This window comes from Chanos chanos, chromosome 13 (assembly GCF_902362185.1).
Source record: "Chanos chanos chromosome 13, fChaCha1.1, whole genome shotgun sequence".
Lineage (NCBI taxonomy): Eukaryota > Metazoa > Chordata > Actinopteri > Gonorynchiformes > Chanidae > Chanos > Chanos chanos.
The window spans coordinates 13478109-13605643 of NC_044507.1; the positions used below are offsets into that span (position 1 = coordinate 13478109).

The following is a 127535-nucleotide window of genomic DNA, read 5'->3' on the forward strand; positions in this document are numbered from 1 at the left end:
TAATATCAAAATGCCAAGGTCATGAATATGTAAGGCAGGAAACCGAGAAGCTCTGTTTTTGCAGTGTGTTGGATTGTGTGTGTGTGCGTGTGCGTGTGTGTGTGCGTGTGTGTGTGTGCATGTGCGTGTGCGCGTGCGTGCGCGTGTGCGTGTGTGTGTGTGTTGACTCTCCTCAGGGGCTTCCATATTCCCCACATACTCTCTCTGCATGCATAATTAAGGAGGATGACTGGGATGTAAACACGAGGTGGAGAGCTAGTGCCCAATCTTCCAGCAGCCAGCATTAGCTGAGCGGCGAAAGAGAGCTATGCGAAATCCTGTCTGCGGTGGCTAGCAGAGATGATGCGATCAGGGGAGGACTGCTATGCTGGCTGTATGCTAGATTACAGAATGTAAGCACTTAGGACCAAGAGGAATACAGCAGAACAATCAGAGACTCTCCGTCCCCCCAGCACATGCAGCCGATGTATTATTCAGTAACAGGCTCTTGTGCTGGACAGTAAAAGGTCTTGCTGGGCATGTCTGTTATAGAAACAGAGATTGTCGTAAGGTCTAATATGCATGAGTCACCTATCCTTTGTCGGTTCTTATCATTGCAGAAGAGCACACAGATGGTTTGAGAGTGCACAGGCTGTAAAACCGTGCAATGAGATCAGTCATCCCTTGGTAAAAAATATTATTCTTTGTTTTTGCTGATTTTGTTGTTGTTTTGGAGCTGCTGTTTATTGACCTGCTTATCTGCTTAGGTCATGAGGTGCAGCCTTGCTCTGTATAATTTGTTCCCATGGTTGAAAACATTGGTATATAACACACCCCACATATTTCTTTTGAGCCAGTGTTTTAAAATCAGTCTGTAAATCACAGTCTTCCCAGACTCAATCTAATCTCCTGTCATGGACTTGGGCCAGCTGGGACAGTGGGGTAGTCATGGAAAGTCTGACTCCATCTGCAGAGATTTCATTGCCATAACTGAATGAAAACCAAGTTTCAAATTTAATTGGGCTTTTTAAAAGACAAGAAAGCTCACACAGTAGCATCACTGCCAGATTATAAGCGAACTGATGGTCAAGTCACCGAAGTTCTCTATCAACTACATTACAATAGTGCTTTCATATTAGAGCATATTATTAAAGCATATTATTCAAACAATATGTTGTTGTTTTGAACTGAAATAATTTTCACAAGAGAGTTCATGTTGATTGATGTGCACTATATAATATATTCAACAAAATGTACTCTGAAATTAAGTCCTATTGTGAGAGATAGACTGCCACATAACTACTATATTTATTCATATCATTTTCTCAGATGTTTAACAAGTAAAAAAGAGATCAGACACACTTTATGTCATTTTATCCAAAATGGACCACTTGCACATCTCTCCACATGTACATCTTTTAAGGTGTTTAAGCCCATATCCCATGTGGTCTTATTTGGGTCATTGTGTAAACAAGCACAGCACCACACGTGCACCATTATTAGATGGTGCGGTGCCTCCTGGGAGACTGCTGTGCAGCTCTTTGAGAGAAACATAGAGAGAGTGAGCTCTGGGGCCTGGCTGACTTCAGACAGAGCTTCAGTTAGATGAATAATGCCTGCGCCTGATGGGACCATGCTACCGTCCCCCGACGGGCCCATAGCATCGGAGTGCAAAGATGGAACAGCCCTCGTTGTACCATCTCCAGGTGACACCATTTCCTTTATAGAGCCTCTCTCCCATTAAACGGACACTCATCACTGAGAAACTGGAGCTTGTCTCTCAGCCCTGAGGATAAGAGGTTGATTTTATGCTCTGTTAGAGGAGACCAATGTCGCCATGCAATTGTCGTATCAGGACACTCCATTTTTGGTGGCTTGGTATGACAACTTAAATTCTTGACTGGAGTGATACAATAAAGGTGCAATATAAAATGTTTTTTATATGGTATTTAATATTTTATAATGATGAAATGTTAATACCACTGTTGTTTAAAAACGTATGTATCAATGGGATCTGTCATCACCTTTAAAGAAAGCACTGCAATAACTGAGCAAATCAGCTTTAAGAAAATTCAATTTTATATGTCTCAGATGGAGAAAAGGATTGATCATATGCACTACTGTGAATCTGAATGTGGTACAGTTGCTTACATTGCAAAAAGCAGTTTAATCCAGATATATCCTGTTGAATAATAGAATGATTTCTAAAATGAAAAGCTAAAGCCAAGCAGTAAGCATACCCCTTTTTTTCTTCTTTTTTTCTAAAGAGCCCCCTAGCTGGAGTCATGCAGTCCTTCAGAGAGCGGAGTGGTTTCCATGGCAACCAGCACTGCTACCAGCAGGAACCCCATGAATTATCACGCCTTGAGAGTTACAGGCATCATCACGGCCAGACCAGACAGGGCTACGAGGCACACTCCCTTGCTGCTGCAGGGATGCCGACAGCAGGAGCAGGATCTAAAGACTGTTATGGGCAGCAGACCTATCCAGGCTACAGCAACAGCTCAGCTCAGGCTAAGAAATCATACCGGGGAAGCAAAGTATCAGGACAGCATTTGCAAGGAGGTTACAGTAATCACATGGGCTCTGGTTACTCAGCTCAGTACATGAGTGAGGGCCACTTGCAACAGAAATGGGATGAGTCTGCTCAGTTATCCCAGTATGAGCAGGATATGGTTGGCCGTCTGGAGCAAGGAGCTGGGGGACCTTCCCAGTATCTCGAACAGAACATGTTGGCAATCTCCCAGAGTCAGTGCCATCATCCCTCCCAGCCCTCTGCTTCTATTTATACCAGTCAACATCAGCAAGGCCTCCCACCAAGTGCATCTCCCTCTTCTGTGATGTACACACAGGGACACCTGCACTTCCCTCAGCACTCCCAGTCCCCTTCATCCTCATCATCAACATCATCGTACATGGAAAAATGCAACCCAATGCCCCATGGTTACAAAGGTTATGCTATGCCAACAAACACCCAGTACACAAGGCAATTAGCAAACCATAGTGGCTTAAAACAGAGTGCTTACAGACCTCAAAACACCTATGGGTACCAACAGCCAACTTCAAGAGCTGGATTTGAACAGCAGACTTCCCTGCAAGGGATGCAAGGGTCACAGGAAAACCTTCAGAAATTCCAGCATTACAGTCAGCCCCAGCAGAGCTACTGTATTACAGATATCTCTGTAAGATCTCCTGAGCAGTACTACCAGAACTGCAGCCCCAGTTCTAGTCATTCACCTGCAAGGTCTGTGGGCAGGTCCCCCTCATATAGTTCCACCCCATCTCCACTAATGCCAAACCCTGAGACATACCAGTATGCTCCGCCTCCCATCAACCCTGGAGCTTCATCCTCAACTGGTCTCCAAGATCAGGGCATGCTGATGCCTCCGCATAGCCACTCATCTCCCAGTGTAAACCATCAATCTCAGACCTACTCAAGTTCCATGAAAGATCGTTTCTCTGAGAAGCTGCTGTCCAACCCAAGCCTCTGGAGCCTCAATGCCCTGACATCTCAGGTAGAGAGCATCTCTAACAATGTCCAACAGCTGCTCCTCTCAGAGGCTCTCATGGCTAACAAAAAAAGTAGCAAGCGTAACCATCCAAAAAAAGGAGAGGATTACAGGGGCCAGTTGAGGGGTATTGAGGACTCTTCATGTCCTGACAGCCAACATGGTCACATTCCTGAAGCCTATAGTGCTCCTAGACCTATGACAGCTGAGCTTCAAGAGGGAGGATACTCTAGCAGCACTGAAGATCAAATGGAGAGAAGCTATTACTACTTTGGCCAGGGTAAGGGGCCAACACAAGTCCCAACTCACTCACAGTTGAGCCTAGATACAGTATCTACTTGCTCCATGAACTCAGCCGATGACATGTCTATCAAGTCAGGAGACTCAGTTCGAAGTCTGCAGAGTGCAGCCTCTGAAGATCTTGGATGTGACCCCAGGGTGCAGAGAGCGCAAGTCGGGGAAGACCACACCAGTTCTATAAGGAACATCAGAGATGAGAGGTCTCCTATAAGCATCACAGCCTCAAGCCCCTTAAAGCAGGAGAGCAACTCACCACCAGATATAAAGCGGGTTGAGGGATCTGTGAAGGAGAATTTTGAGGAGTCAGCCTGGACTGAGAGGATGACTGATGAAGATGACACTGGAAAAAGAGATCTATCTGTTGGACAAGAGTGCAAAGGAGAGGTTGCAGAGGACCTAGAGAAACAGCAGAAGTGGCCAGAGGACAAGAAGTACCCCTCCCTTTTTCATAAGATAAATAAAGCTGTGTCAGGTGGAGGCTATTCTTATGAAACTGAAGAAAACATATATCAGGGGCTGCAAAATAAATATGATCCAGATGAAGGGGACACTGCTGAGAGAAGCTGCAGCCTTTTAGATGTTAGCCGCAAGGGACATGAGCGCTCTGAAATGAAATCTGAAATTTTCAAGTCTGAGCCAGAGCCTAATGCTGAGACCACTGTGAAAACATCGCTTACTATTTCAAGAAGCAACCTTGGGCAAGATCAATATTTACCTGGAAAAGTGGACAATTCAGAGATGGCGCATTTCACCCCTCAAAGTGAGACTTCAGAAGAGAGACTTTCAGCCACAGAGCGACAGAGGGGCACCTTTGAGGAGCACCAGTCTGTCCTCTCTCATCAGGTCACTGAAGTTAGAGAGAGGAAGGAGAGTCTGACACCTTCTGAAGAGGTCATTAATAATAGAACTATACCACAGGAGCCCTCTGCTGAAGTCTGCAGTAGGACAGTGGAGAGGGAAGGCGAGTCATTGGTCAACACAGAAAGTACAGAGACTGCTGCCCAGGATACGACCCTCAAGAACAGCAAAAGGAGGCCAGCCTTATGTGACATTGCACCTCAGTCTCACTCTGTAAAGACAGGCCTCTCAGCTCTCAATGAAAAAACAACACCTCAGGCCCAGGCAAGGGATCACATCGATCGGAGTGATGCAAAGGTGCTGGAGCCAGACTCTCCTCAGCTGCCAGGCAAGTCAATATTGCATTCAGCACCATCCTGGGCTAATACTCCACCCTCCCCACAGAAAGGCGATGAGGACATAGAGCCAGGGATAAGCTGCCCCAGTGCAGTGACGCCATTAGCTAAGCCTGAGCCTGAGGTCCCTTCTGCATATCCACGACCTTTTGGCCGAAAGCATACACGGGGCAGGAGACGGCTAATGCATGCAAGTGTAGGAATCAGGAGACATTCAAATGTAGAAGCCGATGGGGCGCCACCCTCTCCCCAAAAGCCCAACTTGCTTATCAGCAAAAGTGCCCTTTTTAACAGTCAGATGGGGACTACACACCAAGATATAAGCAGTCAAACACCGAAACTTTTGGCTGATATCCTACCTTCTCGGATGTGTACACGATCTATTAGCTCACAAGGTGGCCCAAAGGTTTGCCCCCCTGAGAAAAGGAAACCAGGTCCAAAACCAGGTTCAAAGCCTGGTCCAAAGCCAGGTTCAAAACCAGGTCCAAAACCTGGTACTAAACCTGGTCCAAAGCCTGGTCTAAAGCCTAGTCCCAAACCAGGCCCAAAGCCTGGGCCAAAACCTGGTCTAAAACCTGGTCCAAAGCCTGGAGTGAAACCTGGGCCAAAATCTGGATCAAAGCCTGGAGTAAAGCCAGTTCTAAAACCAGGTCCAAAGCCTGGTAGTAAACCTGGTCCAAAGCCTGGTCCGAAGCCTGGTCCAAAGCCTATTGAGGTAGCGACCCCAAAGGGCCCTGGCCGTCCAAGAGGCCTCACTTCTAAGGTCAAGGTGATGAAACAAGAAGGCCAAATACAGACTGTTACAAACCGTGTTAATGCAAGTAAGACCATGAGTGAAAGTAAGAAACAAGATGAAAACAGAGACACCACCATTGTTGAAACAAATTTAGGTAGTACTTCAGATACTACCATTTTGAGCAACACTTTGGTGATCCCTGCAGATAACACTCTGGGAACTACCATGGAGACCACTACAGTGGATGTAAAATCTCAGATGAAAGACCAAAAGCCCATGGTCCTGAGATCTCGCAAACATGCTCTTGAAAACATAACAAAATACAAAGAAAAAGAGAGTGAAACATCAACAGATCTTCCCCAAAGTAAACCCAATGATACAGAGATGCAGAGAGTCGATTTAGAGAAGACGTATGAGAATCCCACACCAATCATAAACACCACTAGCCAAGAGGGAGCCTATTTGGATTCCCTAACAGGACCTGATGAGAATACTGTAATTTCTGTGAAAAGAAAATCGAGTTTGCAGTCTCAAGAACCTGTCAAGAAAAAGAGAGGTGTCAAAGCAAAACAAACAGAAAATCAGCAGCCATCAACAAAAACAGTTGTGGGAGTCCGAGGTCCCAGGGGGAGACGAAAGCGAGGACAACAGGCAAAGCCAGCTGTAAACAACGACTTGACCAAAGATGATCCTCCTGCCAACGACATCAGTGATATGCCTTGTGCACCTCCTCAGTGTCCCACTAAAACAAAGTACCTGCCTCCCCGAAAAGGCAGAGGTTTGAAATATGAGGCAATGGTTCAGAAAATCACATCCCCAGGGTCCAAAAAACAAGCTCCAACCCCTCAACTCGATACAGTGCTAGAAGACTCAACATCAAAGTTTGTGCCACAGGTTTCAGAGCAGAGGGAGACAGTAAACACCCTGGAGGTAATACCGGAGGAAGGTCAAGGCACAATGATTACAGAGGGGAGTCAAGACACAATGTGCGTCAAGACCCCCAGGAAGAAGAGAAGGAAGTGGGCCACTGTAGAGAGTGCAGACACACCAGATGTTACCCTGGAGGCTGGGAGCCTGATTATCAATTCACCAAGGCTGGCCAAACAGCGAGCCATCAAAAACAACCATGAGATGCATCTAAAGCAAAGGAGAAAGAGAAGGAAAGGCGTCATGGTGACAGAAAGTATACCCACTGGGGAGCCACAGGAAACAGTCCAAACAAAGACCACATTCCCACCTTTACTTCCATCCTCCTCTGTGTTACCCAATACAGAAGAGCAGAGAGAGGGTGAGCAGGCTCCCACAGAGATGTGTATTCTGCTCAACAAACCCAAAAGAGGAAGGCGTCCATCACTCAAAAAGAAAGAGGAAGACAGTTTCGCTGTATACGCCACTAAAGATGACTTAAAGGTCAAAAAGCCTGGACTCAAAAAGAGGATCAGGCAGAATCCTAATGTTATCACAATAAAGGGACCCAGACTTAAGACAAAGTGCAGAAAGGAAAGTTCTCCAACAGTAGAGGAGAAACAGACAGAGGACAGTTTGAAACAAGACTTAAATCAGCAGCACAAATATGAAAGCAAATGGTTTTTTACCCCGTATGTACGCATTGACAGTTCCAGAGAATTCGCCTCCCTTTGTACTATCGTAAACAGGCCTGAGGAAGAACAGCTGCTTATCCAGGCTAGAAAAAAGAGCTTCACCAAAATTAAAAATCCAGTCACGGTTGCCAAGGCAATACCAAACTGCTCGGTGATGCTCCAGGGGCCCTTAGTTAACAAAAGCTTAATTGACAGGTGTCTATTATGCTGCCTGTGTGGAAAGCCAGCAAATTACAGGGAGCTGGGAGACTTGTGTGGACCTTATTACCCTGAAGACTGTGTACCACGGAAAACATTGTCCACAATACATGGAGAATCTTTCAGGGAAGACAAAGAGGGGACAATGAGCTGCAGAACAGAGCTGACCACCACTTTGAGAGGTGAAGGGGAAAAGGACTCATATCAGGAAAAGACAAGTAGAGATCTTCAAGGGCATCTGAGAAAAGGGAGAAGGGCATTTAGGGAGCAGATCAGGATTCGTCCCAGCTTCCGAGTAAGGCTTAAAAGGCTGCAGTTGTTGCAAGGAAGAGCTGGAGGGGCAGCTACCCCTGGTGGTATGGAGGGATGTGGTGAAGCTCTGCAGAGACTAAGGCTGAAGGCAGAAACGAAGGAGCACTGGGCACATGAGGCTTGTGTTATCTGGACGAATGGTGTAATCCTGGTTGCTGGCAAACTTTATGGGCTCATGGAAGCTGCACAAGCTGCTAATGAAATGGTAAGTATATCACCAACTTTAGATACAACGATGTTTAAGTTTTCCATATGTAAATAATGTCAACAGCTGTATAAAATGTCTGTCAGGTTATCTATATTACCATCGTTGTGACAAAATTTTAATGTGATGGTTTGTACATAACATGTGCTGACATAGTAGCAGGTATCAATTATCAGTAATGGACCCCTGATTGATGTATGCTGTTTGTGAAATCTACCAATTTATAAGAACTGTTTCAGGGCTCTCTGTCTCCCCACAGAAATGCTCTAAGTGCCAGAGTGTGGGTGCGTCAATCAGCTGCTGCTGGAAAAGCTGCACTCAGAAATATCACTTTGTCTGCGCCAAAGAAATAGGTAAGAGTCCCTACACTTAAAGTGTGAGTGGGAGGAGTGTTGTGTGGGTGTATACACAATATTAACCATAATCCCTGTGGCTCAATTCATGTGTTAAGCTGTATTTGGGACATCAGCTTGGTGTGTAAGCATATATGATATATATCCACCTAACATAATGTAATGTTGTCAACAGCACAATGATCATAATCTATATGGGTCTGCCAAGTCTGGTCATAGTCTCTCTTGCTCTTTCTGCCTCCCTCACTCACTCCTTCTCTCAATCGGCTTCTCTCTGTTTTATCTTATAACAGGTTGCATGTTTGAGGAGGACAGCTTTTCAGTAAAATGTCCAAAACACAAGGTGAGTGAGTGAATTTACCACCCCCCCCCCCCCCCCCCCCCCCCCCACACACACACACACACACACACACACACACACAGGCATGCGCACACACGCACGCACGCACGCACGCACGCACACACACACACACACACACACACACACACACACACACACACACACACAAAAGAAGGCTCCGATGCATCCCTGTTACGTAATGGTCTTCATCTGTCCTTGCTGGAACATTTTGCTTATCCTTATTAAATGAAGGTGTGCTTTTAAAAATACAAGACGGCACAACCTTTTATAAGTGATATGGCAACGGTTCAGCTAATACCTCCTCTCCTATTTATCTTAGCAATTGATTACTAGTTCTCCTGTCATGTTAGCACAGAGTCACTAATCTTTAATGCCAGAGTGTAGGTGAATTTGATTGGATTTGCTATCTCCAACTGCTGCTGTGCAAGGGGACATGGAGAATTCTACAGAAATAGAAAACAAGAAGACATAGAGACTCTACAAAACAACCTAAAAAGAACCCAGAAAACACTATGCTGCCTTAGTGTACTAAATATCACTCCATAATATGAAAATTATACCTCATATTTTTCTCTATACCAAAATATCCTTGTGAAAAATATCACTCCTTCCCATGACCATGTCACAATAGTAACAAAGCTGGAAAGTGCCACTTTAGCATGCAAAACATACTGCATATGTTGCACAACCTTTTAATTTGACCCAGCAATTATGACTGTTGCAAGCTTTACAAGCAGTATTTCTAGCTTACGCCATCTACTGGTCACCAGTGAGCACTGCAGTGAGGGTGGAAGTTTAGAGTTTAAGTGTGCTGCTGACATTGAGTAGAGTGCAGCAGAGTATTGGATCAGCAGCAGCAGGCTTCCTTCCTCCACTCACTAGCAGAGGGAGAGAAACCTGGCCGCAGATCAAAACACCCCACCCAGCTCCCCCTGCCGTTCCCTCCTTTCACTTCTCTTCTCTCCTCCCACGTCAAGCGAAAGAGAGAGAGAGAGAGAGAGAGAGAGAAAAAGAGAGAACAAGGGTTCACGTCAAGCCAAGCACACATCGACTCATGGATCTAAGGGCTTTGGGTCTCGGCTATGCCAATTTGCTATCTTAATGAAAGAGAACAGTAGGGATACCACCCCCATGCAGGTCTCCCAGGAAATATGTTCCTCACCCTCCTCCTCTACACTGTGTTGAGGTTTTTGTTCAGCTCACGTGGCGAGAGAGCATGAGAGCAGTGCTGTTTCTTACAGCCACTGCTTTAGGTTGTGCCAAGGGGGCAGCAGGCAGAACAAGAGGATGTTTATCCATCCTCCATGCTTGTGTAGGAACAAAGGGAGCCGTTACATCATGGAGAGATTCAGAAGGAAGGAGGTGCTGAAAGTTAGCTGGGGCAACTGAGTAGATGAGAGCTCAGTACAATAGGGAGAACCAAAACCAGAGACTGTAAAGAATTTAGAAAGAAAGACAGAAAGACAGAAAGAAAGAAAGAAAGAAAGAAAGAAAGAAAGAAAGAAAGAAAGAAAGAAAGAAAGAAGGACAAAATCAGAAAAAGCTCCACACCAGACCAATTAGGAAGCAGCCCTGCTGTGTCTGTCAGCAGAGCCACTCTGCTGGCCAGATGCAGCACCTTGCACACTGCAGCTTTCATCCCAACACAGTGGCCAGTTCCTTCCAGTACAGGCAATTAAAGAACCCATGCCACATTGCTGCTGATGCAGAGCCTTCCTCTCTCTCTCTCTCTCTCTCTCTCTCTCCCTACTTCTATCTATCTGTCCCTATTTCCATCTATCTCTCTCTTTCTCTCTGTTACACAAACACACACACTGCAGTTCTGTACCTGCATAAGTAGGCTAATGCAGCACTCGTAAAAACAACTGTTGTGGGGATGACTTCTATCTGTGCGATTAGTGTTTTCACTTTGTGTTAGCTAGTGATCATGGCTTGGGTTACAGTGTAGTAATAAACACCCGTGTCTCTGGATACCTTATCTTTCAGGCTTTGTAATATAAAAAGGAAAGGAATCGCTCAGCCCGGTCAGTGTCACCTACGGCGTGGAACAAGGACATCCATCGGCCTGTTTTTGCACCGCAGGTCACCAAGGACCACGGTAAAAACCCCAACACGTACTGGGGTTTCTCTGAAGCACAAAGGTACTGTAGCAATACTGACCCAGGATCTCAGAGAAACAGCTGCCATCGCGTTCAGCATCCCAGTGAAGACACAGCCATCTCCTCAACTGACTCTGCGAGTATTTCATCACTTGCACAAAACAAAAGGGAGACTGGCACTTGTGAATAAGAAAAATGACATTCTCGTTCTTTGGAATGGTTGTTATCAGTTTTGGACACCTGGAGACAGCAATCTGGCCTGTTGCCTTTTTGCTGGCTAACCCATTGCTCACAGACTGGTATAGACGTCACATCAGTGTGTTGTTGAAGCGCATTCAGATTTGAGATGTCATGCATCAAGCACCCACTGGATGTATTTCAATGTAAGCTTAGGTGTTAAAAATGTAAATGGTGTGCTTTACAGGTCTGAATATTCTAATATTAAAATATATATATATTATTTTAATATAATGCTCTTCCAAGATGTACTTTGATGTGCATTTACAAACACACCAACAAAACTCCATCGGTGTCCAGCTCTTCTGTTCACAAAGCTCCTTGAATCAGTCCAGATATGTGTGTACAGATCCCCAGTCACAATTCATTTGTTTCCATTTGACACAGTCACGACTTTACGGTTCTCCATTCATCTCTTTGACTAAGGCTGTTCTTGTATCACAGAGATCACTGAATCAAAAAAAAAAAGAAAAAAAAAAGTACATAACATATATCATTTTCATTTCTGTATGTGACCAACGCCATGCTAATATAGGCTGCTCACTGCATTCAACTTGCTACATCTTATCATATAATTCATAAAAGAGTCAACACGGAGCAGTAAGCCAGTGGAGCTATCACACACCACTGTTCTTTTAATTCTTAATTCTAAGTAATTGTGTACATAAGTATTTGATGCTGTTTAAATGTAAGATGTGATGTACTATTATAATTGTGTATAGTATTTCTTAGAGATGTTTATTTTCTATAAAATGAATATGTTATTGCCTATAAAATGTTATTAAAAATAATGAATTAAAATGACTTTTTTTTAATTGTATTTGTTTTACATTGCTCAAATGATAATTGCAGTGTTTCATTGTTTTAGAGCTGTTTGGGAATGTTTTTGTAATGCTAATATGAAATATACTGGATATGTTACCATCACCAGCTGTCCTTGCCATTGAGACATACAAACACAATGTTTATTTTCCTTATGACTCCTTATCGCAAAATAAAAAAGCTGGTAATACTACAGCTATTAAGCTGATATTATGCAATTATTACCTGTTAGAACAACAAAGGTCTCAAATGATGCCAGGACCTAATGTAAACAAATAACTGTGTAGTTACTATAGTCATTTATTATGTTTAAATAGGGTGTTTAGTCCTATGCGATTTAAACAGCAATATAAAATGTGACCAACTGAGGTACAATATGACACTGCTATGTCAGCATATAATCTGCTAGAAGTTGTACATTGCTAGAATGCTTTGAATGCTGAGGCTCTAATACTGTATCTACTAAAAGATTTAAAAAATAAGTTTAAAAAATACACGCACCACAAACAACTATAGCAACAAATGCTATGCCATTAAACCACTGGCCTGTGTGATTCAAACCTATGTATCACTAATGTATTTTTAAAAACATTTTAGAATGTCATCTCATCACTTTCATAAATGAAAAATACAAAAGTTGTGCAGAATCTGCGAATCAGAATCAAGCCGTTCTAAGTTTTTCGTTACAAAAAGGCTTTTATTTACATTCTCAAGAATAATCACAGAGCAAAACAGAAGACAAAAAGACAAACTTTCAGTTTAAAGACATTTTCTCTGGTAGACTTCAATTATGCGCGCTAAAAACTGGTTAATCATGTATAGAAATGGTTTTGTGTCTCTTATATAACAAATGCAATGTCTGTGAAAACAAAACTACCTGATGATTGGGCGTCCTTAAACACAATACGGTGGTTGAAAAATGTATCCTCACTTTCGGAGAACTACTGGGCCACACTCCTATCTTGTTTTGAAAACACTTAGGCCTCTTTGGATAGAACAATTAAGATATGTGAGGGTGGCTGCTGCTAAGGTCCGATTTTGTTACCATAGGCCCTAAACTAAGCTTTACAAAATAAAAGACCCCCATTTGTGTTTTTGGGGCTCCCTGAAATGGAAGGTTCAATAGCAAGAGGAAGAGGCTACATTCTCTCAAGATAAATAGGTAGCCCGCATCTCACTCAGTAGTGCAATTGGATATAGTGCCTTTTAGGTGATTCTTTCTCTGATGACTGCCATAATCTCTATATTGAAGGTTTTTTTATGCAGGGTTTTCCTCTCAAAAGAAAAAAAAAAAGAAAAGAAAAAGAAACCTCTGCTAATACAAAACATTGATGCCCAAATCTTAATAGACAAATTATAAATACATGTAATATATATATATACAAGGAAAATACTTTATGAAAGTGAACCCACTAAAGCCTCATATATATATGTTATTATATGTAAAATTCATCCCTGCTTCAGGTCGTGCAGGTAAGACCCCAACTGTACAACGTGATATAATAGAGGAGGACCTAGCTAATCTCAAAATGAGACCAGTTCCTCCAATGAATACTTCACTTCGCCCATTCAAATATAACCAAATCACAAAATGTAAAAAAAAAGGGGGGGGGGGGTCTTAAAATGCGTGCCCAGTTCAACCACCCAGCAAGTCAGCCACCACACATTTCCAGTTCAGGTTATAACAGCCTGTCAAAACTCCACCCAGTGGCCACAGCTGGCCCTGTCTGTGCATCTCACAAAGACGGTAAGAAATCAGTTTGTTTGTTTTTTTAAAGGGGACTATAAATAAGTTAAATAATATATTTTATATCAAAAAAAGGAATTAAAAACACTTTTGTTTGCAGAGGAGAGTCAGAGGGACATCTGGGTTTTGTGTGTATTGGCAAGTTGAATGCAGTGGGGAGACACTTTTAGACCTCTGTTTCACAGGAACGAGGGACAGAGCTGAAATGAGAGAATCGATCCACTAACAGTCTACAGGCTAATCTCTCTGATGACATTGGCCAAAGCCTTTTCTGCCAGCTGAAGGAAACGGGGAGTTGTGAATTTTCCTTTGGAGCCTGGGGGGAGGAGTGGGTGTATTATGAGGAGGTGAAAATGTGTATGAGCTGTGAGGTGTGTGTGGGTGTGTGCGTGTGTTTGTGTGCAGGGGCTGGTGCTGACACTAGGTGGAGGTGACAGTTGTGCCGCTGCCAAGTTTGATGATCATCTGCTGGCAGTCGTGGAGAGTGCGTTTGTCTCCCAGTTTCTCCAGTGTGCGGGCTGCATCAGCCAGCATACCCACTCGCTGGCCCGGGGCCGACAGGAAGGATGGGGGAAGGTAACGACAAGCCAACATCACAGCTTCCGCCTGCTCACGCTGTCCCGGCCTCGTCTCACACTCTTCTGCGCAAGCACACACAGACACACACACACACACACACACACACACACGCACACGCGCGCACACGCACACACACAAAAACAACATGTGAATTTCACAGACTGGTGATGAACACACTCAAAAGCTGTAGAGAAGCTTCTGGTGCACTTGCGCACGCACACACACACACACACACACACACACACACACACACACACACACACACACGTCCCCACCCCATGTGTTAGATTCACAGACAAGGAGATGAACACAAACAAATGGAGCTGCTCGTCAGAGACATGCGCACACTAACACATACATGAAGCGTGAAGATCACACACCAGGCACTGAACAGACAGTAATTACGACTCATCGCGGCTTCTGATAACTCTTCCGAACACACACGCAGACACACACACACACACATACACACACACGCGAGGCTCTCACCTGTTTTGCCTCCGGGTGTGGCGCGGCGTCTCAGGCTGCGGTCCAGTAGCTGGTGTGTACGTGTGGGACTAGCTCCTGCCATCAACCTGGCTGTGGCTTCATGCAGAAACAGCTGCAGAGAGAGAGAAAGAGAGACAGGGCGGGGGGTGGGGGGGGAGATTAAGGGGCTAGCAAACACGCTGTTTCCACTCTGACTAATCCTGCCTTCGCCGCCCCTGACACGTCTCTCTCACTCTCTCTCCATTTTCCTCTCCCTCAATCCCACACACTGCATTTAGCACCGACGGCTCCGCACAGGAGCCGTGTTCTCAAAGCCCCGGTTTAAACGTAACAACACGCTTCTGCGTTTAAAAACAGGCCTTTGTCTCAAACATCACGGACAGAATGATGTCTCAAAATTATTTACTGTTAATAGAAAGACAGAGAAAGAAAGGAGTAGATTTGTATGAGAGAGAAAAGTATGGAGAAAAAGTTCAACCGATGATTCAACTACAGCTTAGGCAAAAATTCAGGACATGGAAAATCAAGTCAGAAAATTAAATAGAACTCTAGTACAAAGAGTTACAGGCAATTTATTTCAATTGTACCACTTGAGCACATGAAGCAGATTTTAACAGATGCCCTCTCTGTAAGCTGGGAACTCTCTAACCCCAATTCAACATCAACATCAATTTCTATTAAAGAACGAAAAATCAGCGCAATGAAATTGAACTTTGACATAACCTCTCATCTGACCTCTTTAGTCAGAATTCTGCTGTGTGTGTGTGTGTGTTGTATTTGCATGCATTTCAGTGAGTGTGTGCGCCTCTGTGAGATGCCCACCCTGCGCATGGCTGGTCTGAAGCTCTGGGCCAGTCTCCTGAGAGAGCTGAGGTCCTGCTGAAAGCCCTGCAGCTCTGGAGGAGACGCCTGCTGCGCTGCCACTGGAGAGACACTCTGCTGCTCCCGCCACACGTTCGTACGCGTCACCAACAACAAGTCACACAGCAACAACTGCACCAGCTGCACGCCGAGATAAAGGGTCACAGAGTGAGAGAGAGAGAGAGAGAGAGAGAGAGAGACAGAGAGAGAGACAGAGATCAGAAACACACACATTTTAAATCCGTGCCAGGAATAAAAAACAACTTCTGCTCATGGTATTCCAAGGATTTCACGGCACACGTGCCTTACTATGTTGTGTGTGTGAGTCTGTATGTGTTGTGTGTATTTGTTACAGAGGCAGTGCGTTGCAGCCAAGCTCTGTGTTGCACTGCAGGAACATTGCACAGAGTTCAGCACATGCAATGCAACTACAATGCACCACAGCTCTGGCCAGATCAGGACATCTGTCAGGAACCAGTTCCCGCTCTGCAAACACAGATTTGTGTGTGTGTGTGTGTGTGTGTGTGTGTGTGCACATCTGTACATAGCTCTATAAATACCTTGTGCAGGACCCTGTCTGTGTGTAAGAGCAGGGAGGTGTACTTTACATAATCTTTGTCTCGGTGTGTGTGTGTGTGTGTGTGTGTGTGTGTGTGCGCGCGCTGTGTGTTTACCTTGTCTAACACATTGCTGTGACAGTGAGGCCCCAGGTTCAGGCTGTCTCTGAGCAGGCTGCTGGCTCTCTCACAGTAGCTCAGACTGAGCTGGCAGTTCTCAGGTTTGGCCAGCAGAGTGCGCACTGCTTTAAATGCATTCAGGCAAGCTTTGGGCAAGGGGCTCCTGCAACACAAAGAACATGCTGTGAGTATGCACACATTTTAAAGAACTAGCACAACGCTTTGAATTAAGGCATGCAAAAATTCTCAAACGCTGTGGGACTCTCCTAAAGTGTTCTACATCATTTCAACATCAAACTTTCATCTAAATCACAGTTGACCAAGTTGAATTGCAAAATGCAAAAATGCTGCAATAGAAATGTTGAATTACAGCCACACACACACACACACAAACATTTCTACAAATATTTCTAAATACAGTTTAAGTATATGCATAAAGCGTATAAATATTCTAAGGGGAAAATTCATCGCACTACACATTTCTTCACACAAAAAATGAGCTTCCGTGGGGGTCCTTTGCTGATGTTGTGTGTGTGTGTGTGTGTGTGTGTGTGTGAGTGCGCGTGTGTGTGCTGACGATACTCACTCTGCTGTCTGCAGACTTCGTGGCAGGTGCTCTACTGCTGGGTAAAGTCTCTCGGCTGCCATGTCATCGCCCTGCAGCCAGTTGATGACCACCACCACGACTGAGGACCACCATTTGGAGTGGGGGTCACACCCTGGAGATGGTCACAAACAAAGTCATGCATTACAGAAGGACCCACATGCATACAACCACTCTCACACTCATCTGAAATCACTACTCAAACACTGAACAGAGAACCTACAACTCACAAAGCCATTCACAGTAATGCATACTAAGCAGACAGTGAATGGTGACAGTGACCATCTCCACAACAATGTGTCATGTGCAGGGGGGTGGTGACATTTGTGAAGCAGGACTGTCAAGTTGTAGAACCAGATTGTTCAAACAACCACTGATTTAAAAGATACTGTTTAAGTTCTGCTGGTACACCACAGTAAACATATGGCCAAGGAGAACAAATCCACAATCTTCTTTGTGTCCCTTCATTTATAGTTCTTTTGAAATATGTTTAATTTTGGTAATATGCAAGATTTAATAAAAATGATTTGGCTCATCATATTCCAATTCATAACATAGTCTGCAGTAGTATGTTGTGTATTTCTTTCGTGTGTTTCCAATATTAGGAGTTACTGATAAAAAACAAGGTTCTTGCCCTGAGTGAGAACTGAACTAAAGAGAGACTAGTTCACAGCACTCACCTGTAACAGTGGCCATGTTGGAGCCAATGGCGAAGGACTGAGTGGTGGCTCCGGCAGCATCTGAAGCACTGGTCAGCAGCTGCAGGTACTCCAGAGCATCCGAGTACTCGCTGTAGAAAGCATATATACATTTCAGATAAAGAGGATGTTCGACAAACAGGGTATAGGTTTACGTTAGTTACAGCTGGAACTGGAACTACATTAAGCTACCATAAGAATAGATCTGTGTTTTCCAGTTCATCTCCCTGAGCCACCCTGGATACGTTACTTTGTGTTTACCCCAGCGAGAGCACGCCTGATTCATCTTATCAAGGTCGTGGGAATCAGTTACAGAGTAATATCGGGAGTGTTAGAGCTTAAAGCGTCTCAAAATTAAGAGAGCCTCTAGAAATGGACTGGGACACATTCCAATTGGGAGTTGAGATCACTCGGTGGCAGCTGGAGTTCTTCAGTTAGGCCTGAAGTGTTGGTGCACTTGGGATCGGTTATTGCACAGAGAAAAAATTCTGAGTTGGGGTTTGGTGGACTCACCCCTCATGCTCATTGGTTGTTTTCTCGCCCCTTGGCTGAGCTACGCAGTAAAGCGCCTTCTCCAGCAGATGCTCTCGGAACGCCTGAGTCACCTGAGCCAGCGGATCAACTGGAGAGAGATGGGAGGGGAGTAATAAGCCTCTTATCTTATCTTCTAACAATTTTTTTGTTTTATCATCTATTTTATTGCTTTTCAACCATAAAAAACACAATAAAACGGCCATAAAAATTTTTACTCAGTGATGGCATCTAGTCAACTAGCCAGTAGTTTATCCGAAACGGTCAAGTCATTTCTTTCACGCAGTTTACACGTGAGGGCCGGGGTGAGATGGGGTCATGCCGACCTGTGTTCCCAGCCTGGCTGTAGATACTCTCCTTGGGTATGCTGCGTACAGACCAGTCCCCGTCCACAAAGAAACGATGGCCCAGAGGATGGCATAGCCACTGCATGGCAGGAGGAACACTGCCACTGGGAGAGAGACAGGCCTGACGAGCACTGCTAAGGAATACACGCTGAGAGAGAGAGAGAGAGAGAAAGAAAGAAAGAAAGAAAGAAAGAACCCTGTAAACTGCCTGCACATATAAAAAGCATGCCCATAAATTGCGCTGCAATGCACAGTTTTCAGTAAACAGAAAAGAAAAGAAAAAAACTCTGTTACAGCGTGTAGAAAATCTGAGCACTGAAATGTAACTCTTATAAACGAATAACAGACTTAAAAAAAAAAAAAACTGCGGAGCAGAAAGCTGTTTTGAGATTCAGAATAAGAGATCTCTGGGTGCTTACAGAGGTGAAGTGGAGCAGACGGGGCAAACTGGTTTTCACTCTCAGAGCGGCAGACACGTAGATCTCAGCGAGCGTGGCCACGGGCAGGCAGTCTCCGGCACATTCCGCCAGATTCACCGCACTCAAAGCCATGTGCACAGCAGAGAGATGACTGCCACCAAGCTTACCTACAGACAGACAAATCCAGGAGATACAAGATATTGTCAGATAGTCTACTTTCAATGGTCCTCTTTATTTTAGAACTGAAGGCATCAAAACGGTTTAATCTATTCAGACGCTACACAATATTTTGCTACAAAAATTCGTCCCAAGTCGGCTCTAAAACGTTAGCAACACCGGCCATCCAAGCTTTACAAGACACAGCACGCAAAGTTAAAACCCACTAGAATTTACAATGCTAAACTAAAAAAAAAAAATCACATTAAAAAAAAAAAAAAAAAGGTCTCTCTGTACCGGTCATGTGCAGCTGGTGCAGGCGGTGGTACACAAGGGCGGCGTCTCGGCTGCTTTTGCGGGCGTCGTCCTGGAGCGGACGGTCTGACCTCAGTCCTCCGGCCTTGCTCGCCAGCCAGCGCCCCACCCACAGTCTCTGCAGGCAGAGACGCAGGCCGGCCCACAGGGCCGCACACGTCAGGTCCAGCTGAGAGGTGGGCAGGGGACGACCCAAAGCCTTCAGACAGGTCCACAGGTTCTGAGACGCCTGAGCAAAATCTCCCTGCATGCGATGGAGGGATGGGGAAAGAGAGACACATTTCTGTCATTCAGAAACTTCAAATATAAACTGATCATTTGTTCTTATCTGTTCATGGGGGGAATCAGGTCACCTGATCAGGTGGCACATCACAGTTGTCTACGAATGCGAACGTGTGTGTGTGTGTGTGTGTTTCTCTCTGACTCACCCTGGCCAGGTCCAGGTCAGCCTGTTTACGGTGCCTCCAGAACAGAACAGATGAGCAGGAGTGAGGTCTGGTAACAGGTTCTCCATAAACCAGCAGTCTGATCAAAACTCCAGCCACCAGAACACCATTCAACAGCCACACCAGCAGGGTGGGCAGCATCCAGTCCATCCAACCCCATGAATCCGCTGTTACACACACACACACACACACACACACACACACAGATAAGCATAAAAGAGTGATGAACAATTATTATTTTGAGTTCTGTTTTGTGGACATTAAAACAAACCAGTCCAGGAATAATATGCACAATTATGTGAGTACTTTATTGATGAATGTTTCAAATATACATATTTACTGCATGCTACTGTCTCATTAGTTCTTGATGCCATTTTTATGCACTAGCAGGCCTTAATACATTCGCACTGTTTGCCAATACCAGAAAATGAAGAGAGAGACCAACAAAAAAACTGAGCAACATTTCTGAAAATCATCAAATCAAAAGGCTAAAACTTCCCATGTGTGGAATGTTATATATTTACCCTACCCAACAAATTCACAAACCACTCACCACCTTACACATTCTAATCCCATTAATCCCACACCACATTTCCATAATCCAGTAATCCACCCTGACTCTGCCTACCTGCACTCTCCATTCCCAGCATGTTCCTGCCAGTCCCAGGGTGGCCGGTGGAGGTGGCGGCTCCGGAGCTGCTCCAGCTGCCACACAGCAGTGAGGCCAGTGGGTTAAAGGAGAGGAAGAGGAAGGTGAACGCACACAGAGCCATGCGAGAGCGGTCCAGCATTCCCACGCTGCCACTGCCTGTGGCCTTGTCTGCATGAACCAGCAGCTAATAAAGAGAGAGCAGTACAGACAGACAGACAGACAGATGGAGAGCGAGAGAGAGAGAGAGAGAGAGAGAGAGAGAGAGAAGAGGTGAGCTGAAGCCATAGTCCCCACAAACTTATTTTTTCACCCAGTTCTTTTCGTGCGTTTCTATGACGAAATGTGTTAAAGTGCGCGCTCATAAAGTTGAGGTATATTAGCAACATTAGGTATGTATAATCTTACAATCTGATAGACACTACCTTTTAGTGAGGAGGGTCTGGCTGCTCTAAGTACAATCTAAACACAGTATAAAGGACTCACCTTACTGTCTTCTCCCATAGGGCTGTCTGGTTCAGAGTCACTGCTGCAGTGGGACAGGGGACCGCCAGGTAAGGGTGAGCCAGCGTCGGACGCAGGAGGGGTGGGCATCTCGCTCTTCACATCTACCTCCATGGCCACCAGATCCTTCAGAGACTCTGTAAGAACAAAAACGGAACGAAAAGACAGATTACCTTTGAGGGACAAACAAATGGATTGTAAAATGAAGCAAAAATAAAAAAAATAAACAACGGAAAACGTACTGTTCTTCTGGGCAGCCATTTTGAGAGCCATGTTCTCCTGTTTGAGTTTCTGATTGCACTGCTGTAGGTAGCGGATGTAGTCGATGGCCTTCCTTAGTACTGCTGATTTATTCAGCTGGGTCACAGACAGAAAGACAATCAATATAAGCGCTTTTACAACAGCAAGCACAATAAAAAATATTCTGCGTCTATTCTTCATATCTATTCTCGAATATAATGACCAAATATTTGTGAAGTCAACAATTCATAGTTGCTTGTCCTATTTAAACACTTTTAAGAAGCAAAATAAATGAATGAAGAAAGTTGTACATATTGAGAGAAGTTTGAATTGTATGAAGAGGAAAATCATTTGGACCGTAGACAGACCTTGGCCTCAGTGCCGGCCACCAGATCTTTGAGCTCGATGATCTTGTCGTTGATGGAGGATCGGTAGCGTTTCTCGATGGCGTTGTGGGCCGTGCGTTTCTCGCCCTTTTGCGGTTGGCCGGCAGGTTTTCCGCTGATGGCAATACGGTTTATTGGGAGCTTCTCTGTGTCTACCACAACCGGGACTGTGGTGAAAATGGTGCCCCCATTCATCAGAGCCTGAGGGGGGGGGACAAGAGAGGGGTGAAGAGGAAGGACCAAAAAAAAAAAAAAAGCAACACATGAGCTTTGTGAAAATAAAAGAAGAATCAATGATAACTCGAGTATATTTATACTGAAGCCCTCATCAACCCCTATGCTGGTTCAACATGAATTTATGTTTTGTTTTGTTTTTTTCCTTTTGTTTTTTTCCTGAGTTCATGACTTTCTACTTGATCTTTTTTCCAAAGAATACATATAAACAGACCGTCTGACAACTGAATAATAAAATATCAGCAGGGCTTTCATAACCAAGAATGAGCATGCCTTAAAACATACATGGTTGGTGGCAACATAATATCCCCATATTGCTGTGCGTGACAAACATTACATTTGAGACATAGAGAAAGAGACATGAATATGCATGTGTTGTACTGCTCTGTATGAGGGAACAGACAAAGAGGGGACGTGCTCATTGGAAATCAGAGGGTGTACCTGCAGAGAGGTGTTCTGGACTGGAGCCGTGGATGTTGCCAAGGAGGTAATGCAGGGAGATGCTACCGTGGTTACCATGGATGCATCAGGCTTCAGGGCAGTGAGCAGGAGGGAGTCAGCCTTAATGAACTGTGGCTGCAGCAATACCTACAACAAAAAAGAAACAGAGGGATCAGAGCCTTCAGTGGCCAGGAATACATCAAAGTCATTGCTGCTAACAGGCTTCCAGGAAGGACAAGTAGAAAGCTTAGGTAGTGAAAAACAGGTCCAGTATAGAAAAATGCAAATAATGATGCATAAAAGTGCATAACATTAGGACAAATGCATCCGATAGCACCAGTGATGGGGAAAACACAAATACTGATTAACAAAGCCTGTCCTGTGAAAGCACCTAAATTTAAACAGAAACCTTAGGAGTGTCTCTTAAACGTAACATTTTGATGAAGGTTTTTGAGACTAATGTAAAGCTAATGTAGGCTTTTGTACACTACTTCACATTAGGGTTGATACACACACACACACACACACACACAAACTTACTGGAACCTGCTGGACATGAGGAGAGATGGTTTGTGTTGGAGGACTTGACGACGTGGCTAACAGTGGTGACGTGGACAGGCCCTGAACTTGAGCCTGAATGGCCACTGGCTGCACACTCGGAGGAGAGCTCGACATGCTTGGGATTGGCTGAGGGGAGCTGGCTTGATTGACAGCTGTAAGGACACATTAAAACCAATTTTAAAAAAATAATAACGCAATAGAACACTGTATATATCCTTTTCAGTAATGTACAAGAACAAAGCAGAAACACCTCATTACTGTACTTTGGAATGTTTGGGAATATTTCCACAACATTTAATGTTTTTGTCAACTTGCACTTTTACCTCAGTACACTGTCAAAAGCAAACGGCTACTTTTATTTACTTTTATTCAGACACACTTCCCCAGACATTTACGCTACATAGTACAACATTAAATCAGCAGAAAAAAACAAATGCACAAACACAGCGCTCCACTAATGGAACGTTCTAGATGATTTCCATCCTCCCACAGACTAGATCAGAGTCCTTGTGGTCACCACTCATACTGCATGTATGGCATGGGTATGGCCCAGCCACATTTAAGCCCTGCTCAGTAGCACTATCTTCTTTAGATCATATTAATACATTTGACAAAGTTGTAGTTATTTTGCCAATACCTGAATGATTTTAATGGGACTCTAAGATGTTTGTGTAGTCCCTGAAGTACTTAAAAAAAAAAAAAGAAATATAAGAATAATAATAATAATAAAAAAAACAGCACCTATCCAATGGTCAGTACAAAGACAAAAGCAGACTGGACTTTTAACCACATATAACACATTACACTTCTGTAACCTTTACTTGAGTAGTTATCTCACAGGTCTCTTTCATTCTAACTTGAGGCATTTTCCAGAGAGGTATCTTTACTTTGATAAAGTATGGCTATAAGGTGCTTCATACAACACAAATCTTTATTTATGGTCTACCAAAAAGAAACTTTCAATACTTCAGATAACCTTTTTAAAAAGATATCTGATTTCTCTGCTATTAAATAATTAAATCCAGTGTACTAACATAGCTGGTTTCTTGCCTCTTTCAAAATGTTCGTCTATTGTGTTTTACAAGGCCAGTGCACTTGGCTGCTCATTATGATGAAACAGGAAACTGACAGCTCAGTGTTTAAATACTAAGCGACTAAAATCAAGCTTCAACTCCTCTGGTCCTTAGCCACTGCTGGACTTATCATTGCTTTGAACTAAGATGCTCTTTGGCCTAATCAGAAGATGAGCTTAACGTAATCGTTGTGATAAAAAAGCCAACTGAATGAGTGAAAGTATGAAGAAGATAGCAGTGCAGGGGACTGGATCGCATGAATGTGACAGAGACTACAATAAAGGTTAGTAGGTTTGTGGACCTAAACATGGGCCGCCCACTATCAGTGTGGACTTTGAGTCCTCCCACACCACCGTCTTTGCTTTTGTAACAGTGAACTTTAATGCTGTCGACATCACCACTTCTTCCCATCATTTGACTAAAGGTGAGTGGGTGATGTCATGGCTATGACTCATTATGGTATGTCACAGTAAGCATATAGCATAGACACTTTAGTACCTTAACAGCGGCACACATGAATGAAGCCACATAGTAAATACAATGTAGTAACAACTAGAGCCCAACAGGGAGTGTTTATGGTGCAAAAAAAGGGTAGGACAGGCAGAGAATATACTGTAACTGCTTACTATATGAACCTTTCTTGGGGAGGAAAACATGCATGAGCCTGTCGATGCTGTGTAAGATTTTCAGATTTGGATGAACACCACTAATAGAATTTAGGGTCGAAAGCTACTTGAGCTCGCCTTTTATCACAACATCATAAAACCATTCTGTATTACACATCTCCATAAAACCAAGACTCATCACTTAAACCATCACTTACTATAGGGAAAAAAACAATGGACTATTGTTCTAAAAATCGTTAACAAGCAAAATATTACCACTTCTGTGCATTTAACTCACAGCCATAGCAAGTTTAACAACGTTGCAGGTCAGATCCCCTCAGGATTACCTCATCATGGTTTTAATGACCAAGGGCTGAGTGTGCAATGCCTTTAGAGTCAAGGACCACATTAGTGCCTGATGCCACTGTGGCATTTCTGAAACCCCACTGATTCAAGGGAAAAGTGTTAAACCAAGTGTTTTAGCCAAGTTAAAAAAAAAAATGGAACAAGAGCACACAAGACACATTTTTACTCACGTGAGAAATTATTCTGGTTGGCGTAGCTGGCCAGGGGCTGCTGCTGCTGCTGCTGCTGCTGCTGCTGAGTTTGCTGGGGTGTCGGTGAGGCGAACAGAGCCTGCGGACCAGGACTGTACACTGGGCTCTTCCCAGCAGGACCATGGTTCTGACCTGGCTGCCCAGAAGGCTGGAGGGCACATGGGGGGGTCTGAGAGGCTTTGGGTTGAGTTGTCTGCAGAGGAGGACCCTGCTGACGTGATGCTGCGGGCGTGGACGCCTGAGCCAAAGGAGACTGCTGGAAGGTGGTGGGGTGGAACACCTTGTCAGGGGTAGAGGAACTGCGTGTAATGGGGGGGCCCAGCAGGGCATCCAGGTGGGGACTGCTGCTCAGGATAGAAGATTTGGTGGGGGAGGTGGAGGTGGAGGAGGTTGGCGAACATGAAGAAGGGGTGGAGTGAGCCAGGACTGGAAGATCCTGAGTGTGAGTTGGAGGAACAAACTGAGGGGGGTCAAACAGGCCTCCAAACTCCATGTCCTGGTTATTGATGAGCTGGAGCATGTCTGTGAATGGAGAGCAAAAGAAGTGTGAAGAAATGGCATTGACTGTGCCCACTGAGTGAAGAAAGAGTTTTGTGGAGGGCAAATTTTATAGTTTTTGGCAAACAAAAGGTTAAATCACAAAGTCAAATTTATATACCAGTGATACATTTTTCAAGGAAACCAGTAATAAAAGACATAAAATAATTGAATGCATTTGATCTCCATTTTCAAATGTATAACTATGATTTTTTTTTTAATTGAAAGGACACTGCAGCTCTAACATGAACTGCAACACATTTGACTAGAGACGTCACACATTAATTCAAATTACACTAAATGTTCAAAGCTCATTAACAAAAAGTTACAAATCACAACCAATCTGACGTATTTTCAATTTAAGACGACTCATCATGACACTGCACTTCCTTTTCCGTACACCCCTCGATCCTCTAAAACAAACAAGTCAAAAATACTTCTGCAAAGCTACAGATAAGGTGAAAAAAATTACAGGAATCATAAGAAATTCTCCTCGGTATCTCATCAGAAACCACTGACAAAAGCTGAAGCGAATGCTACCAATTTATTCAATTCTCAGAGTACCGAATAGAATTGAATAAGACTCTGTTGGCAGTGTAAGAATGTCACATTACTGCATCTCAAATTCAGAGCAGCAAGTCGCCAGCAAGGACAGAGGGGCTTGCTGGTCAGACACATCTGTTTACTTGTCCTCCATTACAATAATCCCAAACCTCACATGAGGGAGATGAAAAGACGTGTCTTGAATGAGAACGTGAAGAGCTATGTGGCACACTCACAGTCCAAACGAAAGACTGAGAATCTGCACAGCTACAGATCCCTTCAGTAAAAAATAAGTGGTAATAAGATTTGTGCCATCTACCTGACTGCATCACAAACTGCATAATGAGTGTATAAATACGTTTAATTAATTACAAGGAGCCCTTTAAAAGGATGCTCCGCTGCAAATCTGCCCAAAATTCTGTTTAAAGCCTGCAAAGCTATCAGATAATCACTTGTTTATCAACGTCTGTATTACACTCCTAAAGACAAGTACCATTTGAGAATACTGGGGCATACAGAAAGTCCATTTCTGTGTTGAAGAGGCCTTCTAACTAAAACAGCTGTATGCAGGTAATTAATTATTTTAATTTGGTTTTAAATCCACACTATATTAATCTTAAATGCCCATCCACAGACAAGGCAGCGGGGAATTTGTAAACCAATGTTTTGTATGAGGTGATCGCTCTCGACCAATGAGAGAAAGCCAAAGCGCCTTGCTATGCGGACTAGCCTCTTAGATGGAGAGGGTGGAGAGCTTGTCTGTAGTTTCAACAGGATTCAGAGACTGGGGTTACTATCGGGCACTGTAGTCAAATTCATCATGGGGTTACCCTCGGTCAAACCGATTCATAGCGCGATGTGACCCAATCACTTAATGTAAAGAATACATCCAAAAATATACAATATATTCCAATAATACGTCTGTAACATCTCAAGTATTGCCTTCGTTTATTTACTGGAAGATTTCACATGAATCTTAATTATGTAAACGTTATTTCAAATAAACGACTGCATGACTCTGACACAATCGTTTTATACTTTTGCAGTTTGCAGTTAAATGTATCACACAAAAAAATGTTTCACTAAGCAAGCCCGCGTAGAGCGATGCACGATAGTAACCTCGAGTCAAGTGATGTCACTTGAACAAGTTCGAGGGGGCGGGGCCCTGTCATGGCAACTTCTGCGAGAGACAATGGCCGCAACGTTTCATCAGTAGTTCATCCATATAAAGTGAAAATTAAGAAATAGCTTGACGCCCTTCAAGGACCATAGCTAACTAAATGCATCTCTACCACTCTCTGCGTTTACCACATGAGGTTCATAAAAGCGAAGCAAAAAAGCATGACCAGCATGGTTCAGTACGCCCAGTTAGAAATTAGCCTAATTGGCGCGACATGACCATCAGATTTAAGACTATGAGCAGTATGTGTAAGAGATAATGCTATGTCCACGTTAAGAATTTAGTCTGTAAACTCGTAATGGGCAGAGAAAGAAGTTTAAAAGTTCCGCCAAGCTGTGACTACTGCTGGTCCCTCTATGACACCTCAGCTCCCAGTCAAGCCACCAGTGTACACAGTAACGTTACCAGTTTAAGCGTAAGCTAAAATTAGCATACTATAACTGTGATATATAAGCACGTGCACCAGCTTGGCAGCAACGACAAACTAACAGTAACTGGCCAAGAAGAAATGTGTAGTTAGTTGTATATAACTTGGAATCTTGTCACCTCTCAGATATTGTAACTTGTACAATTTTCCCTTGATTGGTAAAGCAAGTGTATTCATTTTCTCTCTTACCATCTATGTCGCTCAGCAGCGCTGTGTCAATATCACTCGGATCATTTAGAGACAGGCTTGGATCCAGGTTATCCAGTGCCGGATCGTCAAAAGACAAATTATTCATTTTCACTCGCTCGCTCTCAATCTAGTTTGTCGACTTGTTCGTTAATCAGGTTCGAGACACACTAAAGTTATCCCATGTAAATTAAAAGCTTCTTGCACTTAACAGCTGAGTCAACATACAGGTACATTTGTTGATATATCATTGAAGAAGTTCAACAACCCTCGACGACAATCAACTTTGTTATTGATCTGTCAACTACCTGCCGCCTCCTATTTCCATTCTGCCACACAAGGAAAACTTGTCTAAACAGAGTTTGGTTAGTGCACTAGCATGCTAACGGAGTGCGCAAGGCAAACCTCAAAGTGATGCAAATGATTGACGCTTTTTGCAACCAATCGGGGAGAGTATGGGTTGGCAAACGCGAGCGTGTTCAAGTGGTCTGTTTTTTAACAGAATGAAAGTAGCTCTCGTAGTTGGTAAATTGTGTTACATTTACCACTTTATGTTATCTACATGTGGCAAAATATGAATTTTTAATTAAGCTACCCAGTATTATGTACATATCGTTATTGAGCAAAAAGTTAGATGCGAGGTAAAATCAAATAAATGCGATTATGTTAAAATTGTTGAGATACCAGAGTCTAGGGGCGAGTGTACTAATCTATTCTGTTGTATTCTAGTCTACTCTGATTTTATCGCTTCTGCTATGCCTTAAAAGCATTTAATTTCTTGTTATTATGCCTCAAATGGCTGGTTATTCTTGTATGGATATATATTTAAGTAATTCCCATTCAGTTTCTTTGGATTTTTTTTTTCTTTTTTGTATATTATAACTACAGTATTTATATCTGAATGCACTGAAAATTGCAAGGTTCTATGGCGCAGAGGCACTTGTTTACAATTTTTTTTTTTTACACAGATTATTGTTTAGAAGCCTACAGCACGTTCTTGCTCTTCTCGAGTGCGGGCTTGTCTTGAGAAACCAATCAAAGACGTTCGGGGGCGGGTCATAGAAATTCATGTTTGCCTGACCTGCAAAGGTGACTCCGCCTGTAGAACCAGAGAAATGGACCAATGGTATCTTAGAAACAGAGTGGGGTGATATGACATCACAAATGTGGCTCCCGTGATTACATCATGTATTTCTCCTGAAATAATAAGGCGAGATATTTGTAGCGGGGGATTCGGATTTAAAGGAGCCTGAAAATGGATGTGCAGACAGAACTTAAAACAGAGACACAAACTGCACAAATTATTTGTTAAATCCTAACAAAAAACATGTTTTGATACTCCTGGACCATTGTTATTGTCGCAAATTAAGCATTAAGAGAGTAACGTGTTCATTTAAAATGTGGTTAATATGACTCTAGTCATATGATTAGTTATGTAAATCCTTTTTAGAATCCCAAAACTACAGCAGATCTTAACAGACATATTTTCTAACATGTTGAACTGATGTGTTAATACTGACAGACATACATCAAAGTATGCAAACAAAAGACAACTGAGGTGGGGTGAAGTAGGTCAATGGCCTAAAGTAACACAGCAAACTGAAGCTGAACAGCGGCATTGCTGGTGAAATGTTGTGGGCTGTTGACACGGCTGCTTTTGTTTGTCCTGTGTGGCATTGTCTTACAGTGGGTGTTTCAAAATAAACAGTACAGCCAGAAAAAAATGGATCTCAGGCAGTGTTACATAAACCATGTTTTTGTTCCAGACTGTCTTTTAGATTTCAATTTAGATGAACAGATGGATCTCCAGAAAAACAATACTGATCAGTATACTTCAATAAGGGCCAGTGATACAGGTGACATGGTTAACAGCATGATTTTAAGTATGCAAGTTTTCATCTGCCATGTTAAAAATCCAGGCCTCCACACATACACACACACACACCCACACACCCACACAGAGAACCTTGCAATGGGCAAATTGCTTGTGTTTTATTGGGGCTTAACATGTGAAGAACTGAAACAGCACAGAGCTTAAAGAGGGTCTTGGTTAATGCATTACACGACTGGTTAATGCATTCATGTAGACTTCCTCTCAGATATGTGAATAGATGAAGCTCTCAAATAACCAAGTCTGTGCGGGATCAAATGTCAAAACAACACTTCTGAACCCCTTTACGTATTCTGAATGCATGAGCTCAATTAACTCTCTTTTTTTTTTTTTTTAATTTCTCCCCTCATACTAACAGAGATCTTGGAAAGGAAGGTCTTTGCAGTGTAAGTGTAAGCTAAATTAGTTACAAACACACTCACATGTATAGAATGACTTCAAAGTTTGCATTATACAATGACTGCCCAGAAATCATATTCTTCCCAAAAAAAAAAATCAAAATGGAGCAGAAAAACAGCAAATGTGTCTTGATATCAACAATAATGGACAGAGCTTAGCCATATGAAAGTATAATCATTTTAATAAAACAAGACGAATATTAAACAATATTAAATCGCACAATAGTAAATTTATTCTTTTTCAGTATTCTAAAATACATTAAAACATTTATTCTTTAGACAAATAAAACTGTTAAAGACTTTTTAATGTCAACTGGTAACATTCATAAGCCAAGTATTACAAATAATGATTGCCACTGTGGTTGAAAGCATTTCTCTTCATAGAGTACAACAGGGTGCTTACTTAAAGGATTTACAATTATCTCATTTAAGATTTAACATTTGTTAAATTTACGATATTATAACTGATTAAGAGGAGGATTAAACGCCTAAGTAATGCTCAAAGTAAATGAGGACATGATGCTGTTTTTGACCAGTTGAAGAAATCTTCTCTGATGTACTGGTTAAGTAATGTTAGCAGGAAAATCTGAGTTAGGAGTTACATATATTCTCTCAAATCTCCAATATGATGCAGATTTCTTTTTATGCACACCTCTTTAATAACTTGCCTAGCAAATCATATTACTTTATAAACAGTGAAGTGCAGTATTTTTTACAGCTACAAACACTCTGGAGTTTGTCATTTCTGCATTGCTTTCTGCATGGAATGGCTGCACACAGGCACAGGGTCATTTTCCCTAGTTTAATTTTTTTTTGTTTGTTTATTTTGCATGGTTCACCTCCGAAATGGAACCTTAGGACTGAAGGATAAATAAGTGACAAGGACTTTGTCATTAACATCTTTAGCTACAGTTAAGATGAACTCTTCAGCTTTCAGGTATCATACACATATTTCTGACATATATACATATATTTACGTACATACATGAATACATATTTTACAATAACCAAGAAACAACATCTCTTTTTCTTTTTCTTTTTTTTGTATAACAACTGTCGAGCACAACACAACACAAACTTAATTAATTGGCTTTTTTTCAGTGCTTGATTAGTTATTTAAGTCATTGTATATTGTCATGTTTCAAACTCACTACATTTCCAGCAAATGTGCTTTTGCAGATAGAGGACAGGGCTGGAATATCAGGAGATATCAGAGATTAAGGTGCAGTAAGTAGAAAGCCAATGACCCCTTGTCAGCAACAGAGAAGGTCCTTTATCATACGCATAGGGAGCTACACTTATCCAATGTGTGTGTGTGTGTGTGTATATATATATATATATATTTCATTTAGACTGAAAGGGAAGGAGAAAGCATGTGTCTTAAAGCAGTTAATCTTCTCTGGACAACATATATCTGAAAAATTTACTCTTAACTTGAAGACATAGAAGTGCTTACATTTGACTCTTTGGAAAAGAGAGAGCATTAAAAACTCACTCCATTTTGGGGGAAAAAGCATCTGCAAGAAAGGTCATCTAAACTACCTTTGGTCAGTATACGCGAGTGGCAATTATGACTAAGCAGCCATATCCCCCCCCCTCCACACTTACAGTCGAACAGCCATGCACGCAAACACACAGGGAGAATGGACAGGTGGCCCTCAGTGTCAGACAAGGTATAGGTAAGGATAAAATAATTAAATGTATTGGCTTTCCCTTTTCAAACTTTGCCCTGCTCATCAGATACGCACGGGTCTGGCTCATCTCTCTGTGCAGCCTGAGAGCAGGAGAGGTGAGTAATACAGCCTTGATTTCTGGTGACCTCAGTCTCATTGGAAAGAATGGCACAGAACTACACTTTATTTTTCAACAGGAGCGATTTAGAATTTATACAACCAAACTGATGGAATGGCAGGGTTTTTTTTTTTTCTTTTGTTAACGATATTTACATTTTGGAGATCTAAGGAAAAAATGTGAAAAAAAAGAAATCACCATATATTCATAAGATACCATATTCTTAGTAAAATGTTGAAAATTAGGAATAAATTAATAGAAAATGGAATGCCTCACAAAAAAAATCAAAGAAACCTTTAAATGATCTCATTAAAAACATAATCGACTTTCTGTTAATTGCATTTTCTATTGGAAACCATTTACGGCATGCCCCCTATTCAATCCAGCTACAGATAAAGTCAGAAGTAGACCTTAACCACACGCCCTGTCTCACAGTGTCAGGCTAAGCTCCCCACAGTCAGGGGAGTGAAACGGGACGCAAGACTATGACGATATCTTTGATGCATCAAACACGTCGATAGAATTGCAGAGTTGTGGCGCAGGCAGCAAGCGTCTGGATGTTGGTAAGAAGGGGCAATGACGAGAGATGCTAGTTCTCTACACTGCTGCAGCGCTGGAATGGAGCTGGTTATGGCGAGAGGGGAGGCTTCCAGAGAAGAGAGCTTTTTTTTTTTTTTCTCCGGTCAGCCATCTACAAGGCAAACAGGGCGTCCTCCGTCCGCTCCGCTTTCTTGCGGCTGCTGCCAGAGGAACTCACAGGTGGGCCGGGGTCTCCACTAGGGGGCGATGGTAGTGCTGTGTCTGCGGCTTTGGCCCTTTCTTCTAAGAACTTGTCAAATTCTGGGCAACAGACAAGAAAGAGAAGATAAGTAAGTTACAGGGAGTTATAGGAAGTTCCAGTTTCCCTAGGGACTAGAAAGCTGTTTCATCTCTTAAATGTATCTGACTTTGACCCCTGCATGACCTTGAATTGTAAACTATGAGATGTTATGGCACATTCACTCATGTATTGATACAAATTTCATAATGAATCTTGAGTGGTTCATATATCCCATCAGTGGTACTGTAATGAAAAAGGCTGTGTTTGTACAATCAATGATCTCTGGGAATACCACCCCATTACACTCAGTGAAGTTACTCCATTGATACAAATCATTGATGAACTGAAGTACAATGACTTGTAAATAAATTAATACATGCTAGGATAGTACTACTAAGGTAGAACTGTGCTGTTTTCTAGCTGTGATCTATCACACCAGCTCATCAGGACCCCGACAAGTTAAATTAAGTAGAGGTACTGCAGGCATTGAGACTCTTTAACTGTCTAATCCCACAGTGAATCATGCGATCATCGGATCTTCTCAGTCAACTTTAAATAGTCTTTTAAGTTCCTCTTCAGTACAGTACCTTCACTTGTCACGCCTTCTTCTGCCTCATCACCTTTCTGTTCAGAAAAAAGGGAACAAAAACAAACAATCAACCAGTTAGTTCAAGTTTCATTTGAACAATTCATCTGAAAACATCTTGGATCTGTTCTCAAACACTGATTGCATGCTGTACACAGTAATGCATTTTTATCAGAGAAACGTACCTTTCCTCTAGACGGTCACTCACTGACCATTACACAACGTGGCATGCATGCATGTCATTCAGGGTCACAAGCACACTGCCAGCACAGGACTCAATATACTGTTTGTTTAAGGCAACCACTACTGTCAAAGCAGCACCATTACCAGTTCAACAAGTTGACATCATGTCAAATATAAATGCATTCACCACCACTCCACTTGAAACATGAGTACGCCAGTCAAACTGTCCATCGATTTTTTTGTTTAATGTACTTTTCATTTCTGAACGAACTGGGACATTTAGCATTTACATCTGTGGACCTACCTATTGTCAAATATACTGCAAGGCTTACACACCAACTTACATAAGCTCCACTTAAAATGACTGTTAGTCATGGTAGTCGTATGAGAGTCATACCACACGCTTTACTGTTAGAGATGTCACTAATGGAAAATGATAGATTAAGGCTCTAAATGAAAAGAAAATGAATTAAAAGAAACCTATGGTGTTTAACTGCTTACATGAAAAATGGGTGTAGTGGGCCCGATGAGAACACAAAAAAAAAGGGAGAATGAAGATCAAAGTAAAGAAGTCTCACCACATCAGCACAGAGCCACTCCTCAATGTCATCCATGACAGAGGACTGCGAGACGGGAATCTATGGAGCAAAGCCATGGACAAACCAAAGGCCCCCCCCCCCGAAAATAAGCCACAAAATATAAACAACCCACCCCCCCCAAAAAAAAACACACACACACACATAAAACAGAAAACATCCACAAGAAAACCAAAAGAAGAAAAAAAAAATAAACAAGAAAAATTACTTAAGAGTCTGAGAGGTAAAAATGCAATTAAAAAGTCAAACCAAGCCAAAGACCAAAGGAAGAGAAGGGCACATACACACTACATACACACTGAGTGCACACAGAGCATGGATGTTGCTGCGTGACATGCGGTAGCTGTGAGACATGGAAGGGAAACGTCTGACAGGACGTGCGTCTCATGATCAGAGAGGACAGACTGTGTGATTCTAACAGTCGGGGGGGAAAAAAACAAAACAAAAAAAAACAATGTGGCCATGAAAAGTGTGCTTTTGGATTTGAATTCAAACATTAAGCTAGAGCCTTCTATTAGGACAGCGCTTGGTAACAGGTTTCTCTGAAACGTAAGCACCGTTTGTTTCCACCAAAGCTCAGTTCAGCCACTTTGTGTAATATTTAAGCGTGCCATGCCTATGAAATCAGCTCTTTTTAGAAACATGCTGGATTGTGTCACTGTTAAGTGCCCATTGGGGCACAAACTTGTAATAAAGTTGAGACCAAGCTATTTAAATTTCTCAGTGGAGTTGTCTGAGAAATCCTAATAATATCAAAGGCACGACATACATTTAAAAATGTAAAAGAGACAGAGGAATGGAGAATAGTCCTGGTGTCTAACCAGTGTGTAATGATTATCAAAAGAGAGCACAAACTCGCTGATAAACACTTGGAGATAACGGCTGGCAGCTGTCAACGGGTTGTAATGTGCCCCCTGTTTCCTCATTTCGTTATATATATCTAAATCATGTGCTTGTACAACATTATTGAGATTCATAAACAGACATATGTACTTAATGTACTACTAGTGCAGTCATGAGATAAAATGTGTTTCATTGTTTGTTACAGCAGCCCTTCTTTTCAAAATAAGTCTCTCATGTTTTTGTGACGCACTGTATCTAAATTTCGAGATTATTTGAGAAAAAAGTTTTGTAAAAATAAATGAATAAATATAGTGTGTGAACTACAGCACAACTACATAATTAGCAAACCTACAAAATCTCTCTGAGATTTTTTTAGAAACAATTTTATCAGACCGAAACTAGAATCCAATGCCATATTTATAACCAAATGCATTTGCACGTACACTGACAGAAAGTGATTCTGCCATAGCTAAGCATTTTCTTACCTAATTCAAACTCTGCACAGCACTTAAAAGTTCGAAAGATAGAAAGACAGTTCACATCTTTTGTAGATTGTACATTAAAAAAAAACAGCAAATCACATTACTGAGGACCAAGTAAAGTAAAAATGCCATGTAATGAGAAAAAAAGATTAGTCTGTTAATACACTAATAACACACTGAATTAGCAGTGTTATAAAGGGACTAATTCTCTAGTCATTTTAATGCGGATTATCTATGTGAAAGGTACACTGTCTTGTTAACTGTTTATAATGAGAGACAGGTTTGGTGGAATCTACTAAATAATGGTTTTAGGATGGTCATGTATAGTGTAACAACAGACTGTTAGGTTTAGGACCTGTGAGGTTACCAGAATGAGAGACCAATATCCTAGGCTGTGAGAGGCTCTGCAGTGGGGGAACAGAACAGCTGTTATTAACTGAACATCTACAAGTTCTTCCAGCCTCCAGGGCCCCAGGCTGCAGGTTGCTCTGGTGTTAACCCCTGTGTTAGTGGTCTAGACTCATCTATAAATGTTGTAACTCCACACCTGTCCAAGCAGGTCTTTTCAATCTGCCAGTGAACAAATGTAGTGGAGATGGGACGATGGATTCACCAACAGTAAAAGGGATAGAGCAAAGAGAAGGTCAAAATGAAACCGTTTACCGCAGTCCTTACTACAGAACTTATGTGGACCATATCAAAGAGCACAGTGCACTCCTCCTTACCCTAGTGTATGCTTTCCCAAAATGGGGTGCGTTTTTTCAAAACGGTTATGTGAATCTTGTGTGATATAAAATGTTCTCATGAGGAAAAGCATTTGAGAAGGCAAACACAAAGACAGAATCTTTCATTGATAACGATACTACAGTTAACACTTGCGCTACACAAGGAAAATATCTCTTCTTGAATCTTTAAATCACCTAGAAGCCATTTCTAACACCCGAATCATTAATAATTATCAAAAGAATGTCCCAAAAATGCCACAGTATCCAAAATATCGTAATACATCTTTTTTGTTCTGTCATACAAAACAGTAGAAATTCAGATTCAATTCATGAGACCAGCTCTCCCTTTTACTGTATGGAGCAATTTTAGCAGTGATGATGGGGACAGGAATCAAAAGGAACACAGGTCAAGGGTCAGGGGTTAGGGTGGTGAGGGTAACATGGAGGGATAGTGATTTTGGTGAAATCCTCACCATTCCTTGGGTAATGAGCCAGCTGTCTATGGGCTCCAACTCTGCGTTCTCACCTTTTACCCTCAGCTGAATCAACGACAGAAAACACCTTACACAAGTGTGGCAGAAATTTCCTCCCCAACAACCAAGAGAAACAAAAAAGACGTGAAATGCAACCAGTAGTTTTACCTTATTTTTTTTTGGGAGGGGGGGGGAGTGGGTGTTACAAACAAAGAGGAAAAAAAAGTAAATAAAGAAAACAACAGATGCCAGTTTGATCAAACAAAAGTCAAGTTAGGACGGATAAATTCAAAGACTAAATAAACTTTGACCCATGGGCTGATCGCTAGACTCCAGCTTTGTACTGAGGTAACACGTCTGGGTCGCAGTGAAGAGGCGATTTCGACACAGCGCACAGTAGAGCGCAGCTTGGCATGAACAAATGGTTGTAATCAGTCTGTGCATGTTCTGGCGTTTACAGGAGATTTCTACATAACTACTTGTCGATTCTCAGAATATCTAGCTTCCGTCTAGCGCAAATGTCACAGGCGGTTTGGATTCAACAATTCATTCCTTTAAATATTCTCTTTAATCTCTGAAAAACACGCAGCTAATTTCTTGAGATTATTATGCAGGGGAGTGTCCAATTTAAAAACCCAACATCTGTAAATATCTTTCAGGTCCAAAGTACTCTCACTTTTTGTCTGTGTTGATTCAATATCTGTTTCAACAATCCATTTATTCAGTCATCTGAGGAGGGAACTGAGAAAATGCAGTCTCAAATTATAGCTATATTTAACTGTCTAAATGTTGTTCAAATTAGGCTAAACACTGTTGGCAGTTTTACCCCTCTCTGGCATCAGTTTACAAGGACTATTCTGGGTAATCACTGTGGGCTGTGTTTCATAATGAACCATGTGAAATTCACTGTGCAAAATTACAACACCAGTAAATGTGGGATTTAATAACAGGTGTATGTTCAACAAAGAAATACTAAAACAATATGAATGAGGAACAATGAATGGTTTCAGTTTTAATATGACACCTTTTCTATGATAGCAAACCATAATCTATACCTTTCTGAGTCATCTTTTGACCACTAAAAAAAGGATCAGGGAAGAGTTACATTTGACCCTATTGGTGGTAGTGTGCAATAATGTGAGTGTTACAGCCATGCCAGTGTGCCAGGTCTGTCTTTAGTAATACGCAGCCATGTGAAGCTAACATCTGTGAGCCAGATCCACCGCTCTGACAAATCATGGGTCAGATGTCTTTAGCATGAACCAGTCAAACCCACACTAAGGATCAGAATATGCAGAGATCAAACAGAGAGTGTCACAGAGAGCTTTTCAACAGCAAACCACCAACACCTCTTGTCCTTGCTGATGACAACGGCAGGGGGGAGAGGTTCTGAGCTGTATGTTCGGGCATGCTTTGATAAAACTCACCCCGGATGTGTTCTGCTGTCTGACATCCAGGGCGGAAGCCAGGCCGCCGAGGGCTTGCGGGTCCTCGTACTTCACGCTGGTGAAGAGAGAGTGAAACGTTTAAAGACAGTATGCGGGCGTATGGGAGTGAAGTAGTTATGGTGTGGTGAGTGTAGCAGTGCTGGGGTGAGACTCCTACTTTTTGCGCTGGTCGGCCAGGGAGCTTGTTCTGGTCTGAGCGAACATGTCAAAATCATCCTGGGGGTTGTGAGTAGGCAGAGAGCTAAGAGTTCCACTTACACTATCTACACCCACATCTAGAAGGAGAGAGAGACAAAAAACATCAAGTCACTCAGAACTTTCCCATTTCCGCACATCCAACAGATTCAGCTTGTAACAGCAAACTGCTTTATGAATGCATGTGTATGAATATAACATGACAATCCATGCTTCACGTGAGAATAAAATGTATTACCAGAGTGTAGAGGAGGATGTAATGTTGGATTTTATATTTGTTTGTAGAAGGTGTTCTGTTGGTCTTACCAAGTCCAGCCAGTTGAGTGGACAGGGAAGCGACTGTGGAGACTGCAGCAGGAGCAGCAGGAGCAGCAGGAGCAGTCGGAGCAGCAGGAGCAGTCGGAGCAGCAGGAGCAGTCGGAGCAGCAGGAGTGCTGGACGTAGGAGCGCTGCTGACACGAGGACTGACTACAGCGGGCGAGCCCGGGCCCAGATCAATCAGGTTATCCTCTGTGGCCTCGTTAAGAACCTGCACACACACACACACACACACACACCACAATGCTGAAAACCCTGTAGTGTGAAGCAGTAACCCAAACTGTGTTTCAATAAAACCTGTCTGTGCTACTATGATATTCATTCTACATGTAGTATGGTTGCATAAGTAACAGATATAAGCACAAGAGCAGTCACAGACTGTTAAAAAACAAGCAACAGCAATGTACAGCATGTGGAAACCTCAAGCTAAACATTTTCTCTACTTAACACCCACTGTTATGCAGTCCATTTAGAAAGCATGGGGAGATACTTATTCAAATATACTTTCATTTTGGTCAGTATGCTCCAAATTTCTACACCATTACAAAGGGAAGAAGCTTCACAGAGCACAATACTACCAAGCTTGGGGAAACAAACATGGACATGTACATAACTGGGAAAGAAAAAGACAAGGGTTTATCTACTGATGGTACAACTACTGTTGAACTACTGCTCTCTGTTATCAGTAAGAGAGGAGGAGACTACATTTATGAGTGGTTTATAATGATATAAGATCAGAATCAAAGCAGGGGTCAACACAGTGCAGGAAATCGTGTGCATATGTGTACGTGTGTGTCTGCATGTGTGTGTGTGCCTTTACAGATGTCAGCCGTGTGTAACAGGATATGTATAGCACAACATGTTCAGGTTCTGCTATTTGAGGGTCTAAAGTTTAAACATGTCATATGGGCAGGGAGAGTAAAGGAAAATATCTGTGGGGCAAGAAATGGGACATGTTTAAACATATCAATCACTGATTCTGTCCAAACTGACAGGATGGATCTCTTGAATACTTGCCTCTCTCAGCTAGCCATCCCACAAAAAAAAAAAAAAACACCAAAACAAAATCATTCATATTATTCATACGAACATGCAGGAGATGCAAGAAAGTCTTTCTTCGTTCACATGAGGAAAGAACAGTGATATTCAAAGAGCAAAGCACAACAAGTATTACGCAAGACAAGAGTGATGTACAGAAAGATAACACAAAGTCACATGTTTATACAGAACTGAAATCATGAAGCAACTGTAGAATAAAAAAAAAGAAAAGAAAAAAAAGTGAAACTCACTCCATTGTTCTGAGCTGCTCGGCCCAATCTGTATCTCTCATACCTGCAAAAGTACAGAGAAGCCAGATACTGTCTTCATCATATACTCGACACTGAAATTTATTCTCTCACTCTCTCTCCTTCCCTCCCTCTCTTCCTCTCAGATCTCCTGATGAAAGGCTTGCGTGGGCTACAGAATATCTCTCTTTCATCCCTTATTAAAATTTACATGAAAACTTTCTGCGGTAGGAGAATGTAGGAGTTTAAGGTACTTTTAATGACAGTTTTCAGAAACTTTTCATATTCAGTCCTGCACCATAAATTCCCATTAAAGCCTGGGCTAACTAAAAGTCTTTGGTGTACGTAAATTTGCTAATCTTGTGCAAAACCGGTTACGTCCATGGTCTGGTCAAGTTATGTGATAAGGCACCTATCACTGGACATGACATTGGTTTCACACATGCAGATAATGTGAACATATGGAAGTGAGGTTAGTAAATTTGGTTGATTAAGATTTGGTCCATTGGTCTGACATTAAACTCATGCATTTTAAATCTCAGTGATAAGGTCACTCTAAGACAGTTTAGATATAACAAAGGAGCTGACAGCGTGTGTGAGTTCATGCACATACACGTTTTGAGGTGTCTCTTTACCTCTCGTATCGAAGGAAAATGTTGTTTAAGTCATCGTTGACATGCAGCAATTCCTCAGTGACCTCTTCATTGGACACACGAGAGATGAGTTCCACTATTCTCTGCTGCATGGCCCTGCATGTCCTATTCAGCTCCTGTCAATCAATCACAACAGCCATGATCTAACATCATCCACTCCTATGCCAGCTTTCCAGTCCACTCCCTCTCCCTCCTTTCTCTGTTCTCGTCCACAAGACACTCTCTGTATGTATTTACTGAGTCTAGCCATTGCCTGACCATATAAATGTACATTCTACATAATGTACAAATAAAAATACAAGACAAAAAGTAGATTAATTCGCATTGTTTTTCAAATATATGCAGTCAGTATTCAGTAGTATTTTTTGCCATTCACACTCCATATCTGTCACAATAAAACATAAGGAAAGAGACCTCTAGCCAAGATAGATAAGGAAAACTGGCTAAGATTCAGACTATCTAGTCTTACACACATCTCGTACCAGTCTCAAGTGAATGGCATGATTAGGGGAAAAGATTAAAGTAGATAATGATAACTGTATATCTACATGACTATAGTAACCGCGTGCCAACAGATTACTGAAGGATCAAAAGTTGGTTGTGTAGAACCCCGTATGCGACATAACTCGCGGTATGTCCATTTCCTCTGATCCTCTCATTCAAAATCTGTGTTACTACTCCACCTGGTGGTGGTAGTGGGGCCCACAGTTCTGAGACACAGACATTTTTCAGTTGAAAATGAAGCGACGCGAGCCGACAGACTGACCGTAACAGCGTGGATTTAAACTAGGAGGCTGCTGACTAAGACCTGTATGCAGCGTGCTGGGTGAGGTAAGGTCTCTGATTCACCTGCAGTAACTCAAGGTCTGAGGCGTCCTCTTGCCCAGGCACCATCTCCGTCAGCATCTCTGACATCACTTTACTGTTTCCACGCACAATGTCTAGCTCACTCCGCAGTCTGGCAATCTGCACGGACACATCGACAGAATTCAATTCCATCAGATCCACACACAAAACAACACAACATATGCACATTGAACAAGCACTAAATGAATTCCAGAGGGCCAGCCTGAGGACTGGGTAAAGTTCAAATACTAATTAAAAATTCAAATTCATGCTGATTAAAAATTCAAAAATCCAAGTAATATCCTGACATGCTGCAGAACATGACATGTTCCAGACAGCGTAAGTGTGATTGGACTTCTCTGTTCTTTGTATGCTGCCTGGCCATTGCTGAGAACACTCTGTACAAATGTGTCTGGCAGGGAAGAAGGACATTTCTCACCTGCTCTGGGTTGGCAGTGATGGGGCCCTGCATGACAGGGGCCTGAGGAGGGGTGAAAGATTGGGCAGTGGCAGTAACAGGTTTAGAGGCATTCTGAGATGCAGCGTTGGACTGGGGAGACACTTTGTATTTGTGTGTGGCTGGATCCACCTCAGGGGTTCCCTATAAAACACAATTTCAGATGTTTATCTTACAAAAGATGCAGCAGATGAAAAGACAAAATATGATCTGTAGGCACTTTTTCCACTATCCTCATAACCAAGTTTTTTTTTTTTAATTTAAACATTTGGACTTGGATTCCCAGACCCATATTAAACACTGACTCAAACAAAAAATAAAAAGCATGAAAAAAATTTACATTGGAGATCCTCCACTGAAGGCATGTTTTAGTCCAAAACTATGTCAAGTCTGGCTTAGAGACCTAAACAGTCTAAGCTGAAGACTAAAGTTCACTGCTGGGTACACAACCGGCACTCTCTATTAAAAATGACAAAACTATACATAAAAAAAAAAAAAGACAAAACTCCTAGATGTGGTCTAATCTGTGCCGAGAAGTCTGGTCCCACTGTGTATTAATGAAATGAAGATCACATGCACATTGCACTTATGGAAGTATCTTACCCTTTGTGGAGTATGAATTGGTGAGAGGGCATCCAGGTCTGCCATGGGGAACTCAGTGCCCTTCCTCTTCAACTCTTCATAAATGTGGACGACTCCAGTCAGATCTGGGCTACTCCTGAAAGCATCTGCCCAAGCCTGATGGCAAACACACAAACACACACACACACACACACGCATACAAACAGAGCCAAGAGAGACATCTTACTCAACTTCACACATACACGCACAAATGACTGCGGTCATGCTTGAATGGGGTGTGACAGAATGAGTAATGCCTAGTGATTGGGGGAGGAGATGAAGCGCCAGTTTGAGATGAGATGGTTCAAACCAAACACTTTGACAAAGCTACTGATAAACTTCAAAGTATAAAAGAAAGAGTATACCTGCAATAAAAAGTGTAGCAGGTAATAACAAATAACAGAGTGCACATTTACTCATAGACTTGACCCTTACCTTCAACAAGTAACATTTTGGCGCTTTTTTGTTTTAAATGCTAACAGGTGTATTTCAGTTTACAAAGCGTTCACCTTGTGAGGGCATGCCGAATGTCTAGAGAAGCTCAGCGTTTTCAGAAATTCATTACCTTATGAGAACATATGGTTCCCATGAGCTTTTTAAAATCCAGCATGGGCAGATGGCTGTTCCAGTAGTGCTTCCGCTGGTTTTACTGCAGTGATAAACTGACTTAAATGCCAGTCTCTCTGGACCTGTGCCACTGTGTTTCTCATGCTCAGCTCTTCTCCAAGCTCACCTGTATCAATGCCAACACTTTGTCCTGCACTATGGTCGGAGGGTTATTTTTCGGAGAGATGACTTTCACCAAGACACCATCGATGAAGTCCCGGTTAGCAACAAGGACATGGAAACGGTGGCCACAGTTTTTCACACAGGTCTCCAGCACCTGGAGGATTACAAAGAACCCGACTGAGAAAGAAAAATTCGACTGCACAGTCAGAAAACCACGTTCAAAAATTTATAACAGCTTGAAATATTTAACACTGATAGAGAAGACAAGGGCTTTTATCTAACAAATAAAGATATCAAAGACGCATTATTAAAAAAAATAAAAACAGTCAATGGAAAGCCTACGGGCACACTTCACACAAAGCCAACAAAAGTTACATAAACATCCAGATCTGCTAACTAGGACAAAAGCGTGTGTACACCACTGAGTTGAAACTACGTGTATTCTCTGATGAGCTGGCCATCTTATTCCATCACGTCCAGCTGTCTGTTTACTCACTGTCAGAGCAAGCATCACCTCCCGGTAGTTTCTGTTCCCGTTCAGTCTCTTTTTCACAGCTCTGATGGCATCTTTTGGCCTGTGGACAGAGTAAAGACCCACAAACACACAATGACCGAGGAGATTTCAGAGGTATACTAAACGCAATGAATCAATAATGCTTGGGGAATTAACCAATAAATAAATGAATTAAATTTGTAAAAAATTAATGAATAAAATATGAGAGGGTGTTGTGGATGTTATGTAAACATTTAGGCACATTTGTTTGGAATCAAGAGCTGGGAAGAACAGGCTTTGGGTAAACAGGGGATGAGGGGGATAGGAACTTGTGGAGGAGAGTTGGGTCAGACGAAGAGGAGGGATGTTGAAAGCGAGAAAAAGAGACTGAAAATAACCGTGTTTAAATACAGTGGTTTGACTGCTGGTGGGAGAGCAAAGGATCATCTTCCAAGTACTCCTCCAGAATTTTTATTAAAAACTTCATTTGGTTTCTAAGCAACAACTCATCTTCGTACACTTTATACCGAAGCTGTATCATTGCTGACTGTTCGAACATCAACACTAATAAAGCCTCAGTATTTATGAGGTCATTTCAAAAAGTGAGCAATCAGTTTACACCAGTCATTCTATAGCCTCCTTCCAGGCAAAAAGAGAGAGAGTGAAATTTTTTTACAAGACTTTCAAACTAGAAGAACCACACCAGTGCTGTGACCTGACAACCAGTTGTAAAGCAGAGCTGAAAACTTTTTAAGCCACTCAGTTATGTGAAATGCATCTATATCCTCTGTGCTGAGATCAAAGCTTGTCCCGAAGCACTAGCCTCTTCACCTTCCCTACTTCACTCAGCATATGAGAAATAATCAGGTTACGGTGATGGCTGAGTATCTGTGGAGTCAGTCTGGGAGGAATAGCTCCCTCGGTGTGGAGTTATGAATCAAACATGCTTTGAGGAGTGAACTAAGGTAGCTGACAGAGGGCAGCTTGATCCGGAGAGAGGGGTAGACATGACGAACAGGAACATGAGTAGTGGCAATGTGTCAGGTAATACACTATTGGCAGATGCAAAAAGGAGAACCATTCAAATGCAAAAAAAGAAAAAAATCATTGTGGTTATTTTTGTGGAAAATAAACCTGATAAAGAAACCTGAAAAGAAAAAAAAAAAAAGTTCTATTGTGTAATAATGATGATATAACATTTTTTACTTTTAGCTAATTACACTTGAGAAGACAGTTGTTATACTACCAAAACTTTATAGTCGCCATACTACTGCATTTCATATAGCTTCGCAGAGGATATAGTTTTACAAACTGACTTAGAAACTGAACATTTTTTAAATTCTTTTCCCACAACTTGAGACACAATAGAGGGCCTGGAAACAAGCAAACCCGTTCCGCTCTGAAGCATGAGACAGTTCAGCGTTTCACATTCAGAACAGAGGCACGACTGTCTGTCTTAACAGTGCAGTGGTGCCAGTGCGTGTGTGTGTGTGTGTTTTTGTGTGTGTGTGTGTGATAGAGAAATAGAGAGAATGAGAAGAAAGAGTGTGTGTGTGTGTGTGTGTGTGTGTGTGTTTGTCTTTGTGTGCATGAGAGTAAGATGAAAGAAAGAGAGGGAAAAAAGCAAAAGCGAGACAAAGACAGAGAAAGAGAATTTGTGCGTTTGTGTGTGTGTGTGTGTGTGTAAGTGGCACAGACAATGTCAGAATGAGGAAGGCTGGTTGATTATGTGAGCTATAGGAACCATTGCGCTGTGGCAGTCCCTAGAGAAACACATCAACTCGACCCCTTCACAAAAACACCTGAGGACTAAAGCCAGCAAAGCCTACTGCATGACTGCCTATACACAGACAACACAGACAGTATGCTGGCTGGTCCGGAGAGGGAACAAGCTTGTTATTTCAATGTGTAAGAGTCTGAGTCGGTCTGAGTCATCACTAGCAGCGTGGCTCACCCTTCCTCTGTCTCGTTGATAATGTCACAGATCTCCATGTTGAGCGTCCAGTCCTCATTTTGCAGGGAACCATCTGTGGCTTTTTCTGTGAAGAATAACAAAAAAAAAAAAAACCATCAGCGACCAGCCATGGGTGTTTACTGAAGCAGAAACCATGGACACAGCTGCTCTGTCAAACACTTTATGACCTTAACAGTTCCATGAATTGTTGTGTTACCAATAAATTTGTGCTTTGGTGGACACAGTAAGTGCCTGACAGAGCTGTAATCAAAAATCTGCTAGTATGGTGGGCATGAGACAAATACATAGAAATTTAATCACTTTATCGTTATCAGCACAAATCAGCCACATCATGGTTGTGTCTGATGCGATGCACTGTGTAAGATGTATTTGGAACTGGAACTCAAGAAGACTTACTGCTTTGGAAATGATACAAAGAGACAAAATCCTTCAGGCTAGATTAGAAATGGAGCACAGCATGATTAAGGTTTGACACACTGTGTCAATGTTCCTCTTCACTTAAGCTTCAGCAACATTACAATCTAACTGCAACACAGCTTGTCCTTAAGTCACCAGTTCTGTCCAATTAAGGGCTCTGCAGACACTCTTTTCATTACTTACACAACACTGTCACAACAAGGCGACTAAGCAAAGCTGAATGACATCAGATGGAACTTTCACTCAACACTGACAGGATATTGTTGGGAATAGAATTCTTATTTTTAAGAAAGTGGAAATAATACACCTAAAAAGTACGAAATTTCCTTTTTTTTTTGTACTACTCCACTTCCCATGGTCATTTGACTGATGAAATCTGTCTTATATTACCATTTTTTCAAAAGGGCATGTTTAGTTAATAACCATGTTCATTAAGGGGGAAAAAAACCAAAATTGAATAAAAACTGTTACACCTTGCAAAGTACAGTGTGGTCTACACCTAATTTTGTTTGCGAAAGCCTCTGTGGTTTCCTGCTGAGTCACTCAGTAGACTAGTGATTGCACGTCGCCATAACCTGACCCCCTGACTGCACTATGATACAACAACATGTCCTATGGAGCTCAAAGCTTAGGACACAATTCACTGGGTCTCTCCACACGAGGCACAAGCGTCATAGTCTGAGCGGATGGGCGAGCAGTTTATTTGAAACACAATGTTCTTCTACTGATTAGATATTGGAAAAAACTAAAAACTCCTATGTTTTATGATTTTTCTTTTTCTCCTCCTGTGTGCAACACTCGAAAAAATTTACGAACAGTCCAAACCGACACTACTGTGCTAAACTAGGCCTGGTTCCAAAGGGGCTTTGCAATGGTGTTGAAGACATACCCTGTCACTGCCATCTCTTCAGCACTTTGGCAAGAGTCAGATCAATATTCCTAACGATTAGCATAAGCTGACAGTCATGAGTAAGCACCTTAATTTTCAGGCAGCCGTATCCATCAATCACACGTACAGCCATTTGGATAGGCAGGGTCAGGAAACTTTCTTCCTTCCAGCCAGCGTGGGTTGCTGCACAAAACTGGCTTTCAAGCTTGGCCTGAAGCTTTGTTCATTGGATTGGACAGCATTAGAGAGATCCAGTCCATGCTGTATTCATGCCCTGCCTTTCCTTTTGAATCAAACTGTCAAACCAAACCGGCCAAAGAGGAGATATGGCCTGGCGGCCTGTTGCTGTTGTCTCGTTCAGCTGACGCTATGGCAACAGCCTCAGTTCGCTCTCAAGCAAAGCTCCGAACTGCCCTGGCGACTCCTGTTCTCTCCGCCCTGTATACTTCCATTAGCTTTTTTAGTGCCTTTTACTGTCCTGAACACAGAGCAATTAAATATGTCCTTGCTTTGAAACCATCTCTAGTTTAAGTTCTGACTCTATATACATAGAGTTAAAAAAGTTTAACAAAAATTGAATGAAAATGGAGAGGATGAAAAGTGCAATGTCCACAAAATGAGCTCACATGCAGATGTTTGCCCATGTTCTCATCATCCTTTTTTGCTCCTTTTACTTTCCAAAAACAAAGAATGCCAAAAGGTAAAATAAAGAAACACAAAAATAAACAAAAACAGAGGCTCAGGAATGTAGTACTTTAAGTCTTAAGACTTCACCAGCTACTTCCACTGGGATATCCCCAATAATCTCGTCAAGTGGATTTGAAGGTAAACACAGAGAGAGAGAGAGAGAGAGAGAGAGAGAGAGAGAGAGTCTAGTGTGTACATCCATAGCTCCATGAGGATATGGACACACATGGCTCAGGAAAACTCAGAGCGGAAAAGACTGCGCACTTAGTAGGGCCACACAGTGCTGTGAGCTGGAAACCAGCACAGTCACGTGGGTGTGAGCGGCAGGATGTACCATCCTCTGCCAACGCGGCACTACGGTACACATCAGCAGCCTCAGTCACCCAGTCCCAGTCCGAACCGACGGACTGAGTAAGACCCATCTCTCTGTCCCCAGTGACGGGGCTGCCAGGGAGGAGTGGACACACCAGAGACCTGAATGAGCTCTTAATCCCCATAAGGAAAAAAAAAAAAGCCATAATCCGGATAATGGAACTAAAGTGGGCTCACTGCAAAAAGAAACAGACTTTAACAGTTTTAAATAGTGAGCCGTGGGAGACAAGAAGATGACAGACAGACAAACAGGAGAATGCTACTGGTGACACTGTGACAGAGAAGAAAACAATGTGAAAGAAAATGAAGGAGACTAGGACTACTGTCAGGCAGCTAGTGAAAAGCTGATGAGAAAAAAGTCTCAGCATTTGGTAGACTACATTCTGCTGTCTTGGAGCCAGGAAAACTTCTTGCCAAAATAATCCAACTTCAGAGCGAAGTATGTTTCGAAAACTGAAACCCAGAGACCAGTCAATTCATTTTGTTCTTCTGAATCACCTTAATAAGAATGCAATAACCAGCCAGTCAATTAAGAGACTGCCAAAGCAGGTATTCATCTTAGCAGGTCGCAACAGCATCATTCTACAGGAAATTAAACTGATAGACCTACTTAAAAATGAAAGTTAGATGGCTGAGGTGAGGTACAGGAATATTGCTGTCTTGCATCAGTGAAAAACACAGCAGTGAAACTGTGTCAGCAGGGAGGGTGTACTCTGCTGCAGCACAGCTAGAAAAACTATTTGCCAAAATAAAATGCTACATGCCACACTGCTACACTGGCTATTTCTCACAATGAATGGTGAGATCACTATTTCATTTTATTAATTCCACCCACTAAACGAATGCACGCTACTTTTTGCCCTATTGACAAGGCCATCTGCTTTGGTCTTGGTTTCCCTCCAGAGGCTATTACATTAGCACTGAACCAATATCTGCTAATATGGGAATCAATTGGGTTTCCACTGACTGAGTGTAATTTTTTGAGAACTTGTGGTTCCTTTAAACCAAGCCTAGAAAAGCTACCAGTTACACTATTTACAGCTCACTAATTATAGTAAGTCTTTGGTCAACGAAATGCCCAGTAAAAAAACTTCATACGCTGCAATGCTGCTGGAGTTGTGTGTTGGCCTGCTTCTGGCCTGTCTGATCTGGTGTGGTCTTCCATCCCTACGTTGCAACATCCGGTGCAAAGACCCTGAGCAAGAACCTCAGCAATATTGACAAAATTTCAAAAAATACCATGAGGCAATAATGAAATTCACCCCCCTCATTCCTCACACTGCACTGCCATGGCTCAGTTGCACAGAGAAACAGACTGTTGTGTGTTTGCCCTCTCAAATCTATATTCATTCAAGCACAGGCAGCATGAATAAATAAATGTAAAGTACACGCAATATAATGTATTATTATTATATAATAAATATAATAGCAAACCAGCCAAATATAACACATAATATGCCATAACAATACTCAGCAATAAAAACATTGCCAACAGACATAGCATGACCAGGATTGGGAACATCATGAATGGTTATCCTCATTTGACATTTGCTTGGCAGCTTTAAAGTCTATGTCCAAGTCAAGCTTACAGAGTATTTAATACAGCGCCTGGAAAACTTTGGCTTCATAGAATAACAATTCAAACTCAGTTTTATGTCTCTAGACAATGACTTACTGTTTTGGCAAAATGACAAGGGACAGAGAGGTCAAGGTAACATGAGGGTATGTGTTTGACATTCTTTCTACTGGACAATCTGATAACCTCCACAGTCGTTTGAAACCCATCAACAATTCCAGTGGTGTGACCAAGGAACAGTTATCATAATGGTGAGGTCAACAACCTATAGCTCATGAAAGGAATCATTGTTGCAGCTTTACATTTAGTTTCACAATCGACTTTGAGTAGAAGCGGTTCAATGTTTCAATGTTCAAATTAGTGGAGAAGTAATAATACAGGCAAACACTTGCGCAAGGCACTGAGTCAAAAAGACAACTATGTTACAAGAGAGTAGAACTCATATGTACTTCAGCGGTTATACTCCACTAAAGGATTTATGGTTCTACAGCTATACCACTAAGCTGATGTTGATGCTTTGAACATATGGCATTATTCAGAACAACAGTAATTATGAGTTATATTCTTTCAGCGCAAAATATAGGCCAATCACACTCCAGTACACATGGCAGCCTTTATCTGTGGGCAACTGCCAATCCTGATACCAGTATCACTACACTTACAGACCAATCACAACAGGTGCAATTTATCACATAAGCTTCCAATGAAACAGCAATACAGTGAAATACTGTCTTCATTTCCACTGCTGCATTAAGACAAGACCTATAATAAATGTGACAAATTTCCAATAGACATCTGAATGAAAGACATTTGCAGTGAAAATGTTAAGCTTTTTACAGAAGTCAACAACCAGACTTTCCAGCACTGTTTTTTGTGTACAGTACAGAGCCAATACTGATCCAAGGAGATAAGGGAGATCTGAGACTGTCTGGGTGTTTTGAATAGAAATAAGGGATATTTGGGGCCAATTCTCCTCTTCCTTTGCTGGAATATAATGGAACAGCCATACATACCTGAACTATAACCACAGCTCTGAGCATTCTCTATACACAAAGTGGTATATAAAACAGAAAATGACATGTTTTTTGCAAGGAGCGGAAGAAGGAAGCAACAGCCTCAGCCAAAGAAAGGGGGAGGATATTTCTCATCTACTTATGACAGGCCAAGCCCAAGAGACTGAAATTCAGTCTTCTGACATAGATCTGCTGATTTAGAAATAGAGCCGATGCAATTCCTTAACTGTTGTTTCAATGAATCATAGGAGGAACTTTCTAAAAAAAAAAAACAAAAAAAACAGGAATACTCCTTTAATGTGAAGCCTGTTTAAAACTGAGACCAAACCACGGTGGATTTTGTGCTACTGAATAAATTTAATGAATAACTACGTATGATCATTCCGTAGGAATTCAAACTGGATTCTAGAATCCGATACTGTATCTAGATTCAAAAACTACCTACTTAATGTTCTTGCCTTAGGCCCACCCAATGACTCATGACGGAAAAATAGCGCAACATTATCACTTTCCAAAGACGCTACTTAAGTACGCATGTAACCTTTGACAATGGTAACTGCGGCTCTTAAAAAAAAAGCTATCGGCTACATTAAATGATCACAACATTACTGAAGTGACCCACCACGACTGTTATACATCGCCTCACTTACGCTTGTTAACATTAGAGGAAGGATATTACTTGCCCATGTTATCAGAGAATGACTACTGTAACAACCTGTTCTATTAGGGTGATTACATTTAACAGCATACAGCTTAGTCCATATTCTACATGAAGTGGCATAGAAAATAACATTCATGTTCACTTAACGAGTTGGTGGATTGGTGCTGTGAGGTACAGTGATTAGCAACCTAACTTGCAGTCAGTTTGACTTTTAAGGACTCAAAATCACTGAGTGCAATAGCAAAATGGTTTGTTTATTTCGTGGACGTTACCCCAATACCAATAACTAACCATCTATGCATTCTTACTTTTCACACCAAATACCTTGCTAACTTAGCCAGCTAACTAGCGAACGGACTGGCTGCTGATGGATGCTAACCGGCAGTATGCTAATTTCGGTGTCGTGAGCTCAAAGAATAATACAATACGCAAAGAGTATTGCTCGTCATGTATAAATATGATATATTTTAGAGAGGAAAAAGTTGACACTGTCTTTCAACTCACCAATGCACTGTCCAACAGGAGTGCTATACGGATTCCCCAGTAAGAACTCCATCTTGACAATAAACAATTCGCAAAGAGAAGCTGGAAGAGGCTGTACACAGAAGCCCCACCCATGAAACTATTTGATTGGACGCTACAAATAGGATTTCTTCATGGGTTTGAAGTCGTTCGTGTCCATCAGATCTGACTAAAGTGAGGAGGTGTGTTTCTCAAATGATCAGCAGAGAGCATACAGTTAAAAGCTGTGTTAAAGTCTGTTCTGAAAGTAATAGTCTGTTCATTACTGAGGAGTTCCAGTGACATCTCAGAGTAACACTCGCAAATTCTCCCAGTCTCGCAGTTTTCAGGGTAATTTGATGTATTTAATTTTTAATTTTCAGAATTTAGATGAACAAACGTCTTCTTTATTTTCATCCTCTCTCTCCCTCTCTCTCTCTCTCTCTCTCACACACACACACACACACACTTCCTTGTCAGTAGAACGTAACCTAAAAAATGGGTCGACCAAGTTGCTAAGCAACAGTGAGCGCGTCCATATGAAGCCACCCTCCTCATCGCTTGCTGTTTTCTAGTTTTCAGAAGGTATTTTTTACTCTTTTTGATAGGGTATAACATTTATTGAAAGGATACTCTAAGATACTAGATAAGCGATACTAATTAATCTAAGAGCCCAGTCTGAGCTGAATAAGGTGAACTTTCTTAAATCGTTTGCTCTTTCAGTTCGCGTAGGGTTAGGGTACATTTACTGTCTTAACAGACTAGAACATCCTCTCGCAATAATTAAAGACAGCATCATAGCTAATCTTCATGACAAACATAGTTAACCATGGTTTAAATGATTGCCAGGTAATATAGCTTCATTTAAGTGCTACGTCAACCATGCCATTTTCCTGCAGCATTTAATAAACAGGTTTTGGGCTTGGACATTGTGCAAAATGAGCAGCCAATATGAAACTGCTACGGTCAGTGTTATTGATGAGGAGATGCTACAGAAGGCTGTGGAAGAGCAAGGCCCTAAAGGCCAAGCCGGACGCATAGCTAAGGAGGAGGGCGTCCAGTATAACGAACTCTTACAGCTACGTCTAGACTACAGGAGTAAGTGCTTATGACCTGTAAACCATAATAAAAGATCATTTTGAAGATAGTTGTCATTAAGTTGACTAACACATATTTGGGTTGAATAATACATTCGTCTTGCCTTGTGTTAAGTGTACAGACACTTTGTGCTCTGTATGACAATTATGGATGAGCTCATGAATGCTAATGTTGAGACAACTGTTTACTCCAGCATCTATTGAATGTTCCATCTGATTCGACTACTGTTTACACCTCAAATTAGTCTTCCGTACATTGTTATAATACATGTATGAAATTCTGCAGATATCCCGAGGATTGACCATTTATGGCAATTCACTTCTCTTACTAAACTTCAGTTGGACAACAATGTAATTGAGAAAATTGAGGGATTAGAATGCCTCACAAATCTGATATGGTTGGGTGAGTAGAAGTATTTAGTTTGAGCTTGAGAAATAAAATATTGTTGACAACATTATTGTTAATGATATGTAACATTTGAATACTGTTCTCCCAATGTTCAGATCTGTCATTCAATAATATTGAGGTAATAGAAGGACTGAACAAACTTTTAAAACTCGAGGACCTGAGTTTGTCCAACAACCGCATTTCCATCATTGAGAACATGGACACCCTCCGAAATCTGCAAATTCTTTCTCTTGGAAACAACCTCATTGACAAGCTTGATAATGTAAGTACACTAATCATAGCTGAAATGTCAAATGATAAATGTTTATAGGCGGTAATTCTTCAGCTGATACATGTTCTTGTACAGCTATACAGTACTGAGACACGTAAGCAGTAGTAGTTTCTGCTGTTCAGGTCAGCAATAGATTTAGATTTATCTTTCTAAATGATCATGATTTGAGATAAATAAATAGAAACGGGCATACATGATCTTCTTGTGGGTATCGGAACTTTAAAACACCTTGAAATTGATGTGAAAAATTATTTACTGTGCTGTTCCCTTCCATTAGGTTATCTATCTGCGAAAATTTAGCAATTTGCGCACCCTTAACCTTGCTGGAAATCCAGTCTGCGACGAAGAAAACTATAAGCTTTTTGTCACTGCACATCTTCCAGACTTGGTTTACCTGGACTTCAGGCTATTGAATGAACAAACAGTGAGTGACATGGGGCTGGGGCCACAACGCTTAAAGACTTCCTTTATAGTCGTTAAGTTTTAGTCATTAAAGTCTATCATTATAACACCAGTGTGACTGACAATAGAATTTGCCCTTAGTCAGAGATGATCTAAATGATCTAATGCTTTATTATCCACCAGTGCATAATTACTTAGAGTAAAACCAAGGCTCTTAGCAACAGAACGAGTATTTACTTTGTCCTCTGGATTTTTCCATTTAAGCATCCAGTGAAGAAAGTTTGGGCAGAAGGCACAATATTTTTTGTGTTAGGCATGTGGTTTTACGCATTAAAAGATGCAGTCTCCACTTTAAGTCATTTATTACACTGTCCGTTCAATGATTTGGTATGCAGCGTGAGATGGCATATGCCAAGTACCAGTATGCAGTTGAGGAGATGCGACACAATGAGAGCCAGGAGCAGAAAGCCGTAGAAGAAGAGCAAAGAAAAGAAGCAGAGCTGCAGTTGCACAAGGTAACCTTCAGAAGAATCATTCAGTGTTTATAGCAAAATATTACCATGGCTTTAAGACCTGGGCCAAGGCCTAATTTAATGAAGTCATTTGTCTGTCCCTATTGTAGTGGTTATCTTACGATTGCTAAGGAGCAAATGTACTTCGATCGAACAAAAATTGTTATTGACTGGACAAAATAATTGTAATACACCAATCACTAGTTTTGGTTTTTGTTTGTGCAAATACCGATAAAGCCAACCAAGACACTGATTTTTAATTTGTGGGTGCACATATGACTTTGTTTATAATCTCATCATGACTCCTATCCCCATGTTTTTCTATCAGACTGTCATTCAGAATTCACTGATATATCCCTGGCAATTATGTCATTTACTGTGACCTCTTTTACAGGATGCCTTTGTGGAATTCTTGAATGGGCCACATCTGTTTGACAGCATGTTTGCAGATGATGCTGAAGCAGCCAAATTAGCTTACATTCCTGGAGTGGCTACACTGCTGGAGTAGTATCCTTACCCTATATATCAAAATCTTTCAGTGCACAGTAGATCACAACTTCATATTCCCTCTTAATGACAGTGCTCAGAACTAGGCATGACAAACAGTCAGTTTGCATGCACAACAGCAAAATAATTGGGAATTTGTCATATCACATTAAATCCTCTTTTGGGACAAATCAACCTACTTAACAAATATAACATGTAACATATGCCTGACTCTGTTAAACAGTCGTGACTACTCGTGGATTTGGTGTAGCGAATGATTCTAAAACCAGACAATCACAATAAATGGATGCATGTTTCCACTTAACATTGTGTGCAGTTACCAGAGCCAGCTGGTGGAATTGTGTATGCAAGTGTTTGAAGCTGGGTTAACCCAGCATGGACGGAGAGCAGCAGAGGTCCAGTGCTTCCAGGATTGTTCTCGTGAGGCTGTGTCTGACAACCAGCAAAGAGCAGCACAGAGAGCAGCTGAGTTTGAGAGATCCAGGAGAGAGGTGAAATTACCCTCTGTTGCTTTTAACTCTTGGACCTTGGGAATTTATACTTCATTCAGTCAGCGCACATGACATAATGCTCTTGAGTGTATCCTGTATACAGTTATGTAAAACATGCACAGGTTACTCCCAGAATTCACCACGAATGGCACACATTTCATGGAATTAACCTTTGTAATAGGCTAAACTTAAAGCATTATGTAATATCAACTTTCCAGGCCATATTACATTGTCATGTTAAAAACCTGGCATAACTCATTCAAGGTGTATGAAAATTGCCCAGTATTTCTGACCAACATTAAGTCCAGAGATTAGTAGTGAAGCTTCTGGATATAAAGCTTTGCTAACCCTTCATTTAAGTAAAGGTTTTGCCAGGTGTCATCTGTATAGAGTACCCTTACCAATCATAGAATTTCCAGATATTCAGCATTAGTCTCCTCTGTGACACTGAGCCACATGTAGTGTATGTACAGTATAGATGACTGCCTGTATGTCCTTGAGTACACAGATGATGGCAGAGATACAGCAGACTACAGATAGCAAGTTCCTGAAGTCCCAGATAAACCAGTACATGGATGAGATCAACACGCTCTATGAATCCCTCATGACCATGGAGCTACAGCTAGTGGATCAACTAGAGGTAAAAGGAGGATCAGCAAGGAAAAGGCTTTGGCAACATGATTATAAATGTCTAAATTAATTAATTTAGGCCCAATTCCAAATGCCCAATTACCAATGTGTTAGACAAATAATCACACCTAAGACAGACTGAAGCCATTGACTCAATTATAATTTTTCGTGAAGAACTTTTAAAGGATAACGGTAAATAAAAATTTTGTTAAATGTTGAATAACACCATAGAATACACACATTTTGCAGCATATGTGATGTCCCTCACTGTACTATACTTCTTTTTAAAGGAGATTATAAAAGAATTTGAAAGGAACATTTCAGACATGGTTGGAGAGTTCATCGAAGTCGTGCAAGGGATATATCCTTTCATTAGCAATCATTTGCATTAGTGGCACATACTTACTTTACATATATATAATACTGCGCATTGACTGGTGAGCCTTCCTTAGCTAAGTCTCACATTTGCCCAGTGTCGGGACCTTGAGAACCATCACCATGAGAAAATACTGGAGATCGCCGTGGCAACATTGGAGAGAGTGGCCAAGAATGAGCTGGACGATGACATGCCTGATGATGTCCGCATGGTCAGTGACATGAAATAAGCAAATGGTTAAATCACTTTTACCAACACCTTTTAAAATAAATAACTCTAATGAATCATGTTCAAATTGAAGTGCTGATTTCTATTCTTAGAGTGATTTTCCTCTAGTTTTTTGGGCCTAGTCTCACACAACTGAAAAAGTAGCACAAGACTAGTAGCTTCTGTTACAGTTTCATTAATGTTACTGGATTATATATGGATGATATGGATTATATATATGTATGTATGTATGTATATACATATGTATGTATGTATGTATTAGAGAGACTGTAGTAATTATAGCATTTTATCACATTGCTGTTATTTGTTTAAGGTGATTTATGTCCCCTGACATGTTTTTGCCACTGCTCCGTGCTCCCTGTAGCTCTTTGTAGATAAGGACACTGTGATCAATGCAGTCAGCGCTTCCCACGACACCCACCTGGGGAAGATTGACAACAGGGAAGATGAGCTGGTGACACGGATAAACAGCTGGATGAGTGCACTATTGAATTCAGTATGAAAGACCACAAAATTTCATTTTATATTTCATGTGACAAAATAATTCTGTTATGATAATTCTGATAATTACTAGTACTTATTATAAATAGTTTACTAAATAGAATAAAATATCTTTGTGAAGAGCTTTATTCAGATGAAGTAATAGTGTTTTCGTGTACATTTGGCTCAATGACTGTTCCATTGTGTCATGGAACACTAAGTGAAAATTGGTGGCATCAGTAACTTTTCTGCATTATTGATATCATATTAAGATTGTCACACTGGAATTGCTACAGTTTAAGTCCATAGTTATACGGGAGCCTTATCATAAGATAACCACTCAGATTTACTATAGCACTTGGCCTTTATGGATCATTAATTTGATTAATCATGGTTGCAGACATGCTATGTTAGGACTTTGGACTTAACTGGAAATTTGTGTGTTGTACAGGTATGGAGACTTGTTTCTGAGGTAGCTTAATTATTTATTCTACTATGTTGAGTTTCTTATATTCTGTTTTTTTCCCTTAACAGATACATGAAGAAGAGGTGAAGAGGAATCGCAAGCGCATTGCAGAGATTGATCATTACATTTCTTATGTGAAAGAGCAGCTGAATGATCTGAGCCTATAAGACACCAGTGAGAAAAAAGTGCTCAAGCTCAGGCTAGGGCCCAGAGCATCGTATTTGGAATGTGTTTAATATAAACAAGATATTTCTGATCATCTACACTGATTTTTAGTTTATGACTATATATTCCCAATGTTTTACTATTAAACTGTTTTGATATGCTTTAGCACTCATCTTTTAAGTCATTCGTCAGCCCTGGGAGGTGTTCGGATCCAATGCCACAATTCTGCCATCTACAGACAAGGAACAGTTGTTGCACAATATGTAAATAAGAGAGAGAGATAGAGAGAGGTGCTTATTTTAAGCTTACACTGCTTATTTTTAGGGTTGTGGTGAGTGGGACAAAGTGCAGTTTAACAGATTTTGGCTCATTGCTTCTTTGAATTCTTCACCAAGAAATATTGGGATTTTGTATTGAAGGATGAAGACTTATTCAGGTTAAGCTGTATTTTGATTCAGAACACAGTTTATGACTAGCTTGGTCCTTGTCAGAGAATCTGCTATATCTTTGATAGTGAGTATGGCTGTGAGCCGAATGAACACTCAAGAAGTTTCAGGAAGATTTCATGCCCATTATATGCTCTTAGCAGGTGTGATAATAAACATACCAAGGGTACCAGTACATATATTACGCTGCATTAGTCAAAACAGCACAAGGGCCAATCTGCAAACCTACAAGGTACAACAAGTCCCGTCAGGCATTTTGAAAAATAAACCAATAAACATTCTGTTTTACAGAGGTGTGACTCTCTCCACCCAATCAGAGGAGATGTTGCTGACTTTCGTGACGCAGTATCGAGGTCCCTAGCTTAGATGCAGAGGGACCTAACGCGCGTCCTGAGGGAGCGAGGGGAGGACTTGCAAACTGACAAACTATACCGTCAGTGCTCCCCTTTCTCTTCTCCCGTAATAATTTGTGAGTGACGTGTTGCCATTTGCGGTGAGGGTACAAACCTGCAGGAGCATTCAACATGCCGGTCCGTACCGAGTCCTGTCCCAGCTCTTCAGCGGCCTACATATCCTCGGCCTCTCTTATCCCCCCTCCGCCCATAAACACGCAACAACCCGGCGTCGTCACATCGCTCCTTTACAGTGGCTCACAGTTTCGGGGACACCAGAAGAGTAAAGGGAATTCATATGATGTGGAAGTAGTTTTGCAGGTGCGTAGCACTGGCTGATGTTTACTTCTCTGTGTTATGGTGCTAGCTGCTGCTCTTATTCTGCACAACTGTGACACGCAACCAGTTAAGCTAGCTAGCTCATTTAGCTGGCTAACAAGCTAACGTTTGCTAAATTGACAACTTAGGTAACATAATAAGTGTATACTGTATTGTCATTTTGTTTGCTGAGATTTGTTGATTGGTTTGATATCTCTTACGCGCGAATTAGCTAGCTAAATATTTAAAATTAAGTTGCGTTTGCCGAAAAGCTCAGGTAGTGTGATTTACTTTAAGCTGGCCCGTCTCGGACGCTCGTTTTGGAGACCAGCTGTGTTCTCTAGATGGATATGTTTGTCATTCAAATCAGGTCAGATCAGGGTATAGAGTGTTTTGAGGTGTATCCCGTTAGTTCTGCTAAATATGGACATTGGCACGGATGACAACTGTGCCACTGACATCACCGTGGCCCACCCATATTTTTATGATGTTTATTTATTATGTAAATGTAAGGTAATAACTTGCTTTAAATAAGACATTCTGCGTTAGATTGCGCAGTTATAGGGGAAATGACCTCATTGTTTGCTTTCGTCTTGCAGCATGTAACCATGGAGGACTCCTATTTATGTGGATACCTAAAGATCAAAGGTCTAACCGAGGTAAGACATCAAACATTATGTTAGGAGATTCACTGAAAACGTTCTTATTACTGATTAAATGAAGTTTATCACTTCTGACATTCGGTTTGGTCCACAGTCAGTGTAGGTGGGATTATAGACATATATATTCTTCTCTTATCAGAATAATATATTAATGTTCCTAACTTTTTTCATGAATATTACAAAAATCTACTGGACTACATTCAGTTACATTTTCAGTGTAGCTATGTGAGACAAGTATCAAATTACATTCTCTTGCTCAGATAGTAAGAGAAGTGCTTATGCATACATGCCCCATATACATGTTCAATGTGCCACAACTGTAACACATGGAAAGTAATGGTGGTATAGTGACATAATACTGTTGTGTCTGTTGATGTAGCACCACAGTGACATGGTGGTGTTGTGTAGCCACCCTGTTATAGGCCTGCATTGTCTGTTTACAAATGCAGAACCACAATGTGGAGGCTGACCAGAATGTGATTTGGTGTGCAGTTTCTTTCACAGCCGTGGATCATTTCAGAGTTCCTCCCCTCTTGCTTCCCCTTTAAAATGCTTGTGTTTTGCTTGTAGGTTTTATTTAACATCTAGCAGCAAGAAGGCTACTTTCACTTCCAAGAGTGAAATAGATACATACTCATCAAAAGTTTAAAAACAAAATTTACCTGCTCAGCAGTTTGTCTCAGATATAATTCATCTGACTGCAGTTCTACATATGTGAAGTCTTTACAGTTATTCTTTTGTAATGTTAAAAATGATTTACGTGCCAAAATAAAATCAGAGGGCGGTTTCGGAGCACTTGTACTCATGGTTTGTCACTCCATGCCTGCAAAAGTAGTTAAACCTGTTACCTTGAACTACTTTCACACACTGTTGGTTTATTTGGCAGACCTTTGAGTTTCACAACATATTACAGTATTCAGAAATTGCCTTTCAAGTGAAAGGCTGTTAGAGCAGGCCCAGAAACAGGTCAACTGCATTAACAGACTGGAGAGCTGCAAAGTAATGCTATTATTTATGTTCTCCCTTGATCCTTGTGTCATGGATCTGCTCAGGAGTACCCAACTCTCACCACGTTCTTCGCTGGGGAGATCATCAGCCAAAAACGCCCATTTTTAACACGCAAATGGGATGCTGATGAAGACGTGGACCGTAAACACTGGGTAATGACTGTGTGATTTTTAAAGCTTGTTGGTGGGAATGTGTGTTTTCCTAATGTTTTTTTTTTTGTTTGTTTGTTTTTTTGTACTTTTTTTATTACAGAGCTTCCTTACAGTGCTTTTGATGTTATGCCTTTGTTTGTTTATTTGATCCGCAGGGGAAATTCCAGGCGTTTTATCAGTACGCAAAAAGCTTCAACTCGGATGACTTTGATTATGAAGAACTAAAGAACAGCGACTTTGTTTTCATGCGATGGAAGGTAAGTTTAAAACCTGTTTTCGCTGTTTTCATCAATTGAGTTTCAACTGGTGTCGACTGAGCAATGTGACTTTCTAAAGATTTTATGACATTACATTTGTTTTGAGTTTTGTTTTTAGATTTTTATTTTGTATATGGTTTCATTTACTTATTTTTTAAAGTATTTTCCAAATCTCTCTCTCTCTCTCTCTCTCTCGTATTCAGGAGCAGTTCTTAGTGCCAGATCACACAATCAAAGATATCAGTGGAGCTTCCTTTGCAGGATTTTATTACATTTGCTTCCAGAAATCCACAGCCACCATTGAGGGCTACTACTACCACAGAAGCTCTGAATGGTATATGTCAACCAGTCTGTCTCTGCTCACAAAAGTGTTTTTATATGAAGTTTTAGATTGAATTAGACTGACAAATGAATTTGTCATGATAGGTCAAATACTGTCAAAATGGGTTGACACAATGTATATTAAGTATAATTTTATACAAACACCGGTTGTTGTTAAGCACTATTTCAGAATATAAAGTCTGTTAGATTCTAGAATATTTGTCTAGCATGTACAAAAAGTTTGAAACATAACACACCAGCAAGTTTCTGCTTAGTTGTGTTTGTCAGCGTTGTGTGTGTTTTGACTTGCCTTGTACGTAACCCCATTTCTTCGTGCCGTGGTTGTCTCTTCCAGGTATCAGTCTCTCAACCTGACCCATGTCCCTGAACACAGCGCACCCATCTATGAGTTTCGGTGACATTTCAGCCCTTCTAGGGCTGGTAGAGGGGGACTTTTTGATGGACAGAGGAACGAAAGAGAGGGAAAGATGAATGGCCTAATCATGCCAAGGCACACCGCTCTCTCTTCAGTGAGAGAATGACAAAGATGGACACATGCATGGAGAGAGGGAATGATGAAAGGATGGATGGATGGAGAACTCTTTCACTGACCTAGGCAAATCTTTACAGGCCACAGATGGAGAGAACATGAGCTGGGGTTTGCAACAGTGTTATTGGTTGTTTTTTTTTTCCCCCCCGTCATTCTTTCTATTTAATTTCCGGGTTTGAAAGCTTCTGTCCTTACACCTTTTTGAAAACTTTTTATGTTTTTGGATGAAAGTCTCACTTTCTTTTTCTGTTTTACGAAGAAGCCAATTGCTGAAGTGATTTTTGCCTTGTCTTTTTTTTTAAGAAAAGAAAAAAAAAGGTTAAGCATGGTGAAATGAGATTTCAGTACATGGGGAACTGGAAAAAAAAGATTTTTAATTTATTTTTAATTTGTCTGTATGAAAGGAATGAGGCCTATGGGACTGGTAGAGCTGAAGATAGAATAGATCAAGTCTGAGCAGAGCAAGGAGAGACAGTCATCCAGATTTTGCAGTAGATTGATGATTCCCTGTCTGGAGTTTGAAGTCTGGAAAAAAGACTGACTTGTGTAAGGTCGGTGTCAGTGATTCGTGTAACTGAAGGCCATTGCTGTGGCTGGCTGCTTGCAGGGGTTTTGTTAAGAAAGCCACAAAAGCACTTACTCTTGCTCAGTCCACTTTTTCTGAGGCATGGTGTGATTTTAATTCTGAAAACGAAAGAGAGAGTGAAAGAAGATATAATCCTGTATCCTATTGCGGTAATCATCGTGTGGCCGCTTCAGAGTTGAACGTGCCTGCCCTCTCGTTCTCGGAAAAAAAAAAAAAAAAAAAAGGAAAAACTGCTCTTTTCATTTTGCTATGCAACGTTTTTAAAAAAAAGAAAAATCACAGCTTCTCAACATTCAGCATTGCTAAAAGTTCATACAGTTTATTTTAAAACAAAAAATCTCTTTAAAAGTATTTTTCACTAAACTAATGACAGCCATAAGAGTATTTATTAATATGCACACAGATGTTAATTTGCATACCTGAGTAGATGTAGATTATATCAAGTGATACATGTGGGAATGTTGTTTGTTTTACCTTTGAAAGTGACAGAATTGAATCTGGAATGCAGGGAGATTAGTCCAGCAGGCAGGCAAGTTTTCTGTGGAGAATTTTGATAGTGGCTAAGAAAGAACAAGTTGAGATAGCGAACAAAGCCGGTTGTCCTCCAGGTAAACGACCAGATTCAACCATTCAACTTTGGCAAGTCCAGTTTCCTGTTCCTGTCGGATGGCCCTTTTGAGATGGTCGGTTTGGATGTGAGCTGTTAACCTGTAATGAGTGACACAGGCATAAAAACAAGTCCCTTCTCTATTGACTGTGAGAGAGAGGCACAGAAAAATGCATGTAACACTGTTTGTGTAAAGGGTCTTTCAAGTTCAACTCTTAATTCTAGTCATGCACAACTGGTGTGATCCATGTTTAATTGACATAAAGGAGCGTTTCGGCGTTATTATTTCTTTCGAAGGAAAATCTTTTGAGACAAACGTTTGTAGATTGAATAAAAACATTTGCGGAAAAAAAAATTAAATGAATCCTTCTGAGCTTTAGTAAAAACCCCTTTGCCTTAAAAGTTCAGCGTTTGTACATAGTACCATTTTTGTAAGCATTCATGTTGACCATGTGGTGGTTTCCTTATTGATGGAAAGGCGTCGTTTGAATGAGACATGTATGTAAGTTTGAAAGTGTTTAAGCATCTGTTACAAGGAATGATAAGAATAAAGAAGTTGTACGTCCCCAGCCAAAAGTCCCTCTGAACCTTGAAAAGTTCCTGGGTAAACAAGCCCCCAATTTATATCGTACTATGGTTCAAGCTCCTTGGCTTGATGGCTGATATAAAGTGAGTGTTCACCTAAACTGAGGTGAAAAGTGTCAAGAATACATACCTCAGGTGCATATTTAGTTCTTATATTTTGTCATACGTCACCTTTAATCAGCCTCCAACAGTGAACTACTGCAACCTAGCCTATGCGTATGGAGGGTGGGGGATGGCTAGGGACAGGAGGAGTGGGGAATGGGTCGAGTTCACAAGAGGGCATTTAGGTGGTGACCGAAAGTAAACCTGTGTTCAGCATCACAATGGGTCTTGCAAGTGTTTTTCTTCTGTTGTGTTTAAGGGAGTTGTGAATTTTTTTTTTTTTTTTTTTTGGGAAGGGGGGGGGGGGGGGGGGGGGGGCTTGCGCGTAGCCTACTGAATATACTGTTTAGCTTCCAGCAGGACATGGCTAAGAGTAATTCAACAAAAGGCACAGGAACAAAATAAGTGCTTTCAGTGCAAAAACCCTGTTATATGAGACAGAAACACAAAATGTACATAATGGAGTTGTGTTTGTGATGTACATGATTGACTTAATTCTCCAAAATATAATTTATCTTTTTATTCACTCAAGAATATAAATGTCAAATCAAAGATGCTCGGATCAAGAGGTTTATGAAATATGAAATATAAGAAATGCCACAGTGTTCAAGACCCATGATACTGATATCTGGTCTTTAACCATCACTGAGGAGGTGTGCATGGACAGAAATGTCAAGGATTTTTGTTATGAGTAAAGAGTCTATTGAAAAAAATAGTTTCATTTGCATCACAATAAAAATATAAATCAAAGGCGATTTCTGTTCTGTATGTTTAGTGTATATACACACACATACACAAATAATTCATAAATACACATTCATAAATACTTCGACTATACTATGTGTAAAAACAATGACTGCCTACCAGCTATCCATATGTAATAAATAGTAAGGTAGTTCTTTGCATTGTAGGTATTCGGGGCACGGTCTAATCTAATGCAATGCTAAATTTGATTTTTAATGGACAATAGCCATTAACAATAAAACAGAATTTATTTGTACCTGATTGTTTAATGCACTATTGCTTTACATAGCCTACGTAAGTGATTACGCAACTACATCGTATATCCGCTAGATGGCAGAACTGCATTACCTAATTAATTCTTCTGCATCCAGAAGACTAACATATTACCGAGACCTTACAGAGAAGGTCTCGGTAATTAATTCATTAAAAACTAATTTAAAAAAATAAAAGTTGCCCGAAAGTTGATATCATTTTTTTCAATTAAAAAAAATTTCATAAATCATAAATAGGGTATGAAGCGTTAAAATAGCGCACGGTTTTGTTTGTTTTGTTTGATTTTTTTGAGTGAAAATCGGAATTAAAGTCGTTGAATACAATTAAATACAATACAATAGCGTACAAAATTAAAATATGTCGATATTATATAGGCCTATGTAAGGGATATTGTACAGCGAGCCAGTCATTACAGCGAAATAGACCCCGACAGGTGATGCAGGACCCCGGCGGGAAGCGGCTACTTATTAAAGAAATCAATCATTTGACACAGTTTATTGATAAAAAATGATTTGAATGATTTAAAATTTATTTTATTGATTCCGCTAAAAAAAGTTCCATTGCAACGGTTTGTCATTCATAGAATCGAGTATTCAACAAAGCCGTGTAATAAAATGTAGGTAGGCTATTACATGGAAGCGTATTAAAGGCAGGTGCTACAGGAAGAGAGCAAATAAAATTTGTTGTCAACATACATAAATACTTAAGTTAGACCAAAGAGCCATTACTATGTACATTGTTTTTGCGCCTGTCTGCTCATAATTTAAAAGATCCCTCTGACTTTAGTCAAGGTAGCATTTCAGACACATAAAAAGTGGACGTTTCAGTAGGCCTAACACTAATAAGAGACGAACGTGAGAAAATGTGTTACTTGAGCTACTGTTGTTTTCACCAGATTTCCTCATAGATTTTTCGAGTTCAAGCAGTAGGCCCACATCTCTTCTAGAAGGGAAAGGCGATGTTGCAAACGAATTTGTTAGGCTACGTCCCTTTGTTTGCCTTGAAACTAACAGTTCAAACACAGTGGGAAGAATGTGGCTTTGTCTGTGGATGTTTTTGCACACGTAAGTCCTGTTTGAGGTCACAGGACCTTGGAAAGGCCAAAATGTACACATTATTGTTTGTTCAAGGCTTTGGGGTCTAACCGATAAGTATTTGCCCGCATCACTAACATCAGCATTGTGTGTTTCCATAGAAACAGGCCTCGTCTTCACATTCTTCGGGTATTTGGGAGCAAGTACTTGTATCCTGTCCAGAAACAATACAGAAAAAATCTGGTTCTAATGCATCCTAATAGACAAACGTGAGAAATGCCATAGAGCAAAACCAGGATAATCTGCCAGCTGTCATCTTGTATATAACTGAGTGCTGGGAGCAGAATTTAAATCTGTAACGGGAGCTGGCCTAAAAAACAAAAATCCAAATCGTGGTTGTCCCGTGCCCAAATTGTTAGGCCTATTTTGTCATGTGATTTTCAATGTAATCTTTTTGAAACGGATACTTAATTAAAGGAAAAATAAAACAATAGTTTTGATGATAAATAAGCGTGAGTAAAACAATGTATTGATGCATAAACGAGAACTGGTAGGCTACTCCATGGGCGCAGTAACCATGCCCTGTATCTGCTCAGTTGTATAGTCTACACACATTCATATCTTGGTAACGGCGATGTTTCGTAGTGGTTTCCAGGAAAAAAGCTTCCAGTAAAAGGAATGTAAAAAGACAGGCTATTTCCTCAACTTTAAGGCTTCACAGTAAAGACAACTTTTAGACAAAAACTTCCTTAAATGCTTGCCAGGGGCGACGTGCAATTTTGCACCGAAGCAGCTCAGTTTCACCTCTTCTTTTCCCTTCAATTACATATGTGTTTATGTAGGATCTATTTATTAATTATCACTTCAGTTTTGTTCATTTTATTTACTTATTATCTCACCATTTCCTATTTTTTCCTGTCTATAATGTAATTACCATGGGAATGTTGAGGCGTTATTCTTTCTTTGTTTTCTAAATAGTTATTGACGGTTCATTTTGATATTAACGAAAAGAAAAAAATCACCGCCCATTTGGGAAAGGGGCCCATCAGCCAGTGTGAATGTTTATGTGTGTTGTTTCCAACACGAATATCAGTGAAGAGGTGAAGCCTTAGTAGCCTATAAGAAACTGAAGTACAGCGACAATGTTACTACACTAAATTAATAAGTCAATTAAATGATGATTACAGAATAGTATAACCCAGCCCTCAGCGGACATGAACGCGTTATATTATGGAGGCTTGCATTAGACAGATTTAATATTGCTTTATGCCAGTAAATAACAGAGAAAACTGCTAGTTTGTAGATAGCCGACATAAGGAAATGGCTGTACTTCTCTATCTGATAAACCAAAACGAGGGATTTTTACGAGGAATAAATTACGTCAAATTTCGTAGCAATAATCGTTTAACAAATAGGATTCGAGATTCCCCAGGTACTGCTTAATAGCATGTCCGTCTGAGAATACGGTGTATTTTCACTCAGCAGACTAAAAGCTGACAGGTGGCAGAAGAACTGTGTCATCACAGCTGTACTCCGAAACTTTAACTCCGAGCAAAATTATTAGGAATAATTGTAAAGTTTATTATCGCAAACTAAATTGGGCTACTGTGTCAGGTTGGCTAACTGTCTAAATAAAAATCATGAGAAATGCTAAGATTGTTTTGCGCTGAAAAAGAAAACCTGATAGAAAAAAACGTTTTTTTAAAGAAACTGCAAACTGCATCAATCTCCGACCTCTGTGAAATGTGTTCCATATGTTTCGGCGGAACGTGATGCAAGAATGGCCTTTCCACCGCGCCCAGTAAACGGAAAACGAATTGGTAGATCCTGGGCATGTCTGGCCACTCCTGCATACATAGTCGACTATAAGAGAGGCAGGCGCATCATTTGTCTGTAGCATTATCAGCACAGTGCTCATCGCTTGCTTCAAACAATTTCAAACCCTCGTCCCAGATTCGGAGTGCACGTCATGGAGGACCAACGATTTCCCCTGAATGTTAGACTTCTTGGAGTGATGCATAAGGAGACCAACAAGGTAGAGAGTGAATCTGATGGACTCTTTTGTACATGTATAACAGCTAAAATCATTTAAATCCTCACGAATCGTCCGTGTATCTCTGTTTTAAAAAGAAATTTAGAATTTTCATGCTATTAATCTACCAAATAGGCTACATTCGGATAAACGAAACATCTTCAATATTTTTATTTTTATTTTTATTTTATAGTTGTACATGACTTCAGTGCTTTGGTCGGATCAAAATGAGATCGTTGTCTACAGATCTTTCGAAGAGTTCGAAGATATGCATGTAAGTTATTAATGTGCTTTATCATATTGCTGCTAAGAAGAAAGTCAAGTTTCTGTGTGTCCTTATTTATGTTATTATTTTCCTTTAACGAACCCCAGAGACAACTGAAGAAGAAATTCCAGGCTTCCGGCACACTTAGAAAATCAGATAGAGTTATTCCAAAGTTCAAAAGTAAGTACCAAATCAAACGCGGTTCTCCACCAATTGTTTACCAAAAACGTTCAACGTTTATAATGTTTATAATCATAATGGTTATTAATTCCCATTTATTCACAGTCGCAAAGGGCAAGTCCAATGCTCAGAAAAAAACTCCCAGCAAATCTGTGCTCAGGCTCAAGACTTTGGAACAGTACTGCAACGAATTGCTGTCCTGTGATCCCCGCGTTCCTCAAAACTCAGACCTGATCCAGTTTTTCCTTCCAAAAGATCAGGACCTTAAGCCTGAATTTGCAAGGAACAGGTGGGCCTATATCTATCGCAGTGCCTACACAACACAATACCTAACTTACTTCCACAACACCTAATAGTCCCAAGTTTCTAATAATCATGTTTTAAAACGTGCATGTAATTTTTAAAAGATTTTCATTTCAAGGCGTCTTTGTGCAAGAATGTAATATTTTCTTTGTGTATTGAAGGGTCTGTTCGTGTAAAACTTGTGCCTTTTTCATTTCCAGCATTGTTATCATGCCATCTGAAGATACTGTGGAAAGCACAGTTGGGGGAGGCTCGGATGGGGGCGTTACACAGCCATTTGTGACAGAGACATACCGCTGCATCGCCCCCTATGAGACCAAAGACACCAAGAACAGACCATTCAAAGTTGACGTTGATGAGACTGTGGATGTGCTCATTAAAGACAAAGGAGGTAAACTGACACTCTTCAGAGAATTTTAGTTATTCTTGTTTGTTGGAATCCTTCCATGTAGGATTCCAAAGAGGAAAATGCATACTAAACAGCACACCAGCTTCCTAGTCATGAGCTGTCTGTAATCCAAATATTACAAACATTTGTGCCAGTTCACAACAATTATCTGGAAAAAGCTGTGATTATGTTTGATGACCTGCTAATTCCAGCTCTCTCTTCGTGTCTCTGCAGGGTGGTGGTTGGTGGAAAATGAAGCTAAATGTCTTGCATGGTTTCCTGCACCTTATCTTGAGAAGCCTGAAGAAGATAGTCTTGACTCTGATCCAGAAACCAACTATGATGAAAGTAAGTTGGATCTGAAATAACTTGCAAACGTCCATGTATTGCCACACACAAAATACATCACTGAACTAAAAAAAAACACATTTTTTTGTTGTCGTTGCTATTTTTTAATTCACATTAAAGCTTCATTCGTTGGAAAATACCAGTTATGCACCAGGAAAATCCCATGCCATTATTCATAATAATTTCTTTGAATTTATATCATGCTCTGTTTACTGCAGGTACATTGTATGTGGCTTCAAGATCCTATAAAGCTACAAGCAGAGATGAGCTGTCTGTGGAGATTGGCTCTGTGGTTGAGGTGCTTCAAAAATCTGAAAATGGCTGGTGGTTAATTAGGTATGTTGTTATTTGCAAAACAACCCAAAAATGAACATCAGTAAGGTGAACAATGTCAGAGGGCACAGACATGCTGAGTGGTCGTATGTGAAGAAGCAGAGAATATCAGTTTGTCACGTAGCCAGAAAAAAAAGGGAAAGATTTTGTATGCTTTTATATTTTGTCAGTGTGTTTCCTATCTCCAGTTCTGGAGACCTGCTGAACTACACATTCCCTTTGTGAACACATTTGAGGAAACTTCACAATGAAATGTCTAATCTTTAATAGGAATCCCACTTGGGGGCTAGATTTGCCATCCGCTAACCTTAGTTTATAAACACAGATTTAGATTAATCTGTGATCTATTTGGTTAACATATTTATTAAATTAGTTTATTTTCTCTGAACGTAATCAGTCAAGTTACAATAGATGAAATCTAACAGTAAAACACATCCCTAATAAACTGATTTACTGCCTTTTTTTGGTCCTTCAGATACAATGTCAAGACAGGGTATGTGCCTGCCATGTACCTTCAGCCATACAGCCACCCTCGTGTCCGCATGGCACCAAAGCAAAATAACAGGCAGAGCCCTAACCTCAGCCTGGCCCAGCTACAAGTTCCAGCCAGAGGTTCTTCACAGCTCCCCAGCAACACGCTGAGCCGTTCCCAAGGCAATCTCCTACAGCTCCCAGGACTGAACCCTGCTGACAAGCTCAGGTCTCGATCTACGGATGTTCTTAGTGATGTCCAGCCTTCTTCTTCCATATACCAGGTGCCCGTCACCATCTCCGTGGAGACGGACGTTGACGGCCGGGAGCGGAGCATGAGCAACGGCAGCTATGGTAGCGAATTCAGTGACTTCAGCGACGAGAGCACCTCATCAGGCGGTGACTCATTAAACCTGAGCCATTCTTACAAGGAGGAACAGCTCCGTAGGAGCCGTACGCCACCTCCGATGGTAACCGGTCGTCTGCACCCTGAGAGTGCTGCCGCGGGAAAGCTGACACCTAGCAGCTCTGACCCCAACCTCTTTAAGATCCCAACAACCCCCAAAGTGCCTCCACGCCCCAGAGCCCAAGAGATTCTCCAGCGCTGCACAACCATCACCCGCAAGAATGCCCTGAACACCAAAAACCAGCTGGTCCCTCAACTAGAGACTATTACAAGTCATTGAAGTGAATGATGGAACACAAACTGAAGTCAGGGTAGCTCAAGTGAATAAGTTATGCTGAATTTTCTCAGCAGATTCTGAAGTGTGCACTGGTCTCTGTACTTGTTTTCAAACTTCAGGAGATGAAGCAAAACAATGTTACAAGGACATCAGCAACTTTGTGTCTTTATTAGATATAGATTGCTTTGTGGAACTATACAGTATAGACTGTTATGTAATGTCATTTACGGTGTCTTTTTTCCATGTTTATAGATTTAATTTACCTATTAATATTTTGATTGTGAATACTACCATATAAGCCTTGTTATGCTGTGCATATTTCCATGTATGACTTTTTTTTAAGTATAATATATGTTTTTGAAGGACACTGGTGATTTATGTTTAACTGAAGGAAAATACTGAAAGCTAGTTTGTTTTACAAATGTTATGTTATACTAGTTATACTAAAAAAAGAAAACAACTGGTCTACCTATGGTGAAGGGAAAAGTCTGTTGAGTTTTCTCAATGTAAGGAATCTTTAACTGCAAATGAATTGTGTGTCTTCTTTTTACTGTTACATGTCTTGTTCATCTTTACCCTTTTGGATCAAATGTCATTTTATCAATCAAATGTAATTTTTCCATACTGGAAAAAAAAAAACATATGTTGTGCCTCATATGCATCGTTTAACTTAACTGATTTTGTTTTCTGGCTCCCTAAAACTGAATAAAAATAACAAATCAAACCCATATCATCATGTCATCTGAAAATACATCACATCTATCACATTACACAAGGACAAACACTTAGGAGACCGTTTGCATTATTTAGAAGCATAGTTCTGCATACTGTAAAGTCTGTCATGCCAGCTGAGTGTGGAAGCTTGGCTTCATCTGCAGTGACAGGAATGGATGAGGATGTCTCAGCACAGCTACATTAGAAACTATGAGAGACAGGAATGCAGGTCATAGTTGTATTCAAGTGGCTTGTAAAAAGGGAGTTTACTCTTCTGCTATTTTCTCTATTGTTTTCATGCATATATACTTCCTGCTGCAGTTCTCATGCAAGGATTACTTAACTTTGCAAGTAACTCTAGGCTTCATTAAGCTGTTGCCATACATGTTGTAACCTGTCAAAAATGCAAAAACAAAGACCATATTTCTTGCCATTTTTATAAAGCAACTAACACATGCACACTAAACACACCACACACAGAAGACAAGCACATCACACAAACAATACACACAGCAAAGGCTATAACTACTGCTACTACTACTACAAATCACGCACACACACACACACACACACACACACACACACACAAAAGTACTGTAGCTATCAGACTTTGCTTCTTCAAGTTTAATAAAAGTTTGTTCCCACTTTTTTTTTTTTTTAAATGGCTGTGATTAGTACTTATCTGTTTTGGAAAGAGCAGCACACATTTATCTTGTCTTCTTACTACATGCCAACAGACAAATATTTGGTTTTTTTTGACAGAGGGTTACTGATCACTGTGCGATAACAGATTGCAGGTTTCACTGTTGCACTGCGTTATAGAAACTGGTTTTGCACAATTGGCTGCAGTTTCGTGTGGGTACTATTCTTCTCTTTGTTTGGACTTTTGCCTCAGGAGCATTCAGATACAGCCTCAATGAGTAATATCTTACATTAAAACAAGGGGATACCCACTTCTTCCTGATCCCAGTGCTCAAATCATAAACAAAACCAGGCTGTGAAAATAACCCCAAACTATGAAAAACATACTAAAAAGGGGTTTAGAAAAAACACATGGCTGCACTCCTCTTATACATTCTAGTAGTGCAGAAATAGAGATGTGAGTTAACGTAAACAGGTTCATCCTCTCCCACATGGTACCATACCTCACGGCTACATTCCTCTTCTGCTTCCTCCTAACACAAGGTCTTTCTCACCAACCGCATGTGTGTATTAATAATAAGATTGTGTCTCTGCAAAACCTTCACATGCATGGAGCAGGCTAAACAGAGCGCATCACATTTTTTTAAACAAGGCAAAGATTTTATTTAAAATCACTGGAAAGATTTACATTGCAAAGTACTTAGAAAATTCACGGCTATATTATAAATGTTTTTGGGGTTTTTTTTACTCCTTTGACTTCTTTTTGCAGATGTTGAGGATATGCTGAATTAGACTGCACCTTTGCATGGTATGAAAAAATAGGCCTTTCACCTCTCTTGTGCGATCTACGAGGTGACTGAACCATCATCAGCCAGAGATGGTGATTTAGGAGTCATGCTAAACCACTCCTTTAGAATGCAACAATGCAGTCCAGTCAAGTTTAGCCAAAATTCATATCTGAAACCTAGATCAGTCTATCTAGTGTCTATCAACTGGTCTCTGTCTGTATGTAAGTCACTGTGACTGCTGGCAGAGTAGAGTGACAATCTGTGAGAATTTTAGCTTCATCTTCATCTTCACTTTCCTCACTTGACAACTGGGATTCTTTCCTCCTCCCATTCATTCCGTTCTGTCTGTTTGGCTGTCTGCCACTGGCCTTTTTAGACTCGCTGATACTCTCTTCCTCCAAAGAAACACCCTCAGTGATGTTTGAATCACCTAAATCTTCATCTTCCTCATCCTCCTCATCTTCCTCCAGTTGACTGGTCTTGGTGGTGGTGGCATCATCCTTTGCTGGCTGATTGTCAATCACAAACAGAGGTTGCATGTGGCTGGTGTCCATCTCCTCATCCAGAACGTCGGCACTGCAGAAAGTAAAGCACAGCGTTACAAAAGACACTCCCAAATCAAATTCCACAACTGAAATATAATATCAAATCTAAAATTTCTACACAAATAGTAATATCTGAAAACAAACAAGCATACACACACAAAAAAAACCCAGACCAAAAAAAAACAAAAAACAAAAAAACACCAACTCAATTCTAATGAAATGTTTGGTCAATGACTGATCTAACTGACCATGAAAAGGAAAAATGGAATGACTCATTTCTCTGCATGAGCTCTTTAAAAATGCAGGTTGTTTGCCAGCCTACTGGAGGAAGTACAGTGACCAACCAGGTGTTGAGACATTTCCTCAGAAAGGGAGAGACTACAGTCTTGGCACGTATTAAATTGTTTATGTGATAAGATCCTACATACTCTTCAGTCTTCCTTAGTGAATGAAGGTTGAAAGAAAACAGATATCACAGATTTTCAGAGCAATGTTTTCAGATTCAAAAAGATAATGGATGGTAAACAAGTGTCAACATTTATGGCCAGGAAAAAAAGCATTATTTGGGATGAATGAGTAAGCCACTGGCAAGCCAGCATACTCAATGATAACTGTTCACAACTCTCGCACTGGCACTCAGTTTGAAACGATCATTGGTAAATTTGACTGTACTCTACTCACCTGTCTTTCCCTCCGGTTACTCTCATTTTCTGCCAGATGTAATTCAAAAACATCGATCCCTGCAGCAGGCGACCAATCCTCTGCATGTGTCTCTCTGTGGGAGGAAATGATAACCTTGCCGTCAAGCTTCAGTTCCTCTCAAAACACCTCAAGTCTTAAATCTCAGTAACTCATTACCTCTAAGCCCTTATCCTGAGAAACCTTTTACCTCAATCACTTTACATTCTTGTTCAGGCCCAGTGCGACCGAATCAAAATAAACATATCAAAGGCTGTAATGTGACCTAAGCAGGTGTCGTCTGTGGGCATTACGTTAGGCACTTTAGATAAAAATATCCGTCAAATGAATGAATATAAATGTAAATGTAATTAACTCTGTCTGGAGTCTTACCACAGCCCTAGAGCAGACACGTGCTCAAACAGTGTTTAATATTGTTGCTCACCAGTGTACGGGATCAGGCCCTCCAGGTGGCTGCGTGCTCCTTGGTACTGCAGTATTTCCTCTGGGCTTATGTGTGTAAGCAACACCTGGATGACAGCCTGGGCGTCCAGACAGCTACGGGCGTTAGTGTTCCACACCGCACAGAAACGCAGAAGGGACTCTGCCGTGGTGGAACACATATTTAAAACATCAACAAGTGGATAAAACATCTACTAACTATATACTGATATATGGAATCCTGTACGCAGGCAGGCTGATTCTACCACTCAAACCATGAACAAATTAATCAAATTTTTTTTTTGTCAGAGACTGAATAAAGTTTGGAATTCAAGGTAGAGAAATTACACAAAAGAGAATTCTCACAAGTTAGAAATACTGACACCTCAGTAGTAAAAGGTCTCATTGTCACTTCATAGTAAATTGTTCCAACGTGCATAGCACAGTGTTGAATATTTGATACTTTAGCCATGAAATTATGGCAATGTGTGATGTAGTTGTGTTAAGTAATGGGCTGAGCTGCAAGTGCTCAAGGGAAAGAGATTTGAAAGAATGGATTGGGTAAATAAATAAATAAATAAATAAATAAATAAATAATTGCCTGCCAAGTCCCACAGACCACATTGCTATATAATTTCATGGCTAAAGTATGAGATATTAACGTGGCAGGGCTATGGGGCTGGAGTAGGAAACATAGACGGAGGTGAGCACTGTCCTGCTGACCTCTCTGATCAAGCCTCAGTCTTAAGATGGTGTTCTCCAGCTGCTGCGTGCCATTCTCCCCCTGCCGGATCTCTGCAAAGACACAAAACACATTCGGCTGTTTAACGGACTGAAAACACGGCACACCGCCAGAGATAAAACACTGCTTGTCATCAAATCGGTGTCAGCTGTTCTTCCGAAACACACCTTTCCACTCTCAAACCTCACCACAAAGAACTGTTTGACACCATTGTATATCCGTGTCAAACAACTTTCTGTGGGGGAAAAAATGCAAGCCACAGGTGTTTCAGAGTGGCATTTCCATTTGTTCCACATGAACAAAATTCCAAATTCAAAAAGCAGAATGTAACAGTAGACTTCCCCTCCCTTTCAGGTATTCTCAGATTCCCTATTTTGCCTCACATTAAAATAACTCATTTTGGTGCCTGCACTTTGATCAAAGACTATTAACTAAGACTTCTCAGTGCCCAAGCAGCCAGCCACTGTTGAAAATACATAAAAGAAGTCAAAACTGTTTAGTTTCTGTTGTCAAATGCAGCATTACGAAAGGCTTGACGCCATTCTAAAATAATTTCCCTCCACTGCGGATTTGTGGTGGTTTGACTAAATTAGATGCCTGTCTTAGCATGCACGTCAACCTTAATGCTTGTTCCCAACTCATCATGAATGCTACTTTTCTCACTATATTGTCTAATTATGTCAGTCAATATAATGATTTCATGTCTGTTTGACTCTCTGCAAACAAGAGAGAGCATTTTTTCCCTTTCAAACTTGAGGATGGCACAGGTCAGGTAAAGTATAAAATGTTGGTAGACCGGTTCAGTAAATACCAACCAGCATGCCTGAGAAAAATGTTGAGGTTTGGAAAGCACTGTTCCATTGCAATTCACCCAAAACATGACAGACTGACAGACCCTGGCTGTTAGAGGTGTACCTTTAATGACTCGGAGTACTGTGTGAGGCTGGTCCAGTGAGATGGCCATACCCAGAGCCTTCACAAAGTTCTTTTCATGGAGCAGGTTGGACAGCTCCTGTTGCCTAGAAACAGTGTTTCACCAAAACCCAATGAGTACAGTCACATCGAATGAATTAAAGTAGATGACTAAAATAATATGTAGGAACTACAACGAAGTACACAATGGTTAGATTACAGAGGTGACTAAGTGGAAATGAATTGAAAAATTCAAGAATTGCGAAGAAATAAAGAAGGACAGAAAGAAAAGGGGGGGAGGAGGAAGTAGAAGAAGAAGGAAATAAGAACAATAGACTTAACAGAACAAATAAGGCATGTAAAAATCTCTGCGGATGTGTGTGTGTGTGTGTGTGTGTGTAACAGCCTGCAGCAACAAAGAGGGAGTGGACATTTGTTGTATTATAGAAAAATGTTCTTTTGAACCATACTTTAGGATCTGGTCCTCTTGCATGGCTTGCTCCTCAGCAAGCTCCACCTGTGTGACGTCCTAAAAAAAAAAAAAAAAAAAAAGAAAGAACAGAGACAAAAACACTGTTCTCAGCATGACTATAATTATAACTATAATTAGCACAACATGATGAGTAATTGTAATTATTGCACATAGTATTCGTTAAGTCATGATTATGTTAGCGGTCTGTTACGTAAAACTACAAATCCACTTTTCTACATTCCACAGGGAACAGTGTTAGTAAAAATTCACTATTCCTAGGTTAAATTTCTGATAAATTATACAACCTCAACACTAGGTACACACTAACAAACTAAAATAACAACAGGCATGGACAGGAACAAAACTTTAAATGGGTACTCACCACAGTCCTAAACTGTGTGTGTGTGTGTGTGTGTTTTCATATAACACGCAATAATCATGGATAACTTAGTAAATAATAATTTTGGCTGTCTAATATTTAAAACTGTCCCATTTAAAATAATATAAGTACATTCTTTTTATCAGTGGTTGCCTTATTTAGATACCATGCGGCTGTGTGTGTGTGTTTTCATATAACACACAATAACCATGGATAACTTAGTAAATAATAATTTTGGCTGTCTAATATTTAAAACTGTCCCATTTAAAGTAATATAGGTGCATTCTTTTTATCAGTGGTTGCCTTATTTAGATACCACGAAGCTGTATCATGCTACATGAAGAGGCCAGTCACCAGGCTGGCACCACCAGTTCACCAGCAGTGACGCGTGGAAACATTTGGAACAAACTGATGAACTGCACGTCCACTATAAGGTTTGTCACACAAAGGTGACTTACAATGGCACAGCAAGTCTAGCCAGATAATAATCATGCTTACATAAGCTTTCTACTGGGAAAAACTATGAATATACTTTTCAAGGTTAGAGATGCAGCAGTGTTGCTTAAAAAAAAAAAAAAAAAAAAAGACAAATTAATTATGCTTAAATAACAATACAACAATACAAAAGAATACTACATCTCTGGTGAACTACATAACTTGTCTGTTAGTAAAATCCAAGTGTACAGTCTTTAATGACAGTCAAATCTGCAAGTTGTAATGCAATGAATATTCTGCACAAAAACAGTCAAAAATTACACAGCTTTAAATTTTTGCCTAAATTGCCTATAAAAGGGAAACATCCTCTCCTCTGATAACAATGTAAATGGAGCAGTTATGAAACAGGGCGCTGTTGACGTCTGTAATCTATTGTTTTAAAGAATGCATTACAGTATATAGACACAGGTACTGCCTTCCAATGTCTGTAAAGTTGAAGAAAACGTCACCCCCCTTTTCTATGCTTAACTTTTTGGCATTTAAACATAAATGTTTTTGCTACAGTCTGAGCTTAGCATGAATTCCATGGCCATAGCATGAAATGCCCTTTAATGTTTTTCAGAGAGAAAAAAAATTCGAACAGAATAAATTCATTGTCCCAGCCACCTTCGGGGACAGCTTCTTTTTCCACGCCAATTAAAGTCAGGCCACAGGACGTGCGTGTGTGTGTGTGCGAGTGTGTGTGTTTGTGTGTGTCTGGCTCATGCTAACCTTCCACAGAGTGATGTTAGAATCAGCAGAGCCTGTGACCATGAGGTCGTCCTTTCGGCTGGTGTGGAGACCCCAGATTTTGTCTTCATGGGCATCAAGAGTCTTCACACACTCATTGGTCTTAATGGTCCACAGTTTCACGAGTCCGTCAGAACCGCTGGTTAGAAAGGGGGGAGGGGGGATAGAACATGACACATGGTGAGGGAAAAGAAAGAGATAAATCTCAAAACTTTCTCTTTCTATTGAGTACTCTTTCTACGTGTAGCCTGGGCTGCAGAGAATCTTACTCTCTAGAAGGGACACTTCAAAAAACAAAAAAAAGTTTTGTGAGCATGACAAGAAATACCTATATATATATATATATATATATATATATATATATATATATATATATATATATACACACACACACACACACACACACACACACACACACACTGTACCGGTTGAATTTATAAACTCAAATATTCATTTTGGCGAATGAAGTGGCCAAATAAGTCAAACAAGAGAAGTGTGATTAATGACATAAACCTTTACAGACTGAGAGATGACTTAACTATACACCTAGCTCTTGACTGAATCACGCCCTGGCTACCCAAATGCATCCTCCTGACCTGGGTTCAGTCATGGGTTATGCCTGTGTTACCTACCCAGACAGGAACTGGGTCCCACGACTCACAAAAATGATCTTTAGGACCGAGGCATCATGTCCTTCAAATGTCTGCAAATAGAAAATAACTTCATGACTGAGAAATCATTAAACACAACCTATAATTAATATGAATGCCCCTTTAGCACGTTCTCCAGATTTTTTTAAAATCAGTAACTCACTGTTTGTTTACTTCAGGAAGGAGAGCTAGAATCTCTAAAGGGCAATGGTTTTTTCCTGATCTGTCATCAGGTTAAAATCGTTGGATGTTGTCAGACAGAGAAACTAAACTGCACTGATTAATTCAATAACACAAGTCTATCAATCATTACTTCTATTGTGAATCAGTGCAAGCAGTAGACAAACATCTCTATTTGACAAGTTAATATTTGCAGCACCCCTCAAAGTCGAAGAGTGAAATTGTCGTCCTTGCATGTCATCGCAAACAATGTGTAATCCATTACCTTGAGACAGCTAAAGTCCTGTAAACCCCACAGTTTGACTGAACCATCAGCAGAAGAGGTGGCCAACACTCGGTCTATTGGGGAAAACTGGGCACACCACACACCCCTCCTGTGACCTCGGAATACCCCTAGGAGGGACATGTCATCCAGAGACCACAGCTTAGCCGTGCGGTCCTGGGAGCCTGAGGCCAACAGCTTGTCATTGGGCGAAACAGCCACACTATTCACGTCCTACGGAAGAGAGGGGTAGAATAGTACAAAACAAGCCAGAGGGGTTATTTCATTTTAGTGAAAGCTGTTATTGTACAGAAATCTTCCTTATGAAGGGCTGGTTAAAAAAAAAAAAAAATCACACAATTGTTCAGTGATTTGACAAGAGGATTAGATTAGAGTAAAAAAAAAGGCAGAGAATGAATGCGACAGAAGGACAAAAAACAAAAATGAACGACAAAGTTGAGATACTTAAATGAAAGTAAATACACAAAGATCTAACTTGATAAGGTTGATGATAGATGTCTGGGGAAGAAAAAAAACAACCAAAAAACGTGGGAGCATTAACTCTTTCAGTTTCAGAACAAGGCACATCACATTGTATCATGCTGTCAGGTGTATTACTTGAAAGGGATTTGTCCTACTTGTTACACAAGTCAAATTCCAACCGTCAGTTCTAAGCGAAATGGAAATGTAGTGTAAAAATAGGCCAACCTTGTCGTGGGCTTTCTCAGTCAGCCGTGCGCTCAGCTGGGCTGGCTCCCCATCCACAGCAGGAAGAGTTTCCGGGAGGTCCCACACTTTAATGGTACAGTCCTGACTTCCTGATACCACAAAGCTCCTGTTTAATCTACAGAGACAAAGAAATGGGAAAATGGTTCATAAAGCGAAGAAGGAGATTAGCATTCTCATTCAAACTGAATCACTCTGTCAAACGTTCACCATGCGATAATCGACTCATCAAATGCATTCCCAAAGTCCAAAGAGACCAGGAAAAGGCTTTGGAATTTAGAAGTTCTCAAGAGTTCTGTTTTGTGCCACACCCACCACGTATTGACCTGACACTGAACTGCCTTAAACGGCCATGTTTAATCTGAATTAAGGGAGGACTTGTCTAAGATCCGCAAACAGGCATTGCACAGGGTCAAATTACTTAGTGTAGCTAGTTCACAACATTGTGAATCTGACAAGGATAAGAACTGGCAGCCCATGCACTGGGGGGCTGCACTTTATGCAGGCTTTTGTTTCAAAGTCACTTAAAGACCCCATGGTTCAGTTGAATAGGGCCCTAAACATCACATTCAGGAGTGTCAGGTCAGGACTGGAAAAGAAAAATAACACAAAGATAGGGCAGTCGAAAGGGCCCAACTCTGGGTCCACAGCTTTCTCTTGAAATCTCACCTAGAGCAGGCGACAGCTCCCACAGGGTTAGAATGACCACTGCCCTGAGCCACACAGTGGACCCGTCCAGTCTCTGGGTCCATCCTCCACACACGCACGGTCCTATCCTGCAATCCACATCATGCTTTTAAATCTGGAGTTTGTAAGTGGCTAAATGAAAGTTGTCGTGTCTTGATGCTGTTTTACAGTTGTATCATGCTGGGATTAAGACTAGTGTTTGACTACACTGCTGAGTTGAGCTGAGTTGAGTTGAGACTGTTTGAAGTTGAACACAGTGGACTTACTTTGGCACAGCTGGCAAACATCAGTGCCTTCTTGAACACGTCAAGTGACAGGACAGTATCTGCAAAGAGATTTGCAAATCACTTAAGCATTTTGCATCCGCAAACACGATCTCTGTGCCAGACAATCTCTGATAGGGTCTCGTGCTGAGTTATAAACTGGATACGTAGTGTATCCAAACTAATCCTTCCTTTTCAGTCAATGGGACTAAAGTAGGTTCTGGGTGACTTTTCCGTGTTAATATGGGATTGATGAAAAGAAGGCAGAATTTTCACACTAGAGAGAATCTCCTTATGAGAGCATGTAATTGAAGTAAATATGCCAGCTATTGAGTTCTGTATGATGCTGCCACCAGGTGCACTGAAAAACACATCACAGTAGTAGCACCATAGTAAAGCTGTCCTGAATCCACAGAGAGAGTGTTACTGCCACCCAGTGTTGGTAACTGACCTGTGTGTCCATAGAGAATCTGACAGCTGCTGGTAGCCAGCTCAAACACCTTCAGCTGAGAGCTGTTTGTGGCCACAACGATATGAGTGTCATCCTTCCCCAGAAACTTGACATCCAAGATATCGTCATTGTATCCCACAAACTTCATATCAACAAAAAGAACAGAAAAAAACCCCACAACATTTAAGAGAAACTTTCCAGTTTCATCAAAACTCCACAAAATGAGTGCTACCCTTTACTTTTTATGTTATCTCTATCCAGTTTGTCTTTATCCACTAGTGCCCATGGAATACCGTCACATAAATCACACTCATCTTACTACAAAAGAGACTGCACCAAAACATCTGTGCGTCTGAGCAAAAACATCCCTCTTTTACTCACACCGTACAAATGCAGCTCAGACTCACCTGTTGGCGGACGGTTAATGAGGGCAGCTGGTAGATGACGATGTTATGTTCAGCAGTGACTGTGGCCAGTCGGGCTGACTGGGGCATGGGCAGGCAGTGCGTCAGGCTCCGGGGGTCCCATTCGTCCTCTGCCGCACCCTCTGAGCCGGAGGCAGGACTGGCTGGCAGGGTCTGAGTGTACACACACTTCGCTGAGCTGGCTTCCCACACTCTCAGCACACCTGAAGAGTAAAACGTTGACAGACCTAAAGGCTGTGTGCAATTTTCAAGTGTTTGTACATTAAAACATGGTGCACGGGACTGGAGACGAGACTCGTCCTAAACTTCACTGCATTTTGACAGGACTCTCCACGATGAGTACAACTTGAATCAATTATTAATCCAAACAAAAATTTCAAATAAAAGGCATGGTGCGCAGTTAATATTTAAATGCAACTAACTGTGATTATTATAATCCAAGGAAGACAGCAATGTTAATAAACAGCATATGTTTTTCAATAGTACAAATTTTTTCAACTGACAACATTAAGGGAGGGGTTTTAGGTGTTAGCCAGCCCTAATTTTCTGAAGGTGTGTTAACGCTCCCCTCACCCCCCGGAACCAGGACACATGAGTCAGCCAAATGTGAGTGAGTGATCTGAGAGTAAGTTTCATATCTTAAAATATATGTTTAAAATAATTTACGCATCAAACACTACCTATAGAAGGAATGCACCCACAGCCAAAGAAACACAAACCAAATTGAAGTGCGATAGCTTAAATGCTCATTTCTCAGTCACGATTTACAGTCGTTTAAATTTGACAGCAGTAATATTCATTGGTGAAACAACCATTGTCATCAACATACATTTGTGAAGACTTGCTTATGGTTTAAGAGACTCCCTGGGTATAAAGTAAGAAGGCATGGCCTACCTTTACTGCCTGCAGTGATGAAGTGAAGTTCTTTGCTCTTCACCCCAATATGGGAATAGTCTTCATCCTGGGGGAGCAGGACAACCCCCTCTACAGCCTAAACAAAGTCCACACACAAATGGTCTCAGATTGGAATAACTAAGGATAAGAGATAAAGGACAAATATAATACTTTAAAGTCCTCAAGATACCCAAGCAACTGCCACATCACTAAACCCAAACTGAGTCGCCTTTATGACCATATTCATTGATTGATCTGGTAAATAAATACACCCAAACAAAAACAAAAAACAGGACGCAACAACAAGAAGCAGGAAAGCTCTTGAGCCAAAGTAAGGCAGGTTTAGGCGTCTACCTCATACACAGGCACAGTCCTCTTCACCTTCCTCTCCTTCAGGTCCCACACAGTGCAGACTTTATCTCGGCCAGAGCTGCAATCAACCACACGTTTCATAAAAACTTACACATCCGCCACAGTGGAGTAAGGCAAGCATTGTCATGTGGTGGAATTATCCTGGTTCACACAGGCTTGGAGATCAGCTGAATGGTTTATACAGCTCCTACCTGATCAGTGTGCTTCCATCAGGTGAAAACGCCAGAGACGTGACAGCACTGTAGTGACTCTCTAGCACACAGATACACTTGCTGGTGCGTAGATCCCATATCCGAATGACACAGTCCACAGAGGAGGAGAACAGCTGAAGCAGGTTAATGTCTGGATGGAACTGCACCAAACTGGACAGAAAACAAGTACAGTTTTAGTGTCCCACAGATGTACGTAAACCTCTTTTAGATAATGTATAAATAGGGAAAGAGTCTCAAAAAATTATACTAAATAAAACTACTTACTGTACAACTCCAGATGAGCCTTTCAGGTTGTGTGTACAGTATTGCTTGATGACATCCCATAATTTTATAGTACCATCACACCCTCCTGCAAAAACATGGGAATACAAAGAGTCACGATGCATAAGCTCATATAAATATAGGTGATGGAAACCTCTGACTATAATGATCAACAAAGACCTTCGTATACTTATGCTGCAACCCAAAGCAGATTATAGCATATGTCATACCAGTTGCTAGGAGAGTGGAGGTACAGTCAAAGGTCATGCTGGCCACAGGCACATTGTGGATGGCCCTCCAGGAACGAGTGCATTTCTCCTGCTTCCAGTCCCACTGTTTCAGCAACAGTGCTCTACTGGCTGTGACCAGCATCTACAATAAAGAGGTTACATGTCATCTAAATCACCTGTGCTGTTTAACAGCTTCAGCATTCGTTTTGAAGTTACAAACAGGCAGCATCTAGATAAGCAATTACAATACGGTGAAACAAACAAAAACAAACCTATCAACAATCCACTCATCACCAGAGTCCGGCTCGTTTTAAGGAGCTCTGATGTCAGTTCTACATGTAAACGTTACCTGATCATCTGGGCTGAGAGAGAATGACGTGATGTCCTCCTGATCATCCTACAAATGAAAATGAGAGTGAGCTATAGTCCCTTGTGTACAGTTTTAATAGTTTGTTTGAGAAAAGAGAATATAAAAAGTTTTCCCTTCATACCTGCTCGATACTGTGTATGATTTTTCCTGTAGAAATTTCTAATATGTTGACGCGTGGTCCGCAAGTGCAGAAAATGTATTCCTCATTTTGACTTATCTACAGGAGACAATATTACAGAAGTTAACGATTACAGTTCCCCAGGAGCAACACCAGATACTGGATCCAAACAGCAATCGCTTCTCTTGACACGCATGCAGCAAGAATTACCTGTACTTTTCCTCCCTTATAGAACGGTTCGATTTTGCTGGAGACGGCATAACTGCGTGAACAGATAATAACAAACGGTTTGAAAGGGCAACAGGATTAATTTATACAGCTGTCAAAACTGAAAATAAAATGTACCAAAAAAAATAGCTAAAAGAAAGCTATGCTAAAACAGAAACAGTAGGAAACAAAATAAGTAATGGTATTTACTTCGTTTTGAACTGCAAAGCGTTGTTAGCCATGATCATCCACTCGCCGTCATCAGTTAAATCCGTTTATAAATAATACAATTTCAATCAGACAGACGATTTTATCTCTTCTTCATTTGGTCCAATGTGTTGCACGCCACACGCATGTGTTCAGATGATGAGTTCGCCATTCACGTGTCGCGTGAATTTTACGTCATACGTTTACTCTCTCCACTGTGCTTTTACTACCGTTAAAGTGATAAGAATGACATTCCCTTTTATTAATAATCTTCAAGTTTGCAGTTATGGTTATAGCGTGGAAATGTCTCTGTGTGTAACAATCTATGAAATCTGTGATTATTCAAATTAAGCTGGATATGCAATAAATAAAACTTAATCACAACCTGTTAACATTTTCTTAATTAGTGTCAGAAAACCAGAGAGTTTTGCTCCTAGTGCGTGACGCTAAGCAGTCACAATTTAGAGGAATATTCGAGAACAACTCTATTCACGATCACAACAAAAAGTAAACACTTAGAACTCATGAAATCAATGCAGAACACGAGGAAAGAACGACTGAACGTGTGTAACACTAGAAAATTCAAATAAAACGCTCACTATTGCCAGTTGATGGTCAGTGATGGTCTACGCGCATGGCTGTAGTTCGGCACTTTTACGTCTGTTGACAACACACAAGTGTACAGATCACAATATTGATGGCAACTGCGCGAGGAGTGAAATTTGAGTATGGTAAGTTATTTTTCTATTATCTGACGGAATACTGTGTGTGTTCAGTCGCTTGTCTGTGTTTTTTTAAAGTAATTTAGAAAAGGTCATTTAAATTGGCTAAACGTACCTATGTTTTTTTTTATTTGGTCAAATGTTTGTGCAATTTTAAATCGAACTTGGCGAGGCAATATTTTTTCCGGATCCACTGTAATTAAGAGAGGACCACGGCTCAAAGCATTACCCTTTAATTAAAAAAAAGTGTCGTGAATTGTGCAAATCCATTATTCTGATATCTTCTTTAGAATGACTATTGCAAACCGTTACATGCCATGGCAACTTAATTCTGAATGAATGTGAAATTAGATTTTTGTGTGGCAGAATTCATAATGATGCGTGAACTATTTCTCGTGTGGTTGATACATTGTAATAATTCTTTTAAAAAAAACCCGATGGTGCAATCACATGATCCATTGTGTTCCAGAAGGAGCCCCCTTTCTGTCAGTCCACATATTGTTGACATTTTCAATGGCCACATGGAGCCCAACCCCATGTGGTTACATAATATACACGACAAGTTTATGGGTACCTGAAAGCACTAACTCATGCTACTAGGCATTCAGTAAAATCACTGGTATTTTATTTGTTTATTTATGTTTTTGTATTTCACTTTGAATCAATAACTGTAGGCAGACCCAGACTTGTGTATGCAGACTGGAGGTTATGATGCGGAGCTTTTTGTTGACCCCCCAGACCATGACATTATCTGTACCATCTGCCAGGGGGTGCTCAGATGCCCAGTTCGTGCAGCCTGCCACCACATATTTTGCAAAAAATGCATTTTACAGTGGCTTAAGAGGTACTGTCCCAATCTGTCTGTTTTCTCATAGAAAATGGAATATATTAATGGGGATATATAATAATAATAATAATAATAATAGTGGATAAATCTGTGCTTTAAAGAAAACTATATCAAATGCCAAATCAATGGTGGTGTCTTTTTTTTTTTTTGACAGACAGGAGACTTGCCCCTGCTGCAGAAAACCTGTCAATCAGAGCTTGATTTATGTGATGTTCAAGCTCAGCAAGTCAATTGGTCGTCTTAAGATCAAAGTAAGGAAGACAACATTTTATAGTAGTATAGACCATATCACTATATTACAGCCTAGGCTTTTCTAGAATTCTCAGTGGTGTTCATTCAGTAGTAATTTGTTGAGTACATGTCACGATATTTTAGAACCAAACCACAATTCAAACAAAATGTAGTTACAAATGAGACCTTGTGGTCTCCTTCTCAATCCCTTTTAGTGCAGAAATGAAATCCGTGGCTGCCAGGCTACCTTCCCTCTGTCTGAGCAGTACTGTCACAGCATGGGCTGTATGTTTGAACTGATCTCGTGCCCGTACCAGGGCTGCCGAGCCCAGCTTCTGCGGAGGGACCTGGAGGCCCACTCCAGACACTGTGACTACTGGAAGCAGCCGTGTCACATGGGCTGTGGCACGATGCTCACGCATCGCACTCAGGCCCAGCACAACTGTTACCGCCAACTGAGGCAAGAGTACGAAGCCAAACAGCAGAACCACCGGGCCATTGCCGCTGCCCTCCAGAGGAAAATGAAGAGGATGCAGAGCACTATGGCTCATATGAAGAGGCAGATCAGCCTCATATGTGAGAGTTTGGAGGTGATGGATGACCTAGAGGAGGTAGAGGAGGAGGACACAGGCGAGAGTAGCAACAGTGGGAGCAACAGCAGTTCTTAAGAAGCATCTCTTACCGCTTCATATTGGCATGGGTGAAGATATCTTGGATTCAAGCAAGAAACCAGTCTAAAATCACAGCACAGAGGCAAGATAACTCTGCCGAGTGTGGCCACTGCCCCCTTCTGCAGTTATTTTGTATTGCAGTTTGATGTTTTGCATAAAAGTTGATCAACTGCATCAACTGTTTCTTTATTTTTTATTCATTTGTAAATAAACATTTGTATTACATTAGGCTGTCTTCTTGTTCTTACTCCGTGCGAGTGTGGTGCGTATCATAATTTGAGAACACCTGACAAATAAGTGGTTCACACTGTTCACCATTTTTTATGGAAAACCTCGCGGCAGCTGTGAAGTAAAATTACGTTAAAATTCACAGAACTGAAGTTTGTATTTATGAGATAAATAAGGCAATAAAGTTTCACGTTTCCATGCAAAACGCGTTCGACATCTAAACGTGACAGGTAAAATATCGCGAGGTTTCGGTCCAGATAAAGCCTGTCAGCACCGTACGAAGGCCTTCTTCTTCCTGTATCATACATCACGTAAGTGGATTGTTAGCTCATGTTATCTTGTGACAATCCATAGACATCAAAGTAATCTTAACATGAAAAACGTGCTATTTCTAAATTAGTCGTAGACCAAACAGTAATGTATCACACCGTTCAATAATTGAAGCAGTAGTTATTGTAGGAATTTCAATTTTTTACCATTGTTGAGTTCCATGACAAAAATGGCGGACTAGTGGTGTGCCGAATGCTACATGTATAACTACATGAGCTTTCATATTACGCGCCACCGTACTATTAGTTTGCTATTGTTATCATCAAAACATGCGGATGTTGGTGAACATTTTACAAAAGTAACGGTGTAACTAAATTTGTCGTTAATTTTGCTAGCTGTCGTGTTAGCCTGTAGCAAATTAGCTTCAGGGCACTGGGATCTCTATGTACGGAGCAACTGCACCACACTTAAATGAGGTATATTGAATAGCGGAGATAAATGAATATTTCTTTATGAACAGCAAATGGCGGACGACGCCGGTGGTAGGGGAGGTTTTCGCGGAGGTTTCGGCACTGGCGGCCGGGGTCGTGGCCGTGGACGCGGCAGAGGACGCGGTCGTGGTCGCGGTGCCAGGGGTGGCAAGTCTGAAGACAAGGAAGTAAGTGTGCTTGGATGCTTGTTATTGTTCTAAAATATGAACTCGCTAAATTAGATAACTTAAGAAACGTTTGTTAGAACTTTAACTGAATTTGACACCTCAAAACAAACCCTAGACCACTGTGTAACGAACATGGGTGAACTGATTCTCTCTCGTCTTTCTGCAGTGGGTGCCAGTGACCAAACTTGGTCGTCTTGTGAAGGACATGAAAATCAAATCCCTTGAGGAGATCTACCTGTACTCCCTCCCCATTAAAGTATGTATGTATGTAAGCCAGCCAAAGGCTGTCACCCCTAACATGTGTATATAGTTTGGCCTTGGTTTAACTCTTCCTTTGGTTTTTCAGGAGTCTGAGATCATTGACTTCTTCCTGGGGTCTGCTCTGAAGGATGAGGTTCTGAAGATCATGCCTGTGCAGAAGCAGACCAGGGCCGGGCAGCGTACTAGGTTCAAGGTAAGCCGAGTTACAGCTTTCCAAATTTTGCGCTCTGAATCTTGCATTCGGAATGTCAAGTTTGACTTCCTGTTGTCCCTTTCTTTGACTTAGGCCTTTGTTGCCATTGGCGACTACAACGGTCATGTCGGCCTGGGTGTTAAGTGCTCCAAAGAAGTGGCCACTGCCATTCGTGGAGCCATCATCCTGGCTAAGCTGTCCATCGTCCCTGTGAGGAGAGGTTACTGGGGTAACAAAATCGGTAAACCCCATACCGTGCCCTGCAAGGTGAGTAATCCCAGTCACATCAGTCAGTGTTATTTTAATCGTCATAATAAATGCTATATCTTATGTCTTTGGTCAATGTTTAATTACAGCTCTAAATGGTTTGCTTTTAGGTGACTGGTCGCTGTGGCTCAGTCTTGGTGCGTCTCATCCCTGCCCCCCGTGGTACCGGTATCGTGTCTGCTCCCGTCCCCAAGAAGCTGCTCATGATGGCTGGTATCGACGATTGCTACACCTCCGCAAGGGGCTGCACCGCCACGCTGGGTAACTTCGGTAAGTGAACTGTCACTGCGCGCACTAGTGCGTGTGCATCACTCTCTCAGCTCTAGTCAGCTGTACCTTCTCAGTGGTGCAGGTGGTGTTATTGGGAGGGAGAGAAATGAGCACGGCAATGCACGGCAGGGGTACCCTGTGGTATCTCTGTTCCTTCCTTGGGCTCAACAGGCATCTCTAACAAAGACAATTTGGGATTTTTAGCATTAGACATGGTGCTGATGATTTCCTCCCCTTTTTGCAGCCAAGGCGACTTTTGATGCCATCTCCAAGACATACAGCTATCTGACCCCTGATCTTTGGAAGGAAACCGTGTTCACAAAGTCTCCTTACCAGGTGAGTGTTTGCATGAACACTGGGTAGACATGTGAATTGATGCTCATTTGTGTGGGCTTTGTACTCATTGCATGTTATTTTGCAGGAATTTACGGATCACTTGGCCAAGACCCACACCAGAGTTTCTGTGCAGAGAAGCCAGGCGGCTCTTCAAGCAGCCTCCTAAATTTTGTACAAAGGATTGAATAAAGTCCAGAGAAACACCACTACGTTGTACCTGTGTTTTCCTTTTCTTTATAATGAATCCAAGGTGACATCCAAGGTCTGAAATGGCTTTGCACATCCTGTCTGTTTTGGTGATGGAAGGATCATATGTGGCAGTGTCTGAATTTGAATGAATTTGTAAAAGGCCTTCAGTTCATTTGGTGTGGGATAAGTATTACAGATGCAGTCCTTACACATCATGTAACCAGTTTTGGTGATGGAAACTAGATTAACAAAAAGGAACAATACTTGAATTTATATACAGGACAGTAGTATAAGTGGAGGTAGGGTTGAACTGTGTAGCCTGACTTAGATGTAGTAAAATACCTCCTTAGGAAGCTGTTCTGCTGATGCTGAAGCTGCAGAATTTCCCCCTGCTTGGTTTTGGCATATGAAGGCCTTAACTTTACCTTTACTTTACACAAGCTTCATGTTTGCAGTTGCACTCGTGAATTGAATCACTAAGGATGTGGTTTAGCATTTTTAGTATTCAAACATCAGCTAACAGACGGACAGGACGGCACCCACAAAGGACTGGAGAACACTGCCTGTTAAATTTGGTGTCTGACTCCAGCAATACTAATGGGGATTAGCACCTGCATGGACCCCACTGTCTGTATCAACTAAACCTGATTTATACTAAAGCCAAGAAATTCAACTGTATGTAATCCTTGTCAGTGCAATGTATGTTTTGCAGTTACTAACTCTACATACTGTAAAACTGTTGGTATGGAACTGGGTACAATAGGATACTAAACAGGTACTTTTCAATAAACTCATTTATTTTACAATTTCCATACATAGATAGGAGAGACCAAAGACAGACTTAATCCATTCACATTATGCCTTTTGTGCTTCCTCCAACATCCTCTGCTTCTGCTTCATCAAGCATTTACGTCCACTGGCATATGCACCAAGATCTCCATCTACAACAAAATATACAGCAAAATGACAAATTACATCATACAAAATACACACAAACATTTAAATTACACAACGGATTGATACCCAATACTGATGAAAGTCAGACAACCTAATTTGACATGAGCTTATGTGATATGGAAAAAATTAGAGTATGTGGCTACTGTAAAACGCCTAATCTGAGCCATATGAGTTTAAGTGCCTTGGGAGTGTGGAATTTCTCTTAATGCTCTATTGAAAGCTGTCTGGCCTGGCACAGGGGTTGACAGCTTCACTTACAGCGCGACTGGAAGGCCTTGGTGACCTGGTTGAACTGCTGCATCTCCTTGGCACAGTTTTGCCTGTAGCTGTTACCCTCGCGCTGCTGGCAGGCGCGAAGACGCTCCTGAATTACCTTCACAATCTCCTGGTCCACTTTACTAAAAAGATACAGAACCGACATGCATTAAAAATCATATGCCCCACTCATTGTTTATGTTAGCAGTACTGGTCATTATTATACTTACTAGTCTCTTCTCCACTGCATCTCTGCCTCATAGTAGCACAGGTAATCGCCCTCTTGGCACTCAGTCAGATCAGGTACACGACGGAACTGCTGATGGTAGTAATAGTACTTGTTCTTGCTCCGAATACTGTCAATGACATCTAGCAAACAAACAGAAATCAGTGTCAACTGTCAGGTTAACCACATTAATAGAGCACGGTGACAACAGAAGCTTCACAAGTGGTAATAGAGAACAGTGCAAACGACACACCAATAACCCTGATGACTGACTGGCACCAGTGGACTAGGAGCTAAATAGCAAGCAACGAGGACTAAAATGCAGTATGTAAACATAGTACGAGCCACTTTGAGTGCTATGATAAACCAGACATTGTGCAAATACTTTTTACGAGGTTATATGTCTCGTAAACAGTATTAAGTACGACAGAGTGGCAGCAAACATTTAGCATGATTAGCCTGCTAGTTGAACATTACCTCTAAATGTGGTGACAGGAAGATCTACGGAGTAGTAGAACAATTTTGATAAAATCAGAGCAGGATTGGGGAGAACCGTCTGTTTATCCACAACTGGTGTGCGACGAGGGGGTTCAGGATACGCATCTTTATCATAATCCTGCGGCATGTTTACTTCTTAAAATGAAGGGAATTCGAAAACCCCTTCAATTCGACCTCAAGCCTCTATCCTCGCCAGTGCGCCTGCGTGAAAACAACGCGAAGTAGTTAAAGGTCAACGCTATATTATTGCGAATTTACAAGTTGGAAATCGATCAAACGTTATATTTTATATTTTAACTAACAAGACTTTTTAAAAAATTGACTGTTGTTCATGCGTATCTGACGGAGTTATTTAATCTTTTTTTGTATTTGAGGTCGAAGGTAAAAGGTCAATGAAACGCCATTTTGGCGAGGTAATTTTTGCTACCGCTAGGTGTCCTCAACGACTTACACAGTGGAAATAAACCTTATTCCTCACATTGTAATTGTTTTCCTCGTTATTTTTCCCGTCTACACGTGTTTTATTACTGTGTTTCCCCAGTTAGATCGCTATTAACACCATACCATAAAATGATCTGGGGGGTATTCCAGAAAGCGGGTTAATGAAAACTTAGAGGTAACTCAGAGTAAGTAGTAAACCTCCTAATAGAAGACCCCTTTGGCTTCATTCCAGCATAACAAAGACACAGGACTCTTCTATTAGATTTTCTACTTGCTTTGAGTTAACTAACTCAGAGTTTTCACTAAACCTGCTCTCTGAACTACCCCCCTGCTTTGATAGTGTTGCATGTATTAAAGTCACTCCGGTAAGGCTTGCTGAATGGAACTGAACTGATTTGAATTGTAACCCTGAGCCTTGACATAGAGAATTAGCCCAATGAAAATCAAAGGAAAAAGAAAAAAGACACAGAGGTCAGACCTGTTGGCATTTACTGAAGATGTGAGGGCTGTAGGCTTTTCGATTGTGTGTTTCAACAACAACTCAGAGCGAACCTGAATAAACACTGTCTCCCCGTATTATCATTACTACCATAACTTGTTCAGTGAAATCTTGTCTTGCTTTACTTGTCTACTAAATGAATAAATGCAAATGTAAATCGCAAAACTGATCTAGATTTAACATAGCAATTATTAATGTGGAAATGCAAAAAAACAAAAAAAAAAAACAAACCCTGCTGAATCTTAAAGAAATGTCATAACTGACATCGCCCAGCTGTAGTTTGGGCTTTATCAGTACAAAGTTTTCTTCTGTACATGTATTAAACCATCTCTCTTCAGATGGCTGTTCCTGGTTGGCCTCACTGCTCCACTGCATGGGACACGGGACCTTACCCAGGCTCATAACTTGGCAGCATTATGGCTGTTTGAAAAGTAATACCGCTCCTCAACTGGGCCAACCACCAAATTAGATTCTTTAAACCAAGTGTCGTCTTAAGCATGACTCTTAGATCAGCACTTGCTCCTGTCTCTTTCTGCCTCTCCCTGGGACTGTGTGAACAACCATGGTTAGTGATCCTCCTTGTTTTCTTTTATAATTACTGGGTTTAGGGAAATTTCATGTGCCACTTAGGTGTTTGAGGAGATGTATCGTGTGTGAGGATGCTGACTTGATTTTTTTTTTTAAGATAATCTATGGTTACAGGTGTTAAGGTTTTTATTAAATCTCTTCTCCCAGTTGCCACGTGGAAATAGGAAATGGCGGCGGTGCCTCTTGCATGTGCCTGTGTGGTCAAAACATTTTTCATTGACCCAAGAGGATCTTGAGGTTCCTAAAGAGATATCATAAAGTCTCAGAATCTTCCGTATTTGTTGTATAAATGACAAACACTAACTGCTATTTGTAATCGCACCTTTTTTATGAATTGGACTTTTTTTTCTTTTTTTCTTTGGTATAACTATAAACTGCCTATTTAAGCATTCTTACTTTCTTATTCATTGTAATTTTCTCTCTTTATTTTCAAATTTTATTTTAAATATTATTAAAGTATAGATTTTGGTAAGAATAGTAAATCTTTATGGTGGGGTGCTTCATACAAAAGAGAAAACCAACAGTGTTTTGCAGTTCTACCAGACAAATTCGAAATAGTGATATTTGGCTTTACAGAGCTTCACTGAACCGATTTATAAGCAGTCACATTTATAAAAGCATGGATTTCTCAGGGAATGCAAGGAGTCGCATAGTAATCCCAGCTAAATGCTCTGAGTTTAAGCTCAGTTCGCCAAAAATAAGACCTGTCACCCTAGTGACATGACTCCCTGTAAATCCAGGACATTAACTGTCCTGTGCATTCAACTGTTTGTAACTGCCTGTGGTTGGTCTTTTATGTCTTCAGAGAGAAGCATAGGGTGAATTGCTCCCTCATAACTGCTTTAAAGCAGTGTAATATGAGTCATTTGACACATATAACAACTCTTTGTTAACTGAATTCTGTTTGTTTTATGTGAATTACAAGTTTAGAGAGATCTGTGAATGGTAAATGGCAGATATACTGCATTCAGAGCTGCCAAGAATGACCACATGTTGTCTCCTCACTCATTAATACTTCGATATGTGGACTCAGTTCAAAATGCGACTGAAGTGAATGTCGATTGTAGTTTAATAACTGCAACAAAAGTGAGTATGCATTAGTTAGGTGAGTAGCAAGATAATGTAAGGTGAAGAAGTTCAGTGAAAGCAGAACAGCTGCAGTGTAAGGGTTCTATTTAAGGATATCTACACCAATATTTTGACTGTATAGGTTGTCTGAGGACTGATATGTGTGAGTGTGTTTTGAGAAGTCTGAAGTGCAGTAGAGTGGTATTGATTATCCAGACTTTCTGAGGAATCTGATGTTTATGTGGGTGTTTTTTCTCACTTGTAGTCTCACCGTAAATTTCATGCGCCTCGTCATGGGCACACGGGCTTCCTGCCCCGTAAGCGGAGTAAAAAACACAGGGGCAGAGTACGCAGCTGGCCTAAAGATGACCCGAGTAAACCAGTCCACCTGACTGCCTTTCTCGGCTATAAGGCTGGTATGACACACACTCTGAGAGAGGTACACCGCACGGGAATGAGTAAGTATGGTGGATTTACCCTGGTATTTTACAGGATTCAGAGGACTCTAAGTACCTCCTGAGCCCCATTATTGTCTCTAATATATATTTCTATTTTAATATCCACTAGCGTCATTCTGACCTGAAAAACGTGAGTGTTTGGAGTTTTTCACTGGGTTGAATCACAGCCTTTAAATCAAAGTGCCCACTGTATAACCAGCCCGACTCTCTGTTTACCTAACCAGAGATATCCAAGAGAGAGGAGGTAGAGGCAGTCACAATCATTGAGACTCCACCTGTGGTAGTGGTGGGAGTTGTGGGATACATTGAGACCATCAAGGGTCTGCGGGCCTTCAAGACCATCTTTGCTGAGCATATCAGTGATGAGTGCAGACGGAGATTCTACAAAAACTGGTGTGTGTGTGTGTGTGTGTGTGTGTGTGTGTGTGTGTGTATGTGTATGTGTGTGTGTGTGAGTGTGTGCACATAAACACCTGTGTGTGTGTGTGTGTGTGTGTGTGTTTACAGGTGTGCACATGTGTGTGTCTATGTGTGTGGCTTTTAGAGATTTTAGATCAATGTCTAATCATGAAAAACACTCAGATGATCTACAAAGACACAAACTCAGACTCAGATAAACTTTTTATTTTTAAATAGGTATAAGAGCAAGAAGAAGGCCTTTACCAAATACAGCAAGAAATGGCAAGATGAAACTGGCAAGAAACAGCTGGAGAAAGACTTTGCCCTTATGAAAAAGTACTGCTCAGTCATTCGAGTCATTGTCCACTCTCAGGTACAGCATCATGCTCTCAACTAATAGACCTCTATTGCTCTACAGCTCATTTAAAACCCAGCAGATTATGCCTGTATTATAGCTGTAGCCATCATCACTTACAATGACAAGATAATCCATACACCCCCTCGGAACAACTGAGAACACTCTCATATCTGTATGAGAGTGTGAGTATGAGTGTATGAGTGTGCAGCTGGAATATGAGTGAGTAGTTTCAAGTGACAGTTTAAAAATAATTCAGTGAATGGGTCTGGATGGTACTTACATGTATAGCTCAGGGGTGTCGATATACTGGGAGGGGTAAATACAAACGAGGTGTGTTAAATGACATTAAGCAATTGTTGTGTCTAATTATTTCTTCAAGAAACAGTCTTCCCCTGTGGGGTTTTCATGTAAACACTGATGAGGTTCAGTAAATAAATCGTCTGTCTAACTGAGGATCTAAGACAAGGCTGAGGTTTATTAGTCACAGGAGCATTCTTGCATGAGCCTTTAAATAGCAGTTGGCAATCAAGATAAAAAAGTCTTTGAAATGTATTTTCCTATAAGATTGCTGTCCTACCCTTTGTGTGTGTGATGAGTATGTGTTAATAACTGTGTTTGTCTGTGTGCATGTGTGTGGGCTTGCCCCTTTTCATGTATTACAATGAACGTATTGTGAGCGGGCCTGTGTATGTGTGTGAGTGTGTATCTGTGTAAATATCCATGTCTGTGCTTGTGAATGTGTGTGTTGCGTGAATGAGATTGTTTAACTGTGTGAGTAACCCAGTCTGGTTCTGCAGATGCGTCTCTTGTCACTGAGACAAAAGAAGGCTCACATTATGGAGGTCCAGCTGAACGGGGGTTCTCTGGCAGAGAAGGTGGACTGGGTCAGAGAGAGGCTGGAGCAGCCCGTACCTGTGTCTGCTGTCTTCGCCCAGAATGAGATGATTGATGTCATAGGGGTCACCAAAGGTCATGGTGTCAAGGGTAAGCGACCTATCAAGAGAAATGTATTTCATCTATATTACACAGTGAAAAAAACAATAGTAATAAAAAAAAAAACAGGGCATGACAATGTCACGTGACATCAGGTTGAACGCAGGATGAACCTTTGAATCAAATAACCTTCAAATTACAGTAATTTCTTTTTTTTTTCATTTTTAAATGCATCTGGAACTGACTGATTACAACCATTTGTAAACAACCAATGCCAAAACTCTCTTTAAACATTCCAACATGAAACAGCTGAGAAAGATTAATTACATGAAAAGGCTGAGTTTAGTAAAAACAAACAAACAAAACCATTTGACTGAATATCAATAACAGTCTCACACAAAACAAGAAGATATTTTTAAACGCATAACGTGACTGAAATATCTATCTAACAGATAATACACTCTCTTTGCAGGGGTGACAAGCCGCTGGCACACAAAGAAGCTGCCCAGAAAAACACACAAGGGCCTGCGTAAAGTGGCCTGTATCGGAGCTTGGCATCCGTCCCGTGTGGGTTACACTGTCGCCCGTGCTGGTCAGAAAGGCTACCACCACCGCACTGAACTAAACAAGAAGGTTTGATCTTACAGTAACCTGTGACAGATTATAAATGTTACCCCAATGTTGGAAAAGAAGGGAAATTTGGCTTTTAATTACAATTGTTATATATTATAATTTATATTATTATAGATTGTATTTTGAACTATGGTTACTATAATTATTATAAATAACAGAGGTGTAACATGGATTTTCATTCACCATAATGTCATAACGTCATTCAGAGGTACTACTCATGTGTATCATTCTGTGTTTTGTAGATCTATCGTATTGGAAAAGGAATTCATGTCCAAGATGGTAAAGTGATCAAAAATAATGCCTCCACCAACTATGACACCACTCAGAAAACCGTCACCCCAATGGTATGAAACTTCTCCAAAAATCTTACAGTTGAACAAACAGATTACGGACTCGTTATACCTTTTTTTGTATATTATTAACAAGAACACTAAAGGCCTTTACATACTTACTGATACCCTCCTCTTTTATCAGTGATTAAAAACATATCTCTATATTGTGATGTTAAATACTTCTGCAGGGTGGATTCCCTCGTTATGGGAATGTGAACAATGACTTTGTGATGGTGAAGGGCTGTGTGGTGGGTGCAAAGAAAAGAGTTCTTACCCTTAGAAAGGTAAAGTGCCACTGTGTGTCTGAGTCATGTCAAAATTACTGTACCACTGCATGTCTGAGTCATGTCTCAGGTACCGTGACGCTGTCTGAGTCATGTCACAGGTACCGTGACGCTGTCTGAGTCATGTCACAGGTACCGTGACGCTGTCTGAGTCATGTCACAGGTACCGTGACGCTGTCTGAGTCATGTCTTAGGTACCGTGACGCTGTCTGAGTCATGTCAAAGGTACCGAGACACTGTATGTCTGAATCATGTCAAACTCCTATATGACCCCTGTTGTGGTAAGGTTATGGCGTTGTGTACTCAAATAAAAATTCAACAGAAGGTATTGGTTTAGTGTCTCACGGAAGAACATTCTTTGACTCTGAACCCAAAAAGTTAAGGTAACTTAAGATATTAAGGCAATTCATTTCCTGAAGTAATAAAGTGACAACACTCTAAATTATTAACAACAAAATCAAATCTATAGAGCTTTCCTACTTAACTTTTTAAGACAATTAGCTGTCTGCAGTTTTTTTCAGTGTGGGTAAAAGGTAATATTGTCTGCATTAAAAAGAAAAAAAGATTTGCTGTACTGTCCACTGAATGCTGCTGCGCTCATAGAACGTCAATGAATGGTAATTCACCCTCTCAGTATGTCTTTGTCGTTGTTTGTCTGTTACAGTCTCTGCTGGTGCACACATCACGTAAGGCACAGGAGAACATTGAGCTGAAGTTCATTGACACCACCTCCAAGTTTGGTCACGGCCGCTTCCAGACTCCCCAAGAGAGAATGGCCTTCATGGTGAGTCCGACTCGAGAGTGTTTGAACTAACAGTTGGTATGAATCGGTTTTCCTATTATGCAAATCTAAATCAGATAAAAAGACAGCATTTGATTTTTTTTCTCCCCCCTCTGTTTGTCCAGGGCCCACTGAAGAAGGATCTGATAAAGAAAGCATCTGAGGCCCAGACTCAGGAGACACTGTGAGGAGAAAATATCCACTCTACAAAACCACACTAAGGAGAAATAAACTCCCATTTACACACAATAACCGTGGCTGGGGTTTTTTTTTTTTTGTTTTTTAGTTGTTTGTTTTTGTTTTTTGTCTCAGTGACTTAGGTGTCAGGCGTAATACGAAAATATTTGTTAGAGAGAAAGAAAAAAGAAAAAGTGTAAGATAGATCATGGTCTTTTCATGAATATATATATAAAAAAATGCCTCATTTTGACCTCAAGCTGGTGGTTTAAATGTTATGATGTGAAAATTGTTGTAATAACCACATAATGACATTTGACATGTCTTTTATTGTCCATCCATGAATGACTGGAGAACAACTGAAATTATAAAAATACATGCAGAAAACCACAAGCTGCCCTGTTACAAAACAATGGTCCACTAGATGACAGCTTCTTCCTCTGACTTGACACGCAATCATATCTGGAACACATATACTCATGCCTCATAAAGTCAACTAAAATGTATGATCTGGAGAGAATCAATGATGTATGGACAGGTCATCCAAACACATTCAGAGAGAGTGCGCCATCAGAATCATATGACATTCCTATAAGTCTAACACTTCATGCCTTTTGACAGTAATGTAGTTTGTCATCCTGTTATTTGTGCTCTCTCGCTCTCTCTCTCTTTCTCTCTCTCTCTCTCTCTCTTGCTTGCTCTCTCTCTCTCACACACACACACACACACAAACACTTTTTCTCATCCTTGTTAGCAGTTTTGCTTTACAAAATGAGGGTTTGATGGAATTCTATTTATTTATTTATTTGTTTGTTTGTTTGTTTATTTTTTAATCTGTGGATGTGCCTTCCAAACAAGAGTTTATCCGTATCCCTGCACGCCCAGAGCCGTCCGCTGCTTCTCGATGGTGATTATTCTAACCAGTTCCTTCAGGACTGAACCAAGCCTCCTCTGCCAACGCGCATCTTTTACACACAAAGACAAACACATGCAAGTGTCTCTCTTCTTCACTGCTGTGTGCTCCCCTTTCATGTTATGTTAGTCATGTCTGTGGGTTTCCACGTCTCACTTGGACAACCCATGTTCCTCTCTTTCTTGGGAGTCCACTGATGACTGCTTGGAAAGCTGGACAGGGGAATGCTGGGCTTCTGGGGGGTTTTCCATTCCTGATGACATGAGTGGCAGGTACAGGTCATCCATGTTTGGCATCACAAAGACTTTCTGCGATTTAACAGATTAAAGAATTGCGCAGTTTATTTTTGAGAAGCTGTGAAGAAAACTGTGATTCTGTGTCAAACACACCAATTAGATTTCATATGTAAAAAGCACTGACTTAAAGTACAACTTTAGTAAAGCAGAGTTTGTGAAGTGTCTGAAAGTTTAACATCCCGTTTAGATAAAAATGCAGAAAAATGTGCAGTGTTTATGGTGTTTAGTGTGGAGGAGCCCTCTCTGACATGATGAATGGTTAGGTACTACAGCTCCATGGATGTCATACTGACCTGAAACTCACACTGCAGCTTTCTCTCAATCCATTCAGTCACGTGTGTAAAGGTCACCTCTCTCTCCCCTAGCATGGGCCTCACTCGTAGATCCAGCCTGGGAGGCACCCTGAAACTGTACCTACACACACACACACACACACATGCACACATGCCACACATTCACACACACACACACACACATTCACACGTCACAAACACACAAATAAACACAGTAGTCACGATCACAAATTCAGCATATAGTTCTAGGTACAGAGGATTATTTAAACAGGAAAAGACCGGGTACATTTCAATATTTGATATGTTTACATTAATTCAGCATTAAGCTGGGGAAGCAGTGAGATCTCATTACCATATTCTGTCAGTAGGGGGAGGTGGAATGTTGACTGCCAGCGTTCCAGAAAGTTCTAGCACCTCCACAGTGAGCAGCAGAGGCATATTTGAGACTTCAGCGATTTTCTTTTTGATGTACTCATTTTCTGTAGCCTTCTGGAAGTACTTGGACTTGGCAATTTTATCCACAAATCTTAAAATCTTCCTGCTGGTGCTTCCTCCTCCATGGCTGCACATGAGTGAAGAGCATAGATGTGATCAAGACATTGCTATAGAAATAGTACACCAAACCAACCTTTTGTAGATTGTTAAATTTGCTTTTCTATTTACTTTAAAGTGAAAGCACTGCTGTTGTCCTGCATACTGAAAAAGTCAGGGACGGTGGAAGTGGACCTTTGGCCTCTCAGTTTATAACAATTAATTAAAATGACTGGTTATTTACGTTAGAACTTTTGAAGAGGCAAAAGGAGGTGAAGAGGATGAGTTTATTACCCATCAGCACCAGGAGGGGTACTCTTTTCTGGCGCTCCCTGGGGTTCGGACGGCATTGCCTCCTCTTCATCAGATGAGCCAGCGCTGGACGACTCTTCGTCACTGTCAGCGATCACGGACAAACGAGGTCTGGAACTAAGACAATGGGCCAGAGTCCGAGTCACTTAGCAACACTGAATCTGGATGTCATTAGGAAAGTAATTCTCGCTCCCGACCTCTTGTTTTCTAAGTCGCCTCTATTCTTAGGCCCCATTTACATATTGTTACACAACCCTCACACTTGAGATTTCCATAAACCCAATTATATTTTTGCTTTCATTTTCTACGTTTATGAATGTAGCTAAGTATAAATTTTTAATGACTTTCCGATACAAACCATCGTATTAAAAAATGTCTTTACAATAGTATGTCCCTACATATTATATTATCCCTTGAATTTCTGATGTGGTGCACGTGTGTCAGGGTTTGTAATGTAAATTGGGTGCTTCTATTCACACACAGTGAAAGACAAACATTTATTAAGCTCTAACTACACAAATACAGCTTCCTCCAAACCTCATCTTGCCACACTGATTTGTTGCCCCGCTTAGATGAAGGCTGAAAAGCAATGGACACAGGGCTGAATGAGAAAGTGCCGTTAACTGGTAGGGGGGATGCAAGGAGACAGGCAGAGAGACCGAGTTTATGCAGGAGACTTTAAAGCGAGGGAAGCTTGGATGTGAAGCTCTGAGCTGTGAGCTTTGACGCAGCATCAGTGCCTTGCATTCCGTCACTCACGATTTCCCTTAAATCCGACACAGCTTCAGAGCTTACCACGGGAGTGCAACTGGTACCTGACACTATTCCTTTATTTTTTCTCTTTCATAAATACACATGCTGCCATGCAAATACACAGGTACAAGGGTGCTGATGAAGACATGACATATGGGACAACGACACACTACAGGACAATCACGCGCAAATAAACACTAAAGCACACAAATAAATACACACATACAAAACACGGAGAGAGGGCTTACTCATACCCCACTAGTCTGCTGCTCTCTGGTACAGAGTCTGCGTCTGTGCCACACTCTCTGCCCAGCTTACACAGGTTCATTTTGGTCTCCAGCGTCATCTGCAGTGAGCCAGTGTAGACCACTTCCAGCTCCAACCATAGACCTGCACACATTGGGCCAAAGCGGGCCACATTCATCCACATTCCAACAGAGGCAACGGCGTTTGGCATAACAACATGAAACGAGAAAACACCTACCATACCATGTTCTCTCAAACAGTTTTTAATTCATGACAGTTTGGACGATGAGCATGGTTTCTTATGTATCTGTCCTAATTCTCAATGACCCAGATAAACTATGATCATGAGTGAGAACTACTTGACCCAATGAACACTGTATGAGTAACTCAGAGAGTGGACTGCAAAACTGACAACATTACTCACAAAAAATATCATTCAAGTAGCCATACAGGTATATAGAATGGCATAAACAAAGAACACAGTTACATGACAACCAGTTACCATTCATAACCAACTGACAATCATCAGGTTAGGATGTGGCCTGTTAATTATGAGCTTTGGCAGAGTAAGTGGATTACAAATCCCTGTTGTCTGGAAACAAAAGGGAGGCATTAGAAGACTGACAGTGCATGACAGTAAATCTGTAAATGGGATCAGCCAGAATGACTGACCCTGACATAGTGACATATGTCTAATTGTGTAACTGCACCAACATGTTATTGTAGACAGGGCGTCTACCTGACAGCCGCAGTTTCTGGTGCTCTTGTGTGTTTGTGCAGTTTTTGTCCATTTAATTCTCTTTGCTGCTTGAATGTAGACATGTATGTCTGAAAACAACTGGCTGCACTAATCTCAAGTCTTTGTCATCTGTGATGTTCCTCAGTTCTGGTGGGCTGGTTGACTGTTACTGCACCATTGGCCAAAATCGTTTCCTTGTATGCATGTCATACTTGACAATAAAATGATTCTGATTCTGGTTCTGATGTCCAGGTGTATGAACTTTAACTGAAAGATCTGAAGTGGCTCACCTCTGCGGTCCATGGAGGGCTTGGAGGTGCTCAGTACCTGTGGCATGCTGGTTCCCATATCCAGCTCTGCTAAAGTCAGTTCATTCATGAAGTATGGCAACTGTGAAAGGACATATACAATATTTGTAGAAATAAGCACGGGGCTTTTTAGTTAGGCTCCTACTCCCAAGTGTCAAGTATTTGACAGGAATGCATCTGTGTGTGTCTACCTATACCTGACACACTGTCATACATCAGTATTATTCAACTTGCGACGTAGAAGAAGTAGGTTTTGAATAATAATATGCCCACTACTGCCAACTACTTTCATTAGAACTCATTTGGATAATGTTTTTGATGTATTTGAACTAATGTCTGTAAAGTGAATGGACACGGGGTAGGCGGAGGGTTGCTGATGGATCGGAGAGAGTAATGAGAGAGTGATAGACAGCTCTAGTGTCTGTCAGCCCGCTTACACCAGCTGACAAAGCAGCTTTTGTCTCTCTCTCCTTTATTCAAACTTCCTTAGCATCCCTTTCTCTCCCTACACCCACGCAAACTACCTCAGCATCTCTTACTGCTTTCACTGATGCAATGAGTTTGTAATGCAATGAGCTTACCCTTTCTACAATGATGAGCTTGTAGAATTCTTTCTCTGACATCCAACACATTCAACATATTTTTCAAGGTTGTTCCACAGCTACAAAATCTCAGCTTTCATTTAAAAGAGCTCTGCAGATTATAAATGGCGAAAAGAGAGTGAACTTAATTCTTACAAAGGTGTTTGTGAAATTAATGGTGTTAAGAGACAGTGGTCATCCAGTGCAGTGATTGTATTAATAATTGTATTTTGTATCACAGTCCTGCTGGTGTGTCCCTATCTCTGTACCCCAAGTATCAAACTGACCTTCCTGTGGGCTGACGTAAGCAGGCAAGCTGTCCCATATTGTATCTGGAGCTCCCCTGTTGTGTCTGTGTGTATTTCTTATTTGAGCTTTCAGACACTGCATTTCCCCATCTGCCTCCTTTTTAATCTCTCACCAAAACCCAATTGAAATAAAATTGATTTCATTCTCTCGCCCTGATGTTGCCTGATGAGTCCTACAGATGATATCCTTTCACTTTAGTTTCACTCAACCCGTTCCCCTAACTAAGATGTCGCTCGGTGTCTTCTAAGTGTCTCTTTTTTATGTTTATCTTATTTAGGTTTGTTTATTTCCTACTCTCAAACCTGGAACTTACTGAACTCTTTAATAGCACATGCCCTCTCATCACCACCTTCCTAAGCTACTTCCAGAACCTTCTGTGATCACCCTGGTCTTACTCAGCCTCCTTGGGCTGAGTTCTTCTTTGAGCATTTTAATAAACTTCAGAATTTTAATGAACTTCAGTGTCTCATTATCTCAAACTCAATATTTCACTGTCTCTTTGGATCTAACTGAAATCTTCACAAATGTTAGTTGTTCACTTTGACAGCTCTGGATTCAGCTTTCTCACGCTGGTCTGTCTTAACCTTTCCTATTCTTACCCAGAACATTTAAATCTTTTTTCTAAATCAGTTCTTGTGCTGCTTCTTTTAGATCCTATTTTCTCACCCGGATCTTGCTCAGCTTCTTCTGGATCTTGTGGGCCACCTGATCCGCCCAGTATTTTTCCCGCAGGAAGTCCCAAAATATCCTCCCAATGAGGGCATTGATCCAGGCTGGCTGGCTGTCACCGCAGGCCAAGGCTGGATCTCCAGGAAACTGTATTGAAAAGAACAGTGGAAGCATCATCGTGCAGAGAATCCAGCGTAAATGTAGCTGCCCTGCTCCTGTGATACAGGTATTGACTTTAATGGATTTCAGCTCCTGGCGTTCAGTATTCTGCTGAGCAAGGTTCTTTTCTGTACTCCGTCAAAAAGAACCATTGTTTGATCTGCTCTTCCAAATCAATATGGATAATGCTACGGATTAGAGCACTGCTCTTGGCTTAAGTAGAGCGGCACCTTGGTGTGCATTCATACAGCCTGATAGATAAACTGTTAGCAGAGACTGTGTCAAAACAAGCAGTGCCAAATGAGCTACAGACGCACCTGCTGATGTTGACATCACATGCCAAATTACAGAAGGACCAAATGACAAAAGTTAAAAATTACCTTAAAGTGGATTTGTATCAATGTATTCAACAGGACTGATCTTCAAAATGTTTCAGCTTTAGCCCTAATGTTGGCAGAGAAAATTAAACTAACTGGGGGAATCACTGCACTCTTTGTACACCTGGGAAACAAAGCTTCAAAGTCTCCACTCATACATTTCTCAACATTGTGTTAAAAATATTAAATATTACATGTCAGTTTGCCTCTAGACACCCTCTTAGACCAAGCAATGACTTTTTTTCTTCTTCTCCATTTTCTCTAACCTTCTTCCTCTCAGTGGGGGAGCCTGATTGGCTGTGGCTGGGGCTTGCAGTGGGGCTGCTACTCTCTGACATGACAAACTGGGCCATGTAGCTGTTGTAGTCCAACAGGATCTTCTCCCTCACGTTTCCTGCCAACTCTCGTAATCCCAGTGCAGGTGCAATGTCTTCAGTACTGCCCTGACTAGAGCCACCGCCACTGCACAACTCTACAGAGAGAGAGGAAATAAATATGCCTCATAAACATGAAATATATAGGACTCAGTGTGACTCCAATGAAATGTATACAACATTAAATATAATAATGTAAGTATAACATATAATCTACATCTGAAAGACGATAGGATCACAGTATTTTACTCCTTCTGCTCTATGTTTTTTGATTGTCACCAAACTTATGTGATATTATAGTCTGGGCATCCAGTTAGCTCTGTGGTACCTGTCTTAGAGTCATCTCTGCAGAGTTTGGTCTGGACCCCAGCTTGTGATGCCAACAGCAGGTGCTGATACCACTCCTCTTTCTCTCTTCCAGTGCGGCCAAAGAGGTAGAGAGTGGTGGGGGAACCTGCGTCTGACTTGAGGAATAAAGGTTTGTCTGCTCTTTCTTCCTCCTCTGTTGTTTCTTTTGTCTGCTCTACCTCTTCACACTCCTCTCCCTCTGCCAGCATGATGCATATGGGGTATTTCTTATTCCACACTCTCTTTCGTGCCAGAACCGCAGGCAATAAAGACACCTGAAGAACAAACACCACAAAATACAATTTTACATCCTGTTGCTAAATAATAAAGTTAACTTGGATGGCCTCTGAGATGAATGAGTAACAGTCAGAAAATGCAATAGTTGGCATAGCACTCACTCACAACAAACCACATTCAGATAACTTCAACCTTTTAACAATATCAGTATTGTAACACTTTTGGCAGCGCAGAGCGTGCACCACTGAGAATTAAGACAACTCTTTCAAACAGGTGCAGTATCTGCAAGGCCACATTTTCATAACAATGAAGATCTTAAAGGAAGGGTAGCAGGATGTACGTGTGAATGCAGGTGTGGACTGACCTTGCTGTTGGCCAGCTGGAAGCAGCGTGTATGCACGAATGCGGCCTCGTGTTGCTGCTCATTGAAGGTTGCGTTGCGTGGGATGTTGGCACGTGGGTACGCCAGGACCAGGCGGGAGCCTTCAAGGGTGGCATACACAGAGTGAGTGAGGTAGGGGTGGTACGTCTCTGGGTCGTAGGAATCCATCTCATTCATCCAGCCCTGTAGTGTAGCAACAAGACAGCAACAGAGGGCTATATATACAGGCGGCGTCAGACTGTAGCAATGTCAATAACATGTACCGTACTGTACAGACATATAATATACATACAGTTTCTGTTGTTTGAAAATTGTGTTTTAATCATCTCCCAACCATGTCAAATACTCGATCACAGAAAGTCATGCAAAAACCCTTCAGTTGCTGGTGTGGTTAGCAGTAAAATGCAAAATTGCAATAAAATGCATGCCTTAATTACCACCAGTGATTATCCTATGGAAATGACAACACACACACACAAAAACAGGGCAACTACAGAGTAAAGTGGTCATAATCAATTAGGGCATGTTTATTTTGGAGGTAGAAATGATTTTACACTGTGCCTCTGCTCAGGCAGGGGTAAATCCTCCAGTAATGACTGTACTGTTAGCTACACCTGTTTCTCTAATGTCTCTACTGGGGACATGCTAGCATTGGCATCCTTCACAATTTTCCACAGAATATATTGTTATGAACAAAGCATTCTCTCAGATGTTATTTAACATCTTTATTCCTGCATTTATAATTTGTCAGTAAATGTTATTAACATTAAAGATTATCAGCATTATCAACAGTAAGGATTATTAACATTGTAACAGTGGTTACATCACATGCAATGAAATCAGTTTTCACTATTTCCTTTTTCAACAAACAATTATCCTGAGTCAACTTTAAATCAACCTACTTAGGTATATGTGTGCGTGCGTGCGTGCGTGTGTGTGTGTGCATGTGTGTGTGTGCGTGTGTGTGTGTGTGTCTGTGTGTGTGTGTCTGTGTGTGCGTGTGTGTGTGCATGTGTGTTTGTGTGCGTGCACGTGAGAAATGTTTCGGATATAAGAGGGAGCACAAACTGATGATAGAAAATGTCAAAAAAGATTATTAACAGAGGTCTGCTCTTCCTTCTTTTATTTGTTTTTGTCACATAAAAATTTTAAAAGAAAGCAACTGGCGAGAAGCTCTATAACTGTAAACACAGTAAACACAGCTTTCCCTTGTCAAGAGTCCCAGTGAGAACATTTAACAACCAAACTGCAGACTGCTGGCTAAAGCCAAATGAAACTGAACCATGTGAAAGCTTAATGGTTTATCTCACTTGACATAGACTTGGATTGAGATAAGCCATGTGTTAGTTTTCAGCGCTTTGGCTGCGTGCTACTCACATTAAAATTCATAGGTTTTGCAGCAGTTTCTTGAGAGAATTACAAAACTAAACATAAATCTGACTGATGCAAAGCCTTTCTGTGTGCAAGGTGTGTCATTTAGCCGCACGTCTCTGAAAAGACCAGTGAACAGTTCAGACTCACCTGAAGAGTCCCCGGCTCTTGCTGAACTTTGCTCATGGAGTCGACTGGCAGGCTGTCACTGGGCCGGGGCCTCGGTTTCTGAGGCAGTGCTGGTCGTCTTGGCGCCAAGAGCAGGACTACCACAAGTCCCATCATAAAGCCAAAGGCTAAACCCAGAGACAGGCCAGTCAGATAGGATGGCAGTGGCAGCACAAAAAAGCCATAAGCCAGCAAGCCCACACACACCAACCATCGGCCTGGTGTCGAGGAGGGAATGCGGGGTGGGATCAGGGGTCTGGGCTGCTCTAATGAGTCCTTGTCCTTCCCTCTCGTCTTGCTCTTAATCTCAACAACCTGCATGACATCGCCGAAGGTACAGATCTCGTAGCGGCTGTCGCCACTGCCCAGTTTTCGGTGTAGTTCTGGTGAGAAGCATGGATTCAGAGGGCCTTTCCTGGGTTTTCTCACTGGAGTGTCACAGACAGCCAGAGGACTGCCATCCTCTCGCCTGCGGACTCCTACAGAATCATCCCCCTTAACAGGGGTCCCACCACCACCACCACCACTCCCCTGGGAGCTGGGTGAGTCACTGGGCCCTGCAGTCCTCTGCTGCTGCTTGGGACTTCCACCGCTCTCATCACCTATTATCTTACTGAGCATGCTCAGTGGTTCCTGCATGGCCTCAGAAAACTTGCGACGTGTGTCCTCCAGTTCAGCCATCAGGGAGCTGCGGGGCTCGGTGGGGGACAAGCTGCCAGGGGATGGGGGAGCTGTGCTGGATGAATCGCCCCCCTCGTGGGTCTTGACTGGTTGCACCAGCTGTTTCCAGGGTTGCATGTGAAGCTTGGAGTCGGATTTGGAGAGGCAAACCTCTGGCTCACGACGGGAGATCTCAGTGGACAGGGATTTGACCAGGCTCAAGAGCGGCTTGGGTCTGAGGGAGGCTGGTTCTTTGGACTCCATATCTGAAGAAGAGGAGGAGGACTTCAGCAGGCTGGTTGAGGATGAGAGGGCGCCGGGGAGGAGGACAGGCGCCGAGACCGACAGGTCTCCCAGCGCACCAGGGGAGGACGGAGAGAGGGGCACATGGAAAGCAGAGGAACGGAAACCCAACCGCTCCCCAAGTCTCTCGTTCCTTCCGCGAGAAGATCTCTCTCTGGGACCCTCCTCATCGCGGTCTAGTGAAAAGATAAGCTCGCTGTCCTCCATGTCTGTGTCAGGTAGCACAGTTATGGCGCCATCCTTCGCTGGGCATTAGGGCAGCTGGGACAGGAAACAGGGAAGACGCGGATCATCACAGGGGACAGTTTTTTCTAGGTCTACGCCATTGCAATTCCAACTGCATGTATCACGGCAAGTCCACACACTGGAGAGAGAAAACACCTGCAGAGCAAGGGAGAAAAACACAGCATCTGCGTACAGTGACATATAACATTTAAGAATTCAAAGCTTTCCTGCAGGGACTGTCTCCTGGTGTGTGACAGAAAGCTCCCGCCCACACACTCAAGCGTGGCCCAGGTTGTCAGTAGCTGACTAATGGCTTTAGCCTCAGAGCTCTGTTTTCCCCAGTCAGGACACAGGAAAAAGTCTAGATATGCTGTCTTGCTTGATCAGCTTTGACTTTGGATGTAAATAAAAATAGAGCTCTGTGTGTGTGTGTGTGTGTGTGTGTGTGTGAGAGAGAGAGAGAGAGAGAGAGTGAGAGAGGGGAAGAGAGAGAGAGCGGGAGAGAGAGAGCTTATGTACATATATGTGCGTGCGTGCGTGTGTGTGTGTGTGTGTGTGTGTGTGTGTATCTAGACTGTCTGTCTGTCTCACTGTTTGGCCATATGTTTTGTTGTATGTGAAGATGCGTGTGTATCTGTATTTGTAAGTTCAGTATTTTGACCGAACTGAATTTAACTGTCTGATTTTATACCCTTCATTGCACAGAGATGTTTCAGTGTGTGACTCATTATGGGCTACACTGCATGATTAATTTTGCTTGAATTGGTCTTCAGGTGTATTCTCATTCTGCCACCTCCTCCTCATCACTCATTGAATCACACACACACACACACACACACACAAACAGCTCGTGTGAGGTAGCTACATCCCAAACACAGACTCACACCCCTGCCACCCCTGTTCTGACAGATTCTACTAGCTTAAAACTCCAAAAATAGCACTCAGCATGGGGAAAGCTATTTCGGCCAGAGAAATTACATACTGCAGAGCAGGCCTTCTATACGCATAGGCCACAGATAAAATATATTTTACTTCATAGATCTTGCCCTGTGATAGACTGGCGACCTGCCCAGGGTGTGTCCCCACCTTTTACCCATGAGCGCTGGGATAGGCTCCAGCACCCCGCGACCCTAATTAGGATAAAGTGGCTTGGAATATGAATGAATGAATGAATGAATGAATTTATAGGTTTTTAAATACTACTATTCTTTAAAAATACTATCACAATGTCCTTCAAGACAATTCTGTTTCCACCATACAGAGGAAAAAAAACCCCCACAGATTTTCTTTCTTTTTTTAATCTTAATCACAGATTTTAGGATAAGATTTCAGGCATTCTAATCTGTGATATGGAGTTTCTCAGAAACCAGCTAAAGAAGAGACCAGTCCACTCATACTGCACAGAGAGTCAATCATTATTCAGAGGTGACAGCATGCATTTAGGTAATGCGTAAGCAACTGTCTCGCTTCAGAGTGTTTTCATCCTCTAACGGGGTGTGAGGATTTACTGTAATCTCCCAATAAAAGGGACTTCATGACAGCATGACAGTCTACCAGGTCTTGTAAGACTCATTGAGGACATGTAGTGAATCACAGGAAGAGAGAGAGAGAGAGAGAAAGAGAGAGAGAGAGAGAAAGAGAGAGAGAGAAAGAGAGAGAGAGAGAGAGAGAAAGAGAGAGAGAGAGAGAAAGTGAGAGAGACAGAAACTGACACGCAGGATCAGAACTAGTTTTATCTAACAGTGATTGCACTTTTCACCATGACAGAACATTCTGTATATAATGACCACTGCTGCACATTACTAACTGCTGGCAGGACCAGTGCCCTCTTTAAAGTGATACACTGTGTGTATGGTATAAAAGTTATGTTCTCTGAGATCTGCTCTTGTCTAGCAGTTTATGCGATGTCCAGTCCTATTCTATCCGTTACACTGGGGAAATCAATACCCTATTGTGGTACATACTTTAATATGTTGTATGTGCTTAAAGGTTTAATTGAGAGCTTGTGACTAAGAATTCTAATGTGTTTATTGCAAACAGCAAATGAGTCTTGGTTAGCAAATAGCACAGAAGTGAAAAACCTGCCTGCCAGCTTCCAATAATATTTCCTCATCAAAAGGCACAATGGAGGGTTATGATAGATGAATTATGTGAGATTCCAAGTTTCTGTTTCCTGTTACATCCCTAAATTGTGGGTAGCACACTGAATAACTGCTGTTAACAGCAAAACATGTGCTCTACTCCATCAGTGTTTCCACATACTGGTGCAACCATATGGTTGCTATCTAACTGTCAATTTGAAGAAGCCTGTTGTGAAGCTAAGACAACAGATATGTGTTTAATGTGTTTATATTTTGCTTTATTTCATGGGGATAAATAAGAAATTCAGAAATATGAAGCAATAATTTCACTTTAAAAAAGAGGACAGAGAAAAGATAAGATGGTCAAGAACACAAGTTTATAGAGGAGAAAGAGATAGAGAGAATTGTTGAAGAGAAATGGAACAATCTGAAATAAACAGAAAGTGAAGTTTATTTCTGTGATTAAGCTCCCCCTCTCTTAAAATCACACAAGGCAACAAAAAAGTCACAATACATTTACTATAAATGTCAACTCATCCAGACTTTGGAGGGAGAGGGCCAGGGTAGGTTAAAAAGCAAAGATTTTAGTGACCATTCACGGACAGTAATTCCGGTTGACAGAACAGCCCATGGGAAATAGTGCACTCTGAATTAAGCTCGCAGGTCTCCTACTATAACAGACATACAAGGCTCAGTAGCACGAGTGCGCTCCATAACAGTCTAGATGAATGGGCAGAATATTCTTTGATATCAACAGCTTAATTTGCTGACTCTCATTCACTGCTTGTAAACATTTAGATTGCCAAATGCAAATTAGATCATTCTGATAATCACAGATAATGCCCTCAGATTGTGGTTGTGCGCCATGCCAATGCCATAGCTCATTCTTAATTCCCTGATTCAAGCAAAACCCCAGAAGTGGGACCTTTTTGATTTCAGTCTGGCAGAGGTACATCCAATTTGGCTGATCAAAGAATCCTAGGGCCTATCATCGATTTAGCTGTTCGTTTTACTAGTGGTGAACAAAAGGAAATAAATTCCTGTTGTGGGAAGAGACAAACTCTAGACGTTAATTAACTCTGAACAGAGCTGATTAAATTACACTGACTCAGGGAAAATACACTGAAAGAGAATAGCTTGATCCAGTGCAATGCTGTGCAGTGATGCGTTGATTGTTGACTTCATGTAGGTGAAACTATTTAAGCAAAGCTTACTACTAAGAACATGAGATTATCTATACGGACATATCGGTCAAGTTTTAGACATGAGATTTCTCCTACTAATTTTTTCAGTCCCAACTAACAAACTAACACTAAAACAGTACAGAGTGGATTTCAATAAAGCAAGCCCAGTTTGAAAAGTGCCGCTATGTTCATTAAAGAGCCTCAGCGGTATCCCTCTTTGCCTGTTTAGGTAATGCTCTTACAGGCTGCACTGTGGATAGACAGGAGGGGACTGGAGGGATTGACAGGGGAAGGCTAATAGGTGATGTCAGGTAAAGTTATGTTGAGGATGGCTGATTTGAACAGGCTTATAGGACCTGAGTCAGTCCACAGGGGCAACCTTCAACCGACAGGTTGGTGCTGAGACTCCTTTGCGTCACGGGGTCAAAAGCTGCCTTGAGCACAAAGCAGGGACAGAGAGGAGAGGAGAGGAGAGGAGAGGAAAGGAGGGGAACAGGACTTAAATTTCAGCTAGAGAGAGGAGACATAGGAACAGAGCGATGCTGCTGAAGCAGCCAAAGGGAGCCCGAGAAGTGAGAAAATAAGAAAAGCCACCGAACATCAGAAAACTCTAATATATTCTTAAACATGAGAAAAATGATTCACAGACTGCACTGAAAACATGGTCCTGGACAAAGCTGTATTTTGAATGGTGACTCCTCATTCCAAGTGCAGTTTAGTTCAGGCCACACCAGACTTGCGTCACTAAATGTTAGTTTACATTAGTCTGTCTGCTGACAACACAGAGCCTTAGCACTACTGACCCGGGCTGCTCTTACACTGGCTGGAGACGCCTAAGGATTAAGAACATTTTGGCAGTCAAAGTCTAACTGATACGCGGTCTCAAAGACCATTTCAATAATCTGGAGGGATTACCCTAGAAACAATACAGGTCTCTTTGCATTCCTCGTTTGAACCCACTTGGCACACCTGGAAGTGTTTGATCTCAACTACCTATTCATAATTTTACTATCTTAAAATGTTAAGATGCAAAAAAGCAGCATGACACTTATGCCCAAAAATGATCATTCAGAAATCCTTTGCAGATAGTTTACCAAGACTGTCCATATATGAAAACACACATATATTCTTTGAAATGGTAAGTGACCATGATTATTTAAATGTATATACAACAGAATGTTCCCTTTCAAGTCATTTTCCATGTCCGGCTTATATCACACAGCATGAACCACGCAATGAATAATCTTGTATTCTATTCCTTTGCGATTTACATGTAAGAACTGCGATAACACACTCATATGCACTGATAATGCCACTAAAGAGCTGTCATCTGAACTCACCTGAACTTGACCATCGCTGCAATCAAGAGTCCTAAAATACGTCGCTGTGATAAAATTTGCCAGATGTCAGAAACACTGTGAAGAATGCGACTTTCTTAGGTTCTTTGCCAAAGCCCCCTAACACCAGGAACACTAAATGGTGCAGAGGACGAATGTCAGTTTTTGGGCAGTGCAGTAGAAGGATGCCGATGCCAACTCCGGAGCTCAGACACACAGGCTGCAGTGGACAAACGAAGATTCAACTTGCCCGCACGTTTCCTTAAGCGAGTACAAAGATACATGTATAGCCTACACGCCATGTAAAACACATTTCGCTTCGACGTATTCCTGTGCAAGCGGAAAAACTTCCATCTCTTGCAGGTGTGCCTCTCTCTCTTTGCGTTGTTGTTACGGTGTGATAAATGCAACCCAGATGCACAGAAGCCCTTCCCCTCGTACTCTGTCGCCAGGACAAGCGCACCAATCTGATTATAGCTGCAGTACGGCGCTCTAATCCAGATTAAATAATCATCGTCAGCACTACCTGCCTTTTCCGACTGACAGCACACCGGCTAGTGTCATTCCTCCTCCTGTCTTCTGCAGCTTCTGATGGAAGTTATGCTCCTTCGTTTATAACGGTATATTTGCCCTCACCTCTCTTCCTCGAGACAAAACCGCAGAGTACTTATGTAATTATCTGTGTCAGTCGTAGATGCACATCTTTTTGTCAGTCATGGAGTTTGTTAGTCGTCTTGTAAATTATAATTGATTACCATAGTTTGATAAAAACAAACAAACAAAAATAAACAAAACAAACAAACAAAGCAGAAAATCAAAAACAAACAAACAAACAAACAAAAAACCAACAACCAAACAGTAAAACTATAATGTGATTATAAATCGTTTATTATTTTTTTTTAACAAAGTCATCATAACCCAACAACACTGTTGTCAGTGGTGCTGTCTTGGTTCACTAGCTATACTGGGGTTCATGTTCTCACTGCAGTTTACAGATCATGTCACATAGAGAACCGTGAGTGTGGATTTTGCAGGAATCAGCGATCAGACATACTGGATTAAAGCATATCCTGCTCTCCCATATCGGAGAGGGGGGGGGGGGGGTCCCAGAACTGGCCAGCTGGTACACATGTGGTTCAGCATACTGGTCTTGAGACTGCTAACAACAATAACATGCCACTTTTTGTTTCACCAGTGTCTAGAGTTCAAGTAAACTTCTTCTTCTTCTTTTTCTTCTACTTTATTTTTATTTTTTGCAGACTTCATCAATAATGCAGTATCATACACAATAAAATTCAGATTCTGAGATGACAAAGAAGTATCAAGTTATGAATTATGCACATTTATATATGTGTCATCAATGTGAAAATTTGGCTCCTGTAAACACCAGACCATCATTACCTACTATTGTGAGGCATGACCTGCAGGCCTCACTGTTTTCCTCCTGACTGAATGTTCTGTTTTCTTAATGAAAGGATCACAGGGCAACAGATGGGACATGGGTTAAATGACAGACTTTTACAAGGTAAATCCTAATAAAATATTCTCTAGTCTATAGCTTGTTAAATGACAATTTGGACATCATAAAAAAATATTCTTCTTCCATACTTTGTTCATCATCAAATAAAGGATGAAAGAAAATAACGGTAGAAGGTCTCTACGGGCCAAGCCCCTGGATAATAGCATCAAAACATTTTTTAGTTACACTACAACATATGCCACCATTTGCTGAATGGATACATTCTATAACAGCATTTTAGGTCCACAAAAGACCAGACTGTGCAACAAGTGAGGGTATATTTTGATTATTTATGGAGTTTCTGAATACAGGTGTTGAATACTAAATGAAATGTATTTACTGTTTTGATATGTTATTGAAATAAACTAAAAACAAAAAATTGCCACTTCTGGTGGAGCATATATGTAGTAGTGCAACTGATACAATACATTACATCGACAAATTTCATAAAGTAACAGAACTTTGTTTGTAGTAAATGGTCTCGTGTAATATAAATACCAGATTCATTCTGACCGAATTAGCCTCCGAAAAATAAGAATACACTCCGTTTAACAAGTGACCCACTATCCAGGTGAAAATGAACTAAAAATTCAGGTAAAAAAATCCATTTTAAAATTAAGATTTAAGATAACAAAATACAAAACAAAACTTGATGGGGGACTTGATACTCGGAACGGCAGTAAAAGTACTGTGCACAAAAGAAACCCCGAAACATTTGTTTAATTTGCTCACCAGCAATTCTGAACATTTCTGGGGGAAAAATCACGAATTTTGCACTGCAAATGGACTGTTCTGTTGCAACCCGTCAAATAGCTTTCTGGCAAACATGCAAAGTATCCGTTTTGCCTCAGGTTAGTCACACTGGTTGTTGACGATGTACAGCCCGATATACTGCTCCCCTAAGCATTATTCTACACTTTATTTAAGATACTCTTTTTGCCCCTAAATCACCAGGGCCCGACACTGTTAAGTAACGGACTTTTCCCTCCGTTTTAGGTTACTGATGAGAAAGGCTGCTAACTGCTATAAAACTGGTGTCGCTGTGGAGCTACGGCTGCTTGTACAACAGGGACTAAGAAACCACGTGATGTAGCTACATTTCCCAGTATCAGGTTTTCCCAGAGAGAGAGAGTTAGCAATCAGTTGGTGAAGAGTCGTTGTTAGTTACGTACACTGTATTCTTAAACTCATTTGTTTCCCTTATAACTGGTGGAAAAATGTCATTCTGTGCTTTTTCCGGTGGGGAGATCTATAAGGATCATTTTCAGCCCGGTAAGTCGACGAAAATAGTTCTGCGCAAAGTCGGACCACAGTATTAGTAATAGGCTACAAAACATTAAATAAACATGACGCAAGCTTCGCTTTCTCCATCAACTGCAACTATCAAATTAAATTAACCAATTATGCCAATTCTGATGTTGTAGTTACGACCGAAATCGGCATTATTCTTGTCAACAAAATACGTGTACATTCCTGTACAAGTGGACTTTCCTTTCATCCATGATTACGCAAGGTTGTTACAAAAACACCAGTATCTACACTTAGTTTTTAACTGTCTCTCTCTCTGTGTGTGTTTGTGTGTGTGTGTTTTCATTAATTCATTTACTTATTTACTTTCTAAGACGTCTAACTTTTTTTTTTTTTTTACCTCGTATCTAAGCCATCTGTGCATATGCGCACTTTTAAACATCCACAACGCACGTGGGACAGCCATGCATCTTACTGAAGTGGATTTTGCAGCTTTGTACTCTTGCTGGAGTCACTATTCAACACATGCTCACTTTCTAACATGTGTTTGTTGTTTACCTGTCACCCACAGGGATTTATGTGTGTGCAGAGTGTGGACATGAGCTATTCTCCAGCAGGTCAAAATACGAGCACTCATCTCCCTGGCCTGCTTTCTCAGAGACCATCCATGAAAACAGTGTGTCTAAACAAGAGGAGAGATGGGGAGCATACAAGGTATTCACAGCCACCATAATTCAAACAAATTAACCATCACACATTACTTTCCGGTAATACTGTAGCATTACACATGTGTTAACAAGGTTTGAGTATAATGACTTTATTGCAGAGAATACCGTTTGTCTGTACTAAGGATGTGTGATTCTACGTTTTACATTGTAGGTTCGCTGTGGGAAGTGTGGGAATGGACTGGGTCATGAATTTGTGAATGATGGACCCAAAAACGGCCTGTCACGGTTCTGAATATTCAGCAGCTCGCTGAAGTTCGTCCCTAAAGGTGCAACTCCAGAGCTCAGCGATTTTAACCGAATGTTCTAGATTTATTGATTTTATGATGAAGTTTTTGCTTTTTTTGCAGAAACATGCAAACATGAAACATGAAAAGTACTTTTTTTTTTTTTGGATGCTTATTTGGACAAATATGTGAAAGACCTGTTTTTCTCTGTTTAGTTCTCAAACTTGGCCATTAGTGTAGTTCTGCTCAGTGGACACATTTCAGTAATTGAGTGACATGCTACACAGAGAACAAAATGAAGTGTTTTATTGCATTCACTGAAACATTTAATAGTAATTCATGTGGTTTAGATTCTCATACGCGCTCATCTGACCTTGTTTTTCAGAGAAGGGTGAGCAGTAAGTGAGCCAGAGTGGAGTGGAGACATGAGAGCGATGAGAATGTATAGAGGGACTTGATCCTGTATCCAGTGCTGACAGTGTATGAAGTGAACTGTTATAAAGCCCACGTGGGGACCTTCAGTACACAGATGTATTTATGGCATCACTGGAAAATGAGGACAGTCTCTCTCCAGCGAAACCAGACTATCAGTCGACACGCACAAAAACGTCCAGTTATTCTTTCTCAGCTTCACACAGGATAATCTAGTTTTTGTCTTTCTTATGCTGTTAAAACAATTATAAAACCAAAAAAAAAAAAAGAAAAAGATCATTAACAGTAATGTAAATCAGTAGCAGCACAGAAGTGCTATTCTTAATCAATCCCAAATGTTTAAAAGCACAACTTTATGTATCACTCAGATTGTTTCATAGCACATTCAGAACCAGCAAACAGATCATCGTTTTTGCACTTACAGAGCAATTGAGTAAATTATATTTTTAAAAAGAAAATCTTTATGATTGACAGCGTATTTCTTGTTGTCTGTTATTTCGGTTTCCATGGGGTCAAGGTTTACTGTAGGTTTCCATTGGTTTCCATGCCCACCTTTTCTTGTTAAGAGATACAACATGTATCACAGAGGGGAAATCTGGACTTTTTTTTGGGTTTGATTTAATTATTACACAAACCAAGGACACGGCAAGATTTATATACCCTTGTTATTGTGAAAGCATTCTCTTTTTACTTAAACAGATCATTGCATCAGCACTTGGGAGGACTTAAATGAGATGTTTAATATGTAAAAGATTTATTTTCCACTGAGTCCATAAGGTCTTCAGAATTTTCAGATGTATCACTTTTTAACAAAATTTAGAAAAGATAGCCAAATAATTCCTACAAATGTTCTCATGTGGGGCTACTCAGAATTGTATTTGTGGCCAAAGTCACTGCATTTAGAGTTAACAAATGACTAGTGTCTCAGTCAGACATTTTATTATGTAATTTTTTTTTCAGTGTGACCCTCTGAGTAATCAATCAGTAATATGGCAATTTCATAAGGTATGTGTTGGACTCCTGCCATTCTTACATGCCGTGTCATAGTCTGTCTTAGGGTGTAATACCACTGTCTGCCCTCATGGTGGTGGTGTTACCCAATTGGTGGATCACTTCTATCGACTGGCAAGCTGTTGTGTATCTACAAACTGACAGACAATAGTGCTACGCAGAATGGCGATCTTAAGAATAGACTTCGGCGAGATAGTGGTGTATCTACCTCATTTTATATTGGGCTGAACAACAACCCCAGAGAAAATGAGTTCATGCCAGCAGAGTCAGGTGGTAGATAAGAGAACCGCAGATAAAACTGTTCTCATAACCGCAGACATTGGACATTTCAGGACTGTTAATGTCCTGTATCGCCATTGTAAGAATGTTGATTAGAATACTTATTACTATCATCATAGTCATCATCATCGCCACTGTTTTCATCATCATCATCATTAGTGTAGTTACATAGATAATTATGCTTTGACACTAATTGTTTGTGCGTTGTAACTGTTTGTGGTGACACAAAAGACATTCTAACTAATTGTGTCAAAGATTCTGTATGTTTCTCTTATTTTGTCAAAGGCAGTATGCTGAACATTGTGGGCACTTGTTATACTGAAACTCATCCTCCCAATGAACCTCTAGTTTTTAACAGTCTGCTCTGTTATTTTTCCCATCTGGGGGAAACAGTGCCAACCTCACCCACTCATTTCCACTCTTAAAATGCCCATTAACGTGAAATGATGTTGTAAACCTATGTAGCATTAAGGAATAGAGGGCCAGATAAAGTTGTCTTTTGATGAGATAACAATGTAAGTAATCTGAAAGCAGTGATAATGAGTGTGACAATGGGCAAAAATGACGGAATGCCTATTAAAAACAGGCTTCATCACCCTAAGCATCTGTGCAGCCTGAGGAAGCAGACAGGAAGAGCTGATTGTCATGAGGTTATAGTCACAGTTCCTCTCCTGACCTCTGAGGCTAATTTTGCTAATAAGCAAGAAGGACAGTAATTAGATTATATCACTACTTCCCTCATGGCATGCTCTCAGACTTCCCCTGGGACTGAAGTCTGTCAGTAAGAATAACTCACCAAAAAAAAAAAAAAAGCCCATCTTGATCTGATGAGAGACAGAGCAGCTAGCAGTTAGCAGTGGTTAGCATCTACACCTGCTTTCACTCTGAGACAGGCAGAATTCAGTTGTATCCAGCCAAGCAGCATACAGACACATCATTAGATGTACTGAGGCCTCTTTATGGACACATCAGATTACTAACATTTTCCAGACACCATTTCAAGATGTTTTAAATGTATTGTCATACATTAAACAGGAGCATTCAGCTAATTAACCCCAGTCATAGATGACATTAATGTATGTAGTTGTAGAAATGTACGTAGTTGTAACCTAAAGCCAGTTATAATGAATAGTGTCTCTCTATAGTGACTTTTCTCTTGTGCTCTCAGGCATATATGTAGATTATGAAGTTGGATAAACTAATAACGTATCAGTGAACAATCCATTAATGAACGTTCTATTAATTTTCATTTGTTTACATGAGCGCTGTATATTACATGATGCAGTTTGAATCAAAGGGTTATAGAGGTCATTGAAAAACAATAATGCTTGTTGCACATTTGTGAAGCATACTAACAGCATCAACTGGAATCAATGTCTTGAGTGTAAACACACATGCAGAGCTCTGGGCTCATTCAGAGTATGTTGTATTTCAAGGCTGCAGCCCATGTGTTGCCCAAGGCAGACATGAGGGCCTGTGCCGGCATAACCAAACATCTGTCTTTTACTCTGATGAATGAGACTGTAAACAGCGTTGGGTCTGTGATTTCCGCTTCAGATCAAAGGAGGGGACTTCTGAGTTTCAAGGCCTTGAGTGCTGTGTGTGGAATGATTTGAAAATTTCGTTAGGAAAAAAGAATGAGGTTTGCTGCAGTATTGAGGTGCAATTCTGCGCCAGACATCACATTTTCAGAGTGCACTGCTTCCAGAAAAACTTTGGTTAGAGATGATGTTGATCTACTATAGAAAGTGACAGAATTCAGTGGTTTGCATTTAGATGACATCAGGCACAATTAACCGTAAACTTCATGTCTGTGAAGAAAGCCTGCAATCTGTGTGTGATTTGAGGAGTTATGAAAGTTCTGTATTTAATGGTTCCAAGTTCACAATTTAATGTCATGCAAAGAAATTGTTGATGATTTGGCTGAGGGTTTCCAAGTTTCAGATGTAAATCAACGTCTCATGCACTGAATGCCATGAAATGGCAAGTTCCCTGACATGATGGTATTTGCAAACAAATGATGACAACAAAAGTCCAGAGAGAGAGAGATGTTCTTTGAAGTGGCTTACTGCGTTTTGTGAGCTCTTTATCATATGATCAGGTAGATGCTTAACCAGACAGTGAGTTGACATTCCAGAACCTTCCAAAGCTCAGAAGCTCAGTTGGATGAACAGCAGGGGGTTTTTTTTTGAAGATGACAATATTTTTCAAACACAACTCAGTATCTCCACTCCAATCAGAGTCTTTGAAATAGAGATGAGCAGGACTGATTGGATGAAAGACTCTATGGTAAAGTGCAGACTGTGCAAGAGAAAGGGAATGCAGGTACTGTAGGGCTTGTCACACGAGGTAGAGGCTCTCTCCTACCCCAAACTGTAGAACTGAGATTGCGATAACACCCGGAAACCAAACACAGGAAAGGAGAAATTGATTATTTACTTTTTGACCTCTTTTATGCGCCATAGCATGAGGAGAACAAAGTAAACTAAGGCATTAGTGGAGTGAATAGGAAAAAGATTTATAACTGCACTTTGTTGCTAACACTGAATGTGAGGGCAAGTCAGTCCAAAAGCAGTGTCCCTAAATGGTTTACAGTAGTCTCACCAATGAATTTATATGAGCAAATACTTAAAAAGCCAGTATGATCCTTTCAAAAAATAAATACAGTTTGAGTGTGCCTTCATGAACTAAAAATATTACTATCTATGCATCACCGTTACTTTTGATATAGTGGTAGGAAGTAAACATTGAAAGGCCTTCATGTTTAGAGCACTCTTTTTAATTTACCTTTGATTTACTTTTAGAATGTGTAACTACAAAGTTGCAGTAGAGGTGTGAGTCCTCTGGTATACAAAATAATTGTAAGTCACTTTAAATAGAATAGCAAATAGCAAATAAAGTCAGGTAAATAAGTGAATGAACTATAGAGATTTGTAGAACATTGTATAAGGTTTCTGATTTTCTTTCAAGTCAAAGCAGACTTCACAGTTGCACTGAAGTCCTCGAAAGAACATATCACAAATGGCTTTTGGTATAAGACTTGTACTTGAACTGAAGTAAACTCCATTTGAGGAAAGTACACCTCAAAGGTTAAGGTAAAACCCCACCAGACCCCATACAAAGGAAGAGTGAGATTTCAAAGTATTTTGAACAACAACAAATCACCATTAACATGGCATATTGATTTTTAAAGTTTCAATTTTTATAGCTTATAGGATTTTAATGTACAGGAATTTAGAATCACTTTTATGGGCCGGATCAGTTTTAAAATTGGCTTGGTTTCTGTTCTATTTGAGCTTGTGATCCAGAAGTATGTGAATGATTATAGCATTAGAGGAACATCTCCTCATACAGACCCTGCGCGGTGAGGAACCGTATGGTCTCAGTGTTCGCTAATGGGTGGGCTAACCCTCTCCAATCAGCCCATCTGGTGGCACTTTCACTGATTGCTAACTCCTGTTAACAGAGATAGGAGTGTTCCTACTGTATCATAAGAGAGATATCCCTTCTCAAGCAACTCTTGTAAACTCATAAATTCTTTAATTTTACCAATGCCATTACCGTCACAGTTATCATTCAAACATGCAATCACTTTCAAAGGGTGACCTGACTGTCTAGAGGAAATAGAACATGAAATAAACTTCATAAAAAAAACCTAGGAGGAGAGAAGGAGAAAGCCCCGTTTGGTTTTAAAGGTTAGTCACTGTGTTTAGCAGGCCTATGAGAGACATCCTCCTTCTGCTCCGCCTGTGTAGTGCAGATGATGTGGCCTCAGGGGAAGGGAGCTGTTGAGGCATCCTGCTTGTCTGTGCCAGGAGGGTCCCGCAATCTTTTCATCACCTAAAAGAGGGGAATTCCATCTTTTTTTTTTTTTTTTTTTAATGTTCCCTCTCTAATTTTCACCCCATAGCAGAGAAAGTCAACTCACGTTGTTACGTTTACACAGGCAGAATCAGGGAATGTACACTGTACACAGTTTGTTCTGTTGAGTTAGAGCTCGGATCTGTGAGGTATTGATTAATGACCTTGCTCAATGCGATAACGCTGTCTTCTTTTGTGAGAGAAGGTACATACCTCTGCGTTCATTCCAAATGGATTTATTTTCTCTTTTGTTTGATTTTGAGCTCTCCGTGTTCTATCTTTTGATTTTGGAACTTGCTCGGTGTTTCTGTAAGAACATTTCAGTCCTTCAGGAGCGATTCTACAAAGAAGCAAAAGAGATGCAGATATAGACGTCTTATCTCATTTAAATATTTTAAATTTCAGTAATGAAATGTAAAGATCTTTTGGAAAGTTTGCTGTTTGCCAAATTCACACAGCTTTACACCTTCTTGCTCATGACAATGTTTGGCATTAAAAACAAACACCAAAGTTTCAATTCTGTCAGCCGATCCCAAATTAGGAAAAAATGACAAGTCCAGGGTGTAAAGAGGCAGAGGAATTTAAAGAGGTCACTGAGTTGAGGGACATTCCCTTGGGACCATAGACATTCTCAATGTGTTTTCTTATTCAACCAAAAACAAGTACAAACTCACACACCAAAACATGATCGAAACATATATTTTTTTGTTCAGCTTTTCTGATGTGAAAACTATCCTCTGCTCGTCAGATTACTCTATCTGACCAAGCTGTACCCAAGTGAATGTACACACGATCACCATCCCAGAGGAGCTCCATCTTCAACACAGTCAACCCAGTCTGTCTCTATCCATACTGTCACACTATCGACATTTTTTTTTTTTTTTTAAAACGGTTAACATTTGGTTAACTGAGACGTCGTCCCATGCCGACGAGGCCACAGATGAAAAGCTGTCTGTGTGTGTTCTAGAGACTGCAGACGTATGACTAGCCCTCTGTGGATCTTCAGGGAGTAGACCACAATGGCTTCCAGTGACAGGAACCATGTAGGACCGTGGCCCTCAGGACAGAACCCGGCCGCAGCGCGCAACTCATCCTCTTCTCCAACAAAGGGATAGCGGTCACACTTGTCACGGCACGGGACACAACTCTCGACATGAAAAGAGGCTGTGTGTGTGGACGTGGGTGTTTTCTGAGTGTCTGCTGTGGTTGTGTGTGGTAAGGTTTGTCTCTCAGTGAGCATGTGGTTGAAGTTATGGGTAAATCGAGGACATTTCGTGGAAACGCATAAACCTGGTTTACTGCATTGACTATGTGTTTAAGACCCTGCTGATTCAGCCAGGAAACAGTTGACACAAATTTAGCTTCAAAAATTGTGCTCAGCCTGTGCATTCAAAAATATGAAACAGACTTTAATCGATATTCATTCTCAAGTCTAATATTTTCACGCGTATGGAGTACGAAAGCTGTCAAAATAAATAAAAGCGTTACAAATGATGTTACATCAGAAGTATCACAGGAAACAGCCCTACAGTTACATCGTAGAGTATGCAGTTCCCATTTGAGACAGATTAATGTCCTTATTGAGTCCCAACCTTATGAGTGATCGATCTGAGGGATATGAATACACTCCACATTTGTATTATAAGCCTACCCTCACTGTCCTCAAGCCATCATATCTCCACCCAGTGTTTTATTTTAGACATTCACACACTTTCAAACAGTGTGATATTCTAGCTGCCTTAATACAGCCGTTTTGCAAGAGCCACGATGTGTCGGACTCCCTTTGTGCCTTGTCCTTTTGTCATTTCTTGTAGCAGGTGATGGTATTTACAGGAACCTCTAGGCCAAAATGAAAAAAAGAGTGAGTCAAACGTGAGGCATGTCTTCTTGTTTCAAAACAAAACAAGAGTCAGAATCAGTAACAAAAGTTAGTCTCACTGTTGTTTTCCGCTTTGTGACGTATGGCTGTGTGAACACCTCAGATACAATGGTGAGAGAAGGTGTGGTCAGAAGAATGATGTACATGTGCTCTCTCTCTCTTTCCCTCTCTCTCTTTCTCTGTCTGTCTCTCTGTCTGTCTCTGTTTCACTCTCTCTCCTTCTCTCTCTCTCTCGCTTCTCACTCCCTGTTTGATAAATAGACACCTACCTTTAAATACATCAAGAAATTTGTCTGTCTGCCGCATTTCAGAGTGCATTTCAGAGAACTTTTTTTCTCTTACTGTGTGGAAATACTTTTAAGAGAGACACATAGAAGACACAGCTGTAGTTTTGATTTACATCCTGGTCATGAAATAAAAGAGCTGAAGGTATGAATGGGGAAAAACCCACAGCAGCTCTCACAAGACATAGATAGCTGTCAGCCCAGAACTTGGTGGTGCAATGTGCATGTATATATGAACGAACGTTACAAAGACCTACCTCTGGTTACCCCCCCCCCTCTCTCTCTCTCTCTTTCTTTCTCTCAGCCCCTAAAAAGCTTTGACTGATAAAAGAAAAGTTCAGTTTAATAGTTTTCTAATGGTGACATACTATGTTTTATTGATGCGTTGACTATAGTCTCTATTATATATCTCTGGACTTCTCTATACTTTTCAGCTGTACTTTGCTGAAGGCTTTCTCCCACATACACAAATGCACACACACACACATACACACACACACACAAACACACACAAACACACACACACACTACATTCACTTCTTAGACCTGTCAACATTGTAGCCACAAGTCTCTGTTAATCCTCAAGTGAGCTGCAAGGCATGAAACTATATACTGAAACCATCATAGTGCTTCTTCCTTGTCTTTTTCTTGTCCTTTCTTGCTCTCTTTCTCTCTTTCACTCTCTCTCTCCTTTTCTCCCTCTCTCCCTTTCACACACAAATACATATATAGTGTGGCTTTTCACCACAACTGATTTTTACAGTAAAAGGAGGACCAGGCATGTCCCAATCTATTCTGTCGCCGTGAATGCGATTCCATTTAATTCTCTTATTTGGTCAGCTCTGTATGTGATTCATTAGGTAAACAAAACTATCTTGTGCAGACATGCATTGCACTGAGAATACTGGGTTGACGTTTTGTCCTGAATGCCCATTTAATAAAAGCTAAACTTACCTAACCTGCAGCTGCGTGGTAGGTAAAAGCTGGTATTCCATAGTTTTGAACACAGATATTCACATATTTACTGACTCATTTTCCACACCCCATTGATGCAAAACAAACACTGTCATGGTTCCTTTACTTCACTCTCTCTCTCTCTCTCTCTCTCTCTCTCTCTATCTATCTATCTGTCTCTCTCTCTCTCTCTCTCTCTCTTTCGTTTTTGTTTCATTCACCCATGTATACAATCAAATATCCATTGTGTATATATATATATATATTCATCCCCTGCTGAACTTTTGAGAGTATAAGAACTTAGCAGCACAAAAATGTACAAACCTTGACAAACACTTCCATACAGTAACAAACAGAGACTAAACTTTTTGTTACAAGCTGTGTTTTTTTCTACTTTCAGACTTAAGCAGAGCACTTCTTCAATTTCACCGAAGGTTCGAACAGTACCTCTGAAAGCAATATTGACCCCAATCTAGTCAAACATATCTAACTCTCCGTTGCCTCTGGCTACGCAAAAGAGTGTCTAGCCATTGATGTATAGCTGGGAGTTAACTTTATTCATGTGCACCTGCATTTAACATGCATGCACAAGGCAAGAGCTGGTGGCAGTACAGAGTGTATGTGGGGGGTGTGTGTGGGATAAAGAGTCCAACTAAAGGAAGAGTGGGTGTGGTGGAATGGATAGATCCAAGAGACAAGTATATTTCATATGTTCCTCTAACCACCCCCTCTTTCCTTTTGGCATCATGATGATCTTCATGTGGGTTTAAGGATGAAAGGCAGACAGCTTAGAGGGTGGAGCGAGGTTTGGCTGGCCTGGCCTCTGTCTGCTTTGTTCCTCTGTGTTCCCCATAATCCTCTCTGACAATAGTCCCGGTGCCAGAGACCCCCTGTCCTCTGCTGTAGAGGGCAATTCACCTTGTGGACAGGTGAAATGGTGTACACAGCTCTACGCTATGCGACTGTTCGGTCACCTTTTTCA

The 127535-nt window shown here is 41.1% G+C and overlaps 13 protein-coding genes and 1 non-coding gene across 19 annotated transcripts; 9 read left to right on the top strand and 5 right to left on the bottom strand.

Annotated features, from left to right (window-relative positions):
- Positions 1–2249: 2249 nt before the first annotated feature.
- rai1 (retinoic acid induced 1) lies at positions 2250–8723 on the top strand (the record flags this gene model as incomplete). Its single annotated transcript, XM_030790822.1, has 3 exons — positions 2250–8033; positions 8293–8386; positions 8680–8723. Coding segments are annotated over exons 1-3 (5907 nt in total), but the record flags the coding sequence as incomplete, so codon positions are not given.
- Positions 8724–12581: 3858 nt separating this feature from the next.
- On the bottom strand, positions 12582–28243 carry srebf1 (sterol regulatory element binding transcription factor 1). The gene is made up of 19 exons (XM_030790824.1): positions 27901–28243; positions 25004–25546; positions 22769–22941; positions 22229–22375; positions 21536–21754; positions 21170–21284; positions 20910–21064; positions 20403–20610; positions 19757–19941; positions 19311–19572; positions 18858–19024; positions 18418–18586; positions 18074–18182; positions 17543–17652; positions 16845–16977; positions 16256–16421; positions 15543–15722; positions 14721–14832; positions 12582–14293 (listed from the first exon to the last, which is right to left on the bottom strand). Exons 1-19 carry the CDS (start codon positions 28004–28006, stop codon positions 14073–14075), a joined length of 3480 nt encoding a protein of 1159 aa, XP_030646684.1. The 5' UTR covers positions 28007–28243; the 3' UTR covers positions 12582–14072.
- Positions 28244–31560: 3317 nt separating this feature from the next.
- On the bottom strand, positions 31561–51877 carry tom1l2a (target of myb1 like 2 membrane trafficking protein a). 6 transcript variants are annotated; one of them, XM_030790833.1, is made up of 16 exons: positions 51826–51877; positions 45686–45770; positions 43735–43813; positions 43243–43392; positions 42492–42626; positions 41435–41551; positions 40568–40701; positions 39936–39978; positions 38764–38857; positions 38635–38667; positions 38291–38408; positions 38111–38188; positions 36686–36770; positions 34145–34204; positions 33385–33421; positions 31561–32817 (listed from the first exon to the last, which is right to left on the bottom strand). In XM_030790833.1, the coding sequence occupies exons 1-16, from the start codon at positions 51875–51877 to the stop codon at positions 32669–32671; spliced, it is 1449 nt and encodes a 482-aa protein (XP_030646693.1). In that variant the 3' UTR covers positions 31561–32668. The 6 variants fall into 6 exon arrangements, with proteins under 6 accessions (XP_030646693.1, XP_030646692.1, XP_030646690.1 ...); XM_030790832.1 differs by lacking the exon at positions 36686–36770 and adding an exon at positions 41871–42032 and having other exon boundaries at positions 38113–38188; XM_030790830.1 differs by lacking the exon at positions 36686–36770 and adding an exon at positions 41871–42032 and having other exon boundaries at positions 38113–38188; positions 38635–38857.
- Positions 51878–52760: 883 nt separating this feature from the next.
- Positions 52761–57858, top strand: drc3 (dynein regulatory complex subunit 3). Its single transcript, XM_030790842.1, has 12 exons — positions 52761–52920; positions 53206–53322; positions 53424–53590; positions 53877–54023; positions 54397–54516; positions 54908–55020; positions 55337–55511; positions 56020–56151; positions 56432–56502; positions 56605–56728; positions 57110–57241; positions 57760–57858. The coding sequence occupies exons 1-12, from the start codon at positions 52761–52763 to the stop codon at positions 57856–57858; spliced, it is 1557 nt and encodes a 518-aa protein (XP_030646702.1).
- An 811-nt stretch (positions 57859–58669) lies between these two features.
- On the top strand, positions 58670–64112 carry gid4 (GID complex subunit 4 homolog). The gene is made up of 6 exons (XM_030790856.1): positions 58670–59015; positions 59612–59671; positions 60727–60834; positions 60990–61091; positions 61295–61425; positions 61768–64112. Exons 1-6 carry the CDS (start codon positions 58827–58829, stop codon positions 61829–61831), a joined length of 654 nt encoding a protein of 217 aa, XP_030646716.1. The 5' UTR covers positions 58670–58826; the 3' UTR covers positions 61832–64112.
- A 3703-nt stretch (positions 64113–67815) lies between these two features.
- Positions 67816–71586, top strand: noxo1a (NADPH oxidase organizer 1a). The gene is made up of 8 exons (XM_030790838.1): positions 67816–67928; positions 68119–68199; positions 68298–68370; positions 68476–68659; positions 68874–69064; positions 69296–69409; positions 69628–69745; positions 70218–71586. The coding sequence occupies exons 1-8, from the start codon at positions 67863–67865 to the stop codon at positions 70897–70899; spliced, it is 1509 nt and encodes a 502-aa protein (XP_030646698.1). The 5' UTR covers positions 67816–67862; the 3' UTR covers positions 70900–71586.
- Positions 71587–72949: 1363 nt separating this feature from the next.
- Positions 72950–85029, bottom strand: tbl3 (transducin beta like 3). The gene is made up of 23 exons (XM_030790825.1): positions 84952–85029; positions 84745–84796; positions 84538–84633; positions 84396–84443; positions 84047–84188; positions 83820–83904; positions 83535–83705; positions 83326–83401; positions 82972–83068; positions 82060–82280; positions 81653–81794; positions 81205–81263; positions 80921–81027; positions 80234–80369; positions 79529–79759; positions 79066–79136; positions 78416–78572; positions 76829–76887; positions 76362–76465; positions 75428–75499; positions 74709–74867; positions 74267–74360; positions 72950–73616 (listed from the first exon to the last, which is right to left on the bottom strand). Exons 1-23 carry the CDS (start codon positions 84987–84989, stop codon positions 73241–73243), a joined length of 2793 nt encoding a protein of 930 aa, XP_030646685.1. The 5' UTR covers positions 84990–85029; the 3' UTR covers positions 72950–73240.
- A 616-nt stretch (positions 85030–85645) lies between these two features.
- LOC115826000 (RING finger protein 151-like) lies at positions 85646–87416 on the top strand. The gene is made up of 4 exons (XM_030789685.1): positions 85646–85679; positions 86349–86514; positions 86672–86768; positions 86964–87416. Exons 1-4 carry the CDS (start codon positions 85646–85648, stop codon positions 87414–87416), a joined length of 750 nt encoding a protein of 249 aa, XP_030645545.1.
- A 519-nt stretch (positions 87417–87935) lies between these two features.
- On the top strand, positions 87936–90108 carry rps2 (ribosomal protein S2). Its single transcript, XM_030790850.1, has 8 exons — positions 87936–87958; positions 88438–88575; positions 88742–88831; positions 88922–89029; positions 89123–89296; positions 89407–89566; positions 89811–89902; positions 89988–90108. Exons 2-8 carry the CDS (start codon positions 88441–88443, stop codon positions 90066–90068), a joined length of 840 nt encoding a protein of 279 aa, XP_030646710.1. The 5' UTR covers positions 87936–87958; positions 88438–88440; the 3' UTR covers positions 90069–90108.
- LOC115827118 (small nucleolar RNA SNORA64/SNORA10 family) lies at positions 89607–89739 on the top strand. The gene has a single exon (XR_004025861.1). It is a non-coding gene; the product is annotated as a small nucleolar RNA SNORA64/SNORA10 family (small nucleolar RNA).
- A 768-nt stretch (positions 90109–90876) lies between the features above and the next one.
- ndufb10 (NADH:ubiquinone oxidoreductase subunit B10) lies at positions 90877–92213 on the bottom strand. The gene is made up of 4 exons (XM_030790857.1): positions 92007–92213; positions 91534–91672; positions 91307–91446; positions 90877–91032 (listed from the first exon to the last, which is right to left on the bottom strand). The coding sequence occupies exons 1-4, from the start codon at positions 92152–92154 to the stop codon at positions 90947–90949; spliced, it is 513 nt and encodes a 170-aa protein (XP_030646717.1). The 5' UTR covers positions 92155–92213; the 3' UTR covers positions 90877–90946.
- Positions 92214–93464: 1251 nt separating this feature from the next.
- LOC115826897 (60S ribosomal protein L3-like) lies at positions 93465–98989 on the top strand. The gene is made up of 10 exons (XM_030790845.1): positions 93465–93536; positions 94889–95081; positions 95306–95474; positions 95718–95853; positions 96636–96822; positions 97244–97404; positions 97647–97748; positions 97925–98020; positions 98685–98804; positions 98927–98989. Exons 1-10 carry the CDS (start codon positions 93465–93467, stop codon positions 98987–98989), a joined length of 1299 nt encoding a protein of 432 aa, XP_030646705.1.
- A 1054-nt stretch (positions 98990–100043) lies between these two features.
- On the bottom strand, positions 100044–109514 carry LOC115826001 (testis-expressed protein 2-like). The gene is made up of 11 exons (XM_030789686.1): positions 108327–109514; positions 106788–106988; positions 106167–106461; positions 105731–105936; positions 104926–105075; positions 103352–103451; positions 102331–102466; positions 101306–101440; positions 100833–101042; positions 100481–100601; positions 100044–100199 (listed from the first exon to the last, which is right to left on the bottom strand). The coding sequence occupies exons 1-11, from the start codon at positions 109512–109514 to the stop codon at positions 100044–100046; spliced, it is 2898 nt and encodes a 965-aa protein (XP_030645546.1).
- Positions 109515–116761: 7247 nt separating this feature from the next.
- msrb1a (methionine sulfoxide reductase B1a) lies at positions 116762–118756 on the top strand. The gene is made up of 4 exons (XM_030790858.1): positions 116762–116925; positions 117473–117615; positions 117781–117895; positions 118239–118756. The coding sequence occupies exons 1-4, from the start codon at positions 116871–116873 to the stop codon at positions 118253–118255; spliced, it is 330 nt and encodes a 109-aa protein (XP_030646718.1). The 5' UTR covers positions 116762–116870; the 3' UTR covers positions 118256–118756.
- The last annotated feature ends 8779 nt before the right edge of the window (positions 118757–127535 follow it).

What these genes read in the sequence shown, in the direction of transcription:
- srebf1 (XM_030790824.1), bottom strand. Translation starts at nt 28,006, where the DNA reads ATGAATAATTTGTCTTTTGACGATCCGGCACTGGATAACCTGGATCCA. An exon ending in CTCATGTCCAGCAGGTTCCA is followed by an intron (nt 22,376 to 22,768) that starts GTAAGTTTGTGT and finishes TTTTTGTTGTAG; the next exon opens with GTATTGCTGCAGCCACAGTT. An exon ending in TCAGACCAGCCATGCGCAGG is followed by an intron (nt 14,833 to 15,542) that starts GTGGGCATCTCA and finishes CTCTCTCTGCAG; the next exon opens with CTGTTTCTGCATGAAGCCAC.
- tom1l2a (XM_030790830.1), bottom strand. Translation starts at nt 51,877, where the DNA reads ATGGAGTTCTTACTGGGGAATCCGTATAGCACTCCTGTTGGACAGTGC. An exon ending in TCACTGCCAACCCAGAGCAG is followed by an intron (nt 41,552 to 41,870) that starts GTGAGAAATGTC and finishes GTGTCCGTGCAG; the next exon opens with ATTGCCAGACTGCGGAGTGA. An exon ending in GAGCAGCTCAGAACAATGGA is followed by an intron (nt 38,858 to 39,935) that starts GTGAGTTTCACT and finishes GTGTGTGTGCAG; the next exon opens with GTTCTTAACGAGGCCACAGA.
- drc3 (XM_030790842.1), top strand. Translation starts at nt 52,761, where the DNA reads ATGAGCAGCCAATATGAAACTGCTACGGTCAGTGTTATTGATGAGGAG. An exon ending in AGCTAGTGGATCAACTAGAG is followed by an intron (nt 56,152 to 56,431) that starts GTAAAAGGAGGA and finishes TTCTTTTTAAAG; the next exon opens with GAGATTATAAAAGAATTTGA. An exon ending in TGAGTGCACTATTGAATTCA is followed by an intron (nt 57,242 to 57,759) that starts GTATGAAAGACC and finishes TTCCCTTAACAG; the next exon opens with ATACATGAAGAAGAGGTGAA.
- gid4 (XM_030790856.1), top strand. Translation starts at nt 58,827, where the DNA reads ATGCCGGTCCGTACCGAGTCCTGTCCCAGCTCTTCAGCGGCCTACATA. An exon ending in ATGTGGAAGTAGTTTTGCAG is followed by an intron (nt 59,016 to 59,611) that starts GTGCGTAGCACT and finishes TTCGTCTTGCAG; the next exon opens with CATGTAACCATGGAGGACTC. An exon ending in AGATCAAAGGTCTAACCGAG is followed by an intron (nt 59,672 to 60,726) that starts GTAAGACATCAA and finishes GGATCTGCTCAG; the next exon opens with GAGTACCCAACTCTCACCAC.
- noxo1a (XM_030790838.1), top strand. Translation starts at nt 67,863, where the DNA reads ATGGAGGACCAACGATTTCCCCTGAATGTTAGACTTCTTGGAGTGATG. An exon ending in AAGAGTTCGAAGATATGCAT is followed by an intron (nt 68,200 to 68,297) that starts GTAAGTTATTAA and finishes AACGAACCCCAG; the next exon opens with AGACAACTGAAGAAGAAATT. An exon ending in CCTGAATTTGCAAGGAACAG is followed by an intron (nt 68,660 to 68,873) that starts GTGGGCCTATAT and finishes TTTCATTTCCAG; the next exon opens with CATTGTTATCATGCCATCTG.
- tbl3 (XM_030790825.1), bottom strand. Translation starts at nt 84,989, where the DNA reads ATGATCATGGCTAACAACGCTTTGCAGTTCAAAACGAA. An exon ending in TCATACACAGTATCGAGCAG is followed by an intron (nt 84,444 to 84,537) that starts GTATGAAGGGAA and finishes TTTCATTTGTAG; the next exon opens with GATGATCAGGAGGACATCAC. An exon ending in CATTAACCGTCCGCCAACAG is followed by an intron (nt 81,795 to 82,059) that starts GTGAGTCTGAGC and finishes GTTGATATGAAG; the next exon opens with TTTGTGGGATACAATGACGA.
- LOC115826000 (XM_030789685.1), top strand. Translation starts at nt 85,646, where the DNA reads ATGGCAACTGCGCGAGGAGTGAAATTTGAGTATG. An exon ending in ATTTTACAGTGGCTTAAGAG is followed by an intron (nt 86,515 to 86,671) that starts GTACTGTCCCAA and finishes TTTTTTTGACAG; the next exon opens with ACAGGAGACTTGCCCCTGCT. An exon ending in TTGGTCGTCTTAAGATCAAA is followed by an intron (nt 86,769 to 86,963) that starts GTAAGGAAGACA and finishes AATCCCTTTTAG; the next exon opens with TGCAGAAATGAAATCCGTGG.
- rps2 (XM_030790850.1), top strand. Translation starts at nt 88,441, where the DNA reads ATGGCGGACGACGCCGGTGGTAGGGGAGGTTTTCGCGGAGGTTTCGGC. An exon ending in GGCAGCGTACTAGGTTCAAG is followed by an intron (nt 89,030 to 89,122) that starts GTAAGCCGAGTT and finishes TCTTTGACTTAG; the next exon opens with GCCTTTGTTGCCATTGGCGA. An exon ending in TCACAAAGTCTCCTTACCAG is followed by an intron (nt 89,903 to 89,987) that starts GTGAGTGTTTGC and finishes GTTATTTTGCAG; the next exon opens with GAATTTACGGATCACTTGGC.
- ndufb10 (XM_030790857.1), bottom strand. Translation starts at nt 92,154, where the DNA reads ATGCCGCAGGATTATGATAAAGATGCGTATCCTGAACCCCCTCGTCGC. An exon ending in TCCTGTCACCACATTTAGAG is followed by an intron (nt 91,673 to 92,006) that starts GTAATGTTCAAC and finishes TTTGTTTGCTAG; the next exon opens with ATGTCATTGACAGTATTCGG. An exon ending in CAAGGCCTTCCAGTCGCGCT is followed by an intron (nt 91,033 to 91,306) that starts GTAAGTGAAGCT and finishes ATTTTGTTGTAG; the next exon opens with ATGGAGATCTTGGTGCATAT.
- LOC115826897 (XM_030790845.1), top strand. Translation starts at nt 93,465, where the DNA reads ATGACTCTTAGATCAGCACTTGCTCCTGTCTCTTTCTGCCTCTCCCTG. An exon ending in CGGAGATTCTACAAAAACTG is followed by an intron (nt 95,475 to 95,717) that starts GTGTGTGTGTGT and finishes ATTTTTAAATAG; the next exon opens with GTATAAGAGCAAGAAGAAGG. An exon ending in AGAAAACCGTCACCCCAATG is followed by an intron (nt 97,749 to 97,924) that starts GTATGAAACTTC and finishes ATACTTCTGCAG; the next exon opens with GGTGGATTCCCTCGTTATGG.
- LOC115826001 (XM_030789686.1), bottom strand. Translation starts at nt 109,514, where the DNA reads ATGGAGGACAGCGAGCTTATCTTTTCACTAGACCGCGATGAGGAGGGT. An exon ending in CCCCCTACTGACAGAATATG is followed by an intron (nt 100,602 to 100,832) that starts GTAATGAGATCT and finishes GTGTGTGTGTAG; the next exon opens with GTACAGTTTCAGGGTGCCTC. An exon ending in AGCTGCAGTGTGAGTTTCAG is followed by an intron (nt 100,200 to 100,480) that starts GTCAGTATGACA and finishes GTTAAATCGCAG; the next exon opens with AAAGTCTTTGTGATGCCAAA.